The sequence below is a fragment of the Macrotis lagotis genome, chromosome 5 (assembly GCF_037893015.1).
Source record: "Macrotis lagotis isolate mMagLag1 chromosome 5, bilby.v1.9.chrom.fasta, whole genome shotgun sequence".
Classification (NCBI taxonomy): domain Eukaryota; kingdom Metazoa; phylum Chordata; class Mammalia; order Peramelemorphia; family Peramelidae; genus Macrotis; species Macrotis lagotis.
Genome location: NC_133662.1, coordinates 73646000 through 73790178, shown reverse-complemented (window position 1 = coordinate 73790178; position 144179 = coordinate 73646000). Strand labels below are relative to the sequence as shown.

Sequence of the window (144179 nt, the reverse complement as noted above, 5' to 3'; positions counted from 1 at the left end):
TCTACTAGTATGTGACTCTGGGCAAAACACTTTGACTTCTGACTTTCTCAGTTCCCTTGTCTCTAAAATAAATGAGGACATAAAAAACCCATCTCTGGAAAACTGTTTAATTCAGGGTGCTCCATTTTATTGGAGCACATTGAGAAGAGAATGACTAGAATGAAAACAGAACATGAAGCAATATTAGATCTTTTACTCATGAAATCACAAGTGTGGTACTCATCCCACCCTCTCCAATAAGGAAATATTTTCCAACAATTAGAGAAAATGGAATGGGTTGTCTTGAATCACTACAAGTACTGAATCAGAAACTAATCTGGAAGAAAACAGCCCTGCTAGGAATAGTCGAGAGTTTATTCTTTCATGGAAGAGGAAGATGTTGGACCAGAAATACTATCAGGTCCTTTGCAACTTTAAAGTTCAATGACTCTAAATGAATATCAGATTAGCATAATTAACTTTGATCTGCATTGACCATCCTGTTTCAGGTCTTAAGTAAAAAATGAATCCGGAAAAGTTTTGAGGAAAAAAAAACCCTTTTGTTTATGAAAATCTCATTCAGTTGGACTAACAGGAATTCATAAACTAAATTAGACATACTAGGGAAGAGAGTATGGGACAGTGTACCATAGTAAATAGAGAACTGTCCTAGAAGTCATAAGAACCCTCCTGAGTGATGCATTCTGGTTGAGTGATCCTGGGCAAATTATCATATCTCTCAGTTGTTTAGTTGTTTTCAATTGTGTTTAACTCTTTGTGACCTCTTTTGGGGATCACTGGAGTAGTTTGCCATTCCATTCTTCAGCTAGTTAAGTTTCTGAGGGCTGATTTGAACTCAGGTTTTCTTGAATCCAGGCCTGGCACTCCATCTACTATACCACTTAGTTACCCACACCTGTCAAAGTTCTGGGGCAACTCTATAAATTGCAAAAAAGAACACTTTGAATCTGGGGCCTTGAACAATGCGACTCTCCCAAATTAAGCTCATCATTTCAAACCTTGATTGACACTACCCCACTCCATCTCTATTGCTCTCTGATTGAAGAGTTGGAAGGTGGCATGCCAAACTCCTTTCAATGCCTTCCTTTAGAGGGGGCAGAAATGATCTCAGCTCATTCCACTTTGCATTTGCTGCTTTGTCTAGTTTCAACTTCTCAGAATAAGATGCCCTTATATGGTTACCTACCTCTTTTTTTCTTTTCTCCTTTTACATGTTGTGTCCCCTTTGGATTGTAAATTCCTTGAGAGAAGAAATTGTTTCTTTTTATTAATTATATCCCTAGTATATAACATAGTTCTTGGAACATAACAGAGCTTAATAAATATTTATCAGATTGGATTGGATTGGAGAAGGTGCTGACTTCCACTGATAAATGAATTTCCCTGAACCAGTAAGCTCATAAATTCAATGAACCTGAATTTATATCCAAACAGTTAAAGTTCCATATCCTATGGATATGTTTTCCATATCTTCTGGAAGAGATTTGCTGCCTGGAAGAGCAATATTGAAAGTTACCCATTATTCTCAGACCAACTTGTCAAACAGTGTTGGAGAAGATATCACCCAGTCTGTAGCTTTTGTAATACCCCACAACACATAGCATGTCTGTCTTGAATTTTGGTTTGTTTTTCAGGGTGAAAACCAGAATAAAGAATTTTCCTTTTAAAAAAAAAGGTCTACCTACTTTAAATGTGCTCAGTGTAAAATAAACAATAATTCACATTTCTATAGGATATCCCCAGTGTCACAAAGCTATAAAGTGTTAGAATTGAGATTTGAAACCAGGCTTCTGACTTCAAATTCAGTGTTCTTTGTCACCTAAGCTATGCTTTAGTAGATTGAATCCCTAAAGATGCCAAGAGGTTTTTGCAATAAGATGGAAAAATAGAAACCATAAAAAGTTGATGAAAATTGAGTTTACAGAAAGGAGCAAATTGGAGAGTAAAATTTGTCATTGAGCTTTTAGCACTGGTTAAAGGAGAATTTGGTTTGCTATTCAACTCTCAGTTCCAGGTATCGAGACAGACAGATGACCTCTAAATCTGTGATTCTGTAGTTAGTTCCCAAGGGAAGGCAGCTGTTTTGTGATAGGAAGAGCATTGGGTCTGGAGTCAGAGGGGCTGTACTTTAATCAGGGGTGGACTGAGAACAGACTGCTAAATTTTCAGTGTGAACATTTACACCTCAGAAATTAGCAAACTCAGTAAATCAGGGTTTGATTTACATGTTTTTGCCAACTCTCTTGACTTTAAGTAGGTGATTGAGGCAATGTGACTAATGTTGATTAAACTTTAAAGAGTATTGTAGGTTCTCCCCACACTGACCTAGTCAAGAGTCCATTATTAAACGTTTATTAGCACAACTCTACCTTGAATCCTAGATTTGCCATTTATTTTTTAAGAATGAAATAGATCGCTTAACTTGTATGAACTTTTGTTCCTACATAATTCAAATGAAGTTTTGGGACAGGATGATCACTAATACTTTGGGATTTTACTGAAAAAAAATTTATAGTTTAAAAATAAAGCAAGAAAGTTAATTCATCAGCTTAGAATAATTGAATGGAGATCTATCTGCTGTACACTAAAAAAATAAGAATGCATATTTTGAATGTTGATACAATATTTACAAATGTAGACATCAGTGATAATTTCAGCTAATGTGGAATAGCATATTAGGAGGTGTGGATGATTCATTGCATTTAATCACAACACCCAGCGAGCAAAAAGTAAACATTTGAAACAATGTGCTCTTGTTTGACATTTGAGTAACATAATAGAATTTTAAATTATTTCTGGAATATATTTCTGAAATATTATTGGAAATGACAGTTCAGTGTAGTTTTAAAAGTCTTAACTTTGTTGCAGAAGACTTGAGTTCTGAATCTGACTCTGCCCCTTGTGAATATCCCTTGCTTTGTGATTCTGGACAAGTCATTTAACTCCTCGAAGTCTATATTTCCTCATCTACAAATAAATAACAATAATAATTTCCCTACTTATCTCATAGAGTTGTACTAGAGTTGATATTGTAAATTATAAACTGGCATGAACATTATCATCATCATGTATGATAATAATTGTCATAATAATAAATAGTTAACATTTATATAGTGCTTTATATGTGTATGATACTATACTAAATGATTTACAATTATTATCTCATTTGATCAACACAACAAACCTGGGAGATGAAGGCTATTAACCCATTTTATAGATGAGGAAACCTAGGGGAACAGATGTTAAGTGACTTGCCCAGGGTCAGAGTAATGTCTGATGTTAAATTTTATCTTAGGTCTTCCTGACCCCAGATAAAATACTTTATCTTTTGTCAACTAGCTGTTTAGGTTACATAGAATCATTCCTTTGTCAGCTATTAAAGGGTGAACCCCTCTGTTCTTCCTAGCCAACAACTAACACATTAAGTCCTATCAGTAATTTACACCTTTGGTGTGAATAAATTTATCAGTTCCTTTCCTGGGGGCCAGTGTTTTAGGTGATTGAAAAGGAACAATACAGAGCTTCAGGATAAATAATGAAAAGAAGTGAGTGTGAAAAGGGAGCAGGAAACAAAAGAATTGGAGCAATGAGGATTAGTATTTTTCACCTAGAATTAGGGCTAGATCCCTGCAAGATCTATTACCAAATAAGAAAAGTCCTAAAATAGAGGTTCTTAACCTTCAGCATATATAAATTTAAAAAAAAAAATTATAACCTTATTTCAATGTACTGGCTTTCTTGTTTAAGCCTATGTATTTTATTTCACACATTTAAAAACGTTATTGTGAGATGGGACCATTAGGTTCTATCAAACTGCCAAAACAGTTTATTGAAATTAGTTAAGAATTTATATCCTTGGGGCGGCTAGGTGGTGCAGTGGATAAAGCACCGGCCTTGGAGTCAGGAGTACCTGGGTTCAAATCCGATCTCAGACACTTAATAATTACCTAGCTGTGTGGCCTCGGACAAGCCACTTAACCCCGTTTGCCTTGCAAAAACCTAAAAAAAAAAAAAAAAAAAAAAAAAATTATGTCCTAGAAGCTCTTGAAAAGCTTTCCAGCTAGGTGGCGCGGTAGATAGAGTACTGATACTGGAATGAGGAGGATCTGAGTTCAATTTCAGCCTCAGACACTTGATATTTATTAGCTGTGTGACTTATTTATTAGCAAATACTTTAACTTCTTTGCCCCACGAAAGAAATAAAGAAAGAATGAAAGAAAGAAAGAAAGAAAGAAAGAAAGAAAGAAAGAAAGGAAGGAAGGAAGGAAGGAAGGAAGGAAGGAAGGAAGGAAGAAAGGAAGAAAGAAAGAAAGAAAGAAAGAAAGAAAGAAAGAAAGAAAGAAAGAAAGAAAGAAAGAAAGAAAGAAAGAAAGAAAGAAAGAAAAAGAAAGAAGTCTTTCAGAAATAATCACACTGGTAGAGTTGTTGATTGCCCCAGTCGTTCTGGAAAACAATTTACAAATATGCCCCTAAAGTCATCCTATCTATAGAACCAATGATAAAAGAGAAAGGAACAAAACTATTTATAGCTCTTATATTCATAGTAGTCAAAAATTGGAAACAAAGGGTATATGCTATTGGGGAGCAGCTAAACAAATTAAAAATATGGATACAATGGAATATTATTGTGTCCTAAAAAATGACAAAATAGACAGCTTTAGAGGAAACTTGAAAGACAGAGGAGCATATGCAGAGAAAAGCAATTACTAGAAAAACAAGTAGTAAAATTACAACAGCATTATAGGAGGAAAATAACTTTGAAAGACTTTACAATATTGATCAGTGCAATCAAAACAAAACAAAACAAAACCAGAACTCCAATACACTGAAGATCAACTATGTCATTTACCTCCTGCCAGAGAAGTGATGGACTTAAAATTAAGAGAGAGAGAGAGAGAGAGAGAGAGAGAGAGAGAGAGAGAGAGAGAGAGAGAGAGAGAGAGAAGGAGATATATATTTGGAGGCATAACCATTGTGAGTAGTTGAGTAGTTGTTTTGTTGGACTATATCTTTATGATGAATGTTCTGTCATTCGTTTTTGTTTGATTTTTGATTGATTGTGGGGAGGGGAGGTAAGGGGCAGTTAAGTGCCCAGTGGACAAAGATCTGTACTTGGAATCAGGAAGATTCACTTTCTTGAGTTCAAATAGAGTCTCAGACTATTTATGTGTCCATGGGCAAATCACTTAACCCTATTTGCTTCAGTTTCCTTATCTGTAGAATGAGTCGGGGAAGGAATTAGCAAACCACTCTTGTATAATCCCAGATGGACTCATGTGTCCAACTCAACTGAAATAACCAGACAAAGCAATGGGAAAGGGGAATGAGAGCAGGGCAGATTATAATGTACATAAAAATAAATACATTTTTAGAAGCTCCCAAACAACCTTTCCGACATTATTCTTTTTTTTTGTTTTTTTTTTTGTTTTTTTTGCAAGGCAATGGGAGGTTAAATGACTAGCCTAAGGTCTCACAGCTAGGTAATTATTAAGAGTCTGAGGTTGGATTTGAACTCAGGTCCTCCTGATCCCAGGACCAGTGCTCTATCTCCTATACCACTTAGGAGCCCTGATGTTTTTCTATAATACTGAATGGAGGGGATAGCTCCATATGGAAAACAAGAAAGAAAATGGAATAATTAAAACCTAATATGTTGCAAATATATTATAATTATATAAAGATCAAAGAAGGCTTTAGTTATTGATGTTTAAAACATGATAAGCTTTTTATAAAGATCTTCAGAAAGTAGTATCCTTCAACTGCTGTATTTTCCTCTCTACTTTCAGTTTGTGTGAAAGAAACCTTTTGTTCCTTTGCCAAATTTTTTAAAATAAAAATGCAGCTACATGACTGAGAAAACAATAAAAACTCTGAAGCTCATTTCACTGTATATGAATCATAAATAGGTTCTAAAGCCAGAGAACGCAATGCTGGAATCTCCTCACTGGAGACACCACTAGATACCCAGGTTTATTTATGATGTACTTTCATGCCCCAATTGCTTGAGAATATAATAGATAATTACGTTTCTTGAGACATGATTTCTATTAGTTCATCCTTCTATGGTCTCTCAAAAGTGTTGACTACTTTTTGTGCCACTTGTAACTGGGAAGTATAGCAAACTGGTATTTGGATAAAGATTTGAGGTTTATAGAGCACTTTCCATGTATAATAGATAATTCCTGGAGTTCCTATTGTCAAGGGGAACTCAACTCATAACAGCAATAAACAGAATTGAGGATAGGATATTATATGACAAAGAGGTGATTCTCAAGTGAAGTAGCCTCCTGCTTCTCCAATGTTATTTGACAAGAGACAGTTATAAGTGGAGACTGGTTCAAAATGCTCCCTACATGAGGTTTATCCTTCAGGTCTTGTTTGGATCAAGGGTGTCTCTATGTCCTAGGTTATCTAAATTTCAACATAACCTCTTCTGGGGAGGGGAAATGTTGAATTTATCTAAAAGAATGATAATGGTATGTCTTACTTATTGATGGGAAATCCAGACAAGATCAATTTCCCCTTTCCTCATCTCACATTGCCTTTTTAAAGCAAATTGTCTTAGAGTTACCTGAAAGTTCTTAACTTGGGGTTCATGAACTTTAAAAATATCTTACTAACTATATTTCAATATAATTGACTTCTTTACTAATTCTCTGTGATTTATACAGCATTGTGCTTTGAACATGCCCAAATCAGCTAAAGTGAAGGCTTCTGTATGAGAGAAGTCAGGGACCAGATTCTGGGTGGGGAGCTATTCTTCTTTTATGTGGATATAAATAACCTCTTTTGATTGACTTGAACAGACCTTGTCTTTCACACAATTAAACTGGGGACATCTCTTTTTCCAGATAGTAAAAGTTCTGCTCACCCACACCAGGGTCACAATAAACTGAACTGAATAAGGGCTTCTCAGTCTTCTCCTTTTCCCACTATTTTAGATACTATGGCTCTGGAGTTTTCTTCTGATATGTTTCATTTGTCATCTTCAGTTCCAGGTTTAGGCAATGGAATCCCTGAGCTTAGGAGACTTGGAGACAGTATTCCAGAATAGATATTGCTACCAGCCAACCAAGGAAGACCTGAGAAGCCAGGTTGCTGAAGACTCAAGACCAAAGATTAAAACTGGAAATTCCTGGACTGTGCCTTTATAGGAACTGAGTTAAGCTGTAAACCTAACCTCTGTCCTTATGGTAGATACTGGGATGGTTCAGGGGGTGATTATTATCTCCTTCCCCATTCTCATGTGGATGCAAAAATTTGTTCTTGCTATACTTGAAGTAAACAAGACTTTATATTTTTCAGCTTATCTAACAACGTGGTTAAACCAGACAAGCAAGGAGCCCCTATAATAGAGGGAACACCATCTGTGGGAGCTTGAGTCAATGGCAGAAAGACTAAACACCCTTAAACCTCCATAAGGATACTGGAATGCCCTGGAGAAAGTGTGAAATGCAACATACCTGATCTTTATATAGTAGGGTCAGAGTCAATTTGAGTTTAAAAATATTATCCTGAGAAAGGGTTTTTTGACACTAGATTGTCAAGAGTCCATGACACACAAGGAAGGTTAAAGACTCCTGCTTTAAAGAAATCAGTGATGTTCTTTTTCATTTTCCAGTTGTGTCTGATTATATTTTTTATTATATATTATCTCTTGAGTGATTTATTGTTGCTGTGTTGTTCATTCATTTCTAACTCTGTATGATCCCATTTGGATTTTTTTTAAGCAAAGATACTAACATGGTTTGCCATTTCCTTCTCCAGTTGATTCTTTGTGACTCCATTTGGGGTTTTCTTGGCAAAGATACTGAGTGGTTGGCCATTTTATTCTCTAGCTCAATTTACAGAAGAGGAAGCTGAGGTTAAAAAGGTTTAAGAAACTTGCTCTGGGTCACAGGGCTAGTAAGTATCTTAGGCCTGATTTGAACTTAGGGACCAGATTCTGGGGGCAAGATAGTCTTCTTCTTCTTCTATGTGGATATAATTCCTGATTCCAGACCCAGCACTCTACTGTGCTAACTACCCCAAAGGGATTAATACCTCTTCCCAAAACTGTATCTATCCATACATGTAAGGAAGCTAGGACAGTGGATATGGGTGGTTGCCAGAATTCTCGATTATAATCATAAAGAGTATATGATCATACTAGGTGAATAGTGATCACACTAAGTGCATCACAGTGAATAGAGTGTCCAGCCTAGAGACAGAAAGACTTATCTTTTGGGTTCAAATTTGGCTTTAGAAAATTACTAGCTGTGTGGACTTAGGGAAGTTACTTAAACCTGTTTGCCTCAGTTTCCTCATCTGCAAAATGAACTGATAAGGAAATGGCAAATCATGCTAGTATCTTTGCCAAAAAACCTCAAATGGGGTTATGAAGAGTTAGATATGAATGAACAGCTTTAACAACAGATCACTAATATCAGAGCAAAGGCACCCTTAGTGAGACTAGCTGTTTTTGACTAGTAGTTAGGAGTATCAGACTGTCTCACTTCTTCTCTTCTTCTTATAACTGAGTAGAATAGGAATGGTAGAAAACAATGCACTGATGTCTTGCAATATCTGAGTTCCAAAGGTAGGTAATGGGAACAGAATACAGAATTCAAACACATTGCTTTGCCATAGCTGCTCCTGAATGGCATAGAAGATGATGATCTCTTCTGGCTTCTCACTCCTATAAAGCTCCAAGGTCAAGTTCAAAAAAACATCCCCAAACTAGTGAATTCTGATATGAGTCTATTTGCCATTTTCAGAGCCTGACATCTCCATCCTTGTGGTTAGCAGCCAGGGAACTAAAGTTTATATATGCAATATATCATTTGATTCTCATAATAATATTGTTATAGAAGCAGTACAAGTATATTATTATACTCACTGTATGATAAGGTGAAGAAAGGTTAAATGATTTACTCAAAGCCATACAACTAGGGGACTGGAGTTAGGAAGACTTATCTTCCTGGTTCATATCTAGTCTCAGACACTTACTAGTTGTGTGACCCAGAGCAATTCACTAATCTTGCTTTTCTCATCTGTAAAATGAGCTGGAGAAGGAAATGGCAAACCAATTTTTGTTAGGAAAACTCCAAGTGGGTCACAAACAGTCAGACAAGATTGAAATGACTGAATTACAACAACAATTTACAAGTATGTAGTAGATCCGGAATTCAAGCCTAGACTTTTTCATCCCAATTTCTATACACTATAAATGTGACTTAGGATCTAAAACAAATACAGATCATAGAGCCATGGACTTGAGCTAGAAGTACCTTTAGAGATCCATTTCATAGATATGGAACTGAAGCCTATTATTAAGGTGGAGTGATAGTCTATGGTTATAAATGGTACTAAGTGGCAGAACTGAATTTTGAACCCAGGTTATTTGCTTCCAAATGCAGCACTATTCCCACTATATCCCAACCTTATGGCAGACATGGTGGTATGGTAAAATCCCAGATCTAATTAAATGTGGATGAGAGTTCAAGGTTACTTTTGAACAGGTTAGGGAAAGAACAGGAGAGATGGGGAAAAAAATGGGAAATCGTAATTTAGTAGGATTTAGTAGGTTCTACAAGCCAAGAAAAGCTGATCCTCAAAAAAGGGAAGGGAGCTGTAGGAGTAATTGTAGCAAAAGAATTGTCAGTTTACAATATCAAAGAATGAAACTAATCAATTTGAGAGAATTGCTGGACCAGTGAGATAAGAAATGGAAATTAAGAGTGCAGGTAGGATCAAATACAAGGTATAACAAGTAGAAGAAAGCAGAACCTGTGATAAAAAAAATCTGAATGAATCAAAAGGGTCAGAAAGGTCAAAGAAAACTAAAACTAGCCTCAAGAAAAATTACAAATTGAGTGATGGCCTATTATTCAGTCTAGTTTGTGTTGGCCACATCCCTTGTTTCTTGTTTTGTTTTGCTTTTAGATTTTTGCAAGGCAAAGGGGTTAAGTGGCTTGCCTAACACCACATGGCTAGGTAATTATTAAGTGTCTGAGGCCACATTTGAACTCAGGTACTCTATACTCCTGACTCCAGGACCAGTGCTCTATCCACTGCACCATCTAGCCACTCCACACATCCCTTGTTTCTTAAAAAGAAAGTATTGCCCCAATGGCTTAATGAGCAAGACACTGATCTCTTTTAAGAAGCAGTTGCCAAAAAGCTGAGAATTAAAAGACCAAGAGAAATCAGAGGAGAATAGTGGTCATAGCTGGGCAGAAAAATCCTGAGAGAACTAATAAAACCAAGAAGAGTAGGCTATCCTAAGACTGGCTCCATTGACTCATGAGTCCACTGGGGGCAACAGACAGAAATTAAATAGGTATTTTCATAAGGTATATCTGCACTAACCAAGTGAATTAACTGATGCTTTGCTCTTCTGCTCCATAATTTTACTTTATAGATAACTACAATAAAACCACAAATATAATCTACCACACAAGTAAACTATTTTGAAATTTTGTAAATGACTTTCTTTGAGAAAGTCAGAGAAGAGGTAGAAATATAAGATAATTTTGGTGAATAGAAATAAAGTTGAAAGGGTGGGAGGAAAATCTTTGTTAAATGAGACCTTATTCTTTTATATCTTATTGATTCCAAGGTAGTTTTCATTGTTTCATTGTCTGCTATTCCTTAATATTAGGGATAAGTTTTATTGGCATCTTTAGAGAAGGAAGTTCTTTGTCTTCAGAGTTTCACCTCACTGTATAATTGTCAATTCATACCCTTCTATGGCAACTATCATAGTAGAAAGTAGTTTCTTGGGTTATTTTGGTCAAGGTTGTCATTTCAGCACAAACAATTCAGATGAGAATGTCTTAACTCTGAAGTGCCTCAGATTCTAAGAAAATGTGGCATTAAACCTAAAGGTTTAATTTAATTTTAATCTCAGTCATTTCCTGAAAAATCAAAGATGGACAAGGATTTCTAAAATTCCTGGAAAATTTAATTTGTTTTAAACAAAAATATTTCAGTCATGTAAAGAGATCATGGAACTATAGAACTATTAATATTCAATAATTTAGAAGCATTTGCCCACCTCTTTCATCATGTAGACACCTCATCTATACATGATTACAGTACATTCAATGCCTTCCCAGGTAAGTCTCAATGGCAGGTTTCACATAACTGTAACAGTTGGGTAATATTGGGAAAAGTTCATTGTAAGTGCTGATATAATTATCTTGGCATTCATTTTCCATTAAGACACAGTTTTGTTTTTTTTTTAAAGAAGATTGAAGCATGAAATGAAGGCTTGACAAAGGGCATCATTCATTTATTCTCTCTATGGCTACCTAAACTCATGAGGGGAGAATTCGCTGTCTCACTCTCTGTCTCTTTCTATTCAACTGTCTTACCTTCTTTCTTTCTATTTTATGTATGTATATATGTATGTATGTATCTATCTGTCTTGCTCACAGTGTCTGGAATGCAGTTCCTGTTCATCTGTTATTACCAACAGTGGCATCACAGGGTAATGTCTTGACTTCCAAGGGATTTGGATTTAAGTCAAGTAGAGTTACACAAAGTTGTCAATCTCACTCTTCTTCTAGAATCATCAGAGTTCAAGGACAAGATAAAAGTCAATAGGACTGGCAATGGCCCATAATGCAGCCAATGACCTTAGAATCTTCTAGGTCTAACTAAGCTCTAAGAACTCTACAGCTGCCTTAAAGGCCACTGGGACAAAATCATCCTGCCAGGGGAATTCTTCATATGCTTGGGGTAGACATCCTTCTAACTTAAGGTCTATCAGTTTTCTTCAATCTCTTTTAGCCCATTTGCCAAGATAGTTTTGCTGGATTGAGGCTACTATGCATGCCACAGCTTCTTAGAGTCACAGATGAGAGTTGAATGTCAGGTGGACCCCAAGAGTTGATGAGCAGCCTTGAAAATATATAAATAAGCCCTAATACAGAGGTATCAGTCCTTCTTGAATACCCCCAAAACATGGATCATAGTAGCTACTTAATACATTTTTTTCATTTGATTGATTAACTTGTTGCAATGTTGAGCTGCTTTGAGGGAGGAAAGATTTCTAGAAATGAAGGAGATATTAAAAACATCAATACAAAAAAAAGGAAAATGTAAAATTCTTTTTTGGGGGGGAGGCTTGCAAGACAATGGGGGTTAAGTGACTTGCCCAAGGTCACACAACTAGGTAACTATTATTAAGTGTCTGAGGCTGGATTTAAACTTAGGTCCTCCTTACTGCAGAGCCAAATGTTCTGTCTACTGCATCACCTAGCTGCCCCATATAAAATTCTTTAAGAAAAAAACAAAGGTATGTCAGCAGCTTAAAATAATATTGCAGAGTGAAATTGTTGTTCCAAAGACAATTTTCTTTATCATCTCCTCAAAATAGTAATAAAAGAACCAAATGAAGCGATGGATCAACAATGAATAGAAATCAATGTAAAATCCAATGTTCTTTGGAGGAAAAAACCCCAAAGAATGAAGGTCAACAGCTCTCTGTTCCACCTGTCTCCCACCCCAAATAAAGACCTAGTGCTAGGATGGCTCTAAGGAGCTATTATCAACTCATGTAGTGATGTAGGAAGATGCATATTTCTCCTCTCTCTATAGAGCAATGCTGAGTGAAAATGCAGAAAGTTTTGACTATTGTTTGACATGATTAATATGTTTTAGTTGTTCTAAACTATTTCCATTAATTTCAAGGGAGGGTTCTATGGTAGAATGGCTATTAGGAAATTATTTTTCAAAAGCAACAATAAAATATATTTTTTTTCTAAAAAAGATACGTACATAATACACAAAATGTATGTAATATAGATTCAAATAATTATAGGAGAATTCATTATCATGAGGAAGGAAAGCAAGAAACATTCATGCTTGCTAGGAAATTTAAGGGAGTACTAGTAAGAGAACCCTAGAATGAGGAAAGCAATGATTATGTAAGAATGCAATCCTGGCTCTGCCACCTCTTCTCTGTGTGACCTTGGCCAAATAATATGACCTATTGTTACCCATTTATCTTGTATAGCTTCCTTTGTATACATTTTATACATATTTATTTACTTATACATATATATATCTATATATTTACTTATACATTGCCCATTAGATTATAAATTCCTTGAGGGCAGCACTGTCTTTTGCCTCTATTTGTATCACCTATCTTAGCACAGTAGACACTTAATAAATATTTATTGAATAAATAAATGAATGAATCACCTTTGTTTCCTCATCTGTAAAATGAGGGAGCTGAACTACATAATTTTGAAGGTTCAAAACTAGATAGTTCCAGATGTATGATCCTATCATCCCATGAGTTAATTATAGAAATTTTTTCAAAATGTTTTTCAAAATATTCAATCTTTTCAAAAAAAGACCACTATTGGTCTAATTATAACCACTTATTCCCAATACAAGTTATTCAGTCCTGTTTCCATTAAAAAAAAACAGAAACAAATTTGCTTAATTAGTCATGGCTAAAAGAGAGGTCCCAAATTCATTTTGTTAATATCACTACACTATAAAAATGGATCTGCAAGAATATGAGGAATCAAATTCTGATAAATTCATTATCTATAAGCAAAAAGAAAGAGAAGAGTTCATGTAAGCTGTCTGTGAATGAGGTTATCTACCTATTTTCCCAAATAAGTGTTAAAAAAAAGTAGACAACAAATGCAGAGGTGACATTTTAACTTCTCCCTGAAAGAAAAGGCAATTTTTTTAACATTCATCTTCTTCCAATTATGTAATCTAGATCTAAGTCACACAATGTAGAGAGATGCGTAGTGTATGTGAGTAGGCTACAATAAATCTAAATATTATAGGAAAGAAACCATGACAAAAAATCTCACTAGGGTAATATTTAATCAGAAGTAAAGAAGGGGGGTGGTGGCTATGTGGCACAGTGTATAGAGCACCGGCCCTGGAGTCAGGAGTACCTGAGTTCAAATTCGACCTTGGATACTTAATAATTACCTAGCTGTGTGGCCTTGGTTAAGTCACTTAACCCCATTGCCTTGCCAAAAAAAAACCCTAAAAAGAAGTAAAAAAAGCTTAGCCATGTGGTAAGAGCAAGGAATAAGGGTGTACACTTCCTTGGTATTCATAGCGATATAAAGCAGGGGTTCTGGATTTGGTTTTTATCCCATAAGCTGTTGAATGGAGTTATCTACCATGTAACCTTAGTTTCCATTTGTGTACTAATTTTCCCAGAAAAGTGTTAAAAACAACAACAGATTAAAGGGGAAAAAATCAGATGTGGAAAGGTGGTATTGCAATGAAGAAACTGCAATCTGTTGAAGCCCATGGACCCCTTCTCAGAATAATGTTCTTAAATGCATAGAATAAAAGATACAGATTATAAAGGAAACCATTGATACTGAAGAACATTTATCAAAATATTAAAACAAAAAGAAGTTCACAAAACCCAGTTAAGATACCCTTATCTAATTAGAAGAAGCTCCCCCCCCCCCCCCCCAGTATACTGGAGATATTTACAGGGGAATATGGACAAGAGTCTTATTGGATTGATGGGCATGGGTGGATTGTGATCTATATCTTTAGAGGCAATACCTTCATCTATGAGATTACAAATCCATTGGAGTATTGGTGTAGGTATTGACTGCCCAATGTGTGAACTGAAAACAAAAGGTAATAACAACTGTGATTTTAGACCATAAATTAAGAAAGCTCTATTGAGTTGCTGTAAGTAAACTCTGGTTAGAGTGCCAAACCAGCAGAAAGAAAAGAATGAGAAGCATGTTTTACAGCTGTTGTTAAAAGCTTGTTCACAATGGAATGCATTACAATAATGCAATATCATGATGGCTAAGTTGTAGAGTGAGGTTATCGGGCTTTTCAAATGGTGAATTCCTTGCTTTAGAATCACTTTCACACTTTCACAAAGAGAGTAAGATAAAGAGAAGGAAGCCCAATAAAGCAATAGATTCCTCACTGATAAGGGCCCTAAGATTTACTTTTTTGGGTTAAAATGCAGTTACAGGGCTACATCTTCTGTGGATAGAATTAAAGTCCAAGATAGGTTAACTAAGATGAAATTCATTCCATAAGAATTATCAGGTGTCCATAGCATAAGTTAAAAGGGTCAAGTAAAATTGGTATAAGAAGTAGTTTAAGTCCCCAAGGTGCCAGCATTGTGTTGGGGGGGGGGGCAAAAGAAAATATTCCGTACTTTTCAAAAATTTGCAATCTAATGAGGGAGACAATATGCAAATAATGCAAAATATAGACTAGATAGAGGAAAGCTGGAACAGAACCTTGGGACTAGGTCTAAAGAAACTTAGGGATTTGAGTTTTTTTTTTGAGGAAATTGGGGGACAAAGGAGTGTAAGCAGTAGGAAAGGAGTCAATGGACAGAGACTGAAAATAACAGAGTAGAGATTGGTGTGTGTGAGACATGGGTGAAGGAGGAAAAAAGTGGTAGGAGAAATCTGAATGATTTTGGGATGAGGGAGTGCACAGTGAACTGCCTCAGTTTTTTTTCATGTAAAATATGAGGCAAGCTTCTTGACTGGGACGGTTGAGAAAAGGAGAATCATGGGAAGTCTGAGGAGATATGAAAAGATTTGGAAGTGCTGCTGTAGAGATTAGGATAGTGAGTTGATAATCTAGAAACAGTAAGAGCCTAGTTGAGGTTGTTTATCATACATATGCAGTGGATTCAGTCAGAATAGTGGTTAATGTTGTCTACCTTTGTTTAGAGCAAATAGTAGGAGTGATTCAAGGTTGACTCTTGACAAGGTACAATAAGAGATCAGAGACTAAAAAGAAGAAGACAATATAGTCAGTGTAGGAGTGGCCTGGGAGAAAATTGAGGAGTCTAGGGAATGGAAGTCAAAGATGAATGGAGAGAGTAGGGTTTGGTATGGGAACACAAAGGGAGAGATAGAAAGTTAATAGATATTAAGTAACTTACCTAAGCTAATAAATAGCAGATTCAAAATATAAACCATAAAATCGAGGAAATATTACAGCTGTATCTTATCTATAATTTGATAATGTATTTGACAAAGCCTTTCTTACTATCCTTGTGGACATGATGAAGAAATGTAGGTCATAGGGAAAATAGGTGGCACAGGGATGGAGACCTAGACCTGGGATCAGGATGACCTGAATTCAAATTTGACTTGGACACTTATTAACATTGTATGATCCTGGGTAATTACTTGGTTTGCCTCAGTTTCCTCCACTATAAAATGGGAATAATAATAATAATAATAAAATCTACCTCAGAAGATTGCTGTAAGAATCAAATGAGATTATATTTGTAATGTGCTTAGCAAATAGTGCCTGGAAAATAGTAGGTGCTAAATAAATGTTTATTTCCCTCCTTTATATAATAGAACAGTATGTACATTTGTAATTCCTTGGCTGGTTAGACTCAAAGAGTAGTCAATAATGACTTAATACTAACTTGGCAGTACCTTACTTCTAAAAATCCCTTCTAAAAATCTCAGAGATCTGTACTTGATGTTGTACTATTTAATGTTTTTTTTTAAAAAGTCAGTAATTTAGATAAAATCAGATATGACATGTTCATCAGTTTGAAAGAAAATACAAAGCTAAGAAGTTCAGTTAATGCCTACTTCCATTTTCTTCCTTTTATAGTTTTATAAGATCAGGCTGTATAAGTGCCCAGTGAGGACTAGCACCTCTGGTCTGAAGGCTTGCTGAGTCCTTTTCAGGGGTGCTCATTCACCTTTGGGGTCCACCTGTCACCCAACTCTCACCTGTGGCTCTAAGAAGCTGAAGTATTCACAATGATCAGTAGACTGAGGTAACCAAAGGGCCTCAAACCTGTCAATAAGTTAGGGGGATATCTATCCCAAGTATACGAAGACTTTCCTTTGGCAGAATGTTTGGATGAAAACAATGTGTTGCAATTGTCATGAAGATAGAGTGCCTAGGACTTGTTCAGACATGAAAGACACCAAGATCATCCACTGCATCTTAGGACATTGCCACTTGGTTTTTGCCTTGCCACTAGACTATGATGACTCTGGAAGAGAAAGCAAGACTGACAACTTTGTGCAACCTCATTTAAATCTGATTCACAAAAAAAGGAAAGATAGTGTTGGTCTTCTTTTAAAAGAAGCATCATGAGACCACAGAGTTAGTGCTGAAAAGAGTCCTTAGAGAAAACTGAGTCCTCATTTTACAGATGATTAACACAGTGTATGGCAAAAAAGGTGCTTAATCATTAATTTTAATAATTTTATTAATGTTTAATTAAATATGTATTAATGTTTGTTGACTGAGTGAGGAATAGAGAGATTAAATGAATTGTCCAAAGTTGCATATACTAGGAAGTGACTAAGGCAGAATCTGAACCTATGTCTTTCTAACTCCAAATCCAGTTTCCTAAGCACACTATATGATGCTACTTTTCTTGTGTGTGTGTGTGTGTGTGTGTGTGTGTGTGTTCGTGAGTGTGCATGCAATGGAGTTAAGCAACTTGCCCAAGGTCACACTGCTAGTAAGTATAAAGTGTTCAAGGTGGAATTTGAACTCGGGTCCTTCTGGCTGGTGTTGTATCCACTGTGCTACCTACCTGTCTCCAATTTCATTATTTCTTAAGGTCCAAAATATTCTATTATATTCACATACCACAATTTGTTTAGCTGCTACTCAATAGAAAGAGAGGCTCTTAGCTTCCAATCTGAGGTTGCCATGAAAATAGTTATCATAAAATATTTTACTCATATTGTTCTTTTCCTCTTTCTTTGATTTCTTTGGTGTAGAGGTCATAATGATATACCTGGGTCAAAAGATATTCACAATTTGTTAGGGGCAGCTAGATAGTGCAATGAATAGAGCATCATCCCTGGTTCAAATCTGGCCTCAGACACTTAATAATTACCTAGTTGTGTGGCCTTGGGCAAGCCACTTAACCCCATTGCCTTGCAAAAACCTAAAAAAAAAAGGTATTCACAATTTGTTAACTTTCTGAGCTGTTTCAAATTGCTTTCTACAATAATTGCACCAATTCATAGCTCTATCAATAATGTTATAGTCCATATGTTTTCACACTCTTTTTGTCATTTTCCTCTTTTCTCATCTTTGCCAATCTGATAGATAGGAAGTGAAACATCAAATTTGCTTTAATTTGCATTTCTCTATTACCGATTCACTTTTTTCATCTGATAATTGAAATTTTCTTTCTTTGAAAACTGACTATTGGTCCTCTGACCACCTGCCTATTGAGGAATGACTCTTAGAGTTATAAATTTGAATCAATTCCTTATATATCTTGAATATGAGACCTTTATCAGAGAATTTCATTTTTTCCCAGTTGCCTATTTCCCTCATGATCACATTCTTAATGCTATGCATCTTGATTGGTTTATAATATTTGAAAAGGCTAATATATGAGCTAGCTCACACATTAGCATGGATTAGTTTATTCTAAAATAAGAACAGGACCCTAAGGAATGGGAAGCAGGAAAGGTATATTCTCCTGAGGGAGTGGTATTTGAGAGCATTAAATTCTGTTTAGGACAGGTAAGGTAGTGAGGTGAATACCCTAGACAGCCATCAGGGCGGAATAAGGACCCTGGGACTTGGACAAGGTGAAGAAGTACTAAAAGCAAATCTCTTCTTCACAGTTTTGATAAGGACCAGCAATACCTTTCATTCATTAAGGAGATCCTATATGGAAACTATTGTGCTAGTTATTGGACTCTATAGTAGACCCAAAGTATTTTAAGATGTTTAAACTTACTCTCATAGCTATAGATTTTCTAACATTTCCAAAGTAGACAATTGTTTTATCATATGCTAGCAACATCATACAACTGTTTCTTCTCCTTGTCTTTTTCCCAAGTTGTATCTAATGTAATAAATGGAGAGTGATAAATACTTAGAAAAATTAAAAAAGGTCTTAGCAATATCTGAAAGTGAATGTCCACTACATATTGAATGATAAACTTAAATGGTTTTGAAAAAAATAGGAACTTTTCCTTCAACTTCTTTAGTTCACGAACATAGATAAGTATATAGAAAGATTTATACATATGTATACTATTATAACATAGCATGACATGATAGAATATGACCAAATATAGTTATATGATATATCAAGTGATATTTGGTATATATCAATATGATATATAATGATATGATATAGTATGACACAATATGATATGATACAACCCAACATAATATAATGTGGCATGACATGATATGACATGTTATTATATAATATGATATGATGTTATACTAAATATGTGAAACAACAAAGGAAAATAAGTTTCTCTTGGTAGAATACAAGTTGTAATTTGTAAATGATCCCAGAAAGAAGAAACCCCAAACTATGACCTAGTTTTTAGAAAATTGAATTGTCTAATTTTCAGAAACAAATTTGTCACGTAAAATAGAAGATTAATTTACTAAAACAAAATGAAGTAATTCCAGTCCTTGAGGAGCTAACATTTTACTGTACAAGTTTACTAATTTAGAACAACAAAACCCATAAGAAACTAAGAACTCAAATAAACTTAATAAAAAATTAATTTAAATTTAAATTCTAAATCCTCTCCTTTCCCCCAAACCTAAATCTTTCGACCTTGAAGTTGTTTTTAGAAGCTGCAAAAACTCCCTCAATGGCACAGATTAGTGGCTCTTGATGTATTAGGACCAGGGGGTAGTAGGGGAGAGAAAAGTAACTTTGGTGGCACAGTGAGAAGAAAATTGTCTCTGAAGTCAGATGACCTGAATTAAAATCCAAACGCTGCTTCTTACTATCTTTCTGTCCTTGGAGAAGTCACTTAATCTCTCTGGGGCTCACTTTCCCTATTTTATAAAATGATGAGAACAAACTAGATGACTTCATCCAGCTCTAGCTCTATGATCCTGAAGTGATAGTACCTCAAGATTCCTCAAAATCTTTGCAGATAGGTAACTGATCTCCTGACTAAACCTATCTTTCCATTAGTTCTGTTATCCCTTCACCTCTCCTCAATCCATTCTTATACTGTGTCCTACTCGTCTTTTCAAAGGTTTTTGCATTTTCCCAAGCCTCTATTTTAAAGCTGCAGACATCAACTTTACACTAACCCTGACACTGATACTAAATGACTAGCCTGAAGACATCCACACTCACATAGCCTAAATGCCAATCATCCAAGACTGTTTTGAAGATTAAATTGCTGCTGAAGGAAAGATTTTAGTCTTCCAAAGGAGAAAAACTTGAAGGATGAAGCATTACAAAAAAGTCAATCCAATAACACTATACATAAAATTTCAGGAAAGGAAATATTGTATTTAGTATATCTTTGAGTAATATTCAAACAATAAAAAAACTTGAATATTTCTTGAAGCTATTGAAACAAAAGTGATAGATTGCCTTTTGTAAGATAATGTCAGGAGATGACCTCACAAATGAAGATCTAACATTTAATTTATTTCAGTTCACTGAATTTTAATTCTTGCCAATTTTTTTAAGTCCTTTTTATCCAAAAGACCTATTATTGTTCTTCCCAAACTGAGCTGAGGTTGAGTTCAGGTTAAGAAGACATCTAATCATTCCAAAGATATAGTTCCCTCCTTGACTTCACTTTATATATTCACTTTTTGGTGTGGGGTGGGGAGTGGTGTAGAGGAATAGGGCAAATTTCTTCAATTTCAAATGGAGAATCCCTATTCATATCTTAATTTTCTATTCCAAAAGTTAGATTACATTGTAATCTACTGCCCTTGGAGAAGTCACTTAATATCCCTGGGATAAAATATATGAAGCTATTGCTTCATATATAATTGATTATTGAACTACATTACTCACACGTTTCTTACATTACCATAAAAATAATCACACATACAGAAGAGACAAATCTAGGCATCAATGTAGCAGGCACACAGTAAATTTTGTTGTTTTACCAAGATAATGTAAGAAGGCTGTTAATTCTTTTTCATTCATAGTTCATGCAGGCAGATTTAATCTAAACAAAAGATGGATATATAGCTAAGACTTTTTAATTGTAAAACTTAGAGCATAGAATATGTATATTATGGACATATTTAGTATAAAATGAAAAAGTTAGAGAAGTCGGATATTTTTTATTCTCGAACCTTATAGAGATAATACAAATATAGCCAACTGCTGAATTCAAATTAGTGGAGAAAAACAGATAATCCAAAATATTTAAAATTATATTTAAATATGCCCTGTATGAATGAATACCCAGGATATAGGAATCAAGTGCCTTGTACCAATGTCTGCCTAACTCTAAGACCAATCCTCTATTCTCTCCATCAAAAAAAATGTCTACCTTCAAAAGTGCCAGTCTCCAGGGGGGGGAAAGCATATGATGTGAATACACTTGTATATAAAAATCTGCATAATTTACTAAATAGAAATTCATTTCACAATGCACTGATATTTTAGCTGTATGACTTTTAGGGGTTTTTTGTTCTTTTATTTCTCAAGGCAATGGGGTTAGGTGACTTAACTTAAGTGATCATACAGCTAAGTAATTATTGAGTGTCTGAAATAAGATTTGAACTCAGGTCTTCTTGACTCCAGGGTCGATGCTCTACTCACTGTCCCAGTTGTATAACTTTTAAACTATTCAAATTGTATATTGACCTGAGTTTATTTTTATGTTCACTTGTCATGATACTGCTGTCAAAAATCATGGTTAATAAATTTCAAATTTCAATATTTCTTTTTATTGTTCACATGTGAACTCTGCTTCTGAGTTTTAGTACCCATAAATCCCATAACTCAGTCTGATCTCTCTTGTTCTTGCTTCCTACCTCCATACCCAAAATGTATTCAGTGTTAACATCTCATTTCTCAGCAAAATTATGAGATGTGTTGGGAGAATTCACATTAATAATGTTTTGAATGCTTATATTTTAAATAGACTACAGCCCATTTACCAAGAATACTAATTTATTATAACTACTTTTATCAAAATAAATGAACCAGGGACATTTTCTAATACAGTACTCATTCATTTTATTATGGATATAAACACAACCCACTAATCTGTAAAATTCAGTATTCATCAGTTGATTCCTTCTTCATTCTTAAGAGAATATCCTCCCTAACTTTTGACACAAGAATAGTCTGTCCTTTTTAGTAATAGTGAGACTTTTCATTCATAATGTAAGACTAATAATCCACTCTTTTAAAATAAAAGTACTACTCAATGTTACTGACATTGTTCAGTCATTTCAATCATGTTCAACTTCTCATTTGGAATTTTTTTGGCAAAGATAATAGAGTGGTTTGCCATTTCCTTCCCCTGCTCATTTTATAAATGAAGAATCGGAGACAAAGAGGATTAAGTGACTTTGTCCAGGGTCACACAGCCTCTGAGGCTAGATTTGAATTCAGGGTGTGATTCTAGGCCTGGCACTTTTTCTACTGTTATCACCTAGCTGCCTCTGAAGAAGTATTGCAAATGATATCCACATTTTTTAAGATTAAGAATCATAAAGAAATATACTGGGTAGTAATTGTCATTTAAAAGAAATTAATAGGATTTATTTTTACAAGTTTTGCTATTAATGTTTGTTTTCCCTTAACTCTGTTTCCTATTTAATAGGCTTTCTTTGGTCTAAAGGATTCTGGCAGAGAGACATGGATTCTGACTCAATAGAAAGGTGATTTTTATAGGCTAAAGTAAAAAGAAAGAAAATTAAGTTGATAGAATAATTAAATAATCAAAAGAACTGGTGAATTAAATTTTACTGTCCTGGAAAATAATTTAGAATTACTCTAGAAAAATGATTAACCTTTCACCCATAGATATTCTCTTGGAAAAATACTTTCAGATGACTATAGAAAGTTCCAGCACATATCAAAATATCTACAGTATTATTTTTTTGTGATAGAAGTATATTGGGGGGGGATGAGTTCCCAACTATGTTATAGTATGTAAATGAACACTGAGAAATTAAGAGCATAAAGTATTCAGAGAAAAATGGGAAGACTGTTATAAACTGATACAGAGGAAAAAAGTAGAACCAAAAAAAATATGCATAGAATGTGAAGAGATCGCTTCAAACTATGCGTGTAATTGGGATAGATTCACTAATAAAATGCGATAGGATGGCAGAATGGATTAGAAATCAGAATTCAACAATACATTGTTTATAAAAAAAGTATTTAAAACAGAGATACACACATAGAGTTAAAATAAGAGGCTAGAGCAAGATCTATTATGTATCAGTTATAATTTTAAAAAAAGTTGAGGTGGCAATCATGATTTCAGATAAAGCAAAAGCAAAAATATACCTATCTAAAAGAGATAAAGCTTCATTTTGCTATGAAAAAAGATATAGTAAATGAAGTAATATCAATTTTGAACATATATAATATTTATAAAACACATATAAAATATACATATATATTGACATAGATAATATGTATAAATATATAAATATGTATATATATCAAACAGTATAGTATATAAATTATTAAAGCAAAATTTAAATGAATTATAAGAGGAAATAGAGAGTACAACTATAATAGTGGAAGATCTCAATCTAACCATAAATTAAACAAGAAAGAAATTAAGGATATAAATAGAATTTTATAGAAGTTAGATATGATAGACCTCTGTAGATTATTGAATGCAATATAAATCAGTATACCTATTTCTCAGTTGGGCCATGGCATCATCACAAAAATCAAATAACTAATATCAAAAATGAAAACACCCAGTAAAAGCAATTATTATGAGTTTTTTGCCAATTATATTCCAATAAGACTGATTATTTAAGTAAAATGAATGTTAACAAAAATATAAATCACCCAGATTAACACAACATGAAATAGAATACTTAAATGAGCCTATTTAGGAAAAAAAATTGAATGAGCCATAAATTCCCTAAGGAAAAAAACACACTGGATAAGATATATTTACCAGTGAATCCTACTAAACATTTAAAAAACAATTAATTATAATACTATATGACTATTTGAAAAATAGGCAAAGAAGGAGTACTATCAAATTCTTTCTCTGACATAAAAAGAACTTGATATTTAAATCAGAGTCAAAACAGAAAAAGTAAATCACAGACCAGTTCCCCATATGAATTTTGATGCAAAATTTTTAAATAAAATACTAAGAAAAAGATTGTAGAAATATATCACAAAAATCTCATACTAATAACTAACTGAAATTAAACCAAGAATTTATGCTTATTCAATATTAGGAAAACTATATAAGAAACTGACCATATTAACAACAAAACAACAAAATTCATGATTTTTTTCAATAAATGACTAAAAACTTTTCATAAAATAATAATACCCATTCCTATTTAAAAGCATTCACACAGGGACAGCTAGGTGGCTCAGTGGATAGAGAACCAACCCTGGAGTCAGGAGTACCTGAGTTCAAATCCTACCTCAGACACTTAATTATCTAGCTTGTGGCCTTGGGCAAGCCACTTAACATTTGCCTTGCAAAAAAAAAAATAGAAGCATTCACACATACATACATGGGAAAGCATAGGAATAAATAAAATTTTCTTTAAAATAATAAGCAGAAACTATCCAAAACCAAGAACAAGTATTATAGTATCTGTAATGGGAATAAGCTAGAAGCCTTTCCAGTAAGATTAGGGGCAAAAACATATTATTGCCATTATTATTAAATATTGAACTAGAAACACAAACTACAGTAATAAAAAAGAAAAATTAATTGAAGGAATAGGCATAATCATTAAGGAAGAAAAATCACTTTTTTGCTGGTGAGAAAATGATTTAATAGAAAATCTTAGGGATTCATCTAAAAAACTCATTTTAATAATCAACAACTTCAGAAAAGTTGCAGGATATAAAATAAAACCATAAAAATCATCAGTAATGTTATAAATGGCCTGTAAACACTTAGTCCAGAATGATTAAAATGTTTTTTTTTTTATTAAGACATCTTAGTAAATGGCACACCTCTCTCAAAGGAAGAAGGGCAAGGAATCCCAGAAATGTTAGGTCTTTTATAAAATTTGAAAGGCTTTGCTCCTGTCCCTTTGTGCCAATCATTGGCTGGAGTCACAAATGTAATTGTTACATTTGTCCCCATATATCCGCCCCCGCCCCGCTCATTATACTAATGAGTAAGAACAGCTACCTGTTAACAGAACTAAGTGGGGCAGACCCAGCCTAATCTCAGGTTTTATTTTTGATATGGTAAGGCTGTCTTTTGTCTTAACTCACACACTTACCCATAGGGAACTACACAGACAGACCCTAGTCTTTGTAATGTAAACTAAAAATTTTCCCTTCACATTCTTGTGGAACCCAAACACCCCCATATTCCTCATAAGTATTTCTATATATTACTAACAAAACCCAGCAGAAAGAAATAATAATAAGAATTCTAACTAAAGACAATTTAAAATACTTGGGAGTCTATCTGTCAAGACTCACACAAGAATTATACGAACTCAAGTAAAAAACCTCTAAAGAACAAGTATTACCAATACCACAAAAATTATTCTCAAAAATTGAGAAAGAAAGCATCCTATAAAATTCCTTTTATGAGAAAGATGTAGACCTAATACCTAACCTAAGGAAGAATATAGCACAGATGATGGAACTGATAACATTCATGACTATTGATTGAAAAATTCTAAATAAGATCCTGACAAAAAGATGATACCAATTCATTCAAGACACCATTCAACATAGCCAAGTTATATTTGTACTAGAAATTCATGGATGACTCAACAGCAGGAAAACAATCAACATAATTAATCATATTAAAAGAAAACGTAGGGAAAGGCTCTACTCTGGTGGGGTCATGGTGCTAGTTGTAATGTTTGTCCTAGAGTGAATCTATTCAGAAATGACTGTTACATAAATATGACTTAAGATATATATCATCTCTTGGAACATGTGCAAGTTGTCTTTTTGACCATTCTCATGGGACTCAGCATTAGGGCACAAAAGAGATGATAAACTCTTTGACTACTTCTATACTTGAGCCTTTGGTATAATTTGGCAAACACTGAGAACACCTGGTGACCTTCCCTACTGCCTATTGTAGTGGAAGGAAGAATGACTAGGGTGGGTCATCAATTATAAAGGGATACAGCTTTTATCTTGCTCTTACTTTGATTCTCTCCCAAGGCAAATGGGCCACTCTTGACACTAATCTCTCCTGAGAGGATAGAATGATAGGCTGCCCCTTCCCTCCGACTCTTGGCTGTTACTTTATGAGGAATGGATTCAACCTAAGCTTTACCTTGGGTCCCAGTCTATCTTTTCCACTTCTTCTCCTTTGATAAGCAAATCATTCTGTTCATCATTCTGAAGGTAGAAGCTTGGAAATGACCTCATACTTTGAGAATTGAAAAGGGTTCTGGGACCAATATGTTGAAGTGACTGGTGGCCAGGGAAGTTTCTGCCTTATTATAAAAAGGAAACTATCAACAAAAGGAGAAGACCATTCTCTTGTTCCCATTTGCCAGAAGACATGGAATCTGAAGGAAGCATATAGAACACTTCTCATTAGAGGGCAGTTCCCGTAGGACTGAATCCATTTGATCCACGTGCATGGGTCCTGAGCAAATTGGTTCCTCAGGAAGAACCCACTTGGGTTCAGTTTCCTACTCCTTGAACCTCAAAATGCTTATTATTATTATTATTATTATTATTATTATTATTGTTGTTGTTGTTGTTGTTGTTACTAGGCAGCTAGGTGGTACGGGGATAGATCTGAGTTCAAACTGTGCCTAAGATATTTACTAGAAATGTGTCCCTGAGTACAACTCGACCTCAGTTTTATTATTTCCAAAATGGAGAAAAGTAAAGGTTGTTAGGAAACCTTGAAAACTTTTCAATTCTAGTTATTAAACTTTTTTTAAAGGAAAGAAAAGAATTCATTTAAAGTAGTTTCCTCAGCTACTCCAACTGTATTTCTCCCCTTCCAGAGTAATAGAACTGTCAGCTAGAGATGGCTGTTGCTGTACCCAGGGCCGGCTTATTGAGAATTCTATCTCAGTGACTGCTTGTCAGTCAGGAGAAGAAATGAACATATGGTATCTGAATTCTGTGAAAGGTATTTGACTGCTCCTGGGATGGGAAGTCATGGACGTGCATTCCCTTTAAATCAGAATGAGGCTCCTTGGGTCAAAGAGGCCTGTGACTCAGGCTACTTCTGTGGACCAGCAGTCATAAAGCCTACATTTAGTCTGATAGGACCAGATGTACTCTATTCCCCAGGTTTGAATCCACCTAACTTTCTTTCTTGAAACTATTTCTCATTCCCTGCCTCCTGACCCCATTATCTTTCCCATTCTTTTCTTTAAAACTTACAGAAACAATAACAATGTCAAGTACAGTGTTTATCATCCATCATTTGCTCTTCATTCAAATTTTGTATCCCTTTTTCACTAATATATTTTCTTCCTTTTTCTCATACATTTTTTGCTTGAAAATCAACCAAATATTTCTCTGCTACTTAATAGGAACATCCTATGATAAAACCTCCTCTTGAAGCACAAGACCTGTATGGTTATTTATGTATGTAATCTCCTTCTGTGCTTGCCCAGCATGAGTTTTCTCTCTTTTTTAACACTCACAATGTCATAACAAAATAAATTGCAGAAGTACTGAAAGAACACTTAAAATGGCAAACTATTGATTCACCAAAGGATTTAATGGAAATAAAAAAATGACTTTAACAATCATTTATTCCCTCTATCTTCCATTTACATATTACAAATATACCCTTCACTTTTATTACTGAATTACTAATATAAATAAGACAGTCGATGCTAACAGTTTTGGATTATTTCTTTTGGACCCTGTGTAGCACAATATACCCTAATTGCAGTCCATGTTGAAACAACTGTAGCTACTTAGTGAAAATATTTTATAGCATACCAGTTCATTACAGAGTCTGGTCCTTCTATCTAAGGAGCAGAACAGATTTTTAATTGACAGCAACTACAAAAGAGTACCAACTCATTCTCCTTACCTAGTGCTTTCCTTCCTAGATAATTTCTTTGGAAACACTTTGGAAAAGTGAAAATAAATGTTTGTATAGTGTCATCTAGTGGCAAAAACTTTTAAAAGCTGGGCCTGCAAAGGAAATATTCGTGATCCATACAAGTGCTAATGCTATTGAGACCCAACTTTGAAAGCCAAGAGTTAACTCTTGTTCCATTTTGACCCCTGCAGTGTTTATTTGAGCTCAGGGCTGCTTTTGAGGTCAGTGAGACTTTGGTATTTGAATCAGCTCTGTGGGGAGCTGAGAAAGATGAAAAAATGAGCTCCTTCAGTATAGAGGGATTACTGACTTGGCATCACATTATAATTTTCTTTGGAATTTCCTCTTCTTCACCTTACCACCTGCTTCTCTAAAACAAAACAAAATTTAAAAAAATATCCTCAATTCCTAGTTCTGTTGACATGAGTAAGATATATTAAAGTGCAAAATGAACTCAACTGTGTTTATTGTTGTTTTGTTCAGTCATTTTCAGTAATGTCCCACTCTTTTTTTACCCCATTGGGTTTTCTTGGCAGTTACTGGAATGGTTTGCCATTTCCTTCTCCAGTTCATTTTTACAAAGGAGGAAACTGAGACAAATTGAATTAAATGACTTGCTCAGGGTCACACAGCTCATAAGTGAGAGAGGCAAGACTTGAATTCAGATTTATCTGACTCCAAGCTAAACGCTCTTTGTGCCACCTATCTGCCCATATTGTGCATACTGCTTTAAATACAACCTTGTCTTAAACCAAATTTCTTACAAATTGTTCATTGAATTGGTTTAAAAAGGAATGGTTTAAAATTAGCTAGCTAAACTAGAGCTATAAACTAGAGCTAAAGATGCAGGGATCTGGCTAAAAGCCAGAATTTTAATAGGTAGCCCATAATCAGCAAGAGAAGAAAAAGTAATTAAAGAAATCATAAAACATTGACTTGTTTTAATTATAAAATTTCCCAGTAACTGATTTCCAGCCTGGGTCCTGCATACCGGCTCTTTTCTATTTCTAGTGGCCTTCATGGTTTCTTTGTAAGATTCTTATCCTAAAAGTGTTGAGAAACAATAACTAAATTCATACAGTAATTCTGCTTACTAGCTTGCAGTTGTGGCTGGTCCTTAAAACCCTAGTCCTCTTCCTTTCACACCTCATCCTAACCTCCAATTCCCCATCTTGTTATGGTTTTGCCAAGAAAATAATCACTATCTAAGAGTTTTGAAAGATAAAAATTGCTATAAAACTAATTATTATTACTAATAATATTTTCAATACCTATATTCTACTGGGGTTGTCATGTGACTTTAAGTCATGGAACATTATAATCCTCAAAGAATTAAAAGTGATTGCTATCCAGAGAGCAACTTAGAGGCTGATGATGAATGAACAAATTACCATGTGTAACCACTCCCCACAAAAAGTTAAAAAAATCTTTTATGGAGCATATAACAAAGCCATGTATGAGTGAGAGTAAAGAACAGTTGGTCATGTTTTAAAAGTTAGGAATAGCCATTGGTATCCTCTCAATCTAAGAAGAAAATTAAGCCTCTAAGCATTTTGAGTAGATCTTCCTGTGTCAGAACTTTATGGGAAAACTTGGATAAGAGTTACATAGAAAGAAGAGACAAGAATAGATTGTGATTATCATCAATTGGAGGGAATACCCACATAGATCAATTTGAGTATTAAGAGAGAAAGATGGGGAAAGACATAGAATTCCTCATTTTAATCACATTCCATGTAGATCTGAAGGTCTGAGTCTCAACTCTGAAATCAAGGACGGTTTCATTGATCTCTAAATTTAAAAAAAACTCTTTAAATTCAATATTGATTAAAAGTCTTCTATATGTGTTGGGAATATTCTAATATTTTCAAGGAATAGCAGGAGACCAGACCATACTTTAATCAATCAATCAGTCTGTGTGTATTAAGTGCTTATTAAGTGCTAGGGACCAGACTATGAACTGAGAAAACAAAGAAAGGTTAAAAACTCAGAAAAAAGTTACATTCTGTTGGGAGTATATGTTATATAAAGTATTTTCTGATTCTTTTTCTTTGGGGTCAGAATTCCTGAGGATTTAACCCAGCTTGTTCCCAAGATGAAGCCATTTTGTAGCAAAAGATATATGGCTCTTGGGTCACAAATGACATTCAAAAAGTACTTTTTAATTTTTCTTGATGTTTCTTGCCTGCCTCAGCTCACTCAGTGTTTTCATTTTTACAGGATCATTATGGTATTATTTGACAGAAATGTTCTTCCTCTCCCTTCATTTTTAGTTAAAACCCTCTTGGTCAGATCTGTGAGCCTCCAGGCAAATATATATATATATATATATTTTTTTTTCTTTTATTTAGATATATTCTATCTTGACCGCAATCCAGTATCTACCTCTCCGGTATCCTAATTCCTGGTCTGGAAATCCAAATTCTGTTATCTGACATCATCTTATTAAGTAGTTGTTCACTGCTTATAACCCCTGTTTTCTTTTAAAGCTTTCAACTGATAGTAATGAAAATAATACCTATACCCCCAAAGTCTTTATTTTCCTGCCTGGGATTTTATAATCCCCAGAAATAATTTTTATGTTCCTTCTGGTGGTATCATTTATCCTCACAAAAATCAGCAGAAGTAGTTTGACAAGTTCTTGAGAGACCATCCATTATAGCTGAGACACAGTACTACTCTAACAAGGAATCATTTACCACCAGAACTTGGCTCCTCTTCCAATGACTGAAAAGAGTGACACTTTTGTACACTTGTCCTCATTTCATGGAGGACAAGAAGATACTTTTTTTTCCTCTTAGAGTATTCACTATGATCCTTTATGAAAAATTCAAACATAATTCTAAAGCTTCATGCTATCTTTTTTTCCCCCTCTTCCCTTTCTATTGCATATTCTTCCACCTTCTCAACAGAGGTTTGCCCTCCCCTTTTCTTTGGGTTCTTCTTGTTCTTTCTTCTTTTTTTAAAAAGGGCTTCATCCATCCTTTCTAGGAATACTCATTCTCTTTGATCAAATTGAAGCATTCTCTCAATTTTTTTCTCTCTAGAACAGATATGATCAACATTTTATGATATCCTTTGACAGTCTGGTGAAGCCTTAGAATAATCCTTTTCTGTGAATAAAATACATAGGAAACAAATTATAATTAAAAATAAAGATGCATTTTTTCCAACCCAACTTCTTGAGTCCCCTGAATTATCTACACAGACTCATGGACCTTAGCTTTGAAACTCAATTCTAGGGGGGGGCGGGGAACTGGTATCTGATTCATATACACATAGTTTAAATGGACTCTGGAAGAAACACAATTATTCAATATTTGCAGATCATTGAAATATTTCCTTTGCTCTCCCAAGCTTGATTTAACCAGGATCCTAAGTACTCTGCAGCACTTTTTTCTAATGCATGAAGCTAATGTTTGCAGTTAGATTGCTAGAACACCAGAGGCTCCCAGTCAAGGGTTTATTTTATGAATTTTTTTTTCTTTTCTTCTTGCCTTTTCCTGGATTCTGCTTAATGAAATTCCTTAGCTCTGCAAAATACAGGTTTTTGCTAATACTCTAATTCAAAAGTATTTGTACTCATTATCTGCAAGAACATCTCAAGGAAATCAAACTTCTCTCATTATTTCCTTCAAGCTTGATTGAAGATGGAAAGAGCTAGTGGTTTCTGAGTAGGTGGGAGAAGGAAGAGGATCAGAGGTGGGATAAAGCATATTATTAAATTGGGACCCTCATAATATTACGATACTCTAGTATTATTTGTGCCCTAATAAAAAGATCAGTAGGATTTTTTTTTCAGGCTGCTAAATGTTATACTTTGACCACTGAAGAATGAGACATAATTCATTTTAATCCTCAATTATAGCAGACACAAAATGTCAGTTCTTAATTTCAGTGAAGCTATTTCGAAACAATCCATTTTGGGGTGCAGAGTGGGAGTTTTAGGTTTCATGGATCCCTATTGTTTAAAAATAATCTAATAAAATCCTCTCACTTTATTAACTGTAATAATTTAATAATTCGTAAAGTACTGATTTTCATATTTGGCTAGTTACATTGCAGCAGTATTGATTAAAGTTGTTTTAATTAAATCCCAGTTTAATATCCAGGGCTTTTTGTAAGTAACAGTCCTCTTCAGCATGAATTTTAATTGAAGAACCCAGCGAACAACAGAGCTCTATGTTTTACTTGCAGCTGTCTCCAGTGAGACTGAGCCTACAACAGAGTAGGAACTTGTTTGAGTAGGCGATCGCACTCATGCAATTATTTAATTTACAATAATTTCCTGTAGATAATATTTACTAGTTTAATTATTTGGTAATTGCAGAATCAGAAGATGATACAGAACAATGACTTGATAAAAATCTGATTAGATAAATTAACACTGGACACAATCTTAAACTAATAATATATAACTACGTGGCTAAAATAATAAACAAGTTGAATGCTAATCTTCCTTTCAGGGGTTCCAACCTGTGGTTTTCCTAGGTATGCAGGAGGAGAAACCCTTCTTTTATGTTCTTGATTTCCCTTCCTTTTTCTCCTTAGTTTCTCCTCACTTCCGTGACTATTAACCCAGGAACCTATGTATCTGCCACCCAAAGGCTCTTTTATCTGGTGTTTAAAAGTTAGGTTTAACAAATCCCCAAGTGGGAAATCCAAATATGTGAGGAAACTCTCCTGTTGTAGGGGCCATGTCCATCTCATTTTCTCTGCTATACTTCTAGTCAAACTACAACTCACATTGTGAGGTTTAGAATGATGAACCTACAGAGTATTTGGGCTGGAAGGATACTTAGAAATGATCTAATTCGATCCTCTCTTTTAAAGAAACCATGGTTCAAAGAGGTGCAGCTAGAGAAAAATAAGTCTGAGGTCCAGAACAGCATTCTTCCATAGCATTACACTGAAAAAAAGCCAAAGACAGATAGAAAGGGAAGGGAGAGGGAGAGAGAGAGAGAGAGAGAGAGAGAGAGAGAGAGAGAGAGAGAGAGAGAGAGAGAGAGAGAGAGAGAGAGAATGTATTTCAGATGGCTGTTTTCTGTATTATTTCAAATCTCTTATAATCATAATTAACCATTAATTCCTTATATGCATATGGAAAATTCAAGGTTTCTTAGTAGATTAGATAAAAGGAGTCTGAAATCATTCAAACAACAACCCCTTGTTCCCTGTTGTAAAGAAGGTACCTGGTGGGGTAGAGGGGATAGGGAGTAGCTATTACACTTTATAAAGGGCTGTGAAATCTGAATATTAATCACATATTAAAAATTCTTAATTTAAAAATTTCTAGGATCATTTACATGGGGAAGTGAGCATTCTTTCTTCTGAGCAATACATAAGAACTGATATTTATTAATAAGTTGTCAAAGAGATGCCACTAGTGGAACTAATACCATAGATTTTCTTATATTTTCTCCAAGTGTTTTTGTGACTTCCTAAGTCACAAATAAAAGAATAAAAGGAAAAAGAATTTGACTTTCCTTCTGAGTTTCCTTTGGACACTTTCTATCTGGCAGACTGCTGCTTGCAAATAAGTTAGGGGACTTCTTGCAAATGTATGAAACCAGTGAAACCCAGGAATTTGATTCAGATATGATTTCACTATAAATAGAACTTTCTGCACTTGAAATCCTGTTTGTTTTATGTAACTACAATTCTTTTGCCTAATTTTTATTCTTTTTTTGTAATTTTTTTTTGCAAGGCAATGGGGTTAAGTGACTTGCCCAAGGTCACACAGCTAGAATTATTAAGTGTCTGAGGTCAGATTTGAACTCAGGTACTCCTGACTCTAGGGCCAGTGCTCTATCCACTGTACTACCTATCTTCCCCTAATTTTTATTCTTTAAAATATTTTAAAAGAGATTAAAATAGTTTATTAATATTTTAATAATTATCAATATTTTAATTAATTTTTTAATTAGAATATTTTTACTCTCTTAGGGCAGTTAGAAGGTACAGTGGATAGAGTGCTGGGCCTGGAATCAGGAAGACATTCTCCTTAGTTCAAATCTGGCCTCAGATCTTTGCTAGAGTTGTGTGACCCTGGACAAGTCATGTAACCCTATTTACTTTAGTTTCCTTATCTGTAAAATGAACTGGATAAGGAAATGATAAACCACTCCCATATCTTTGCCAAGAAAACACTAAATAGGGTCATGAAGAGTCAGATAAGACTGAAAATCAATTATTTTTAGCAATCTTTTCTTTTAAAATTTTGAATTCAATTAACAACAACATTGTGAATTGATCCACCTTGACAGATGCAGCTCCTCTCAGTAGTTAAGAGATCTAGGACAACCCTGGGAGATTTGTAATGGACAATTTTATCCACATCCAGAGGAAGCAAAAACAAAACAAAACAAAACCAAAAATCCTACAGAATCTGAACAAACACCACATTTCGCTTTTAAAAAATTTCTCTTGTTTTTCTTTCCTATCTCATGGTTTTCTTTCTTTTTGTTTAGTCCTAATTCCTCATACAAAAAATGACTAATCTCTAAATATGTTAAACACAATATACAATATTCATCAGACTATTCGCAGTTCAGGGGAGGGGGATGGGAAGAGAGGTGGAAGGAAATTATGTGACTTATAAATATGCATGTGGATGAATGTTGAAAAACTTTCATAACATGTAATTGGAAAAATAAAATAAAATAGCAATTGGGAAAAATTTTGAGTTCAGTTCTCTTTCCTCCTCCTGCTGAGAAGGCAAGCAATATATTAATTATATAAGTGAAATTATTATATTGTAACATTAATCATATTTTTAAAAAGCAAGAAAAATGAAGAGAGTGAGAAAATTATACATCAATTTGTATTCGAAGTTTATCAGTTCTTTGTGGAAATGTACATTTTTTTCATCACAAATTCTTTTAGATTATATAGGATAATTATATTGATCAGAGGAAGTCTTTCACAATTGATCATCATTACAATAGTGTTATTACTGTGCACAAAGATCTCCCACTTTTTCTCACTCACTTTGCCTATAGATCTTGTCAATTTTTTTTTAAATCACACCCTTGTCATTTTGGAACACAATATTACACCAAGATCATAAGCTACAACTTGTTCAGCCATTCCCTAACTGAAAGTATTCCCTTGTTTTCCAATTCTTTGCCACCACAAAAAGATCTACCAAAAAATATTTTTCTGCACTTTTGTCCTTTTTCTTCTTCTTTGATCTCTTTGGATAAGACCTAGTAGTAGTATTGCTGGATCAAGGGTATGCACAGTTTTATAATTCTTTGGACATCATTCCAAAAAGTGTACAGAATGGTTGGATCAGTAGTCCAATAAGTAGTTCAATAAGTGTATCTGCTTTTCCTTCATCTTCTCTAGCAGCTGTCATTTTTAATAGGTGTAACATGGCACCTCCAACTTGTTTTAATTTGCATTTTCCTCAGTGGTAATTTAGACATTTTTTTCACATGACTATAGACTTTTTGATTCCTTCTGTTTATGTCTTTTGACCATTTATCAGTTGAATATTATTGTTTAAAAATTTGACTAAGTTCTATACACAATAAACATTTAAGAAATAAAGCCTTTATCAGAGAAACTTTCCATAAAAAATTTTGATATTCCTTCATTATTTAATGGTATCCTTTATCCTACTATAGTTTCCCTGATTATCTCTTTTAATTAAATTAATTTAACTTTAACCTCTTTTGCATTATCAGGGATCAATATCACTGTTCTTGCCTTTTTTTTAACTTAAATTGAAGCATATTAAATTCTGCTCCAATCCTTTATTGAGTGTCTTTGAGTATGAGTATCTTTCTCTTTCAAGTGTATATCTTATAAATAATAAAATGTGTGATTCTGGTTTCTAATCCATTCTGTTATCTGCATCCATTTTACTGGTTAACTCATCCCATTCATATTCACAGTTTTGACTCCTAACTGGATATTTCCTTTCATTGCATTTTTGTTTTGTTTTTTTATTCTGTCCCTCTCCAAAAGTCCATTTTGCCTGTAATCACTGCCTCCCTTAATTTGCCTAATTATTCTTAAGTTGATTTGAAATGAGTTTATAATGTCCTTAGTCATTGAATAATTCTTAGTAATACAGGCATGGATTCCATTCAATTTTTCAAATTTGTTGCAATTTAAATTTCATTCATATGATTTTGAATTTCAGAATCTTATACGCAATTTGCTAAAGACAGAATGGGACATCAAGGGTTGCCTACGGTTAAGATTTGAAATGATACACAAAAGCCCTTCAAATGTCTTTTTTGGACCTGAAATGGCTCTCTAAAAAATTTATGCCATTAGAATTTTTACTGCATTAAGGCATTTATTGTGTCTAGATGTCATGTGTTGCCCTAATATTGGTGATAATTATATTTATGGCATTAGCTAGATTGATTTATCAGAGTAGCTGTCACCTAATGGGACTTGAGGGAGTAAGACCCAAAGCAAATATGTTTTGATCGGGGGAGAAAGAGTAGAGGAAAGGTTTGGGAAGACCAGGAATACTTGACAGTGCCTGGGGCAGGAAAGGGGCATGGACAACCAGGATGTTGAGTCATAAAGTTTGAGGGTCTTTATTAACTGAGAGGCAGAAAAGAGCAAGAGAGAAAAAAATCCTTTAAGATCATCTATTTTTTCCAAGATCAAAGTGCAATCAGGGAACTCACCCTAAAAACTTTTACACCTTAGAAAATATTTCCATGAAAAAGGTAAACAAAATATTTTAAATGATTTTGGAAAGGTAACCCTTATCTGTTGATTAGTAGACCTTTAAATTATTTTAAAATCATAATAGTTAAAATTTATTTGGGATGATACTACAATAAAAACTTCTTTGAATGATTGGTTGTGTTAACAGTAGCATGAAATCATTTCAGTGCTATATTTAAAACTAGAAATGATTGCATCAGAGATACTAAAACATTCGGCAATCTTGGAGGAAAAACACTTGGCACCAATTTTTCATATACTAATTAGATCTAGACTTTCACAATTAAATTATCCACAGTTTGATTCAGTGTCTCTATACTTAATGACAAAGTTATATGAAGGAAAAGTTAAATATTGGAAAAGTCTTACCTAACTTTAAGATTGCCCTGAAAGGAAACTATGAGTCATACAGTACTTACATTAGCAAATAAAGCTACAATGCATGTCTGCTCCCCGTGGATTTTAATTTTCAGGAACCATAAACAGCAAGTAATGAGAATTTGAGTAAATGGATCACTATAAAGTTGAAGGCAAGACTGATCTTGCCTTAGGAAAAAAGCTGTGAATGACATTGGTCCTATGGCCTGAGGAACCCCAAGAACTACCAGCAGTCACCATAAAAAAGTCTAATTTGACCCTCTAGCTTTCTCTGCATCCCTGTCTGAACCTTTTAGCTGTGCATACATTGTATCTATGTACAGAATAGAAGTTGTCTCACAACCATATCATTGCTCACTAGAAGGGAAAGGATAAAAGAGAAATTTTTAGGCAAAATTGTGAAGTAGGCTTTGTTATCTTTATCCCTAGCTTCCCTTTTCTGTGTTTTTCCAACCACTTTCTCTGCCTTCTACCTGCCAGAAACTCATTTCTCTCATGTGGTACTATCACAAGTTCTTCCTCCTTTTCAAGGAAGATTGATTTTTCTGTTTGAGCTTTCTAAGTTATCTTCTTGCTCGTTAATTTCTTTGATGACCTCTCTTTCATATATATACATGTATATATACACACATATATATGTATATATATGTATACAGATATATAAAATATACATATGCACATATATAATGGTAGATATATATTTAAGTATATATATATATATATATATATATATATATATATATATATATATGTATGTATGTATGTATGTAAATTCAGTCTCCCCTTTTCCACTGGCTCTCTTAAGCTTTGCCCACAAACACATTTAGGCCTCTTCTGTTGCCCCAAAAGAAACTTTCCATTGTTCCTTCTGGCTCCAAGTTACTATCTTTTCTATCAAGCAATCAGTCAGCAAACTAACATGACTACCACTCTATTCAAACCCTCATCATCTCACACCTAGATTATTGTAATAGCCTTTTGGTGGATCTGCCTACCTCCAGTGTCTCCCCATTCCAATTCATCTTCCATTCATCACTAAAATGATTTTCCTAAAGCATGTTACTGCCCTACACAAAAATAAACCAGTAGCTCCATACTACCCTCCAAGATCACACACAAAATCCTTGGTTAGGCCTTCAAAATCCTTTATAAACTAGCTTCCTACCCCCATCCCCATTTTTTTAGTCTTCTCACACATTATTCCAAGGCACAGTCTCCTGGCTATTCTGAAAACAAGACATTTCATTTCTCAGTTCCAGGCATCTTCTCTGACTCCTCCAGATGTCCTATCTTCTCTTCTCCATATCTTCCATGTTTAATATGCTCTCCCTTCTCAACTATGCCAATTGACTTCCCTGGCTTCCTTCTAGTTCCAACTAGAATCCATCTTTTACAAGAGTTTCCCAACAATTCAATTCGTGTGCCTGCTCTCTATAATTATTTCTTATTTATTTTGTATGTAGCTTGTTGATATATGCTTGTTTGGGGGCAGCTAGGTGGCATAGTGGATAAAGCACCGGCCCTGGAGTCAGGAGTATCTGGGTTCAATCCGGTCTCAGACACTTAATAATTGCCTAGCCATGTGGCCTTGGGCAAGCCAATTAACCCTGTTTGCCTTGCAAAAACCTAAAAAAAATGAAAAAGAAAAAAAAAAGAAAAAAGATATATGCTTGTTTGCATTTTGTCTCCTTCATTATATAGCAAGTTCCTTGAGGACAGGGATTATCTTTTTTTTTTTTGTAACTCCATAACTTAGTCCAGTTCCTGACATCTATTAAACATTAATAAATATTGATTGATTGAAGCATCTACTCTGTAACAGTCACTGGAATGAGCACTGAAAAAGATATAAAAGTGAGACAGTCCCTGATAGCAAGGAGCTTAGTTTTACTTTGGGTATATAAAATGCTCACAGATAAGTCAATAAGTATCAGATTTTATTTTTGATAAAGCAGACTTGTGATTTCATTGGTGGTATTGTTGTTATGTGTCCTTGGTTCTAAGATACTTATACTGCTTTCCATCTTTTCCTACCAAGTCAGACAGACATCTCTACAATTTAGACTTTAAAAATTGCCTTGAGAGGTTAAGCAATTTATCTGCTTGGTTTGGTTTGTTCTTGTCCTTTGTTATTGAAGAAGACTGAAACAAAACCACTAAGTTAGAGACAAGTTATAGTGTGTCTGACTGTAGCTGATCAGATCAATATGAGCTTGGAATGCTCTACCACAGGATGGGCACACTTAGTCTATGTGAACATCTGGGGTGTTTAAACGAACTTTCCTCATGTGTCCTTTAGGCTACTTCAATTCTGCCTTGCTCATAAAGCACAGCACCCTAGCTGATAAGGACACGACATGCTGGCAGTCCTGTGCCAATGTCTCCCATGTTGCACAATCAATTCCAAAGTTCTTTTTTTTTTTCAAAAAAATATTTTTCCAATTTCATGCAAAGACAGTTTTCAACATTCATCCTTTCGCAAGTTTTGAAATTGCACATTTTTCCACCATCTCCCTTCCTTCCCCCTTTCCCATGGTCTTTTCAAGTTGAAGAATTTACTGCTATGATCATTCTCAGTGAAGGCATTAGATAACATGGCTGAAAATATCATGTTAAAAAGCATGGGATCATGGATACACCTTTGTTCCATTCCACTAGTGCCTGGGAAAGGTTAGAAGTGAACCTTATTAGGAAAGATAGTTACTGGGAAAGATAACTTTCTCCTTTCAAGAGAAATGAGAAGAGGACTTCTGATGGTTGCACCTGGACCTCTTAACATCCACCCTCAGTCACCAGTTCTGTTGTTTCCTTCAAAAAAAACCAGAAGCATCATCCACTATCCAGAACCCAGGCAAGCATAACATGAACATGATGAAATTGACATTCAATACTAAACATCAGAAACTTCTCTGAGCAACCAAATTTTGACTAATTTTTCATAAGCCCTCATGACTGATAGTATCAAAGGCCTTGGTCAGATCTACAGACATTATATACATACTTCTGTTTCGTTCCTGGCATTTTTCCTGGAGTTTGCAGGAAGAAAACACCATATCAACTGTTCTGGGTCTTTTCTGATGTCACACTGACTCTCAACTAGGTGATTTTCTTCCAGGTGAAGGATCAGTCTATTAAGGAGTATTCTGGTAAGAATCTTGCCAGTAGTGACTAAGAGAGAAACAACTCTGTCTCTGATTGTCATGGGAAAATCCATTCTCTTTATTTTTATAGAGATAGATTCCTAGGGGCTAACCTACTCATGTCACATAACATGGAAAATTTGGAACACGGAAATCTTGGAAAATTTCATGCAGCTTTTGTATGAGTCATGGTCCCCCTACCTTATAAATCTTGGGAACAGAATCTGCACCAGGTGCTTTGCCACATGAAAGACTAATGGCATTCATTTTCTTTAGTTGGAACTTCACTAGGGATAGAATGACTTCAACTTGAGGTAAATGGTCAATGGATTCTGCATTGATTGAAGACAGTTTGTTAAGCACACTTTGGAAGTGTTCAGCCTATTTCTCTAGCATCATGTTCCTATCAACCACAGAAGCAACTTATCTAGGGACACACAGGTAGTATATTTTAGAGGCAGAACTAGAACTCAGGTCTAACTCTAAATGAAGTCTGTTTCTTCCATTATGCTGCTTCTTATGGGTCATAGATAGGATATCTAGGAAATAAATAGTGATTTGGGAGAAGGCAGAAGGAAGGACATTAACTGGGAGAACACTTTGAGGCTTGTAGTACTTCAGTTAATCTTTGAGGGGAGGCAAGTAGGTGGCTCAGTGGATAGCTGGGCCTGAAGTCTGGAAGACCTGGAAGACCAATAATCTAGTTCAAATCCACTTTCAGACATATTCATTAGTTGTGTAACTGTGAGCAAGTCAGTTAACTCTGATTGCCTTAATCCACTGGAAAAGGAAATTGCAATCCATTCTAATATCTTTGCCATGAAAGTCCCAGGGACAATACTGGCGAGCCAGAATCCATAGCATTATGAAGAGTTGGGCAAGACCGAACAACTTAACAACAACAACAAAACGAAGAAGGGATTCTAAGAGTTATCAAGGTCACACAGGTATTTAATAACAGAGGGGTATCCAAAATTAATCCTCTGACACCAAATTCAACATTTCCTCCTGTTTTGTATTTAACTCTTTATTCAATCTCTTTTAAAGAAAATTCTTCTTACTTTAATATAATTTGTCCTGGTTTTGTTGGGGGAGACAGCAGAAATGGTATCTCAGTAGCTGTGATTTGAGATAAATAATTTATCTCTTAAGAATCAAGAACCTGGGAATAACCTTTGGGAGGCATTAGATGCTGGATGTTAAGAGGCCCAGGTGCAACAAATAGAAGTCACCTTTTCATTTCTCTTGAAAGGAGAGTCATCTTTCCCAGTGAATATCTTTCCTAGAAAAGCTTACTTCTAACCTTTTGAGTGTAATATTCCCTCTTAAGAGTTAACATTCCAGGGGTGGCTAGGTGGTGCAGTGGATAGAACACCAGACCTGGAGTCAGGGGTACCTGGTTTCAAATTTGGCCTCAGACACTTAATAATTACCTAGCTGTGTGGCCCTGGCCAAGCCACTTAACCCCATTGCCTTGAAAAACTTAAAAAAAAAGAGTTAACATTCCTAATGAAGTCCTCTCAGGGTTAAAAATCATTAAAACAAAGACAGACTATTACTCTTAGACTATTCTTAGAAGGAGAGAGACCTTACATTCCCATTCAGACACCCTCGCGATTCTGCTAGGGAGTAAAACAGTGAACTGTTTCCAGAAAGACCTGGCATTGATTCTGCTACGGAGGGAAATAGTGGAATATTTCCAGAGAAGAGACTTTGCAGTCTTAGCCACCTGTTTGATAATGGACTGTGAGAACAATAGCCTGTCTTTTCTTATTTGGTAAGTGCTAGTAGAGTACCTTAGAAGACCTTGCATCCTCAGACATTAATTCATTTAACAGAAGGTCATTAGGAATCTTCTGATACCCTTGCCATCTGGATGGTGAGGTCATATTTTATGAAAACCTTCTCTTTGTTGCTGGGTAGATTTTTTTTTGTGTAAAGATTGCAACTCTGAAAACCTTAACCAATGATGTTTGAAGAGAGGGGTTAGGGAGGGGGGGGATTGTGCTAGACCATATAATCTTGCTTGACTGTCACCTCAGGGCAGCTCCTTGATCTTCACTACCTTTGTGAGACTTGGGGATGCCCTTTTCTCTAGAAAAGCCAAAAAATAAACATTCCTTTTTGCTCAGAGGAGTCTCTATATATTTTTTAGAATTGTAGCTTTGTATCTTACGCACTTTCTCAGTCAAAGCCGCTTTGTGTATTTTTCAATTCTACCTCCACATCTCTCTCATTTCTACTCTTCCTCTGACTCTTACTACAATCATCATAGTTCTAGACTGCAAATCTTCTTACCTACACTATTATAGTAAACCCCTAACTGGTCTCTCTGCATCAATTCTCTTGGCTCTGCAATCTAGTCTCCAAATGGTCTATGCCATTCTCCTTCCCAAGAAGCTTCAGTGATTCTCTATAGTTTCTAAAATAAAAATGCAAATGTTTCTGGACCTTCATAATCTGATTCCAGTTTACATTTCTCCCCTTAATACCCTATGTTCCAGACAAATTGGCCCATGTGCTGTTCTTTGTTTAGGACATTCTATCTCCCATCTTTATGTTTTGTTTGTTTTTTTGTTTTTTTTACTAGGCAATAGGGTTAAGTGACTTGCCCAAGGTCACACAGCTAGGCAATTATTAAGTGTCTGAGGTCCACATTTGAACTTAGATCTTCCTGATTCCAGTGTTCTTATCCACTGCACCACCTAGCTGCCCCTTCTTTGTGCTTTTTTTTTTTACTATTTGTCCCCAGGCATGAAATGCACTATCTTTATCTCTGCCTCTTAGAATTCCTGGTTTCCTTTAAAGACACAAATACTAAGTCTTAAGGCCTCTTCTAATCTCTTTCCTGCAGCTTTAGTCACCATTTTAAATTTACCTTTGTTAGGGACCCATAAAATTCTAGAAAACCCTAATTATATAAGTCACATCTTAGAGGCTGAAGTTCTATTGAACTAGGGAATTCTGAGAGTCAGTGTAGTAAGATGATTAGGTATTTGCATTGAGATTGACAGCAAATTGGTGAACTGCCAGTAATAGCGGAACCCAGTCCACTGCTGAAGATGGGGCAAGTCAGCCTAGAAACAGAGTGGGTCAAAGCTCTTGTGTTCCTAAAGAACTCTGATCATTGTAATGACCAACCATGATTCTAGAAGAATGATACCCATCTCTGACTAAGAAGTGATGGAATAATTATTGGAATGAAACATATTTTGGACATGGCCAATGTAAGAATTGTTTTTGAATAGCAGCCTTGTGGTGGCAAAGAATTGGAAATCAAGTAAATGTCCTTCAAATGGGGAATAGCTCAGCAAACTGTGGTATGTATGTCATGGAACACCATTGTTCTATTAGAAATCAGGAGGGATGGGAATTCAGGGAAGCTTGGAGGGATTTTCGTGAACTGATGCTGAGATGAGCAGAACCAGAAAAGCACTATACACCCTAACAGCAATCAGGGACAATTTGGGGCTGTCTGCAAAGGAGAATACCATCTGTATCCAGATAAAGAGCTGTGGAGTTTGAACAAAGACCAAGGACTATTACCTTTAATTTAGAAAAAAAAAAAAACCCTGATAACTTATTGTCTTATCTTGCTCTTTTTTTTTAGGTTTTTTTTTTGTAAGGCAAACGGGGTTAAGTGGCTTGCCCAAGGCCACACAGCTAGGTAATTTAGTGTCTGAGACCGGATTTGAACCCAGGTACTCCTGACTCCAGGTCCAGTGCTTTAGCCACTATGCCACCAAGCCACCCCTGATCTTGCTATCTCTTATACTTGATGTTTCTTCCTTAAGGATATGATTTATCTCTCATCATATTCAATCTGGATCAATGTATACCATGGAAACAATTAAAGACTGACAAATTGCCCTCTGTGGGGGTGGGGGAATGGAAGTAAGATCAGTGGAAAAATTGTAAAACTCATAATAAAATCTTTATTAAAAATGAGTTTTTGACTATGAATATTTGATGTTACTTGGGTTTTTTACTTATTATTTTTTCATGGGAGAGAATATAATGCTTACAATTAAAAAAATTGTTAAAGTGAAATTAAAAATATATGATTACATAAGTGAATAATTATATATATATACATATAATTACAAAAGTAAAAGGTAAAGTCTTCTACTAAGGAATTGTAATGATATAGTAATTTAAGGAAAAACAAGGTTTAGAAGAATCACTTTGGGAGTGATGAAAAGACAGAAATTAAAAAAGTGACAATGCAGTTACGTTTTTTTTCTTAAAGATTTTGAGTTTTACAATTTTTCCCCTGATCTTACTTCCCCTTCTCCCCCCCCCCCACAAAAGGCAATTTGCCAGTCTTTACATTGTTTCCATGGTATACATTGATCCAGATTGAATGTGATGAGAGAGAAAACATATCCTTAAGAAACTTCAAGTATAAGAGATAGCAAGATCAGACAATAAGATTTTTTTTTTTCTAAATTAAAGGTAATAGTCCTTGGTCTTTGTTCAAACTCCACAGCTCTTTATCTGGATACAGATGGTATTCTCCATTGCAGACAATCCCTAATTGTCCCTGATTGTTGCACTGATGGAATGAGTGAGTCCTTCAAGGTTGAACATCACCCTCATATTGCTGTTAGGGTGTACAGTGTTTTTCTGGTTCTGCTCATCTCACTTGGCATCAGTTCATGCAAATCCCTCCATGCTTCCCTGAATTCCTATCCCTCCTGGTTTCTAATAGAACAATAGTGTTCCATGACATACATATACCACAGTTTGTTAAGCTGTTCCCCAATTGAAGGACATTTACTTGATTTCCAATTCTTTGCCACTACAAACAGGGCTGCTATGAATATTGTTTTTTACAAGTGAGGTTTTTATCCTTTTTCATCATTTCTTCAGGATATAGACCCAGTAGTGGTATTGCTGGATCAAAGGGTATGCACATCTTTGTTGCCCTTTGGGCATAGTTACAAATTGCTCTCCAGAAAGGCTGGATGAGTTCACAGCTCCACAACAATGTAATAGTGTCCCAGACTTCGAAGTCCTTACATTCTAATTGAGTTTAGATAACCTGAATGTATAGAACATCCATTTAGCATTGTCTCAGTATTTCCAACCAGCAGTTCCATGTGGCTTAGGAATCAGAATAGATGGTGGCTTTTCGCCAGGGTTAAAAATGAGAATAATATATATGGTGGAAGGAGAGGGACATAGGATTCAATACTAGAGAGTAGTGTTTGATTGAGCCGCTTAACTATAGGGTCAACACCAAATGCAAGAAAGTTGAAGTCACAAAAGGGACAATAGATTCAGAGAATAAGGAGAGATTGAGGGACTAGTGGATGAGAACAAAGACTGGTTCAGGACGCATACAACAATGGAAGAGATGGAAGAATAGTAGATAGTGATCAGAGAAGAATATTAATCTGAGAGGTGGAAGTTTTATTGATGACACCTAAGGTATGAACCTCTATTTGGGGGCTTGTTAGAGCAGAGACTTTGTCAAATTATTTAATTAACTCTTCTATGAAGATGGCTACTACTTGTAAACCTTGACTCAAAGGACTAATAACATAATATTCTTTTTCTCATTGGTGGAGACTGGTTACTGAATATGCTGTACCTACATAAAGAACAAGAAAAAATTGGTGACAGCAGCAGAGAAAACAGATGTAGGTCTTTGGTCTTTCAGCTTCAAGGAAGAAGATGTACCATTTGAACATATTTTTGAATTTCTAAAGAAAGAGGGAGACTATGGGAAGAAGCTGAAAGGTAGAGGAATGGGTGATCTCTATCATAATCCAGCTTGCAACACTGGAGACTTTAGGGAATTTCCCCCTTTTGGGAAAGAGTAAGAGCCTCTCTGGGACTTTCTTTTGGTTATTTCACTCCCAAAGGAAGAGCTCATTCATTCTATATATTCTATGGTTTTAGGTCTCATGGATATTTTCTCTAATTTGTTTTGCTATTGACTAGATTAAATAGGCTCATGTGCTATGTGTGTGTTTATTATAGAATTGGTATTTGGTGGGAAAGAAGTAAGTCCTTAGAAGTGTGTATGTATGTGTGTGTGTGTGTATAGACACATATAAAATGTTTGGAACCTCCTTTCCCATTAAGGACTAGTGATCAGGAGTATAGTTTGAACCTAAAACTACTTCCCATCGACTAACAATATTTAAGAGAGTAGATAGATATAATTCCAGTCCAGTGTCCCCCTCTTTCTGAGGAAAGCAGAGTGGTCAACCTCTGGTCCCAACCTCCTTCTTCTTTTCTTAGCAGGAATCAGTGTCCCTTAGGGAATGGTAGGAAGAAGAGATGCTAGAACTATCTATTCTTGCCTCCCTATAAACTATATATAGACAGACCCATGTGGACATTCAGTACCAGCTTAAATCAAACAACAACTCTACACACCAACCCCTACGTATCCTTTCCAAAATTTCAATCTATGAAGATACAATTTAATTGTTGCAGCAAATGCATAATGAAAACTTATTGATGTGAACAGCAAAACTTGCTTTAAATACGGTCTTCTTACAACTTATTTTTAGAACCTTATTTCATTTTAATCCTTTTTAGGTGTTCTATATTTATTCAAATTGTTTTTGACACTAGGCATATACATATATATATATATATATTTTATGCTATTATGTTCTTGAAAGCTGCATACATCTTTTAAAATGTATATTAATTTAACATCACCTTAAAAGGGTACATTTTTATAACAGAAAAGAAATTACAACCTCAGAAACTCTACCTCAGAAATTGTTTTGTGAATGTAGTCCATTTCTTTGGCCTCCTATGGAACAGTATATTCTAGTCAGACATTATTCTCTGCATCTAAGATTTCATCTTGTGCTCTTCTACTTCTATACATCTGTGTTAGTCGTTCTTCATATCATCTTTCTCCATATCCTTCCTTAACTTTTGAAATTCATCTCTTCTTTCAAAAGAATTATCAACTAGTCAAATCTTCCTGATCACCTCCTTCCTATGTTGTCTCTCATTATTCTTGATATTTCCCTTTGTCCTCTCCTATGTTCTCATCTTATGGATAAGCCCAGTAATAGATTGTATGACTCTTACTGAGGACCAGTGTAGATAAATTCAATGGTTCATCATCAGATTGGTGGGAGCATGATTAATTATATTTTAATCAATAGTAATTCTTAAAGGTCATCTGTTAAGTTATACAGGTATTTAAATCTTATCAAAACTAATTAAATCACACATATTTGATTGCTTTGGTATGTACTTATTACATTTTTATTTGTATTATGATTATATATAGATAGCCTTACCTATTAGACTGTAATCTCCTTGAAAGTAGGAATTTATATGTCCTTTATCTCCACTGAATTTCTAGTACTTACCATAGTGTGCATGGTATTTCAATGTATTTTGTGAAATTCAATTGAATAATATGGATTTATATTGGACTAGAAATTGAATTATATTTTCTCTAGCAGATAATTTGCTGATTTGAAAATTATTTCTCAAAGTAAAAGAGTTGAGTATTGGTTTTTTGTAAGGTCTTTGCTGAAAGGTACTGAGGAGTAGTGTTTGATCCCATCTCTGGTTCACATTATTCCATCAATGATTACCTCTGCCTTTGAACTGGTGTCTTTTCTACCTAAAAATATGTTCTGGTTATCCTTCCCCTTCCTTAAACATATACTCCCACTCATGTTTCTCTGTTATTTCAAACAAAAATATATAGATTTTAGATCTCAGAGGTCACCCATGGCTAAATATTTCTCTATTTGTTTACTCTTTTTTATTTTCATTTAAGGCAATGGGATTAAGTGACTTGCCCAAGATCACACAGATAAATAATAATAAATGTCTGAGACTGGATTTGAACTCAGGTCCTCCTGCCTCCAGGGCCAGTGTTCTATCCACTGAGCCACCTAGCTGCCCCTGTTTACTTTTCAATTTATTGCAAAATTGGCTCCAGTGCTGCCACTCTATTAGAATTATTCTCTCAAAAATCAGTATCTTCCAAATGGCAGAATCTAATGTTTTTCTAATTTCTTTTCCCCTTTAATCTCTAAGTTTCATTTGGCATTGCTAACTTTGAAACAATTTTCTTGGTTTCCATGACACAGCATTCTCATATTCTACCTACCTTTCCTACCATTTTTCTTTTCTCCTGTTGACTCTTTTTCCTCCCACTCATTTCTAAAGTACTGGATTTAAGCAGGATTATGTTTTTTTTCTTTTACATTCTCTGTATCTATTTAAACAGTTCACTATCACCTCTGTTCTTAGGTTTTTAAAAAAATATTCCTCACAGTAACTATTCCAGGTCATTATATCATAGGACCTCAGTAAATATTTGTTGAGTTGAACTCCTATGTAATAAATACATACTTTGATAGTCAAAGAGCTGTGATTTAGATAGTGTTGGTAAGATTTAAACCCTTTATAACTTAACAGATGGTCTTTGAGACCTAAAAGAGATCCTTGAGGCCTTTGAGATCTAACAGAAATAAACTAAAAAGATTGGTTTAAAAATAATCACCCTCCAACCAGCCTGATGAAGAGCCATTGAACTTACACCTGAAAGTGTACTTTCCTCAGTGTTCCAGTATCTGTAAAGAAATTAAGATTCCATCAGAAATTATCAGTTAGAAGTACAGTATAGGTACCTATAATCATAGTCTTGAATTCCTTTCTTCCTACTCGTCAATAGCAAATTGGTAGTCGCATTAGGGTATATCCCTTAGCTCTAAAATCTCATTCCTAATTTCCTTCTATCTACCTAGCTTGTGGACTTCTTTAGACTTCATCATGATCCTGCATTTGGTACCTTCTACACTGTGCCCTACTGCTCTTTTCAGTTTCCTGTTGTGTGACAGTCTTTTCTGACTAGGTGATTGAGTAGCAACTTCCATATAGATACTCTAATACAAACATCCTTGTTAAGATGTGGTTATGGCTATTCAATGGTCCCAAACTTTGCTTTGTGTTCCAATGAGTCTTAAGTATCAGCCTCCCAGGAGATTTTAGATATTAAGTTACAGAATTCTCTTTTAGTAATTTTGGCAATGTGTAGTCTTTAGCGACTTCTAGCATTTTTTGTGGGCATACATATTTTGAGAATCTTTTAATTCACTGCTTTTTGAGTGGGTAATAGAGTTGAATTAAAACCTAACCTTTAAATAATTTATTCCAAGGTGCTTGGGTTGGAGTTTAATGAGTTTTGCATGTCTTTGTCCAGGATTGAAAGGGTTCATTCTGATGGTACCAAAATGGGGCATAGTTTCTCAGCTGATCAGTTCCCAGTTGCTTATTGTTACAATTATATATCTTGTATTTACATATCCATACAGGTGTTATTCTTCCCCTTTTCTACCTCCTTACTGTCTCCTTTGTCCTCAAGAATGAACTAAGGGAAAGGAATAACCCATTTTTAGAACTGTATCACTTGGCTAGATTGTTTGGTTGATAATAGTTTTTATAACACTACATTTTTTTTTTTTTGCTTATACTATTTTCCCCACCTGGAATCTTTTCTTTCTTCCTATTCCTCACAGAAATCTAATCAGTCAAGATCCCTTTCAAACTCCACCTCCTTCAAAGAGTAACTTGATAGTTCTAGGTAAACTTTTCCCCTTCTTGACCATTTAGTTGCTTTTATTATGCATTTTTAGCTTGTGACTATTCTGAAGTATTATGATGCTATTATGTATTATTGTGAATGCTCTGCTGTCTCTCAAATGTTTAAAATCTTAAATCTTCTAAAAGACTATGTAAACTGTGGTCAAGAATCGAGATCATCTACTACTTCTGTATCCTTCAAACCTTTTTTAGTTCTAGGAAGTTCAATAAATAATTATTGAATTGAAATGTAATTGCCAACCAACATTGCAGAGTTTCTTTAAAGTAATTAATTGCATTTATCATAGAATAAAAGATTTAGGACTATAATAGATTATAGAGGTTTAAGTAGAAGGAACACTTTGAGGGCAGCAACTCAAAAAAAAAATCTCCAAGTGGCTGTATATAGTAGGTACTGAGATAATTACTCAACAAGCTGAGTTCAAAACCAGTATCACTGACTTGCTCTGTGACCTTAGGCAAGTCACTACACAATTGTCCAACTCAGGTTCAAAATTGTGAAATGGGGATAATATACTTATTGTTAGGATCATGATATCAGAGAGATGATGCCATGACACACAAATGAATTGGTAATTTAGGACCAGAGCTCAGAGCTGACTATATAGTCTGGCTGGCCCTAATAAATAATCCCACTGTATGAAGGGTCACTGGATATGCCTTTATTCCAGAGGGGGAAGATTGTTTTTGTGGATATCTTTAGTATAATGGATATGGCAATCCTTTTATTGGAATATCTGATATCCAGCTCCTTCACCCCATTCTGAGTTGGGGGGTGGTAGTCACAGATCCCTTTCCTTGATGGATAAGCCAGAAGTAACTTTTCAGATCCTGCCTTCTGATAGTCAAATTGTATAAAAACCCAGTTTAAGACTCAAATTTTCTAGCCAAGCATCCTACACATGCCTGTGTAATCAGTGAACTTAGTAAATTATTAATACACATGTGTATTAACCTAATTCTGTTTTGCTTTTTCTTAAGGCCAAATTCTGGAGGTTAACATTTGTCACTTATTTGGACAAACTCTGGAGATTATTATTTTATTTACTTATTTTTTAGGTTTTTTTTTTGAAAGGCAGTGGGATTAAAGTGGTTTGCCCAAGGCCATACAGCTTTATTAAGTATCTGAGGTCACATTTGAACTCAGGTACAACTGACTCCAGGGCCTGTGCTCTATCCACTGTGCCACCTAGCCACCCCAAGATTATTATTTTAAAGGCCAAACATGGAGGTTTTCAGATCTCAGAATCATTGAGACAGAGATGATAATTTAACTCATGGGAGCTGATGAGATCATCAAGTAAGATAGCATAGAATCTTACATGAGCTCAGGTAAGTGATGCCATGACAAGCACAAGAATTAGATTTGAGTGAGGGGATACTGTGCTAAGTCACTTGAGCCATCTGGGTCCAGTGACCAGATATAAATCAGGACAACTGGAGATGGCCCTGAATGTGAGGCAATCAGGGTAAAGTGACTTGCCTAGGGTCACACAGCTAGTGTCTGAGGCTAGATTTGAACTCAGGTCCTCCTGACCCCAGGACCAGTGCTCCAGTCCAAACTGTCTAGAATTGAAGAAAGGTTATACAGTAAGAGCTGAACCAGGAGAGAGAGCAATGTTATTAAAAAACAAAAAAGTAACAACAACAACAACAAAAACTAAAAAAGAGTACTCAGAAGATGATTAATAGTAGTGTAACAGAGATCAAGAAGAATGTGGACTGAGAAAAGGTTATGAGATTTAACAAGTAAGAGATCACTTCTAATTTTGGAGAAAGCAGTTTCAGTTGAGTGATGAGGTGATAAATTTGGAAGTCAGATTGCAGAGGGCTTAAGAGGAGAGTGAATAAAACTATTTCAAACCTCTCCTTTTACCAAAGGGGCAACTGAAGCACAGAAAGGTACAGAGTGATTTCCCCAAGGATGTACAGGTGGATAATCTGTCACACCCATACATTCAGGTGTCCCTGTTCCAGCCAATACATAGTTTTCCTTTAATATCAAATTGTTATCTACTATATCGTTCATTTTGCATGCTATCTTTTCCTAACTTGCTAATACAGTTCATATATATGTATGTGTGCATGTAAGTAGGTATGTCTTCTGTCTCTTCAGGTGTGGAACTGAAAAAAAACCCAACCAAATAGAAAAAAGGAGCAAAGGGAAAAAAAGGTGAGAAAAGTATGGAAGCCCTTATCCTTATATGTGGAACCAAATATTGCCATTTTTCCTCCTTTCTCAACATTAGAGGGTAGTAAAATGGAAATAAAACAGGGAAAAGCTGTTACCTTTGGATGCTGGATATGTAGGGTTTTGGTTCAAATCCTACCTCCGCAGCTTTCTCTTTTGACCTTGGACAATTATTCTTTTTAAGAATACATTCTTTTCAAATCGTCTCAGACACTTAATAATTTACCTAGCTGTGTGGCCTTGGGCAAGCCACTTAACCCCGTTTGCCTTGCCAAAAAACCTAAAAAAAAAAAAAAGAATACATTCTTTATGGGGTAGCTAGGTGGTGCAGTGGGATAGCGCACCGGCCCTGGAGTCAGGAGTACCTGAATTTAAATGGGACCTCAGAAACTTAATTACTTAGCTGTGTGACCTTGGGCAAGTCAATTAACCCCATTTGCCTTGCAAAAACATAAAAAAAAAAGAATACATTCTTTAGGGGCAGCTAGATGGCACAGTGGCCGGTGCCCTGGAGTCTGGAGGACCTGAGTTCAAATCCGACCTCAGACACTTAATAATTACCTAGCCGTGTGGCCCTGGGCAAGCCACTTAGCCCCATTGCCTTGAAAAAACCTAAAAAACGAACAAAAAAGGAACACTGTCTTTATCCAGCAGTGCGGATAAGTCGATGCCCGCCCAGCCCCCGTTTCTCATCTGTCAGCGGAGCGGCTGTCTCGGCCCTTGGGTGGCACCAGCAGCCGGCCCAAACGTGGCAAGGCTGGGCCGGGAAGGGCCGGTGCAGGCCCGCCTCCAAGGGGGCGGCCGCCACCCCTGGCCGGCCAAACCGAGCAATGACACACGGCTTGGCCGCGCCGGGCTCGGTGACTGTGCAGGAAAGACGATGCCCCTGGCCCTTGGCTGACCCGGGCGCACTCTGGCAGCCCGGCAGCCCCTGGGCGGGGGCGGATCCCGTCCCCAGCCCCCGAGCGGCCGGCCCGGCCGGCCCGACACCTGCGGCTCCTGGGCTGGCGCTGGCACGGCACGGCACGGAGCGCGCAGCCCCACCCCCGGCCTCCCTCTGCCGGGTTCGCCTGCGCCCGTGCGGCCGGGTCAGAGCCGGGGTCCGTCCCGGGGTCCGTCCCGGGGTCCGTCCCGGGGTCCGTCCCGGGGTCCGTCCCGGGGTCCGTCCCGGGGTCCGTCCCGGGGTCCGTCCCGGGGTCCGTCCCGGGGTCTGTCCGAGGCTGCTGGGAGTCCCGTGGGGGAGGGGCGCAAGGTGGACGTGGAGGAAGCGCGGGGCGGGGGAAACGGACACGGCGGGGGGGGAACCCCGGCCGCGCTCAGCCAATCCCCAAGAGGCACCCGTGCGGCGCAGCCAATCGGCGCCCGCCTTGTTCCAGGGTGGGTGGGTTCCGCCCCTTCCCCCTTCCCCCCCCTCCCTCGCTCCTCAGGTCCAGCGCCTCGTCGGCTCCGGCTGCTCTCTGCGGGTCATCGCGGTTGGCCACCGGCGGAGCCTCCAGGCAGGGCGTCGGGAACCGGCCGTGCTGGCGCTGCTCGGGTTTCTCCGCCGTTGTCACTGAGGATGAGTGCCCATTCCGCCGAGTGCAGACCCCGTGGAGACCGCCGGCGCTGTTTTATCTAGCGACTGGTGAGGGGCGGCCAGGGCGCGGGGAGGCCCCCTGCCCCGCCGGGCGAGCCGAGAGAGAGAGGGAGAGAGAGAGGGAGGGAGAGAGAGAGAGAGAGAGAGAGAGAGAGAGAGAGAGAGAGAGAGAGAGAGAGAGAGAGAGAGAGGAGAGAGAGAGAGATCCACGGGGCCTTAGGCCCCGCGCGAGGCGAGGGGGGGACCCGCAGACAGCCGGCCCGGGCAGGCCTGCAGATGGCCGGCTGCTTGTGTGGAGCTGGCAGCGCCCGCCGCCGTGGCTGCGGCGTGCCTCCGGAGTGCCCGACCTCCGCCCCAGCGGGGTCCGGACTGCGTCCCCACAGGTCCGCGCCCCGTCTGGCTCCACTCCGCGGACATGATTATGGTGCAGCGCTGAACCTGCACAGCGGACCTGACGTTTTATTTAAGTCTCGTACCTGAATCAAACTGTTGAAATTGGGAAACGGGAACATTATTTAAACCAATCTCCCTTTAAAGTTCTTTCCTCTTTTTTTGCAGCTGGATAAACCTTTTCTTCCCCCCCCCCCCCCCCAATCCCCTCATCTGCCACCCTCTCCCCACCAGAGGTTGAAGAAAGATTTAGGTGTCATTTGAGCGTCAGCAAAAAAAAAAAATGGTGTGCATGGACACCGGACCACAAATTACAGCTATCTTGGAATGTTCCTCCCCCCATTGCTTTATTCATATACTTTGTTTCAATATGTTTCTGCCCCACCGCGGAATTGAGTGCAAATTCATATATCCAACTATTTTTGTTGTTGATATCGAAACCCTAAATGTTTTAAATTATTTAATTCATTCTTATTTTAGTTTAAGTTTTTTAAGATTTATTGTAGGGGCGGCTAGGTGGCGTAGTGGATAAAGCACCGGCCCTGGAGTCAGGAGTACTTGGGTTCAAATCCGGTCTCAGACACTTAATAATTACCTAGCTGTGTGGCCTTGGGCAAGCCCCTTAACCCCGTTTGCCTTGCAAAAACCTAAAAAAAAAAAAGATTTATTGTAAACTAAAATCTACTTTGGCTTCACATTCTGTCTAAGAGCAGAGAAGCTTATTATTGATCAGTTTGGAAGAAGTTTTGGTTGAAATTATGCATCTTGTCCCTTTTCATAGGGTTGTTGAAATCAACGTTATGAAAAGTGAAGGAAGTTTTTAGCCACTGAAGTGGTAGAATCAGAAAATCAGTATTCTGTTTTGCAAATAATTTGAATAACTCAAATTTTATTGCTTCCATTTATATGGAAGAGATTAGCTGCCATATCCAGTGAAATTTCCCCTAAAATAACTTGGGAAAAATTATCCAAATTAGATTGTGAGTATTGTACTGCTAGGGAGCTAGATGGCACAGTGGTTAAGAGGCCTGCAGTTAGGAAGACCTAAGATCAAATTCAACTTCAGACACTAACTGTATGACTCGGAAGCAAGTGCAATGACACTAAAACCTAATAACTTATGTTATTCACCTAAGTCTATAAACTTATCCTTTATTACATTAAAAAAAGTTCTGAGATTTTTACCCCTTTCCTATTTTATCAGTCTCATTGCATTATAGATAGCATATTCCAATCCTCCACTGCTACAATGCTGTTGTTGTTCACTTCTATTCAAATCTATGACTTCATTTAGGGTGTTCTTGGCAAAGACACTGATTTGCCATTTTCTTTTCCAGTTCATATTATAGATGAAGAAAATGAAGCAACCTTTTGATAAAATCGTCGAGAGAAAAATCTCAGAATAACTTTTTTTGATGGAATAAAGGATGTTTATAATCTTATGTGATTAACAGTTTTAGTGCTATAAAAAAGATTGTTTTTGCTTCTAGTGCTTCATTCATCTTGTCATTTCATATAAGAATCATAGAAATTTAAAACTGAAAGACTCCTTAAAGATTATCTAAATTAACTAATTTTATAGAGTAGGATCATAGATTTAGAGCCTGAAAGGACCTATATCATTTAATCCCTTTCTTTTTTAACAGATGAGGAAATGAAGGCCCTAAGAGGTTTAATGACCTGTTTGAGGTCACTGAGAGTTAGTAGTAAGTCACAGAGTATATAGGTCTTCTGATTCTAATTCCAACACTCCTTGCCCTATACCAGTTATTTCTGTTACATACTATATATTTTGGATTTATGGAACATTTTTGTAATCATTTGTTAATTATTTAATACCTGCCATGTGTAATATAGTCTTGGGAACTGGTGGTGGTGGGGAGCCACATGAGAGTTCCTGATCTTAGGGAATTTAGGATCTGATTGGAGAAAAAAGACATTGAATAAATTAAATAAATTGATTCTATATCAGCTTATAATTCTACTCTGTAATTGGTCCCATTCTGTATTACTACCTCATTTTGTTTGATTACTCAAGCCACATTATATCCTTAAGTTGAGCTCAAAAATTCAACTAAAGTTAGTTTGATAGAAATGTTGTTAGCTCATACTGCTGTCCCCTGGGTTACTTTATAAATATAGCCCCACAAAATTAGCATCCTCAAGAGATATATTATAAGTCCTTTCCTGTCTTTGTATAGATAAAGGAGTTTTTAATCTCTGTATTTTTATACTTCTAAGTTAGACTACAAGCCAGAGTCCCCATAAAAGAAAGAATCTGAACATTCCTCATAATTGATAGACCAGAGATTAACCTTATCTGAATGCCAGCCTATCTCATTGTAGCCAATTGTAATGTTCTTGCCCCAGCCTTACACCTGTCATCCCTATTTCAGTCTTTCTCACTATCCATTCTTTGTGTGTTGATAAAGAAGGTCCCCTCTTTTCTGAGTATTACTGACTTTGCTGAGCTTTCCAGTGGAACCCATTTTAAGTCAAACACATCATTTGTTCAGTCTCTACTTCAGTCTATCTTGATGAAATTTACTTGAGGTGATATTTAAGTATTTTATATATGTATGTTTGTGTGTGTGTGTGTGTGTGGGGGGGCTGACACAGTGGATAGAACACTGACTCCTCCAGTCAGGAGGATCTGAGGGTTCAGATCTTCAGTTTGAACTATATCTTGAAGTTAGGTTGATGAGTCAGACATGTGGAAAGAATGCATAGGAAACAGAGCCAGTTAAACATGGAGTTGGGTGATGATGCATATAAAGAATAGTAAGTAGATCAGTATTACTACATCATAGAGTGTAAAAAAGATCAGAAAGGTTGAAGGGAACACTAGAGTAAGGGGAGTCAGATCTGGGGTCAGATCTGTGCTCATGGAGAATTTTGGTAGCTTTATGTAGAGACTAGTTTGGAGAGGGCTGAGTTGAAATAAGACCAGTTAGGAGACAGTTGTAATAATTCAAGCAAGAAGTGATGAAAACTTGAACTAATTATGATAGATCTCTGAAAAAATGCATGTGAAAAATATTGCAAATATAGAATTGTCAAGATTATGTCTCTGATTGGACTTATGGGCTGAAGGAGAGTAAGGAGACAGTAAATATTAAAAGAATGGTGATACAAGTAGGGAAATTTGGAAGGGGAGCAGGTTAGTGAAGATGGATGAGTTCCATTTGACCCTCTTGAGTTTTATATGGGATATTGATTTCAAGTTGTCCAAAAACCTGTTGTGGGACTGAAAAGTTAGGGATTAAGGTTGTATATATAGATCTATGAATCACTTTTTCATAGAGATGAATGGGCATTGAGATACGTGTAGAACAAGGGTTCTTAATCTAGAATTCATGAATTGTTCTAAACATTTTATAATTATATTTAAGTATAATTGGTTTGTAATCGGATATAGCTTATTTTATGCATTTAAAAATATTGTTCTGAGAAGGGATCCATAGCTTCACTTCATGACCGTCTGGTTAGGAATTATTTATGTAGAAGCAGAAAAATAAGAGAGGTTAGGAAAAATACCACAGATAGAAGTTATTACCTGGATGATGAGCCAATAAAGGAAACTGAAAAGGAGAAATCAGGCAGGTAGGTTGAGAGCCAAGAGAGGGTAATGTCATGAAAAATCAGAGAGAATAAAATATCCAGGAAGGAGGAGGAGTCGACAATATTAAATATAGAAGAAAAGTCAAGAAGGAAGACTTGAGAAAAATAGATTTGGAAATTAAGAGATTCAAAGTCATCATTTTTCAGACCTCTCTTCCTCCTCAATCTCTGTCCACATAGGGAATTATACCCACCTGCAGTGCTTTTCGCAAAGGAATTTAAATTTTGAATACTGAAACCTAGCTATATATACTTTGAGTTTTATGAGCTAGATTTCTTTTTTTTTTTTAAGGACTATACCTTAAACCCAAATCATTTTGACTTTGACTTTCCTTGAATGGCCTACTCAAGCTTCAATCCTTGTTTGGATTTTGTTGGTTCTGAGTGTGAATAGCATTTGTTTCTGTTTTGACCATAAACCTTGAGGGTCTTCCCAGATTTTTTTTTTTTTTTTTTTTAGATTTTTGCAGGGCAAGTGGGATTAAGTGGCTTGCCCAAGGCCACACAGCTAGGTAATTACTAAATGTCAGAGGTCGGATTTGAACTCAGGTGCTTCTAGCCGTGTGTGCTAGCGCCCCGCCCCCCAGACTTTTTTTTTTGCTAGATAAAAGATGTAGAGGACCAACTACAGCACCATTTAACCTTAGTCACTAAATGGCTTTGTCTCAGACAAAGCTCAAAAAGGTGAAGGCCTCCCACTGCAAGTTTAGATCTATTTCTGGTCCCTGGATACTGATGGCTCCTGAGAATAGAATGAGATTTGTGACTTTGCTCAGCCTTTCCTCTCTTAAATCCAGTTCACTTTCATTGCATCTCCTTCCTGGTGTGTAGTTCTTTTCTAGAAAGAAAAAAAAAACCAAGAGGACAAAGTTCAGGGAAGGAAGTGCTAAGAGAATCATTTAACTTGAGGGGGAAAAAAAAACCCAAGAATTTTATTACATAGGTAGTCATTGAATTTAATAAATTAGCTTCTTAATGATTAGGTCTTATTTGGACACTATTACCAAACACTTTTATTAGTTTCCAAATATTAAGATCTGTAGTTAAATCTTTTTTTTTAAAGCTTTTGCAAGGCAATGGGGTTAAGTGGCTTGCCCAAGGCCACACAGCTAGGTATTTATTAAGTGTCTGAGGTTAGATTTGAACTCAGGGCTCGTGCTCTATCCACTGCACAACCTAGCTGCCCCTAGTTAAGTCTTTTAGAGAAAATGACTTTTTAAAAATATAGTAAGACAAATTAAATGAACTCCATAATTTTGGAGGTTTTTTTCCCCCTTCTAATTCAAGAAGTAAAATAAAACCAGTATTTTACCACTTTATTTACTTTAGAAAGGTGGATATGTGTTGTGAAAATTTATTTAGAGGCATATTGCATTTGTGTAAAATAACTGGCCTAGGGTCATCCCTGATGAGTTACTTCAGAGACCAAAGAGCTATTCTTAACCATTGAACTCAGAAATTGCTTTATCCTGACTCTTTAAATGTTAGTCTGGATATGTGCAGAGAATGAAGGATTATTATGTTTTGATTTTAAAAAACATGATGAAAGTCATAGAATAATAGAACTTAGAACTCCAAGAGAATTTAGAGAAAATCCTGTCAAAGTTCGGAGAGATTAAGTGATTTTTTCATAAGGTGACCTAAGCAGGCTGTAACTACTTTAGCCCTGGTTTTAATTGTATATTTATTGTTTTTAAATGGACAAAGCCAGAAATTTCAGATTTAAATTTTAAAAATTAGCTTTTGTGTATATAATAGACCAATATAAATTTTCAATTTATCAGCAAATATTTATTGTCTTTTATGTAGTAGGCTCTATGCTAGTCATTTTGGTTATTGGTACAAAGAATGAATTAATCTCTGTTGGTAAGCAGAAGGATACAACAAGGATATATAAAAATATGAAATGAAGAGAAAAATACTGTACAAAGTAGTTAAGAATAAGAGTTTTGAAGTGAAAGTAATAGTGGTTGTTAGAATCAGGAAATATTTAGTATTAAAAAGACAGTAATTAAGTTGTTTCTTTAAGAGAAGAAACTGAAGAGAAGGTTAAGGAGGGGAATACATTTCAAGTATTTGGGACAGTCAGTATAAAAAGCAGGTTGATGAGAGATGGAATGTCAGTTGTGAGGAACAGAGAAGAGGGAAAGGATTAACTAATTATTAAATATTGCATTATCTCACTTAATCCTCAAAATATTCCTGAGAGATAGGTGCTATTATCTTCATTTTATAGTTGAAGAAGCTGAGACAGATAGAAATTAAGTGACTTGTCTAGGATTACACAACTAGTAAGTGAATGAAGTTGTATTTGAACTCATCTTGAAGAGATTGCTGAGTTCCGGAGTACAAGAAATAACCACTGAGGCTGGAAAGATAAATTGGAGCCAAGCTGTGTAAGATCTTAAAAACTAATCAGATGATTTTATATTTGATCCTAGATGTAGTATAGCATGTCCCAGTAGTTGATTTGAGAAGGGGAGTCACATGGTTAAGTCAGTTTTTTAGGAAAAGTACTTTATAGCATGAATAAATTTGTATTCTAATGGGGAAAATAACAAGTGTATGTGTAAAGACATAGCAGACATTCATATACAGATAAAGTTAGCAACTGGATATACATAAATGCAGAGTTAAATACAAGATATTATGGGAGGGAGGGCATTCACAGCTGGGGGGGGAATCAGCAAAGGCTTTTATACAGAAGATAGTATCTGAGCAGCATCTTAAAGGAAAAGAGGTATTCTAAATGAAGAGTAGAAAACTGAAATGACTTGCTTAAGATCATACAACTACTTAGTGGTAGAAATGACACTAGAAACTTTTTGATCCCCAGTGTCCTATTTTTTCCCACTATACTAGGTATATATTTTAGTGTTCAAAATGGAGAGATTCTTAAGGAATTTTCTCATTTTTAACTGTTGGAGGAAAATGAAAATATAGATCTAGAATATTTGTTTTTTTTAATGAGTATAGGAAATGATTTTGTGGTATATAGGTTTGATTTCTTCCTTGGAAGTACATTTGCAATGCTAGATTTGCATGCTTTTCAAAGTGAAGCAAAATGAATGAGTATTTTGGCATGAAACCTAAGTGACTTAATGTACTTATTTGAATACTTGGATTTTGTTTGAGAGAGCAATTTATAATTAATATTACTGTTAAACTTTTAAAAACTGTTAGTCAGTATTAGAAGTAGTCTAATTATTGTTGTACAATCCAAAGTTCATATTGTTGGGCAAAAACCTTGAGAAAAGGGTAGAGTTTACTGAAGGATATACGTTGAATATAATGTTAGATATTAGAATTTCTACATGTGAGGGATTTGAAGAATGGTATTTTGTGACTGAGAATTTCATATGAGTAGTTAATAATATTTACCATGTTTTGAAAATTATATAATTGAACCTCTGTGATGTGGAATTAGGTCTTTTTTTGAGTATTATTTGACTTTGAAACAATTTAGCTAATTAAAGTTTCTCTGCTAGAAGCAATAACACCATAAGTTTGAATTAGTCAAAATAAGGATCTATGTCTAGATTAGTACCCTGGCTTTTCATCTTCTACTTTTGATTTCCTTTGTAGTAACTGTCTAGTAGATCCCAAGTAGGGCTATTGAATAAAAAGCATCTTAAATTGTTCACTTTTGTCTCATTAGGTTCAAAACAATGTAAGAAAAATAAACCATTAGAGACTTTACTATAACTTTGCTTGAAATTGTTAACTTGAGGCTGATAATTTTGTGATTATTACTACTACTTCCTTATTTGACAATTTAGTAAATTTAATATCATTAAAAATTTATAATTTTTTCCCCCTATTCTTCTCTTACAGGTCTCCCTTGCAATTATGGATATTTGAAAGGATTTTAGACAGTGTGGAGGGGGATTTCCCCTCCCCACTCCCTCTTGGTGCTTGACTCCTGGAATGATTTATGAACAGTGAAGAGTTTTTTATTTTAATAATATGCATTTGATATAAACTTTATACATATTTATACTTCATTTTTTTAAAGTGCCAAAGTAAATTGCACAAAGATTCATAGTTTTATATTATTGTCCTGGGGAATTGAATTTGAATCCTTGAAATAACATCTTTCCCCAGCCTAAAAAAGCATATTGTTGTTTTGGGTCTCTCTTTTTAATTTAAATAAAAATAAATAAGACTAATTTTGAATGAATTGATCTTCTGAAGGAAAAAATAAAGTGTGAAAAGGAATAGGATGAGTTCTTCTATGCCAGACTGTACTTTAAAGTGTCGATCCCTGAAGCATGCTTTGGATATCCTTTCTGTAGTGACAAGGGGCAATGAAGGCCAGATTAAGGCCTTTCTCTCTACTTACTGTTACAATGCTGCAACTATCAAGGATGCCTTTGGAAGAAATGTTCTTCACCTAGTTTCATCATGTGGAAAGAAAGGAGTATTGGATTGGCTTGCAGAAACAAAAGGTGTGGATCTCATGGTGAGAGATAAGGAGTCAGGATGGACAGCTTTACATAGAAGCATTTTTTATGGACATATTGATTGTGTTTGGTCACTCTTGAAGGTCAGTGCCCTAATTTGTATAAGAATTTATATATGCTAATGCATTAGCTACCTTGATTAAATTTTCATTAATTATAGTTTTAATATGCTTTGGCTCTCTCTTTTTAATTTAAATAAAAATAAATAAGTAATTTTGGATGAATTGATCTTCTGAAGAAAAAAATGTGTGAAAAAGATCATTGGTTACATAAAAATAATTATAAATTATAGCACATATAAATTATATCAATTATCACACAAAGCAGATCACTGATTACATAAAAAATTTTAAATTATCACACATTATTTTTGAGCAGGACATATTTTTAAAATATCAAAATAAGTTGTTGATAAATATTTTTAAAAAAGATAACTGAAACCAGAAAAACTCTTGAGTTTTAAAACCACTGTTATTTTCATTGTATTTGACAGTAAGGTAATACAAAGAAATGTTTAGGAATAAAATTCTGCCATTTAACAATGAATGTAATTAAAGTTGGTAGTTAGAATTTATAGGTGTTGAATAATTCACATTTTTATGGGGTAAATAATTCACCCCAAACCATGAAAAGGAAAATTCTCTTTTGAGAAGGGGAAGGACTAAGGCTAATTGCTTTGATTCCATGTTGAGGATATCTATGTATATACCCTTTATTAGATTATTTCTTATTTGGAAAATTTTCAGGTAGAGAAGGGAGGAGTGATGGTTAATACATGAACTTGTTTGTATGAGTTGGTAGGTAGTATTAGGCAGGATTTGGGAGTAATTGAAATATTTCAGAGTGAATTTTTTCCATATAAAAATCATTAGATGAGTAGAGAATGTAGTATATCATTATGGTACATTATAGTTTTAGAATCTGGTTATGACTTCAGTAAAAGTTGTCCCTCATTTGTTTTAAATTGTTTTAAAAAACATTTGTAGTTTGTTTAACTACCAATAGAATAGAATGGAAGAATGGGCTTGAGTTTAGTTTTGACTTGTTTAAAAAAAAAAAAGAAATATATAACCATAATTAGATATTGAGAAATTCTTACACTATCAATTCAGAGTTAACTTTCAGTGAATATTAAGCACTAAGCAAAGAAACATTAATACGTAGAAATTTCTTACTTGGGTTTCAGCAAGTATCTCTTCAGGTGGGAGTTTCAGCTAAGGGTTGGTCCTGGTGGAATATGAACTTTCTTCATAACATCTCTGTCACTGTAATAAATTTTTTCCATTTCTCTTAAAAAAGGAAGTTTCTGGACAATTAATGATGCTAATGATGCAATTATAAATTAGGCTATAAAAGCAAATCTTCCTCCTTGAAAAATTGTAATCATCATCTTGTATAAGCTACCTTTTACAAACCAACTTTCAGAACAAAAGGTGTAAAATGAGAGACTTCTCTCTATTCATGTGGGTGTGTCTATATGTGCATATACAAACACACATATGTATACATACATTAATAGCCCAAATCCTTACTAACCTTTAAAATAATTTTATTTGAATTCACAACTTAAGACAGGCTGCAAGATATTTCCACCTTGCTGTCTCATCACAAAGAGAACTCATCTTTATCCTTCTATTTCCCATAGCCACTTAAAATTGCCCCTCTTCAGGGGGTGGCTAGGTGGCGCAGTGGATAGAGCACTGGTCCTGGAGTCAGGGGTACCTGAGTTCAAATCCGGCCTCAGACACCTTAATAATTACCTAGCTGTGTGGCCTTGAGCAAGCCACTTAACCCCTTTCCCTTTCAAAAATTAAAAAAACAAAACAAAACAAAAAACTGCCCATCTTCCTGGCTTTAGTAATTTTTTTTGTGATAACAAGCTTGAAAGTAACTTACCCAGTTACTGAGTCACATCTATCATATCCTATTGCTGAAATTCATTTTTTTAAGAAAATCAAGATTATATCTAAAAATCATATTTGACTCTTTCCATTTTTGAATGTTTCAATCCTTTTTCTTCAAGGCCTTTGTTCTTTCAAAGACACTGTTGTTTCAGTTTTCAGGTTTCTTGTGTTGCCATTTCCTGTCAGTTTTGCTCCCATAGTATCTTTCCAGATCATCATCTTCTCTCTACTTAATCTGCTACCATTCTGGTTTAGGCTTTATAGCTTCTCATATGGTCTTCTGGCTATCTTTCCTGTGTCCATTGATTTAGTAAGGAGTTCAGATTCCTGTTATATTGCCTCTTTTGCAAGGAGTACAAATTCTTTAGCAAAGAATTTGAGATTTTTCTTCTTTTTAGCTTTATTTTGTATCACTTCTCTTATTAAGTTTTTCCTTCCAGCAAAAGGAAACTGTTAGGTGTTCCCCTAGTTATTTTGCCAACTTTACTATTAACATGTATAGACGACCATCTATTCTTATCCTTGCTGTAGAAACTCCTCTCTTACATGAAATAGTATGACCACATCCATTAAGCCCTACCTGTTCCCTATTCCCATAGCTGAAATCCTTCTTTTCTTCAAGATTTGGGCCCACAAAACTCTAGATTAATATGCAATTGGGAAATGAATAACCAAAGAAATAAAAATACAAAATAGATAGTTCTAATTTGTAATTTTTTAGGTCAATATGTGACTCTTAGGGATTCTTATATATTTGAGTTTGAAAACATTTTTTTCCTCTATTCTTATTACAATTTATTCTCTGCTTATTTTTATGTTCCTTTTGTGCCTCCTTTCCTTCTTCTCTGATTCAACCCAAACTTCTTAAAGGAAGGGACTCTTTAATTTTGGGGGTTTGTATACTAGTGTACCTCATACGTAGGAGCTTAACAAGTCCTTGTTGAGTTATATTCTTAATTTCTAACCTTTTACTCTTTTATACTTTTCTGTTGGCAGCCAGTGGACAGAGTGCTAGTGACCTGGAGTCAGGAAGACCTGAATTAAAATTCAGCCTCAGGCACTCACTGGTGGGGAGTCACTTGACTTCTGTTTGCCTTTTGCCTTAATCCACTGGAGAAGGAAATGGCAAACCACAATAAAACTCCAAAACAGGGTCATAAAGAGCCAGACAATAATGGAATGACTAAACAATAAAACTTTTTTGTAGTTTCTCTGAATTATATCTTTTTTTCCTTTTTAATAGACCAAACTGAATTAATTGAGTGACAATTTTTTAAAAAACAAACCTTTATTTTTTAAAAGTTAGCAGTTATTAAATGAAATGTGAATTTTTTTATTGGTTAGACTTAAGTAGAAATAGTTTTTAAATTGAGACTAGAATTGAGAGTTGTTTTGTAATGGTCTATTCAATTATACTTTTAATCTAGATAATTATTCAATAATAGCTACTTTTATCGCTTAATTTAGTTGATTCAGATCAACTAACAATTGACAACTAATCATGGAACATTTAAATAGTAAAATAAAATGTCATTTTCATTCATGTTTCATATTACTAATGCTGAAGTGTAATTGTTAGGTCTGTCTGTAGAACATAAAATAAGTAAAAATGTGACCATCTTATTTCTTATGTGGAGGTATTGTGTGCATAGTCCTTTTTTCATATTGAAAACTGAGGGTTGTCATTATGAAGAGTGGTTATTTTAGTATATTGTATTATAGTTATACCCTGGGATCTTATAGGACTTTGAAGACCTTTTGGTACTTAAAGTAATTGCCCCATACTGCTATGCTTTCTTAATTCTTGTATTTGATTTTTCCAGTCTTTTTCTATATCTTCCCTCAAAGTCTCCTGGAGCCTTTTACTTTCTGCATACTTTCCTACAACAGTCTTTCCCTACACCATCCTGATTTGCTAATTCTTATTTTTGATAATTTTGAAAACTGGACAACCTTTGATTCTTTTTGTTTTTTTTTTACTTAAAGATTTTATTTATTTTGAGTTTTACAGTTTTCCCCCTAATCTTACTCCCCCCCCCCCACAGAAGGCAATTTGCCAGTCTTTACATTGTTTCCATGGCATACATGGATCCAGATTGAATGTGATGAGAGAGAAATCACATCCTTAAAGAAGAAACATAAAGTATAAGATAAGAGATAGCAAGATCAGACAATAAGATACCAGTTTTTCTTTTTTTTCTAAATTAAAGGTCCTTGGTCTTTGTTCAAACTCCACAGTACTTTCTCTGGATACAGATGATATTCTCCATTGTAGAGAGCCCCAAATTGTCCCTGATTATTGCACTGATGGAGTTCATCAAGGTGGATCATTGCCCCCATGTTGCTGTTAGGGTGTACAGTTTTTCTGATTCTGCTCATCTCACTCAGCATCAGTTCATGCTAATCCCTCTAGGCTTCCCTGAATTACCATCCCTCCTGATTTCTAATAAAACAGTAATGCTCCATGACATATATATACCACAGTTTGCTAAGCTGTTCCCCAGTTGAAGGACATGTATATGATTTCCAGTTCTTTGCTACCACAAACACAGGGCTGCTATGAATATTTTTGTACAAGTGATATTTTTACCCTTTTTCATCATCTCTTCAGGGTATATACCCAGTAGTGGTATTGCTGGATCAAAGGGTATGCATATTTTTGTTGGCCTTTGGGCTTAGGTCCAAATTGCTCTTCAGAAAGGGACAACCTTTGATTCTTGATAAAATCTGCATATTAAGAATGAATACCTGCTAATTACCTTCATTAAAGTCCTGGTTTAATGCCTCATTGTATCATGGAGGTGACTCAGGTGTCTTGAAGGCTGTACCTTCTGAAAAACATTCTGAAAATCCTTCTGGAAAAAAAAAAGTAGCCAGCTTCTACCACAGTGAAAAGGACAGGCTCAGTAAGAGTATAATATGTTGGAGCAACTAGGTGGCATAGTGGATAAAGCACCGGCCCTGGAGTCAGGAGTACCTGGGTTCAAATCTGGTCCCAGACACTTAATAATTACCTAGCCGTGTGGCCTTGGGCAAACCACTTAACCCCATTTGCCTTGCAAAAACCTAAAAAAAAAAGTAAAATATGTTTACCATAGAAGAACAGCTTAGTTAAATATGAGAAGTAGTTTACCAAGTTGAAGGTTGGTCATTAAGTTTCAACCTCAGCAATTCTTTTAGATTTTTGTGTTCTGCCTTTTTGGTGAGAGGAAATCAGAACTCCTTCCTATATTGGCATATTGAAGTTCCTGAAGCATCTTCAAGCCTTCAGGTGATGGTTTGAGGGACTTTTCCATGCATGTATTTTAGGGCATGGTCTTCTTTTGCTTGTCAAAAATGTATTAAGTTTTGATTGTTTTAAATTGAATCTTAATCTTTGAGCACATGAACTGTTGTATATTTGTGTGAGCCAGGCCCTTGCAAATAGTAGGCACTTAATAAATTTTACAGTTATTTTAATTTTTCTTTGGTGTCGTATATGTTGTGTGTTTTAAACATATGAAGTAAAGAATCATGCTTTATTTTTATCTTTATTTTTTTGGACAAGATTGCTATTTTTCCTTTTTTTGCTTTGTAAAGAATAAAAAATTGATTGTGGATAACTGTCTAATATAAGATTTTTAACTCCTTTAGCATGGTGTTAGTTTGTATATCCAGGATAAAGAAGGTTTATCAGCTTTGGATCTTGTAATGAAAGACAGACCAGCCCATGTAGTATTCAAGAATACTGGTAAGATATATTATTATGAAAAAATGTTCTTCATACCTTCATAGATTTAATGTTAGAAGAGACCTGGAAAGTTATCTGGTTGACTCCCTCTCATTTTTCAGATGAAGAAATTGAGATCTGGATAGGTATAATATTATTGGGAACCGGTTGATGACTTTTATTTCTAGCAATATGCTCATGAAAATAAATGTGTATTCTAATAAACTGATTTTTATATGGACATCTACAGGATTTAGTCTAGTGATGATTTTTATACTTTGTTCCATTCTGCTTTTGTTACTTTTTGGACATATATTTAAAAACACTGGGGGATGAGAGGGAGGTTTGGTCTTGGGGAAAAAAGAACAATCGCCTATCAGTATGGACCATAATGCCACTCTTAATTTGTTTTTTTCCTTGCTTTGGGAGTGATTGAGGGGAAAAGGAGAGGCTGTATTTTTTTTTCCTTTTGATACAGGAATGAATTGAATGAAAACTTCCCAAAAGGAATGAAAATAGAGACATCCCCATATTTCCCCATTTTATCTCCTGCCTCTAGCACTGAACTATAAAATATTTCACATTTGTAGTTACAACCACCATCTATGATGCATAACTTCAATCTCTATAAATGAAACAGATAGGAAAAAGTCATAGTTCTGTTATCAGAAAGCCTTGTTAACTCCACAAATGGAGATTAAAGATTTATAACAAACACAGACTATAGTGTTCTAACACTAATTCTGGTATAGTTTCATATTTGCCAAAGAAGATTTCCTTAGTAACTAGTATTGGATTCCATATTGACTAATTTAAGGTCCTTCTCTGTTTGGAACAATGTGATCGCAGATGACCTTAATAGTCTCATAATTCAAATAAGTTGAAAGCATTGTTATAAATATGATTGTAGTCTCAATTTTTGACTTTGTTTTATATTTTAAAATTAGTGACATTAAATATGCTTACAATTATGTCTTTAAAAAGTAAGCTTTTATTGTTTGAAAATAGAATAGTAAAATGAATACTCATTTTCATTTTAGATCCTACAGATGTCTACACTTGGGGAAATAATGTAAATTTTACTCTGGGTCATGGAAGCCAAAATAGTAAGCATCATCCTGAGCTGGTGGATCTGTTTTCCAGAACTGGAATTTATATCAAGCAGGTATTTTGTAGTATAATAATTAATATTTGTGGAATCCTAAAACAACCAAAAAAACTATATTTCTTTGAAAATTTAGGTTTTTATTTGGATTAATGTTGAACAGCTGAGTAATATTTTCATGAAGAAATTAATCCTAAATTAATATATTCTTTTCTAGCAAGAACTCAATTGTTTTTCTTTTTATTTAGGGAAATTAATCATTGAGACTTTGAGCTAGTATATTAGTGGTGCTTGAAGGACACCAGGAGTAGAGAGAAGGAGGAGAGTTTTAGGTTCAGGGAACAGTCAGGGAAAACAGTCAGGGAAAATTCCCAGAGTTGGGAACTAGGATGTGCTCTTTGAGGAACAGCAACAATTCACTCAATATACTTTTCCAGAAAACTGGAAAAGTTAAGGAGGGGACTAGGTTATGAAGAACTGTGGATGCTCAGCTGAAGATTTTGTATTTGATCCTAAGATAGGGAGTACTAGAATTTGTTTAACTGAGAGGGGTAGGGTAAAATGACATGGCTGGACTTAACTTTAGGAAGATCTCTTGAAAGCTAATTGGGGGGGGGTGGCTAGGTGGCACAGTGATTAAAGCACCGGCCCTGGAGTCAGGAGTACCCGGGTTCAAATCCAGTCTCATACACTTAATAATTACCTAGCTGTGTGGCCTTGGGCAAGACACTTAACCCCATTTGCCTTGCAAAAACCTTAAAAAAAAAAGCTAATTGGAAGATGAATTGGAATGGGGACTTGTCAGGGAGACCAATCAAAAGACTATTGCAGTAGTCCAGATGTGAAGTGATAAAGGTCTATTGCAGTGTCAGAGAAGGAGATATATTGAAGAGTTGTTAGGAAAGTAAATTCAACAGATTGAGTATGGGAGATGTGGGAAAGTAAACTTAGTTCTGAACCTAAGTGAGGGTGTTAATGGTAGAACCTTTGACAGTTAAAAAGGATGTTTGGAAGAGGGGAAAATTCTAGGGAAAAGGTAAGGAGTTTAGTTTTGAATATATTGAGTTTAAATTGTCTATGATTCCAGTTTGAGATAATTAATAGGCAATTGGAGATTAGAATCAGAAAGTTAAGAAAGAGGTTAGGGCTAGATAAGTAGATTTGAGACAGTAGATAGTAGATAGAGAAGATGGAGATGATAATTGAGATTACCAAGTGAAATTGTAAAGGGAGAGAAGACGACTTGGGATAGACATCTGGGTGACACTGCCTTTATTAAGTGTGAACTGGATGAAGAGTCAGAAAAAGAGACTGAGAATGAACAGTCAGAACAGTCAGGTAGGAAAAGAAGTGATTAGAGTTAGTGTCATGGAAGCCTAGGGAGGAGAGGATCAAGATGAAAAGTTGATTTGTAGTATCCAAGACTGCAGAGAGGTGCAAAAGGGCAATACTTGGGAAGGGGTTTAGTGTGGCAAATAAGAGATCATTGGTAATTTTAGAGGGAACAATTTTTGTTGAATAATAGTAAGGTCAGAAAGTAGATTGTAGAGAGTTAAGAGACTGAGAAAAAAGGAAGTGGAGACATAGAAGGAATTTAGACACTAAAGGGAGGAGAAGTATGGGATAATAACTGGGTAGAAATGAATGGGTCAAATGAAGGTAGAGTGAGGTTGGAATTGTTAGAGTATGTTGGAACTCTTAGGCAGAAAACAATGGAATTTTTCAACCATAGAAAATCACAGCCAAAAGCAGGTAGGTTGGGGAGGAATTACTTTCTAAGCTCTTCAAAACAGATTAAAGAAAAAGAGATACTTTTTCTTTACAAAACTTAAAGCAGCACTAACCAAAGAACCAAAAAAATCCTACTTGTTCTTAAGGTTTTTGTACACACATTTTAAAAACTGCATAGAAATAAAAAAAAAACCCTATACTCCTCTTTTCATTGCAGGCATATGTCTAGAACTTTTCTTTGTTTTAGCCAGTATCTTTCTCTTTGTCTAATCATGCAAATATTTGCTACTGCTTTACAAAATGATAGGCCTACAAATGTTCATTCTGTGGATGCCTAGGTGTCTTGCTTAAAGATTTATCTACATAGCTAGGTAATTATTAAGTGTCTGAGGTTGGATTTGAACTCAGGTACTCCTGACTCCAGGGCCAGTGCTCTATCCACTGCACCACCTAGCCAACCCTGGGTACTAAGTTTTGACCTAAGAATTTTAGACTAAATATGCATAGTTCTGCTGTATCTAGCTTTTCAGTATTGTTATAATCCTGTGAAGAGTTTAGTTTCAAAGTGGTTAGGTGATGCAGTTTTCATGCCTTTCAAAGACTGGTCCCCCTCATCCTCCCCATTCAATCCTTTAGGAGTTCTGTTCATTCTTCCTTTAAAACATTTCTCAAATTAGGTCCCTTTTATTCCTTTTGCATGACCACCATCCTAATTTAAATCTTATCACCTTCACATGAACTCCTACAAGAACTTCCTCTTTGGCCTCCTTGTGTCTCAAGTCTTTCCCTTTACTTCTGGCTGTAGCTGCCAAAATTATTTTTCAGAAGAAAATACTAGAGTCCTTTTATTGCCTCTAGGATTATATGCAAACTCTTCCTGTTGCCTTTTAAAGCCTTTCACAGGCTGGTTTCAACCTACTGCTCTTAAACTTCTTTGTGTTTTTCTCATCTCATATACCTGAAGGAATGAAAAAGCCTTATTCAGTGCACTGTGATGCCAAACATGCCTTTGAATGGACTCTCCCTAGAATCTTGGATTCCCCTTCACTCATCTCTCTACTCCTTCTAAGCTTAGCTTGTCACTTTTGTACTTGGTATGTATTTATATGTGAATGAGTTCCTTTCCCTTATAAAATGTAAGTTCCTTGGAGGCAGATACGAGCCACTCTTCTCTTTGTGTGCCCAGTGCCTTAGCAAATAGTAGGTATTTATAATAAATACTTGTTGATTGAGGATTTTAAGTTCCCCTCATTCAGTCTGTTTTCTAGTGCCTAGGGCTTTTTCTTTAATATTTTCTAATTTGTTTGTAAATTTTAACCAGAAAACATATTGATTTTGTAGCATCTTTAATACATTTCTTTTTTTTTTTTTTAATTCCTGTAGGTGGTACTTTGCACATTTCATTCAGTTTTTCTGTCTCAGAAAGGACAAGTTTATACCTGTGGTCATGGTCAAGGAGGACGCTTAGGCCATGGAGATGAACAAACATGCCTGGTATTTTGAAAATCAATTTTAATGCATAATTTGTTAAGTTTTATAAGACCTTGTTTAACTGAAATTGTAATTTTTAAGATATTTTCATTTGGGTCTTCATGTTTAGGAAAATACCATAACATATACAACTAATATCAGGCACATAGTAAAACAAATTAACTTCAGTCTTAGAGCATATATTCAGAATGATAATGAAAAATGACAGAATCCTTATTCGTGTAAGAATGTTTATTACGATTTATGCACTTACTACTCATCAAACAAGATGGTTTACACCTTAACATTTTTGTCAAGAATTTGAAACGAAAATAAGTTTTGTTTAACCCAGAGTTAACAAGATTACTTCAACCCCTAAATAGTCTGATTAATAAAGTTTTATTTTACAATATTACATTTCTTTGTAAGGGGTAATGGTTGAAAAATTTAGGGTACTGTTTTCTTATAAAACCTCAGATTTTATTCTTTTACTATTTAATTTCATGAACAGTGAAACAAAGTCATTGGGATAACATACAATTTATTTTTTATTTTTTAAAATTAAAATTCCTTTTTTTCCCATTAAAGTCATTTAAAAAAAGTCTTTCCTTTGGTATCTGTACCATCTATTAGGAAATGTTGTAAAGTAGAAGGAAAGGTGACATATAAAGAAACTATCCATAGTCTACTAAGAGTTTAACAGTGCTTCTATTTATATTTTCTTGAGTGAAGGTTTTTGTGTAGATTTTAGTTCAGTTTCATTAAGTATATCAGTTTTGAACTCTGACTGGTGACTATCTTTGAAAAGACACTTATAGAGTGATGTGACTTTCTGTTGTTTTTACATAACATTGAACATTTTAGCTAGAGACCTCCCTTTGTTCTTTGCAAAATAACTACTACAGATAATACTAGACACATAAGAAATGCTTAGTAAAAATTTGTTGAATTGTTTCATTTGAAATACCTTGCATGATTTTGTCCTAAAGAAACAAGTACCCATTCCTTTTCAAACTGGTATCTACTTTGAGGAAAGGGAGCATTTACTTTGTGGAGAAATGACCAATTCATGGATTGTTTCATTTTTTTTTTTACCCTAGAATAAACGTATGATAATAAATTTAATAATCTTTTGTATTTTAGGTTCCTAGACTGGTGGAAGGACTAACTGGTCATAACTGCTCCCAAGTAGCAGCTGCTAAGGATCATACTATTGTTTTAACTGAAGAAGGAAGTGTTTATACTTTTGGTCTAAATACTTTTCATCAATTGGGTATTATTCCTCCACCAGCTAGTTGCAGTGTACCAAGACAGGTAAAATTATCTTAGTTTTCAACCATATTGACTAAAAAATAATCAGATATTAAAATAGTAGCTCCTTTTTCTTTTCACTATTGCAAATCAGTTTATCATTAGATATGTAAACATAAACAGATGTTAAAAATTTATAACATCATATTACTTATCAAATTTGTATACTGATCTTTTCTTGTGTTGGATTTCAAAGTTGGTACTGCATGTGACTTTGTTTTTATTATTTTTTAAATCAAGGGAGTGGATGTCTTCCTAGATTGTTATATTTAACCTGGGAAGACCTGGGTTTAAAACCATGTACAACTCATTTAATTTCTCTGAACTTCAGTTTCTTCATCTGTAAGATGAGGATTTTATGAGGGTGTATGTGGGGGTGTGGGGGTGTGTGTGTGTGTGTGTAGATTTGGATGTGAGCAAAATCCTTTAAGGCAGAGATTCCTTTTTTCTTGTTTGGTATATAGTACTTAGTATAGTGCCTGGAATATAGTGCTTAATAAATGTGACATTGTGTATCGTATAGGTTCAAATGAGATTATATGTATAAAGCAATTTGTAAACTTTTAGGTACTAGATTAGCGTTATTAGCATTATTATTAGTATCAGATGTAAAAATGGAATCTGTTGATAATCAAATGCTTTCTAGACCTATAAACCTCCAAATCATACTCTAGTTTTCTGTTAGGCATTTAGTGTTCTGATGCTGAATACCTTACTAAATCAAGGAGACTTAGGACACAGCTCAGTTGACCATTTTGTAGATACTGAGTAATTATACAGTTCTGCTAGATCTTAGTTCCTTCATATAGCAAATCTTTGTAAATATGTGGAATAAAATCAAATCTTATGAGTTTGACGGTAGATGACTAAAATATGTTAATGTTCAGACTTACTAAATGGAAGCAAATTTCTTGATAAGGGCATTATATTTTTTCTTGTTATAGATTGTTTAAATAAATAGATAAATATTAAAATTTAGACTTATTAAATGGATTCAAATTTTGAGATAAAGATGAAATCTTTTTTTTCTTTTTACAGATTGGTTAAGTGGACTTTAATTTTCAGTTCAACCGCTTTTTAAATGAAGTAGTCATAGAACTCCATATTTGAATCATTTTGTCCACCCTTAAATGCTGAATAACTTTGAACAGATAATTACCATAGATATCATTTGTTTTTATTTATAGATTCAGGCAAAAAATCTGAAAGGGAGAACAATTATTGGAGTGGCTGCAGGCAGGTTCCATACAGTGCTGTGGACTAAAGAAGCTGTTTACACTATGGGTCTAAATGGTGGACAACTAGGTGAGAGACCTTTATTAATGATTCATGAAATTTAAATTTGGATAATTCTAAAACCTTCAAAAATGATATTTTGTAATACATTTGATTTGTTCAATCCTCTGTAGGATATTTGTTGGATCCCAATGGAGAAAAGTGTGTAATGGCTCCTCGACAAGTCTCAGCTCTGCATCATAAAGATGTCATTGTGTCCTTGGTTGCTGCAAGTGATGGTGCCACAGTGTGTGTTACAAAGAAAGGAGACATTTATTTACTTGCAGATTATCAATGCAAGAAGATGGCTTCGAAGTATGTCTTTACCTGTTTAAAGAATAATTTTTCATTTCATTTATATCTGTGGCTGTAGGAATTGGAATTTTAAAATTTGATTTTGTAGGGGCACTATATATATACACACACATAGATATGATACTTATTTAGATTGCCTCTTTGGTTATAGTTGGTGATTAATTTTTTTCATTTTTAGGTAACATTAATAATATTCACTGGAACTTAATATTTACTAATATTAGAGATTATTTTAATTTGATCTCCTCTTTTCAAAGATAAGATCCTCCCAGAATAGTTAAGTGGCTTATCTGAGGCCAAGTTTGTCAGTTACTTGTATGTTGGCAGCCCTTGCCTCAGACATGTGATCTCATTGCTGCCATTTCCACCTAAGCTTCCAGTATTTTGTTGCTAATAATATCTCATTTTTCATAGTGGCATATTTAAGTCTTGCATCCCTGTTTCCTTTTCCTCTTTAGCAGCAAATTCAAGTCTACTTTGTCTCTTAACTCCAAATACTTTTCCCTTCAAGTGACATATATTTCTTGCAAGCTCCATTCTTCTTAATTACTAAGCCCACTCCATCCTTTCTGCTCTTTTAACTTATTTCTAGCTGTTTAGAACCCACTATCCCAGTCATAGGTAGTTCTTTTCTTTTCTTTTTTTAGGTTTTTTTTTTTGCAAGGCAAATGGGGTTAAGTGGCTTGCCCAAGGCCACACAGCTAGGTAATTATTAAGTGTCTGAGACCAGATTTGAACCCAGGTACTCCTGACTCCAGGGCCAGTGCTTTATCCACTATGCCACCTAGCCGCCCCTGGTAGTTCTTTTCTTATGTGGCATGTGGATGCTTATGATTTCATTTCTCTTAGGATGATGAGGTTTTTTTAAATTAAAGAAAATTATTTAAAGCAATGAGGTTAAGTGACTTGCCCAAGGTCACAGCTAGGGAATTATTAAGTGTCTGAGGGTGGATTTGAACTCAGGTCCTCCTGATTCCAGGGATGGTACTGTACCCACTGAGTCACCCTAGCTAAGATGATAAGTTTTAAGAATAAGAATGTGAAATTCATCAATGGGACAGTCTTTGCCTTTGATGTTTTAATTTTGGGCTGCAACAATTTGGAATGTTACATTGTTTTTATGCATTTTCCATATCATTCTTAATTTTTTGTGGTAGAGCTATACTATTTATTGACTTGTCAATAGCAAATAAGAAAACCAGCTTTCAAGAGAAGAGGATCTATATTCAGGACCTAAATCTGTTAGTTGCTATGTGACTGCTCAAGATCTTTAACATTTTTGGGCTCAGTTTCCTTACCTATAAAATGGGAGAATTGTAGTAGATGAATAATAAGGTCTTTTCTCATTTATAGTATGATCTAGCTTATTTCACCCCTATAATTCATGCCTCAGTATTATGGTTTCTGTCTTGCATTAGCATAGATTATTTGCTCTTTAGCTGATTATTACTTAGATATGTTTAGAGTCATAGAAACAAGTAACTTTTCGATTGCTTCAGAAACATTAAAGAATATGTGGGAATGAACATTGTGCCTGGAATGAGGCTTTTGTTCAGGCAGGTGCAGCGAACCACAAAAGTTGATGATTTGCTAATTGCCATTGCACAGGTACAACCTGGAGTGGGAGTGAGGATATCCTGACTCAGTGAGTGGGATCAGGAGAGAAAGAACCCAATGTACTAGAGTACATTGAGGGCAGGAACTGTTCCATTTTTGTCTTTGTATACCCAGAGCCTATTTTAGTGCCTAGCACATGTAGATGATTGATTGAGAGGATTACCAAGGATATAATATCTCTCTGGTTTTCATTAGCACAAGAAAATATCAAGTCTATAAAGGGAAAAAAAACTTAGAAGGAAAGGAAGATTTTCAGTAGTAGAATGGGACTTCCAGAGGCTACAATGGAATGGAATAGTAGAAGGAGATATGAAGGGTAGAGATATATGGCTGAGATAAGCAGAGATGAAAATATTGACAAGTTATGATTAAGTAAAAAATTTTACCTCAGTAGTTTTTTTTTTTTTTTTTTTTTGCAAGGCAGTGGGGTTAAGTGGCTTGCCCAAGGCCACGCAGGCAATTATTAAGTGTCTGAGGTCGGATTTGAACTCAGGTACTCCTGACTCCAGGGCTCTGTCCACTGCACCACCTAGCTGCCCCCACCTCTGTAGACACTCTGTGTATAAATGCCTCCCGATGGCAACTCTTTTATAACTTAAGAATCTTAGAGAGTTGTCTGGGCGTCTGATATGGCAGGTGATTATTTTCCAGTGACAGCATAGCTAATATGTTTAAGACAGGACTTCACCCTGGGTGCTCTAGACTCTGAGGCTAGCCCTCCATCCAGTATTATTTGCTGTCTCTTTAATATATATATGTTTTTATATTTCTGATATCATATATTAAAAAATGGCACTAAATGAAGTAAATAAAAGATGGTTTTTGGTTATCTTCCTATCTCCTCTTTCAAAGGTGCTTTATAACTTGCTTTGTTTATCATAAAGTTTTGGTTGTGTACCTCTGTATCATATTCTTCTATAGACATGACATTCTATAGACAAGACATCATTAATTGTTGAATTTCAGTCACTATAAACAGATGGATAGACATTTTGGGATAAAGATTATCTGACTTTTATCCCTCAAATCATACCATATAGCTGACTGCTTACTTGTAGTGATATACCTATTTTCTTTGGTTCCTAAATATAGGTTGTATGTAGATCTTTAATACAGAAGATAATCTTGTTATGGAGTAAAAGTTTCAGTTAGCAAAGAAGACTAATTTATACAGAGAACCTTAAAATTGTGTTCAGAGCTGCTCATGTTACTCTGATAGTGTGTAGCTAGAAAAGCCTAGAAGAATAAAACAATAGATGGAATTGTGAAGTCCCCCAGAGAGCTATTAGCCTTTTTTCAAAATTAACCTTATGAAGTGCATGTGATATGAAAGGTACCAATATGGTTCTAACTAGGCAAAAATACTTTACTTGAGGAATGATACTACTAGCATGTAAAGTACTTCAGGGTTTTATTAATTTGCCTTTTTCTTCATTGAAATGCAAACTATTTTTGGAAAATGAATATATTAAGCTTTTATCAGTCTTTTCTACCTTAGTGTGAATGAATTTATTAGTTTATTAAGGTTTTGGTACAGGATTAGGGAAAGAGAATAGGAAAACATTTGCTGTTTGTTGAGGGGCCCAGGTAAGGAGGGTGAAAGCCTAGTGGAAGGAGTTTGGTCACTTCACTATTTTGTGTCATTTCAGTTTACTTCTAATGATTTCTATATTAGGCAGTTTTTAAAAATTTAGTATTTTCTTTTGTGGGAAATACTAATTTATTAGTCTGTTATTCTTCTATTCACTTAGGCAACTCAACTTGAAAAAGGTTCTTGTTTCTGGGGGACATATGGAATACAAGGTTGATCCTCAGCATCTCAAAGAAAATGGGGGTCAGAAAATTTGTATTCTTGCACTGGATGAAGCTGGGAGGGTAAGTATGTATGTATGTATGTAGTTTTTTATTGCTAGACATATAAGGACAAACAAAGCTAATCTAGGTGTGTGCTTATGTATTTGGTTTTTAGAAAATATTTTGTTTCCCTAAATTAACTTTGGAATTTAATATTGCCTAATTAGGGGATGATATTTGAAAAGAACTATCTAGATAAACTTTTACTGTGCTCTTATAATATGTGTGTGTGGTGTGTGTGTGTGTGTGTGTGTGTGTGTGTTCTCAGTTAGTACTGCTTTGTTAAATTCTAATTTAAAATAGCCTCTTACAGAATGGAAATAATTGTAACATGAATCTTGTTCAAATCAGAACAAATTTCATAAACGTAAAATAGTATTTAACATGCCTTTTTTAAATGTAAAAATTATAAATTGGAAGCTCTAGGGGAAAAAAAATCCACAAAAATTTGAATGCAGTTTGCTGCAATAAAAAGAATTTCTGAATTTGAAGTCTGGGATGTGGATTTGAATCTTGTCTTTGTTACTTTCTGCCCATGTAAATTTGAATAAATCCTTTAGTTTTTCTGAGACTCTGCTTTCTTACCAGCAATTGAGGGAATTGGAGTAAGGGTGCTCTGAGATCCTTTCTAGTTCTCTCTATATATGATGATATGATATTTTTCCCTCTTTGTTTTTTATTCTTTACTTAGTAAATACGTTTACCTTAATTCTTCACAACTTTCTTGACATAGGTATTTCTTCCACCAGTGTCAATTGTAACACCTCCAATACCTTAGCAGATGGTCTTTATGAGGTACATTAGCCTAACAAATTCATCACCTGATAGTTAACCTTTTGCTGAGCCTTTCTGAACTTAGCTAAGCTGGTCTTCTGATGAAAGAAATACAGACCACTGATAGATAGGGTTAACAGGTTGGTGAGACCTGCCTGAGCAGTATGTGTACATAGTCACATAATTTCATATAGAAATATAGATATGTCAATAGGAAATTGGTATATGGACTAAACCTATGTTTTTTTTATTGATATAAAGAATTTCCAGCTGAAGAAACTGCATATATTCATTCAGATTGGCACCTTCTCTGTCAAAATCTGCTCTTAGACTTCTGTTTTAAGTTTTCTAAAGTGGTGGTGTCAAACTCAAATAGAAATGGAGACCACTTATCTGTACTTAAGGATCCTTGAAGACTATGTAGTAACTTAGTTTTAAAATGTATGTTAGATATGTTTTATTTTCTTAAATATTTTCTAGTTACATTTTAATCTCAGACACATGAGCCTGATCTAGAGCACTGAGTGGTTAAGTGACATGTCTAGTGTCAGTCATTTGTATAACAGGAGGGACCTCAAGCCAGATATGTTCATTATACCATCCTCAAACTCCTTTGTAGAGTATGTTAGTATTTCTTTTGAATTAGTGCAAGGAAAGTAAGAAAAATATCTCCTTGTTTTCTTTTAAATAAGCAGAATATTGACTTTCACTCTCTGGCCTAAAATGTTCCTAAACTAGTACAGAAAATGCTGTTGATAATAATGCACACACACATATGTTCAAAAACGTATATTTTGTATGAATGACTCTGAGGAGGTTATAGTTCCTGGAGAATGATTTGTTCTTTAATTTCATATAGCCTTTTTTCCCCTCTAATGATGGAACTAAAGCACTTTTTTGGATTATTATCTTCTGTTTTCAGCCTGGAGTTTTAAAAGTTGAAATACTAATCTTATTGCTCCACCTACTGGCATATTTTAAATATATATACTCAACTTTTGTTTTTCAGTTTTGTATTCAATAAAAACCTATGGGGTCAAAGTTCAAAATACTTTCAGATGAATGTTATATAAGTTATTTCCAGTAGTGGGGGGAACGAGAAAAGATTCAGGAACAAGCTAAAATTATATTTATATTAGAAATATTTTACACTAGCTTTGGAATTATGTTTGAACTATATGCATTTAGAATACCTTTTATCTTGAATAGAGCAATGTATGGGAGGAAAGGTACATATTTTGTTTCTGTAGTAGAGCTCTGAAGTCCTCACTTTAGCTTAGAAAAATGTAACGCCTACGTTGTGCTAGACAATGTGTTGAATGTTATTATTTGATCCTCATAACATCCCTAGGAGGTAGATATTATTATTATTACCACCCCATTTTTATAGATGATGAAACTGAGGAAAACAAGTTAAATGGCTTGTCTGAAGTACTCACACAGCTACTAAATATCTGCAGCAGTCTTTGGACTCAGATTTCCTCACTCCAGGCCTGGCACTCTTATCTACTATGCCACCTAGGTATATTGTGTAAAAGGGTAATTTTTTTTTTAAGTTGCCTCTTTTGTCTTCTGGAGCTGGATTAATTTCCATCATAGCTTTTTTTTTTATATGAGTAAGATTATAAAATATAACTTTTTTTACCACTCTTTCAGAATTTGATATGAACTTCTATAAACTCTTGAGTTATCAGCCAAATGTGATATCATATATACATTAATGTGTCACTGATTACATTCAAAAGATAAATTAAATTCCTAATAATTTGGTCAAAAATTCCCTGTTAACCTAGAAATTATAATAATGTTTCAAGAAAAGCAAAAGTATTAGATTAGCTTTATTTTATTGCATATAAATTAATCATAGATGATGCCTTATTTGACTGAATGGCTTTAATGTAGATGCCATTTTAATTGCAGATTTTTAAACTATCTTACTTTGAACAGTAGGTGGCACTCCATTCCCTTTTTATGTTCAGTGTATTCTGTTTCTTTAGCTTATATTTTACATGTATTTAGGGGAGGATTTTCTCCAGTTAATACTCCTTGTTTAACTTTTTGAATATAGATTTAGCCACACTTTCCTCCTTCCCTCTTCCATTAGCATAAATGAGTTGATTGTTTCCCTTGAGATCTCCATAGAATGTGTTTTAGAAGCTGATTGGTATAAAGAGTATAGATCCTGTTATTGTTATGCATGTTTATTTTTTGTACTTTATATTTATTTCTTTTGTTATGTGATCTATGATGACACATGGGTATTTTGTGCATGTGTCATGGTCCCTTCAGCAGTTCAACGAACCCTTTGACCCTTCTAAGAATACTGTTTTTATATGGTTTAAATACCTAGGATTACAAAGAAAACCAATTACATTGAAATATTTATCAAAATATTTTTTAAAAACCAAGTTTATGAACCCAATTTTAAGAACCCCTGAATTACAATTTTTTTTTGCAAGGCAAATGGGGTTAAGTGGCTTGCCCAAGGCCACACAGCTAAATAATTATTAAGTGTCTGAGGCCGTATTTGGACTCAGGTACTCCTGACTCCAGGGCTCTATCCCCTGCGCCACCTAGCCGCCCCTACAATTCTTTTTATTAATAAATGTCAGCCTCATGAAATGGAAAAATGTTTTGGAGACTTTGTGCTGTGCCAGCTAAATTGTTTTCCTCCATGATAAAACATATTTTGTTATCTGATAGCAGGATACAAAGAAGGTATAAAGGAAATCAAGAAGGAAATATAGTCCTTTAAGAGCAAGATTTTTATGTCATTTGACATTTTTTAAAAAAAGATATGATTAGTTAGTCCTGTTCTCTTTTTTTTCCATTTATTTTTTAAATGATGTAATGATTTGGGCTATTTACATTATAAGCATTTGTCAGTGTCTTCCCTCCTCCCCATAGAATTTTCCCTTTTATGAAGAATAATAGTTAAGCAAAAATAACTGACAAAAATGACATGCCAGATGGTTCATACAAAACTCTTAATGACATTGTTTTACTCACTGCTGTACTAAGAGAAAGGAAATGAATGTGTTTCATTGTTCATTATCTAGAACCAATATGGACAAGTTCAGCTACTCTTTTATAGTATTCTTGTGCCTTTACTCAACCTGTCCCTAGTCCTATAATGTATTTTATCCTCTTAGAATCCCGCATTTTCTTCAAAACTTAGATCAAGAGCCACATGAATTTATTTTCTGACCATCCCCACCTAGCTCCCAGTAATTCTCCTCATGCACAGATTACCTTTAATATATTATATAGGCACATGTGTCTAGGATTATTAGTTCCTAATAAAATTTCAACTCCTTGAGGACAGACTGTTTCTTTTTTTAACTTAAAGATTTTATTTATTTTCAGTTTTACAATTTTTCCCCTAATCTTACTTCCCTCCCCCCACTCCCCACAGAAGGCGATTTGCCAATCTTTACATTGTTTCCATGGTATACATTGATCCAAATTGAATGTGATGAGAGAGAAATCATATCCTTAAGGAAAGAAACATAAAGTATAAGAGATAGCAAGATCAGACAATAAGATGTCAGTTTTATCTCTAAATTAAAGGTAATAGTCCTTGGTCTTTGTTCAAACTCCACAGTTCTCTGGATACAGATGGTATTCTCCATCACAGACAGCCCCAAATTGTCCCTGATTGTTGCACTGATGGAATGAGCGAGTCAGTCAAGGTTGATCATCGCCCCCATGTTGCTGTTAGGGTGTACAATGTTTTTCTGGTTCTGCTTATCTCACTCAGCATCAGTTCATACAAATCCCTCCAGGTTTCCCTGAAATCCCGTCCCTCCTGGTTTCTAATAGAACAATAGTGTTCCATGACATACATATACCTCAGTTTGCTAAGCCATTCCCCAATTGAAGGACATTTACTTGATTTCCAATTCTTTGCCATCACAAACAGGGCTGCTATGAATATTTTTGTACAAGTGATATTTTTATCCTTTTTCATCATCTCTTCAGGGTATAGACCCAGTAGTGGTATTGCTGGATCAAAAGGTATGCACATTTTTTGTTTGCCTTTGGACATAATTCCAAATTGCTTGACAGAGACTATTTTTTTATTTTAATTTGTGTTATGCTCCATACCTAGCAATGTTTGAACACAGCAGGTTTAATGACTGTTTTTCCATAATTCCAAGTTGTTTTCCATAGTTATTGGGCCATTTCAGTGCTCCACTAACAGTACTTTAATTTTGCTGTTTCCCACAGCCTTTACAGTATTGATAATGTATGCATCTATAGAAACCTTCCCAGGTTTTGCTGCTGACAAATGTACCTAATGAACTGGAGTGAAGGAGAATCTTGCCTTTTAAGTAATGTTCTGGCTCAAAATCATTTGCTTGCTGAGGCAAAGAGAATCTTGGTTAGAGCTAATGCCTTGATAATCATCTAGGATAGAGGACTATATGATCTCTACCCAGACATAGATGTCACAGATCAAAGATCGTCTTAGTCTGGGAACACACTTCTTTACTCTTGCTAGCTGTTGTGTCTGTCTTTCAACTTGCCTTTATCACTTAAAAGTCTTCAAAGTTATGCACTAGAGCTGAGATGCAAGGCAAGTCATCATGATGAGATAAAGTGTGGAAGCCTTTTACCTTCTCTTCTTCCTTTTTTTAATTTCCTTTTGCATTCCTTTCATGCTAAAATGAAAATTTGAGTATTCTAGTTAAATTTTCAAAGATGCTTTCTTTATTTCCTACCAAATTTAGATTTTGGTTGATCATATATATATATATTTCTTTGTTTTTTAATTGAATTTTGGTTTTGTTCTAGGTGTTTTGCTGGAAATCAGTTAGCGGCTACATGAAACAGTGTCGATGGGCTTATGGTCGTCAGGTTTTCATGTCTGATATTGCTTTAAATAGGAATGAAATGTTGTTTGTTACCCAAGATGGTGAAGGATTTACAGGGAAATGGCTTGAAGAAGGGAAGAAAAACACTGAAAAGAAAGGTCAGTTTATGTGACTCTTCTCTTATTTTCCCCATTTAGGGAAATTGTTCATTTCTTTACCTTTGTGTATATACAATGAGTCTTCATTTTTTTTCAAGTAATTAGTTTATTGTTGTAATGTACAAGCAACTCATGAAGCTATGGCTATATTGCTCTCTGGCTAGAGGAAAAATCAAGTATTTGTCAGTATTTGAACATTATTCAGTTCTATATATCAGAGCCATAACATATCTTCTATTTCCCTAATTCTCTTCAAGATCAGATTATGTTTAAAGTAAAGAATGGAAGGTTTTTTTAAAAATTAAATAATGGTGAATTTAATTATTATTAACACTTAGTTGTTTTTAATTTTTTTATTAATGTTTGGTTTATTTTGGAAAAAAGTAGGTGACTTTGGTTTACTCTTTTTTGGAAAAAATTCAAGTGAAATACAGTAATTGAAAACATAAATTACTTTATAATTTTGGCAATTCGCATTTGCAGTGGCTGTTTTATAAATTAGCAACTTTATCAATTACCTACAGAATACTTTTAATTGGCTTTAAAAGCTTTATAGTAACTAAGCTTGAGTGACTTGTTATACCAGTATTATTCTATATTATTTTTGCCTTAGCAGTTTATGTATGTTAGGAAATACAAACTTATTTTGATTACCCTCAAAATCTAAAATTTAATTAATACCCTGGAAAAAGTCATATAACATACACTTAGTCTTGAAGAAATTGGATCATGTGTCATAAGTTAGTTTTAATTTGTTTGTATGTTGTAGATTTCCAAGCTGGTTGGCACAAAACTTTGAATAATATCACTTGTAAATAATATCAGCACATCAGATATATGTCTTCTTTCTTTTCCAATAGAGTTTAGCTCTGTACAACAGCGAGAGCAGGGAGCATCATGATACTCCATTCAGCTCCTGAAATTTGGAGAAAGAGTTCCAAAAGAGAAAGATTTGCACTGTGGGTTGGGGAAAGCAGGTGGGAGTAAGGAATAGGGATTGGGATATCAGTTTGTAGGGCATTGGTTAGTGTGGTTATGGCTTCTCCTCAGAAGGGATCCTTGGTATTCTGGCATATTTCCTCATCTATTATCTGCAAGCTTTAGAAATTGGTTTATTGGTTTCACTTTCCCTGAAGTGCTTTAGTAAGTGTCACATATGGCACTTTAAACATTTTCTGATGACTTTATTGGGATTGTAAATGCAGGAATTAACAAAGTTATAAAAAGAAACAGTCACAAATGAGGATTAAATTGTGGATACTTGTATGCAAAAGACTGAAGGAAAGTTAGTTTCTGAATTAAATAGGGCTCAGCTTTTTCAGGACATTTAATTTGTTTCATGGAGCCTCTAAGTTGAGGATCAGAAAGAAGATATAATTGAATGTAGTTGGGATTACTACTAAGGTTGAGGGGGGAACAGCAATAGAGGAGATAAAAGAAATGCAGCTGCTATAATTCACTACTTTCCATAACCAGTCCTGACTCCTCAAAACCTCATCCTGGTCTTGATTTGATTCAACACAGATAGACTAGTCTCTGAGTGGCAGTGGGAGACCAGGGTGGGGAGGGAGGTTATGAGGGGAAATCCCAAGTGGTGACCTTAAAAAAGGAGAAGGAATTCTTGTGGTCACCACCTTTTTTCTCTGGTGGGTTTTAAAAAAAATCATGAAGTATATGTAGGTAAATAGGACATTGCTTAGATTTCAAATTATATTGAATTATATTTTGTTATAAACTATTTGAAATTATTTTAAGGTATTCTGCAGTTCATGATCAACCATAGCTGACCTATTGAAATGACATTTTTATTTTTACCATTATTATTATTATTATTTTGTATTGTTCTATTAAAGTCTTGATTGGATATCTTAGTATGGCATAGAAGTGACTCTGGTTTCTCAGAGATTATACCAGATTATACTGTCTCAGTCAAGTTGGTGAAGTAAGAGAAAGCAGTTCTTTCACAGCTTCAGCAATGATCTAAGAAGAACACGAAACAAATAGTGGGAATTCAAAAGAAAAAATATAAAAGGTCATCTTCGCACCCAAGATCACAAATTTGACTTCTGTTAATATAATCTAATTAGGGACTATGGAACAGGATTTCTGGCATCATGGAATTTTTGCTTAGAGTCTTGAATTAGTTGGATAGTGTAGGATTCCTAGAGCTTATCTTTTGATTTTGTACTCAGTCCCTTGTCAAGGACAGCAATTTGGGGCCTAAAACATGGACTCAGAACCCCAAGCATCACCTGGAGCATTGTTAGCAGTGCAAGGACTGTCTCCTAGATTCTCTCACTCTAAGCCAGCAATACCAAGTTGCCCAGAGCAGATTGCTGGATTTTCTCAACCAAAAGTGATTAAGATTATTGTGAGGTTAAGGATGCCCAGGACACAAACTCAAAAGAGGAATTACTCTGGAACACTTTCAAGCAAATCCTCAAAGCAAAAGCATAACTTTACCAAAAAATCAATAGTCAGAATTCTTTTAGAAGCAATCATATGAGAGTTAAAAAATGAGTTTAAAATGATATTTTAAATGAAATGAGAATTAGAGGAAGAGTTAGAAAAGTTGGAGATGAGCTTGGGAAAAGAATTATCAGATAAAAAGATATATGAGATAGAAAGCCTAATCCAAGTGGTGATCTTCTTGAAAATTAGAATGCATCAAGTAGAATTTAATGATTCCATAAGATCACAAGATTATAAAACAAAAAGATGGGAAAAAGTAGAAGAAAATGTAAGATACCTCATATTTTAAAAAAAAAAAGGGAAAATCTACAAGAGAGAATTTAAGAATTATTGGACCATCTTAAGGTCATGACCAAAAAAACCCCCCCTCAAAACTGGCTATCATTTTAAACGAAATAATGAAAGAAAACTCCCTGGATTTCAGAAAAACAGTGCAAGTAGAAGGAATCCTTTGGTCACCTCCTAAAAGAAACCCCTGAAAATTCCCAGCATTATCATATCCCAAAATTAAAACTTTCAAGTCAAAGTAAAAGAAATCCTGTAAGCAGCCTGAATAAAAGAATTCAATCCCTGAAGCACCACAGTTACATAAGAGTTATGGAAGATTTAGCAGCTTCCACTCTAGAAGAGTGGAGAGCATGGAATACAGTATTCCAAAAAGCAAAAGACACAGGCTTAAAACAAAGAATAGCTTACCCAGCAAAACTGAAATAATCCTATGGGGGGGGTGGATTTTCAATGAAATAGAGGAATATCCAAGCATTCTGATGAAAAACCTGGAATGGAGTAGAAACTTTGAACTACAAACACAGGAGTAAAGAAAAACATAAAAAAGGAAAATAAGGGGGGGGGGCGGAGCCAAGATCGGTGGCCTGCCAAAGTGAAGGAACTTCAGCCTCCTGGAGGCAGCCCCAGGGCACCTGGGAGCTGTGGCTCATGGCAATGGGGCCAGTTTTCTGATTTACACCCCGGGGGGGCACTAGGCACTACTTGGAACATCAATGAGGGACCTCTGCCAGGGTGAGCACATGAAGCCCAGCCCTCGGGCACTCAGTGAGCAGCTTGGCCCAGGCAGCCCAGGTCCAGGAAATGGAAGTAGGCAGAGTCAGTAATTAGGAGCCCCCAGGCAACTGAGCCTTGAGTGCTCAGCCTATCAAAGGTAGGGGATTGGAGAGAGACTTCTGAGGTCTGTCCTCTGTACCTAGAACAGCACTCTGGGGCTCTGACCCCATTCAGATCCTGGTCGTGGTCTAGCCCACCCCCCCAGCCCCATGCCAGAGGGGTGCACTTACGGTCATTCACAGACCAGGAGGGAAGACAGAGCCTCACACATAGAGATCCTTGTTGGGGGGGGGGTGCCCCAGTAATGCTCAAAAGCTCAGGAAGCACCCCAAAACCAGGCACAGGCTGGGGAAATGAATAAACAGGGAAAAAAAGGAACACCATTGAAAAATACATTGTCTAGGATCCCAAGAAGGATCAAAATACTCAGTCTGAAGATGAGGAAGTGCAAGCTCCTCCATCTAAAGAGTACAAGAAAAATGGAAATTGGACTCAGGCTATGAAAAAGCTCAAAAAAGATTTTGAATATCAAGTGAGGGAGATAGAAGAAAAATTGGGGAAAGAAATGAGAGAGATGCAGGAAAAAACATGAAAAAGAAGTCAGCAGCTTAGTCAAGGAGATCCAAAAGAATGCTGAAGAAAATAACATGTTAAAAACCAGCTTGGGTCAAATGGGTAAAACAGTTCAAAAAGTTGTTGAGGAGAAGAATGCTTTAAAAAGCAGAATTAGCCAGATGGAAAAAGAGATAAGAAAGCTCTTTGAGGAAAACAAATCCTTCAGATGTAGAATTTAACTGAGGGAAGCTGCTGACTTTATGAGAAATCAAGACACAATTCCTGAAGGTCATGATCAGGAAAAGAACTTTGACATCATTTTTAAAGAATTTCTACAGGAAAATTGCCCAGATATCGTAGAAGCAGAGGGCAAAATAGAAATCAAGAGAATTCACCTATCTCCCCGAGAAAGAGATCCAAAAAAAAAACCAATCCCCAGGAATATTATAGCCAAGTTCCAGAACTCCCAAGTCAAAGAGAATATATTGCAAGCAGCCAGAAGGACACAATTCAAATATCATGGAGCTGCAGTCAGGATCCCACAGGACTTAGCAGCAACTACATTAAAGACTTGTAGGGTTTGGAATATAATGTTTCAGAAGGCAGAAGAGCTCAGAATGCAACCAAGAATCAACTATCCAGCAAAACTGACTGCCCTCTTCTAGGGAAAAATATGGACTTTCAGTGAACCAGGGGAATTTCAAATGTTGCTGCTGAAATGGCCAGAGCTGAACAGAAAGTTCATTCTTCAAATACAGGACTCAGGTGAAGCATAGAGATTGGAGGAGAAGGGGAAAATATGAGGGACTTAATGGTGATGAACTGCATGTATTCCTGCATAGAAAAATGATAGTGATAATACTCATGAGAAACTTCTCATTTAATAGAGCAGGTAGAAGGAACTTTTATAGATGAAGCACAGGAGAGAACTGAATTTGAAGATATAATATATTGTAAGAATGGAGTCAATGGCTAAAAGGTAAAGGTAATGGGAGTAGGAGAAAGGAGAGGTATAGTAGCTTAAGATATTTCATGTAAGATTTTTCTTTATTACAATGAGCTATTGCAATGATATGGAAGGGGGAAGGTGAGGGGGAAATGAGTGAACCTTCGCACTCATCAGAGGTGGTTAGGTGAGAAAACAGCATATATATACTCAATGGAGTATAGACATCTAGAGTAAGAAGGAGAGGAGGACTGGGGGGGCGGGTGTGAGTTTTGGAGGAGAGGGTAGACCATGGGGGACAGTGTTCAGATATAACCCATTTTCTTTTTTTACTTCTTGCAAGGGGCTGTGGGATTGGATGGCCTGTCTGGGACCATAGGGCTGGGTGGATGCTGTGCCTAAGGGGTGGTATGTGGGCTCAGGGCCTCTTGGCCCCAAGGCCAGTGATCTATCTGCGGTGCCACTCAGCCACCCTACAGCACATTTAAGAAGAGGGACAAAGTGAAAGGAGAGAGAAAAGTTATTATATGGTAGTGGGCAAGTATGAATGGAGGGAGTTGTGATCAGCAATGGCAACAGTGGAAAAATATGGAAGTAGCTTTTGTGATGGACTCATAAAGAATGTGATCCACTCATGACAGAGCTAGAGGGGGTTGGAACACAGACTGAAGCACATTTATTATTATTATTTTGGGGGGGGTTGCAGGGCAAGTGGGGTTGGGTGGCTTTCCTTGGGCTGCACAGCTGGGTGATTGTTGGGTGTCTGAGGTTGGATTTGAACCCGGTTGCTCCTGGCTCTGGGGCTGGTGCTCTGTCAGCTGTGCCACCGGGCTGCCTCTATTATTATCATTGTTATTATTTTTTTATTTTAATTTTAATTTTTTTCTCTTTCCTTTATTGCTCATGAGGGTCTATATTTTTGAGGGGAGGGGTATTATGTTTACTCTTAAACAAGAATATTTTAGCAATGTATAAAAATTTGTACAAAAAAGATAAAAAGTAAATAAAAGGGAGTGGTTAGGAAAAAACGATTGTAAGAATGAAGTGTTTGCATTCTAATGGGTGAAAGAAAAACACATTCTCTAAAAACAGTGATATCAGTAGGGTTCTTAGGAAGGAGTTAAGTTAGAAGCTGTGAGAATTTTTTTTTGTTGTTTTGTTGAACTTAGAAGAAAGGAAATAAGACAGAAAAGCTGGGGGGCACAAGTAGAAATACATACAGTCAGGGAAGGAGTGAAGAAGGGGAAAAATAAAATTTAATTTTTAAAAAAGCAGAGGAAAATTATGTCTTCTTCGTTTAATTCTCTGAAATGGAGATAATCTGAGGCTGAATTAAATGTGCATATGTTTTTGAACTTTAAAAGGTGAGAAAACTATCAAAACAGGCATTCAAGATCTAGCAGGTCCTGTTAAACTTTAAAGACATCAATATGGACCCTACAGTGGATTATACGTCTGTTATCTAAGTCTTAATTAAGTTCTAGGAGGCTTATCCTACAAAGGTTGACCACTATCCTAGTATTGTTTTTCAGCACAGCAACTAAAAACCATAATCCATTACAACATGGGGAGAACGTGTTCTCTTGGCCTACACACATTGATGTTATTTCCAAAAATTCAGTCTCTTGCCCTACATAACCGCCAGATTTTGTTGTTTCTAACTCCAAAACAATTTCTTATCTATCACCTTCTTCTTCCATATAACTACTCACCCTAGTTCAGGTCCTCATCACTTCTTATCCAGCTATTAGAATGGTCTCCAACATTCTTTTCTTACCTCAGACCTCTTTCCACTCCACCTGTGTTCCACATAGTTGCCAATGTGATTTTTCTAAAATTTAAGTTTGACATATTACTTCCTTCCTCATGACACTTCATTGATTTCTTTTCATCTCTGAGCCTCATCTTTCCACCCTTCCTAGACATTGCTCTCTATCACATAGTCTGAATTCCACTCAGAGTGGCCTTTTAACTATCTCCACATAGAATTTAATTCTCTTTCTCTATGTCTTTGCACTGGCTGTCCCTCATGCCCAGAATAACACTTCCTGATTACTTGGGAGTTCTTGTGTTCTCCTAAACTTCAGTTTAAGTACTACATTTGACAGGAAGTCTTTCCAGACTCCTTCAGCTCCTAGAGCTGTTCCCCTAAATTGATCTGCTTATGTCTATTTTGTATTTAGATATATATGAACTTATGGCATCCTCCAAAGAATGTAAACTTCCTGAACTCCAGGAATGTTTCAGTTTTGCTTTTGTATCCGCATTAGCACCCAGACCGGCACCTAGGAGGTATTTAATAAATTCTTTAATAAATAAATTAATAAATTGGAGTATCCATAAGAATGAATCCACAGATCTTTAGAAGGTCATGTTTAGTTCACTTCACCAAACCTTTGTAAGCATCTCCTAATGGGTATGTTAGGTGCTAGATAAAGATGAAAATAAAAGTCTCTGCACTTTCTTTCTTTCTTTCTTTCTTTCTTTCTTTCTTTCTTTCTTTCTTTCTTTCTTTCATCTCTATATGTACATATATATATATATACATACATACATATATACCATAAAAAAGATGTGACTGTCTTATAGCTCTGTTTTCAAAAACTTTTTTCCTATTCTACTTATTATTTTATTTTATTGAATCAATAATCAGTGGATATTTAATTGTTGTTTTTGTTTTTAACAGAAGTTTTGTCAAACCTCCATAATTCCTCATCAGATGGCTCTTGTGTCTGTGACACAAGTAATGTGTATGAGAGAATTCGGCTTACGAAACTTACTTTTGTCCACAGAGCTGTCAGTATCAGCACGGATCCAAGTGGAAGTAACTTTGCAGTTTTGCAATCAGACCCTAAGACAAGGTATATGGGATATTTAAAGTTTTATTTCTTTTTTTTTTGTTTTCTTTTTGGAGATAAGAATGGTATTTTCTGCCTTTTTTACATAACTTTATTCAATTTGAATTTCCTGAAAGACTGTGTGCTATAGAGGGTTTAGAGAAAATATAATTTAATTGGCCATAAAGATAAAAATGAATGCTCATGTATGGACTTTGCTTGCTCTTGAATATATTCAGCAAATATAATTCTGGGACATGTTTACACTCAAGATAAAAGACTATTTTGAAAAATACTTTAATATAATTTAAATGCCTGAATCACTTAATGCCTCTAGTACTTTAAATGAATGCTTCTTTAGCATTCTTTGATTTACCTAAGTGCTTTATGTATGCTCCCAATGGGTTTTTGATTTGAAAGGCTTGATTTTGAATCCTAAATTTGTTCCTTATTTTGCACCATGACCTTGATAAATCACTTAACATCCCTTGGTTCTGGCTTCTTTATCTGTAAAGTAGAAATGTCTGCCATAGGTGAACTTGAGACTTCCTTCTAGCTCAGTCCTGTTATTCCCTTGGGATATAACACTGTGAAATAGAAAATAATTGTTATTATCCTTATTAAAAAATGAGAAATAGGGGCGGCTAGGTGGCGCAGTGGATAGAGCACTGGCCCTGGAGTCAGGAGTACCTGAGTTCAAATCCGGCCTCAGACACTTAATAATTACTTAGCTGTGTGGCCTTGGGCAAGCCACTTAACCCCATTTGCCTTGCATAAAAGAAAAAAAAAGAAATGAGGAATAGATTCAAGGAGGACTAAATTCAACTTGGTCAAAGACACATCACCCTGAAGGAAACTGTGGTTTCTGATATCCATTGTGCTTTTAATAAAACCACAACTGAATTTGGATCCAAAAATCTGAGCATAAAAAATACTTTATATAAAAATGTGTAAAAAAATTCTTGACACTTAGCTTTTCCAGTTAGTGAGATTTCGGTGCTTATAATGGCAAAGAGAGTCATTCATTCCTAGGAAGGTGTTTCACATGGTCATTCTTTATCTTGTGTACTCATTTTTATGTAGATATTATAAAAGTTAAAATGAATATAAGAGACAACCTTGAATAAGAAAAGAGGTCAGAAAATGGTAATATGTTGCTTATGGGAAAGGATAAGTTGGGATGGAATTTGTAATGAACTACAAGGGCAGTACTATGGTAGTATTGTGGCAGGCTGATTTTGAGTGTCTGTGTGTAAATGTGTATATATGTACAATCAGCCTGATATATACATAGATAGATTTTGGGAAGTGTTGTGTATTGGGAATACTGTAAATTATTATCACCTGATGCCTTTGAGCATCAGAACCTTGTTTGCATGACCATATGAATAAAAAACCAACCTGGTAGCTAGGATTATCTAATCATTAATAAGCTTTTGCTAGTTCAACTCACTTAACCTCTCAATGCAGAATAGTCGTATCCTACATTGGTAGAGTTAGTTTTTATTTTACCTTTTTTTCTGGGGGAAACATTGTCAAACAGTTTTTTAAAAATTTATTTTTGGACTTATTCTGTTGTACTAGGCAATACTAATTTCCTTACATTTTGAAAGAAAAAAGTGAGGATAAAAAAACCTAAGAATACAGAATAAATTAAAGAAAATGGTTGATACAGTGGTTAAAATTTGGCATCATAGTTTTCTAGGAATTGTTGAATTGAATTTGAATTTAATACGATTAGTATAAATTTTCCATGAAAAGTGCTGGGATATCATTTGTTATACTCTTAAAAATGATTTTCTTTTGTTTATTAGCCTTTATGAAATTCCAACTGTGTCCTCCTCATCTTTTGCGGAAGATTTTAGAACACTGTTGGAGGAAACAGATGAGATGGACAATACCCACGATGTGACATTTCAAGTTGGCAATAAAACTTTCCCTCTCCACAAATATATTTTGGCTATGCGATCAGAATTTTTCAGGAAGCTGTTCACTTCAGATGGTATTTCTCTTGATTGTCCAGATGTTTACCGCAAAGATGAAGATGCTGTAGGATGTGATCTCTTTGTCATAGAGAAGGTTCACCCTGAATTGTTTGCTTACCTTCTACAGTTCATCTACACTGACACTTGTGATTTTTTAACTCATGGCTATAAACCCAGAATGGGGTATAAAGAAAAATCAGAAGGATATCAGGATACTCTAATTTCCAATTTTGATAAAATGAGTTTTCATGAAGATATTAATCAGAAATCAGCACTGGAAGTTTATCGAAGTAATCAAGTCCACATTGTCAATGAAAGACAAAAAAATAAAATTAAGCCTTCTAAAAAGGGCAGAAGTGTGGGTGAAGATGTGAATCCTGTAAAGATGTTGCAAAGTGTTGCAAAGAAATTTGATGTCAGCAGTTTGAGTAGTAGGTGTGGTAACATTTTGATATAATTAATTCCCATTCTCTTCCCATGGTATCTTCCTTTCTTCCCCATTCATCCCTTTCCATTGTTTTTCTTTTGAGACTATATGTTTAGTTATTATAGATTTAAAATTCTCTCTATCCTTCCAACTCTATTTCTTTAATATTTTATAAATAGATTTGTGATAATCATGCATCACTAGAGGATGAACTGGTGGATGAGGTAGTTTGCATTTTTTCCTAGACCTTTTTATGGTCATGAAACTTAGTTGATTCTGAGTTTGTTTTTGACATTGTATCTTTTGTAATTAGCTTCTATTTTCTTGTTAAAGAAGATTCTCATTTTAATGATCTGGTTATCTGAAAGTTACTATATGCCATATATAAATACAATCAGTTCTCAAATTTTACAGGGGTAACATTACTAAAAAATGGTGTATAAGTAAAAAATGTAGGGGTGGCTAGGTGGCGCAGTGGATAGTGCACTGGCCCTGGAGTCAGGAGTATCTGAGTTCAAATCTAGCCTCAGACACTTAATAATTACCTAGCTGTGTGGCCTTGGGCAAGCTACTTAACCCCACTGCCTTGCAAAAGTAAAAAATGTGAATGCTGATAAATTGAACCTATGAGAAATAGGGAGTTAATTTCCTGAAGCCATCAAAAATGTATTCACTTTGCTGAAAATGTTTTTATGCATTTGATTTTTTATAACAAGATATTGATTCTGATAATATGTACTTTTCTTTACCCAGCAACTATGAAATAACCCATAAAATGCAGTACGTAAAATAAAATTGCTAACATGCAAAACTTTTTTCTTGATAATAGACTTCCATGGACTTTTTATGCTGTCATTTCAATTAAAAAATTGATTTCAGATTATATTCCTTTTCATAACATATGAAATCCATAGAATCATTAATACTGTACAACAAATACAATTCTTAAAATTACAACTTTTTTTAATCCAAATCTTACCTTTCCCTATATCATGGCAAAGTGAAAGCATTATAATGAATATTGTACTGTTCTGTCTTGACTGCTTTCTGAAAACCAAGGGAAAGGTTGCTAGGACTTTGGTTGTTGCTGCTGAAATACTCTGAGACTGGCAAGGTCTTGATAGCATCTAATGTCACTCTTCGTCAGGGCTGGTAGATGGTATTGAAAATCATAAAGGATGCTCCAGCTTAAACAATTTGTTGTGTACTGTTTGAGATCCTTAAGTGCTAAACAACTAAGTAGGAACACAGTAATGTGTGGTCATGGAAGTATATTCTTCTGTAATTGGATCTCAGTGTATTGAAACATAATAGAGATGAGTTGACATTTAACCTTGAGTCTGCGATTGATGCTGGTATTGGCAGCCTTGATGTCTCTGGTTAACTGGTTGATCATGCCAAGCCACTCTAGGATATCAGCTACTCCATAAACTTAAGTGCATTGCACTTCTCATTTTTTTCCTCTACTATGCATAGCCATGAATATGCCTGGTTACCACTATGAAAGCGAAAATGATAATGATAATATCAAAGGCTTGAAGTAATTAAAGTTAAATGTGCATATATTGAGAAATGACTATGTATATAACATTACTTATCTGCAAATGACTAGAATAAAGTAATAACATTTAGGTATCTTTTTAGTGTTTTAGTATCATTTTGACTATTCATATTGAACAGTAATTATTGAAGCAAAAATTGGTCATTGAGTTATTTCATATGTCTTAATAATGGTAAAGATGGAATGTTGTGAGGAAAGAGCTTAAGTTTTGTGCATATCTAGTGATTGACTCTTAAGACATAGATTGTAGAGCTGCAACAAACCTCAGAGGTCATTCAGGCCAGCCTTCTTATTTTATAGATGAAGAACTTGAATTCTCAATTTTATAGATGAAGAACTTGAATTCCCAAGGGGTTGGCTTAACCAAACTCCACAAATTTGCTAATGGCAGACCCCTAAAACCTTAATCTCCTGACTCCTAACCCATTGTTGTAAGTAAGGGCTGTCCAAAATGCAGCTGCATGTGACTTGCAGGGCAATTTTATACAACCGCCTGTAGGTTTATTAAATAATTTAGTAAATGAACCTGAGCTATTGCAGAGCTCTCACTAACATGGCAAATCAAAATATATTTAAACTTTTAAAAGTAAGGTTGGACAGCCCTGTTATAAGTCATTATTATAATTGGAAATGTTCTCTAAAAGTGACTAGAAATTCAGAATTATTTAAGTCTTTATTACCTTAGCTCTATCATTCTGTTTTTATAAACTACTCTTACAGTGGTATATTTCAGTTGGTTTATCATATGTTGCTTAATTAAATTCAGTGCAGTGATTTTAAATTTCAAAAAGAATCAGGTGAGCAAAAAAGCTATAGATTTGGAATTGATGAGAAAAACTGTTTCTAATATTTAATTTCTCCTTAGACTTAGACATCCAAGGTTGACCTTGGATATGTATATTTATATAATGCATCTATGTGATATTGAGATCCTAGTCTTTTATTGTCCTTACTTTGATAACAAAGCTATAAATGATTTTCCTAGGATCCTATGTCATAATAGGATTAGAACTGATTGTGCCTGAGTTTTGAGCATGAATTAAAAATTCTATGACAAAATGTGTTTCTTATATTTTTCTAATGTTTAGAAATATATGCTACCTAGAAAATTTTTAGGTGGCAGTATGGAATTTTTATACTAAGTGGACATTTTTGTTTCTTTTGTAGACTGAATGGAGTCAAATTTGAAAATGAAAAAATCAACGTTGTTACAGCAGAAACTGGAAATAAACCAAAACTAAATCAGAAGCAATGGTAAGTTGGAAAAATTGAAGTTTATTTTTTCTTCCTCCCATGCTTCATTTTATATTCAAATTAGGAAATTGACTTAGACTTCATTTTAGGGTAATTTATCCGTTCTATCATTCTACCTGTTACCATTCATCTTTCTTGTAAATATGAAGATGTGCAATAATTGGGACAATACATCAGAAGAACTTTATTGATGGAAAAATCTTCCCTCCCTTCCTCCCTTCTTTCCTTCCTTCCTTTCTTTCTTTTTCCCTTCCCCCCACCCCTTCTCCTTTTGTTTCTTCTTCCTCCTTTTCCTTCTTTTAGTCTGGAACATAAGTTTAGTAGTATTACATGTAATTCCTGAAAAGGATTGATTCTTTTTTTTTTGCAAGGCAATGGGATTAAGTGATTTGCCCAAGGTCTCACAGCCCAATAATTATTAAGAGTCCAAGGCTGGATTTGAACTTAGGTCCACCAGAGTGTAGCTACCCCAAAAAAGATTGATTTTTTTTTTTAGTTTTTGCAAGGCAATGGGGTTAAGTGACTTGCCCAGGACCACATAACTAGGTGATTTTTAAGTGTCTGAGGCCGGATTTGAACTCCTGACTCCAGGGCCAGTGCTCTATCCACTGCACCACCTAGCCACCCCGACATATGCATACTAACTTGTATTTCTACCACTTGTGATATGTTTTTCTTGATGTCTATATATTTTTTATCCATCTTAGTCATTTGATTTGACCAAATTGTTGTTGTTCAGTTGTTTCAGCCATATCCTATTCTTCATGACCCCATTTGTGGTTTTCTTGGCAAACATACTGGTGCAGTTTGCCATTTCTTTCTCTAGCTTATTTTACAGATGAGGAAATTGAAGCAAACAGGGTTAAATGACTTGCTAAGGATCTGAGTAAGTGTCTAAGTCAAATTAATTGAGTCTCTATGACCAGATACTGATTAGATTTAGGTTGTATTCTGCAGCCTCAAAAAAGAGCAATATGAATTGGGCTTTTGCTGTAAGTAGTGACAGATAAGAATTTTGCATGAAACTTAGTGCTTCAACCAAAAACTCTCAGCAGTCAGTAAGTTAGTACCCAGTAAGCACTTATTAAGTGCCAGACACTATGCCAAATACAATATAAGGCATATATATTTTGGAGTTTGCTGAAAGTTGTTTATTACTGAAAGAACCAGAAAAATAATAGTACTATTTCAATTATAAAGATTCACAGTATGAATCCACATATAATAGCTATCTATCTAGTTACTTTTATTTTTTTATTTATATACCCACATACCCCCAGCACATATATACAAATAAGCTAGTAGCTAATAGATACATACTTGTGGTAGTTGCTATTTTCTGTCATATTTACATTTTCTTCAGAATATTTTTTGTTTTTTACCTTCAGTACTCATACTTTGTATAAAAATTATCTTTATATGTAGCTTTACTAATTTTCCCTTTCATATTCTAACTCTCTTCTGTAAATTTGCTGTTTTATTCAAACTGTAAATATATGTACCTGTACATATTTTTAAAAAATATTTTTCTCAATTAAGTCAACAAGCATTTATATTATGTACTTACACTAACAAAAAACCACCCTTTAAATAAATAAGCAAAAAACAAATTTCCATAGTATCTATATCTAAAAATCTCCATTTCATCTTACATCAAGACCACTGCCTATTTATCTCTCAAGAGGCATATAGCAGCATCAGTTCTATGAAATCATGACTGGTCTTAACATTGAATAGAATTCTCAAGTTTTTAAAAATTGGTTTTACATGATAATTATTGCTGTTTTATATAATTTCTTCTGCTTCTGCATACTTAATTCTGCTTTATTTAATACAAATCTACATATTCTCTGAAACTATTATTTTCTACCAAAGTATCTCTAACTATTCCCAAATGATGGGCACTGACTTAGTTTTCAGTTTTAAATAAAGAAATGTCATTGGCTTCAAATATGTAATTTGTTTTACAGTTCATTTCTTTGTGACGTAACCATGAAGTCATTGGATGGGAAAGAATTCCCCTGTCACAGATGTGTACTTTGTGCCAGGCTTGGTATGTATACACACAAACACACACACACACACACACACACACACACACACAGTTTTCAAAGTTTATCTACTGTTTTTCCCATATTAAATTAATTTTTTTATTTTTCCCTCCCAGAATATTTTCACAGCATGCTAAGTAGCTCATGGATTGAGGTATGTTTTTAATTAGAAACATATCATTTAATATTCATTCTTTAATCATTCCTAGAAATTATTTTATATTTAAACCTATGTGTGTGTGTGTTTCTATATAAAAAGAACATCCAAAATCTCTGGTAAATTAAACTTGGTATGTTTGTTAATTTTATAGAAAGCATGATTTTATTTTAAAGGATTTATTTTTAAAAATATTTTGAAAATTATTTTCTTTAATGTGAGCCATGTATGAATGAAAATGAAAATGTTTTACACACTATCTTATTGAAATAGTTCTGAGACATCACTCAGTTGTTTTGATTTTGCATAAGTGTTTATTCATTTAATATAAATTTGTTGAATTCCACCAATAAAATAAGCATATGAAAATTAGTAATAATACTTAATAAAGAAGTATAACTAAAATTATTTGTGGATAAATTCAACTCTGCCAATACCATCCTGGTTGTGGATTATATATTATTTTCCTTTGTTTCTTTTTCATGTTGTATGCTGATTTATAAAAGTAATAATTTTGTTAATTTTTGAGTTTTGAATATACTTAGAAATAATTTCTGTAGTGTTAGGTGTTAGACCTGATGCTGTGTTTGAAAAATATATGATTTTATCTATACTTTAAATTAGGTTACAACCTATTTGTGGTTTGTATGTGTGTACTTCTGTAAAATATATAAATACTAAACTTCATTTAGGCTTCCAGTTGTGCTGCTTTGGAAATGCCTATACATTCTGATGTACTACAAGTTATCTTGGATTACCTTTATACTGATGAAGCCCCTGCAATTAAAGGTATTAACAAAATAGAGAGTTTTGTGATGTTTAATGTATTTTGGCATATTTGTAAGCAATTTACTGAATTTAGTATTCATACAGTTTCCAACTGAGTTAAAATTAAATAAGCTTTCAATTAAGTGCTTCAGCTGTTTTAGCTATAAAAATACGATACTTTTGATCATTATGGCAGAAAATTTTGGTGTTTTCAAAACAATATAAATTTTATACATCTGAGTTACCTAGGTAAATGTGACAACTAGTACCTCAATAAATAATCATTTAACTTTTATTAAGCTCCTATTGTGTGCTAAGGCACTGTGGTAAGCTCTGGGGATACTAATTCAAAAAAAGACAGTACATTTGTTGCCCTTAAAGAGCTTACGATCTAATTGAGGAAGACAGAACAGAAAAGGAAGCTAAAAGGGAGAGGGAAGTGAAAGAGAAGGAGAAGAAGTAGTACTGATGTGAAGACATGATGTAGCTCAATCAGAGAATTCCCAAAATAGTTCAATACCTACCTATTTTTCCTTTCTGAGATAGTTGATTTGGTTCTTGACTCCCCCCTGCCCCATGTGCATCTATAAATTTAACTGGCATTATAAGACCAAGGTCCAAGGATTGAATTAGAATTTAGAAATGTTTGCATTGTGACTCTTATGTGATTTTTTCTGTTGTTGCTTTATAAAATTTCAAAATACAACAAGATGAAAAATAACCTTTTCTAGAAACTTTTAGTAATGAGTTCTTGAAGAGTTCTTAAGAGTACCAAATTGTTTCCTAGATTTATGAGTTCAAGACATGCTATAGAACAGTGATAAAATTTCTGCTGTTATTTCTTATTCTTAATTTGTATGTGGAATATATCCATTTAGCCACTATAGTGTTTTTCAGGTAAGATGTTAGGATAATTTTAACTATATTTTTAATTCAGTAGTTAAATTCAACAAACATTAATCATTAAATTAAGTGGCTTACATTTATATAATGTTTATAACTTAAATGTGCTTTCTTTGCATTATCCCATCTATATGCAAATATTTAATTAAAGTTTTCCTCTTTAAGATTTCCTGTTCTTTAGGGCTGTGAGGGATCACGTCTCTCTCCCTGAAGTATTTGTCTGTTTTTTTTTTTTAGCTAGCTAGCTAGCCCAGTGAGAGGAAAGGAGAAAGGTTAGTGGCTGAAGTTATTTTGTTCTGAGAAGGAAGAAAGATGAAATGACTGAGGAAACAAAGGTTTGAGTTACAGAGCATATTAAGTAATTCATGATAACTGCAATTACTTTCCTCAGCTTTGGCACTGGATCCCAAATACAGGGGGAAACAAGACTTTTATACATTGAAAACAATCAAATAAGGTCAATTAATCAAAAAGAAACATAAATAACAATATTAAGTAATCTGCTTTTTAATCGGATGCAAGAATAGGGGAATTTCCAATTTTGGGTGAGGGAGAGCGAATGGTTTTAATGCCCTGAATTCAGAAAAAGAAGTGTCCCACTCCCCCCAGTGTCTGTAAATAATCAGAGGAACTTAAAACAATAACTGATTGATGTGGCATCAATTTTCAGATAAAATATTTGGATTGATTGAGTTGTGTAATTGTGACTGGGTTTCTAGTCAGCATAACCTAGGTCCTTAGTTAAGAGTCTCTAAAACATCAGGTAGACATGATCTAGCTTTCCAGTCATGCAGTATAGGCTCAAATAGGGTAATAAGGTTTTCTCACAATTCCCACAATTGAATAGTTTTCTCACAAGACAGAAATTACATTAGAACATTAATTGAATAGAAAGGAAACCAAGCTTACTCCAAAACTGAATCACAAAATGGTGTTATGTGGTTCACCCATTCTCACAATCGACTACTTACTGTCCTAAGTACTCTCAATTCTTCTAGTTCTGAGACTTTTGTTCAATTAAAATATTATAAAATCATGTTTAAAATCTGTTTTAAATGGAAATGACCCTTTTTCAAGTAAGTTCTACTATACTGCCTTAACTCTGCCACTTAGTACTTTGTGAACTTGGTCCTAGTCACTTAACTTCATAGGACCTTAGCTTCTTCATCTGTAAAATAAATTGAATGAACTAGATGACCTTTAAGTTTCTATACAGATTTTAAGACAATTTCTAAATGAGCTGTGAGCATACTATTTACAAAATTGCTAAACTTGTAGCAGGCTTTTCAGATCAGATTAAAATGTAATTAGGTAATGTTTAACAAAATAAAAATATAACAGTGTTATTCAGTAGTTTTTCAGTCATGTTTGATTCCTTATAATCTCATTTGGAGTTTTCTTGGCAGAGATATTGGACTGTTTTGTCATTTCCTTCTTTTTTTACAGATGAGGAGATTGAGGCAAACCAGGGTTAAGTGATATGCCCAGGGTCTTACAATTAGTAAGTGTCTGAGGAAGATGATTCTTCCTTCTCTAAGCCAGGCTCTCTTATTTAGCTGCCGTAAAATACAATCTAGATAATGCTAATTTGTTTCAATATTGGGACACTGGAATCTGTGTTTGAGTCACATCAAGGGGATGGTGTTTTAAAAATCTAGTGACCTCACTTCCTCTAATGGATAAACTTTGTGTGTGTGTGTGTGTGTGTGTGTGTGTGTGTAAATATATATTTATACATGTGTGTATAAATATATATTTACACACATGCATATATATGTATATATATATATATATATATATATATATATGAATTACTTTGACCTTGCAATACTGAATTCTTTTAAGTGTAGAAATCTAGCAAGCAAACATCTATAAGTTTTCTATTCTTGAAATAATTATATTCTCCTTTTGAGCTGTAGACAGTACTAAATGATTTGTAGAATTATTATCTCTTATCATTCTTGGCAGTAATGTGAAAAGAAGAAGGTAGTTTGAATTGTTTGAAATACCACGGAATGAACATGGGCTTAAGTCCTACTCTTCTACTTAAAATCACTGAAAAACTTCTTTGAGCCTGTTTTTTTCATTTGTAAAATGAGAGCTTTGGACTAGGTGACTTTTGTGGTTCCTTGCAATTCAAAATATATAAATTCAAGGCCTATTTATTTGGAGCCAGTTTGGGTTATGTTTATCATGGGAACTTGGTATTAGCAAAAGGACATGTGCTTTTTTAGAAGTAGCTTTGGTAAGGAATTGAGTAGATAGTGAAATAGGTTGAATCCCTAGTAATTGAGTGCAGAAATAGGTCTGGCATTGATGAAGCAGAGAAGAAAAAAGAATCATGTGATAGTATATGTAAAATATTTTGCAAGGACGGGCTAGAATTCCTGATTAAAGAAGCTCCTTGTCAATTCATCTTCACTACAAGAAGGCAGGCACTGTATCATTTTGGTCTTTGTAACCCCTAATTCCTTGCACATAGTAGGTCCTCATGAAATGTATGTTGTCTTGTTTAAAAGTAGAAAAAAGATTGTATATGTTACTCACTGTCTTAGTAGAAGTAGTTCAGCTGTAGTTGTTGATTTGCTGAATTAGAGTAGACAGACTTGCCTGAAACAGAATTGTGTTAACAATTTGGTTAGTTGATGAAATTCTGCAGTAATAAGTTTTATATTTACTAGTCTGATTGTTAAGTAATTTTATCAATTTTATTTTCTCTCTTGTTAAGCAAAAGGTGAAATATTAATGCTAATTTTAATACTTGGTGATTATTTCATTTGTAATCAAAAACTCGATCAAACTATCTTCTGCCTAGGTTTTAGTGAATAACTTTCTTGTTGAAAATAACATTTTTCTCAGTTTTTTGATAGAAGGTTGAGAGTAGCAGGAGGGATCTGCACAAAACTGTAGGGAAACTAGTTTTTCTTTTAGAGCAATTTAAGCATACAGCTAATGCAATATTTATGACTGAGCTATTTCTTAAAAACAGAATATAATTATAAACTAATTTTCACTTGATATATTTAGGAAATAACCAGAAGAGTTTTCTTGTGTATTGTTTAGTAGAAATGGGGCTCGTTAATTTATAATCATGTCTACATTTTAGTAAATCCTTAAACTTAAAGGAGTATAAATGAGCATGAGCATAAATGAATACAGACACAGAAACAGACACACACACACACACACACACACACACACACACCCCTCAGGGTAAGGTAGCCTAAATTTTTTATACATACTTACATACACACACACACATATATTAATTTAAAATTGATACTAAATGGCATGACACAATAAATATTACATACTATTGGATTAAATGAAAGTATTATTTAAATATAATTTTCATATTACACACAATTAAAGTCACTTAACCACAGTTTCAAAAAAATCTTAAAAACTGTGTGTGTGTGTGTGTGTGTGTGTGTGTGTGTGTGTGTGTGTGTGTGTGTAGTCCCTACCCTCTTGGGGTTTATGCTCTAAGACACAGATGATATATTAGCTTTAGCAAAGTTTTAGTCTTAATCTACCTTTTGTTATGATCTTTATTCTCAGACTTCTTTTTTTCACCTCAAAATAAAATCACCTGCTGTATACTCAGAAAATGTTGATTTTAGCTTATGCAAAATTTGAAAAATAATAGCTGTAAAATGTTTATGATGTGTCCCCAAAATGATTCATGGATATTAACTGTTTTTCATTGTTTGATTTTGATTACTATCATCCATGGGTACAGATGATTGAAGACTGATTCAGAAAATAATATAGATAACCATATTCAAGTGGAAGAATGCATTGTATATATGGGTGGCACAGATATATTTCATAAGTCAGAAAACAAAGAATGCATTGTAGGAATTGTGTATGCTAGAATGTCTCCTGAGGTCCCAGAATAGTGAAAGCTGTTTTCAACAACTTTGTTCTTATATAGACTTTATTGTATTTATTTGTATAAAAGATGTCTGGTCTAACTACATTGGGCCTATTGGACACTTGCTCAACATCTCAGTAGCTGGAATGCTGGTCTTACCTAGAAATATATTTCTTTGGGCATAATTTTTATATGCCAGAGTATTTTAGTGTACTTGTAGCAGTCATTGAAATTTTAATCATCTGAGAGTAAGACAGACCTTTAAAACTTACAAATAAACTATTATTTTTGTCTTATATGCCACAGCAACCTTTAGAATTTTATTTCTTAGAGTACCATATTGCTAATTTTCTATACTTGGTGACTTAATATTCATTCTTTTGGTTTGTTTGCTCCTTTCTAGATAGCTTAAAATGTAATTTAAATAATATGATTAACTTTTTTTCTTTATTTAGATTCTCAGAGTGTGGAATTTATTTGTAATGTTCTTGTGGTGGCTGATCAACTATTAATAATTCGACTGAAAGAAATCTGTGAAGTGGCAATAACAGAAAAACGTGAGTATTTTTCCAATACATTAGTATTAATAAGATTTCAGGTTAGTTCTGGCTAATTTTTGACGCTTAGTGAGATATCCTTACTACAGAAGCATCATGGAGTAGTGGATAAGTATGTTGAATTTGTAATCAGAAAATCTGAGTTTGGATTCTGTCTTTGACTTTTGACCCTGGACAAGCCTCTTTATCCCTTAGTGCAACTCTTACCATGTAACTGATATTATTTGTAACAGAGTGCTTATCTACATTGTTTGGTAGAGGGAATTTCTTCTCTATAAATTCCCTGTATCACTGAAATCATAGGTCTGATTAGTTTTAAAAAATGAGATGATGATTAACATGAATCTTTAAGATTTGCAAAGTGTGAACCTCATAGCAGATCTTTCAGATATGTAGTATAAAATATTATCCATATTTGTTGGTTTAGTGATCTGTCCATTAGCACATAAGATTTAAATGCAGGTCTCCTAACAACCTCAAATGAGGGAACCGTACTTTTGAATAATGGGTTTAGTATAATTTCTATGTAATTTAGAAACCAAAAGTATAGGAATTTGAAAGTAGAATCTTTATTCTTGGTAACATTTTCATGGAGGCAACTAGGCTCAGTGGGTAGAGCACTGAGCCTGAAGTCAGGAAGACCTGAGTTCAACTTTGGCTTCAGACTTTATGTGATCCTGGGAAAATCACTTAGCCTATTTTCATCCTTAATCCGATGAAGAAGGCAATAGTTAATCATTCCAGTATCTTAGCCAAGAAAATTCCATGAACAACATGTTCCACAGGATCACAAAGAATTGGCCACAACTGAACAATATGAAAAAAACATTTTCAATACACTGAAATGGACTACTTCAACTTTATTCCTTTTTTAATGGAGTCTCAAGTTATTTTAAAGTCTTCATGATTGCATATTTAATCAAATACTTTTTCATGGGGCTGACCCTATTAATTGCAGTTTCTCTGAGTAGCATTAAAACTTTAAAAACTTAAAAAATTAGCAAGTCAATTTTAAGTTTTCCAATATTAGATAAATCTTGATATGCATTTCCAAACAAGACCCACAAATATATTTAAAAGCTTTATGCCAATGAGCCTATATTTAAGCAACCTCTGAGCCTAACTGAATTATCTGTTATCTTTTTTTTAAATGATGTATCTGAAACCATGGCATAAATATCATTTTTTTTGTCTTATTGATGCTTTTTTATTTTTAAATCAATCCAGTTGGCTACCCTCCATTTCCAACTTCCTTATAATACATTAAAAAAATGAATATAACTCATTTTTAAAATGAAACTAGCTATACATAGTATCTGATAGCAGATTCAGCATTGCTTCTTTATAATCCTCCAACTTGAACAAAAGGAGGAAGGTACATTTTCTCAACTCTTATCTGGAACTATGCTTGGTGGTGGTGATGATGATGATGTTGTTGTAATGTCCAGTTTTATTCTTTCCATTTACATTGTAGGTATAAATATTTTGTTTTCATTAATGTACCTCAATTTATTTAGCCATTTCCTAATTAGTAACCCTGCCTCCACTTGGTTTAAATTTATTATGCTAATAAGGTTCTTATGAATATTTTGGCATTTATAGGAAATACCTGTCTTTGCTTTCCATGGGTTGTATGTCTATCCTAAGGGTATAAATATTTTATTTTGCTGAATTTTTTGCTTTATTTTGGGCTGTCTTCTGAAACTAGCCAAATAATTATAAACTAATTTTTACCTAATGTGTTTAAAAAACAATCAGAAGTTTTCTAGTGAGTCTTGTAGAAATGAGGTTTCATTACTTGATAGTTATGTCTCTACATTCTAGTAAATCTTAAACTTATAGGAGTATACATAAGCATGTATGAACACTCTCTCTTTGTCACATGCACACACACACACACACACACACACACACACACACACAAGTAAAGCCCCCCCCCCCCCCAGGTAACTTAAATTCTTTAAATTTTTTTCTTTGAAAATTGCTACTAAAGACTGGTATGATTTATTACACATATACCATTAGTTTTAAATGAATTATTTAAATAAAGTGTTCATAATATAATTAGTCATTTACCTAGAATTTCACATTCAGAAAATATTTAAGTAGCTAATTGCATATGAAGTATGTGTATTTATACACACATAAACACACACAAATGTATCTATACATAGCCCCTGTCCTCTAGGAGTTTAAATTCTAAGACAGATTATATTAGCCTCAGGAAATCTTTAGTCTCAGTCTGACAACTTTTTTTATGCTATATACTCTCAACCTTCCATATCTAGCTTAATCTAAAATGGTTCTAACATGATTGGAACAATTCACAGTATGCCAACAGTATTCTTCTATACCTTCCATATTCCAGCTACTTCAACATTGACTATTTCTGCTTTTAATATTAATTGATTAAAACTTTAGAGTTGTTTTAATTTGTAATTCTCTTAATATAAAACTATGCTTCACCAGGTTGTTTTCCAATTTTTTAAAGACTTTTATTCATATCCTTTGACCACTGGATTTTTTTTTGGTTAATTTGCTATATATCTTGAATATCAGAACTTTATCAAATATTTAATAAAAAGATTTTTGACAATTAAAACCTTGTTCAGCTGTAGTCTGGTTTTGAGGGAAACAATGACCTGTTAAGAACCAACTGCTTTACTTTGTCTACTGGTAGTTATAAGAGGAACTACTACATTTTGCTTAGCCTGTTGTGACATTTCTATGAACTTGGGTGAGTAACAATTGATAAGTTTTTATTAAATGCCTCCTCTGTGCCATAACCTCAGTTTCCTCATTCAGTAAATGAGGGGATTCAACTAAAATTACCTTCAAGGGTCCTTCCAGTTATAAATGTAATTGATTAAATTTCAGTATGTATTTCTGCATTGATGTTTTTGTGTAAGTATATGTGTGTGGTAAATTTTGAACATTAAGTAAGTATATTACCTTAGAGTTGACTGTTGAGATAATCCTAGTCTTGCTTATTAAAAAAATTGGGTTAGCATTTTTCAAATTCCATGAATTTGTGTGATCATATCAATATCATTATGGCAAGACTCTTAAGGAAAACATTAGCATGAAAAAATCATTTCTGGAAAAACAATCAGGTAATATATCTATTTTAAAAAATTTTTGAATGCACTGTATAACAATGTCCAAAATAAAATTTTATTGTCATATAATACATACCTTGCTAAAATGTCATCTTCCATCCAGTGTAGTTTTTCCCTGTAATGTATTGCATGCAGCAGAAGACCCATATTTCCTATTCACATTAGCTTAAAAAGACAGTTGACAAATATTTAAGCAGTTATTTCCTGTATATTCTTACCATTTCATATAAAGCTGTTTTACATGGTTAAGCATGCTGTTTTCAATGTAAAATGCCATTGCTCTTTTTGCTTGAAAAATTATTTTCTGTGAGCGTAGGATAACAGCAAAAGGACCAATTGTAAAATTTTTTTGAATGAAATGGGTTGAAGAAACTATGTGATTACAGTACCTCTTTAGAACCATCTCAGCTTTGTAGTATATTAAAAATTGTTAGGTCTAGATTGTGAACATAGACAATTTAAAGATTTCTAAGATCATCCTACTCTATAGAAGTTTCTGCCCTTTCATTGAAAAAAGAGTACTTTTGTTTTAATATTTATTCTTTCCATAAGTGATAACAGAACCTATTAGAATAAAAACTATAATTTTAATGTAATTGTTTAAAATCCAAAAGGCCATAACTTAATTTTTTTCCTTTTTTAATATTTTATTTATTTGTTTTTCCAATTACATGCAATGGCAGTTTTACCAATCTTTTTTTTTTTTTTGCAAATTTTGAATTTTACATTTTTCTCCCTCCCTCCCTTCCCTTCCCCCTCCTCCTGATATAGCCTTTACATTTATAAACATGCTAAGCACAGATCCATATTGATATGTTGTGAGAGAAGAATCAAATTCAAACCAAGGAAAGTAAACATTAGAGAGGAAAAAATTACATGATATATATGACAATGTTTCAGTATTGAAGATAAATAAGATTTGGTCTTCATTTAAACGCCACAGTTCCCTCTCTGGACATGGATGGTATTTTCCATCTTCTAAAATTGTCCCAGATTTATTGTACGTCCTGAACCGAACAATTCCATCATAGTTGCTCACTACCCCATGTTATTAATTTGTATAATGTTCTTCTGTTCATTTCTGCTCATTTCACTCCACATCAATTCATGCGAGAAAGACTAACTTTCAATGTGAATTGATTCCTTCATTTTTTTTTACTTAAGATTTTTTTTGAAGGATTTTAGTTAACCACATTTTTGCATTATTAAGCAGCATACTGTTAAAATATATGCTAAAATTAAAACTAATTGAAGTTTAAAATTATTCTGATATTTAGTAAGCAAAAGATTTTCAAAAATTTTCTGTACTTTGTTAATATTCCAGATGATAGTTTTTCTTATCTTATATTTTTATTTTTTAATCCTTTTTTCCTTATAATTTAACATCTCAGTTTAGTGTTTCTTGAATCTGTGGCAAAGTTGGTGAAAAAACCATATTCTGTTATCTCTATATTTGTTATCTGTGAGAGCAAGTTTGATCCTATTTTTTTATTGTTCCTAATTCAGATTCTAAAATTCTTAGAATTAAGTACATTTTTGTTTCCTGAAATGATGATTTATCTAATTTTAATAGACTGTCTTCCTTTGCAGTTACTCTAAAGAATGCTGCCATGACATTGGAGTTTGCAGTAATGTATAATGCTGAACAATTGAAACTGTCTTGTTTACAGTTTATGGGGCTAAATATGGCAGCTTTACTTGAAGCAAGGTAGGTTTGATGGAGGAATTCTGTATCTTGTACATAGATATTTTGTACATAATGGTGAAAATATTAGTAATTTTAGAAATTATTGGTCTCAAGGTCTAGTAAAATTGGGAGTTTGAAGTAACAATAATAAGTGATGTTTAATATATAAAAAGAAAGCCTTTTTATATAATTTATCATTCTAGAGCCTCACAACCACTTGACAAAGTTCATAGAACAAGTAGTATTTAGTCGGTAATTTCATTAGCATATGGAATTTGTTGTATGGATACTTATATATCATCTTAGAATGAGAATTGGTACACTGAGAAAATCAACAGTTAGCAAGCCTTTATATTAAGAGTTATTTGCCACAGATTGTGTTAAAAGCTAAGGATTACAGGGGGAAACCTTAACTCATTCTCTCACCTCACAGTGTGATGGGGGAGATAAAATTCAAAAAATCCCTACTTATGAGATATATACAGTGTAAATGGAAGTTGATCTTAGATGGAAAACCTTCATAGTATGTGTGTGTATGTTGAGGGGGAGTGGTAGGGAAGGAGTAACTGGGGAAAGGTGGAATTCATGTAGAAGGTGAGATTTGAATTGAATCTTAAGGGAAGTCAGGAGGTAGAGACTCAAAGGATGAGTATTGTAGGCCTAGGGTGTATATAGCAAGAGCAAAGGACAGGAACAGTAAGAAGACAAGTGTGGAAGGATTGTAAAATATGTAGAGAAGAGAAAAGTTATAACACAGCAAGTGTCTTGTAGTATAGAGGACTTTAAAAGGACTTTAAAGAGGACTTTAAAAATAAAACAGGATTTTATATTTAATCTTGGAGATAAAATGAAACCATTGGAGGTCAGTAAATAGGGGAACAATGTGGGAATGTGTGATAGGATCAGACACAAGGCTCAAAAAATGGAGAATAGATTGAATGAAGGAGGAGACTTGATGAAGGGAGAGCCACCAGAAGATGACTGTAGTATTCCAAGCATAAGGCGATGAGGGCCTGCAAGAGGACAGTAGCTGTGTTGGAGGAGAAAAGGGGACACATCTAAGAGATGTCCTGGTAAGAGATTTACTCCATGGGTTGAATTTAAGTGAGGAATTGAGAATGACACTGAAATAGTAGCTCAGGTAACTGGTAGTGATAATGTTCTTAAGAGTAATAGGGAGGGGCAGCTGGGTGGTGCAGTGGATAGAGCACCAGCTCTGAAGTCAGGAGGATCTGAGGTCAAATCTGGCCTCAGACACTTACCTGTAGGACCTTGGTAAGGTCACTTAAGCCCCCCATTGCCTTGCAAAAAATTTAAAAAGAAAAAGGTAAATGGGAAATCCTGAAGTGAGAAGAAACATTAAGTCCCTTGCTCGATGTCAGATAGCTAGTATCTTTAAGAGGCAAGACTTGAATCCCAGATCTTTGCTGACTCAAGGCTGACTTTTCTGTCTACTTTGTTACACTTTTTTTCCTCATCTAATTTTATAAATGGCAAAATTGAGAAATTAAATTTATTTCCTAGAATTTCATAGTTGGGAATCAATCAGTGTCAGAGCCATTACTTGAATCCATTACTTTATAATCGCTAGAGCCAATTCTCTTTTACATAATATCAATTATTATCTGTGATATTTTTTACACAAATATCTCCCCAGAGAGTTTAATAAAGCTTTGTGTCCACATGCCTGCAGTCATGCACATGTCTACATGCACACATATATATTTTGCTTGTTTAGGCATTTTGACTTTATAATCATAACCATATTGAATAACATTTTCCTGCATTACTTTTTTTTCCTTTTTTTGCAAGGCAATGGGGTTAAGTGACTTACCCGAGATCACACAGCTAAGTAATTATTAAGTGTCTGAGGCTGGATTTGAATTTAGGTCCTCCTGACTCCAGGGCCAATGCTCTATCCACTGCATTACTTAACTGCCCTTCTGTATTGCCGTTTAAATACAAAGTTATAATTATTGTTTTCTCTTTGTGATAATTATCTTTAGGTTGGTCCCTGTACTATATTTTTTTTATTTGCATGAGTTCATGACTGCAGACATACTGGATCCTTAGAAGTATAGGTTCCAGTTTACGAGAACTTAACAAGGTGGTGTAAACCAGGAGTCACTGTAACTGTATAACTGTGTAAGATGGCCTCAAAAAAAATCAGAATTTTATATTTCCACTTTGACTTATATGCAATCAAAAATGCTTAGCCTCTATTTCTTTAATATTTCACTTTCATATCAAGTTTCACCCAGATGGAGATGGACTTTTTTTCTTTGAAAAATTCCAGTTTTATTATTTTTTTATTGTAATAAATTGTACTTTATAATAGAATGTATTTTTATTATATCATTTTTTGCTTTGTAATTGTGTTGTATTTTCTGTATAAACTCATTTTATTTCAAAACTTTAGAAATTACTTTTTAACAGTGATGACTCCCAATTGTTTCTTCAATCTAACCTATGGAGAGTCTCTGTTTCCCACCTGACAGTCTGAATTTTTTTTTTCCCAAGATTTGAGCTCAGGAAGATGAATCTTCCTGAATCCAGGACTAGCACTTTATTCGTTGTACTGGTTAGGTGCCCAAATAGGTTTTTTTTATTTTAATTTTTTTTATTTTTATTAAAGATTTTATTTGAGTTTTACAATTTTTCCCCCAATCTTACTCCCCACCACGGAAAGCAGTCTGTCAGTTTTTACTTTGTTTCCATGTTGTGCATTGATCCAAATTGAGTGTGATGAGAGAGAAATCATCCTTAAGGAAGAAACAAAGTCTAAGAGATAACAAGATCAAACAATAAGATATCTGTTTTTTTTTTTTTTTCTAAATTAAAGGGAATAGTCCTTGATCTTTGTTCAAACTCCACGGCTCTTTATCTGGATACGAATGGTATTCTCCATTGCAGACAGCCCAAAATTGTCCCTGATTGTTGCACTGATTAGAATGAGTGAGTCCATCAATGTTGAACATCACCTCCATGCTGCTGTTAGGGTGTGCAGTGTTTTTCTGGTTCTGTTCATCTCGTTCATCATCAGTTCATGCAAATCCCTTCAGGCTTCCCTGAATCCCCATCCCTCCTGGTTTCTACTTGATTTCTAATTCTTTGCCACCACAAACAGGGCTGCTATGAATATTTTTGTACAAGTGATGTTTTTACCCTTTTTCATCATCTCTTCAGGGTGTAGACCCAGTAGTGTTATTGCTGGATCAAAGGGTATGCTCATTTTTGTTGCCCTTTTGGGTGTAGTTCCAAATTTCTCTCCAGAAATGTTGGATGAGTTCACAGCTCCACCAACAGTGTAATAGTTTCCCAGATTTCCCACAATCCTTCCGACAATAATCATTATCCTTTCTGGTCATATTGGCCAGTCTGAGAGGTGTGAGGTGGTATCTCAGAGAAGCTTTAATTTGCATTGCTCTAATAGTTAATGATTTAGAGCAATTTTTCATATGGCTATGGATTGCTTTGATCTCCTCATTTGTAAATTGCTTTTGCATATCCTTTGACCACTTGTCAATTGGGGAATGGCTTTTTGTTTTAAAAATATGACTCAGTTCTCTGTATATTTTAGAAATGAATCCTTTGTCAGAATCATTAGTTGTAAAGATTGTTTCCCAATTTACTACATTTCTTTTGATCTTGGTTGCAGTAGTTTTATCTGTGCAAAAGCTTTTTATTTTAATGTAATTGAAATCATCTAGTTGGTTTTTGGCGATGTTCTCCTGGAGATGGAATTCTTAAAGTGATATTAAATTATAAGTTTATAAGAATATTAAAACAATGTTTAGTAAATTTCTACTTTTTTCTTGCCATTTTATTACATCAGATAAAGTACTTTTCAACTCTGCAGTATGAGCTATCTTACTTTGTTGCAAGATCATAGCCCATATAAAAATAACAAATTATTTAGATTTTTTTTGCATGACCACAAGTAATTTTTATTAAATGAATCTTAAAATATTTTGTTCATCTTATCTTATAGGACACTGGATGTTTTAAGTGATGATGTTTTGAAAGATCTTTCTGTGTTCTATAGAAAAATGGTAAGGTTTATGTTGTAATGAAGATGAACAAAAATATCAGAAATTTATCAGTGAATAATAATAATGATCTATTAGTGAATTTTCTAATGAATATTTTTCTAAACAATTCCTATGTTAAGGACATTTTTATATGGAGATGTGAAGGATTTTTCACTAATAGTACTCTCCTGCTAGACCATCTTCAGAACATAAGCTAAAGAAAATGGTGAAGTTATAACATTAAGGGACTAAAAGTTAATTGCACTGTAATCTTGAAGTGAGTTAATGTTAAGTTTCTGAGTTAATTCTTTGTTATTTCATGAAAATGAAGACATTAAGGTTTTAACTAATCCTAAGAATTAGGTAAAAACATTATTTTGCCTTACCTGGAGAATAGTATGTCAAAGAAAGTTGAAGTTTCATTCTATTGTTTTATGGAATGTTAGACCTATAAATTTATAACTTGATTAGTATTTTAATTATAATTGTTCCCTTATACTTGAAACATGGGACATGTTTGTGGCAGTTCAGAATTTTACTGTTAATATCAGAATATTTCATAATAAATGTAATTTGGTAAATCTTAAAGATCTATATCTCTATAAATATGTTTGAAATCTTCTTTAAAGAATTTTGTAACATCTTTGTTATGCTACATACAGATACCAGCAATGGAAAGAAGGGTAATAACACCATATCAGGATGGTCCAGATATCAGCTACTTGGAGGCAGAAGATGCTGATGTTTTTATGAAAGGAGAAATGAATATGGAACATAATTACCAGTAAGTCTCATTACTTTTGACTTTTTTCCTCCCTGAAACTTTAGTGTGTTATTTTCTATTTCAGATCTATCATATATACACCTATTTATTTATAGGTTATCTTCCTCATTAGTATATGAGATTTTTGAGTATAACTGTTTTTGTATTGTTTTGCCTACCTTTGTATCCTGAGACTTAGCGCTGGGCCTGATATATTTATTTAGTAAAAGTTTTTGATTACTTATTGATTAATTATATACATTGCTCCCCATTTTATACTTTACTTTGCATTTGACAATTAGAATCAATTTTTTAAGATCAAGATTTAATAAATTAACACAGCAGTATTTTTCTGTATTTCTGTTTGTGTTAATGTAAACATTGTAGTCTGCTATAGAGAATAATTTGTGAGTCTATGTTTTTACTTTTGATTTTCTAGGATATTTTCGATGCATGCAAAGATCATTCTCATAAAGACCTTACTAATATTTATAGACACTAACTATATGGAAAAGTAGTTAATGATGTTTTATCAGTCATCTTTTTTGAGTGGTGAAAATATTGCCTTTGATGTTGTTTATTCTTTTAGAATATTCCCTTCTTTATATTCTTTCCAAAACAGTTTTCTGTTGTTTGTTCAGATACATTGGTTCATCCCAGTTTTCTGATTATTGACCTTCCTGCAGTTGCCTTGGTTGTTCTTTTGATTTACTTTTTTGTAGTCCTTGTGTGTTTTTTCCTTCTTATTTTTTTTCATTTTGTTTCAGTTCATTTGTCTTTTGATGTCTTTCTGTATTTTTTTATTTTTGTTCATGTCATATCAATTTGAAACATGATCGAAAATAGATATGGCTCAATTAGTTGTGTTGCCTGTCTATATTTTTCCCTTTTTATTAAAGTTGGATCAAAGATGACATTACTGTCTGATCATGCATTGAGACACTAATGACATAAAATATTATATGCCCCAATTTAGTTGTGTGCATGATATTGGTTCTAAAAAGCATTATTTAACTCTCTTTGTTTAAATTCTTTGGGATGATTGAATATAAAAACCTGTAGAACTGTAGAATCATACCCACTCTAGAAGATTTCCTTATTTTATTTAAAGACATTTGATGCTTGTTTTTTCTTAGAGAAATTTTCTTCAAAAAGGCCAAAACAAAAGCAAAAAAGAAACCACGAAAGCGTTCAGACAGCTCTGGGGGTTATAACCTTTCAGATATAATTCAGAGCTCACCTTCCACAGGTGAGTGGCAAGCCTTTTTATCATATTCTGTTGAAATTCTCTTGTCATTATTATAGAGTAAGATTTGGTCTATAACACATGGTTCTTCTCTGGAAAATAGAAATGATTTTGTAAAGGACCTTTCAAAGCTATTGAAAAAAAAATTTAAAAATTCAGTAGATTTAAAAGTGGTTATACTTTTATTATGTGCTTTTTTGAATTAACAGGAACAGAGATATTGCAACATGGTTCAAATTGTAGCAGTGATACTTTCAAGGTTGCCATGGGTGAGTCTTAATTTGTTGTAGTTAGAAGATTCGTTATTCTCTGACAATATAATAATGAGTGCATTATTTACTTCTTCAATACTTTTAAGTATCTGTGATTTTATAGTGGTATTTCTCCTCTAAACTGCATCACAAACCCTCAGTTTTCAAGAATAACTTTGCTCCCAAAACTCATTGCCATGTGGACAAACGAGTGATAAATTTCTCTGAATATCACCATAACATTTGATCAGAATTAGCAAGGAAGCTAGATAAAACAGCATGTTTTAAGGGAAATAGTAACAGGTGATAAAATTTGGTGTTGCTTGTATGACTGAAACAAAGCATTTCAAATCCTGGGGTCTAAATTTCATGTATCACTGAAATTCAGGAAAGCATGTGAATTTTATTATAACTTATTTGGGTTAAATTTATTTGTGGTCATGGGGCGGCTAGGTGGCACAGTGGATAGAACACTGGCCCTGGAATCAGGAGTGCCTGAGTTCAAATCTGGCCTCAGACACTTAATAATTATCTAGCTGTGTGACCTTGGGCAAGCATTTCCTTGTAAAAAAAACTTAAGAAAAATTATTTGTGGTCACATAGAACTACACATCAAAATACTTCATACATAATATAATTTTATGCATTTTTACCTTTTTAATGTATTTTAAAAATTTCAAATTACAGGCATTGTAAAATTGGATAAAACCAACTCTGCAGAATCTCTTCCAGAGTTATTGACATCAGACTCTGAAGGTAGCTATGCTGGAATAGGTAGTCCTAGAGACTTGCAGTCTCCTGATTTCACAACAGGAATCCATCCAGATAAGATGGAGGTTTGTTTTTTAATTGTCTACGTATTTGTTTCTTTTTGTTCTGTTTTGTATTCATGCTTGCTACAGAATATTTATGAATGTACAATTTAGGTGTTGTTTTAGCTATCTCATCTTAATTTTAAAACCAGCTCTTAAGCTGTCTTAAATGAAGTTATAACTGAGAGCAAGAATGTTTTATATGTTCTATATATTTCATATATGCAGTATTTTCCTTATACTTTAATATAAAATTCACTCCATATTACAAAATAAAACATTGATTTAAATTCTTGCACTGAGTAACCAACAATTTCCTTAGCTGTTTTTTTGGGGAAATTAATTCATGACTTAGCTAGTTTAACATTTTACTTTGAGAAAAATGAACCAAATTTGGACATTTTTTTCAAGTGGCACATTTGTAAGAGAAATAAGGAAAATAGAAGCAAAATTCAAAACCAAGAGCCTCTGGGCACAAATTAAAGCCCTTGGGGTAGCTCTGAATTGTAGCTCTCCCCTGATTCATTTCTGGCATGAACCATGAATATCCTGCTGTGATTGTAATACTTCTGAGGTCTAAAAGGCAATGGAGGGGCAGCTAGGTGGTGCAGTGGATAGAGCACTGGTCTGGAGTCAGGAGGACCTGAGTCTAAATCCAGCCTCAGACACTTACTAATTACCTAGCTGTGTGACCTTGGGCAAGTCACAGCCTCATTGCCTTGACAAATAAAAAAAGGAAAGCAATGGGGAACATTATGAAATTGTCATTTAAATGAAAATGAAAATCTCTTCAAAGACATACAGGCATGTAGGATTTGTATTGGATTTCAAGTGGTCTATCTTGGGGATTCACTCAGTAAATATTATTAGCAAATTTATACATAGCAATTTGTATTCTAATACTATTCAGAGTTTATCTTAAAACTTTCATATAATCAGTTTTTTATTGAATTCTTACATTGAAAGGAATTTTACATGAAACATTGATTTTGAATAATATAGATAAATATGCTAATTATATTTGAGATATAATTGTATGGTTTAAGAAGGTTAAATCAACTAGATTTTCTAGAAGATATAGTGAAGAGTTTTTTAGAGTTTTTTTACTCTTTTTAAAATTTTAGGTGATGAAAATTAAAACATATGTTAATGGTGCATACTCTATGCATTCTAATGAATATGTAAAATCATATGAAGAATCACCAGCACTTAAAATGTCTGTTCCACAATCCATTCCCAGTAATCGAATCAACTGTGCAAGCTCTTCTAATTGGGTTGCCAGCTCTTTCAGGTGGGATGTTTTTGTTGTGTGTTTTATTAATTTGGCAGGTAGAACTTAATTAGAAATTTTCCAGAGTAACTATTTTCTATTACTGTTTTATTTCCTGATATAGAGTAAATCTCTTTAATAAGTTCATATTGTTATCTCAATTTCCACATTGTGGCTTCACTATTGCACCATTAGAGGACCAGCAATGGAATAAAAACAGTAAGCATCCTTAGGTATTTATTGACACCACCATATATTTTTGAGCTGAGTTTTTTTTTTTTTTTTTAGTTTTTTTTGCAAGGCAAATGGGGTTAAGTGGCTTGCCCAAGGCCACAACAGCTAGGTAATTATTAAGTGTCTGAGTCCGGAATTGAACTCAGGTACTCCTGACTCCAGAGCTGGTGCTCTATCCACTGTGCCACCTAGCTGCCCCTCCACCATATATTTTTGAGAAAGACAGTAATGTACATATACATAGAGGTGTATGCACAGGCTTTCAATGTATATTACACATGATCTTTTTAAAACATAAACATATATTGAATGTATGATTTCACCTATGTAGGGAGCTCCTGGTGAAGAATTGTAGATTGACCCTTCTGTAGCAACTTAAAGCTTTAGACAGTTGCCTTATGATGTATGTTTTTAAACTGTTTTCTAATCTCCCATTCCTTTGACTCTCATAGGTACCCTACTACTTCTCATTGCTATTCAGTTATTCATCCTGAATATTCTGCTTCACAATATCTTGTTCCCTCTATGCATTTATTAATTTGTACCTTCTCTGTCCCTTACACTGGGACACAAGTTAACTTCATATAAGTATTCTTCATTTTTAAATTCATATTTAACTAGTTGCCTATCTGTTATAAATATTTAATAATTTGTGTCCTTTTATTCCTCCCTGTTCTAGGCTAATCCTATTTCTCATATAATCTGTCATCAACTTTTAGCCACAATTCCTTCTAAGGAAGGAAGGTTTACAGAGAGTGTGGAGGACTAGCCTTCATTATGTGCCCTAAGCTTCTAGGTGCAATATTAGATTTTGTATTACTAGTTCTGAGTTGATTATTGCCTACATCCTCTTACAGTTACAGTTTTACACCTTGTCATATGTAGAGAAATAGAGCTATACAAATACAAATATAAACATGTATCATTTTATTGATCTTTTATTTTTCTATCACTTCAATTTTTTCCAACTGAGAAATTTTTTCTCACAGAAAGTAACCACTATGAAAAAAAAATTTAAAAGAAAAATGAAAAAGAGGAAAAGAAAAAATAAGCAAAAGCTAGTCAATCTGTAGAAAAAAATTTAGCATTATATTCAGTGTTTACTACCTATAGAGCCTGACTGTCACAAAAGAGCAGAGAGAGGTGTCTTTTCATATCCTTTTTGGCTGTGGGCTGTGTTCTTTATAATTTTTAAACATTGTATTTTGATTTTTTTTGTGGTGGTTCTTTCCATTCATGTTGTTATAGTCATTTTTCTTTCAACTTTTTATTTCCCTTTGGTTCAGTTTATTTATTATTCATTCATTCATTTATTCATTCATTTATTTGGTTCAGTATTCCTGGAATTCTCTATTTTCATCATGCTGTGTTTATTCTTATAGCACAGTAATGTTTTGTTACATTTATAAAAAACAAAATAATTGCCTTTATATTTTCAGTTATGATTTTCTAAATCAGTCATTTTTAATCTTTTTTGGTGTCATGGAAACTTTTGGCTGTCTTGTGAGACCTATTTGTCCCTTCTCAAAATTATGTTTTTTAATCCAAAAACTACATAGGATTACATAGAAAAAAATTGTGTTAGATCATAGTTATTAAAATATTAAATTCACATATACCAGGTTAAGAATTCTTGCTCCAGGATATCATACATTTATTGTAATATATATTAAATAGCATGTGAATGTTACTTATTTTCCTGAAACATCCTCACTTAATAGATAATACAGAATAAAAAACAAATGCTTAAAAATGCAGAATAATGCAGAAATCCCTTACCTATTTTGAAATCTTACAAAATTAATAAACAATGATTGTCACTTTACTAAAATGATGGATTTATTTAAATAGATTGGGATTTAGGTACGAACATTTGCATTTGGGCTTTGATTATTTCATTTTCATTTTATAATTGGAGATTTGGGGCCAAGATTAATAATGGCTCTCCATCAGATTTTCTTTGCCTAATTCTTGAAGCTTTTGAGAAACTTGAGCACACATTTTTTTTGTGGTGTCCTTTTAAAAGAATTATAATTTCAGCCATATTTGCTCATTAGAACAAAGAACAGAATGACAGACTAAAGGAGCTTTGGTAGGAGCACTAAGGTAGGCTGTTGATTAACTCTTAAAATTATTCATAATTTTGAGAAATTAGTTGGAGCATGCACAATATATGGACAGTGGAAATGTATTCTCATTCCAAATTCCAGAATTTAAGAAAATTCTCATAATAGTTAATTCACATTTATAATGCAAGGAAGGTTGAGTCAAGATCATAGTTAGCCATATTTCTTATTTCTGAAATAACTTTCTTTGAATTAAATGTGGCTTTTCCCACCCTAAAGGACAATAATAATCATTCCTCCTAGCATTTATAGACCTTTTGATGAAAATTTACAAAGTATGTTCCTTCCAACTTTGAATGCTAGGTGATTGATACAAGTATTATTATCCTTATTTTGCAGATGAAGAAACAGATTCAAAGAGGTTAAATGACTTTTCTAGTATACTACAGTTAGAGATGTGGATCCAGTTCTTCAGAGATTTGAACCCAAATTCTTCTTACTTCAAGTCTAGGATACTTTTTTCTAATCATGCTGCCTGTCTGGCACATCTTATGAATGGTTCTTAAGTCCTTATAGGAACATTATTTCATTCTAATAATTAGACTTTTTCTTTTAGACAAGAACGAAAAGTCAAATAAAACAAATATAGTAATTAAGTTATATTGTTTGTCAAGAAATATATAGGGATTTTCTGTAGGTATGAAATTCTGGATCCGTGAAGGTAATTCAGACAGTTTTCTATCATTTAGCAATCCCTTCTAGTAGATTTTGACTACATTTAAGAGAATATTCTAGTTTCTTTATTAAAGGGTTCATTTTTACTTAATGTTACCTTAAGTCTTTTGTGTTAATATAAATATTAAAGCTTAAAATGGAAAAGAAAGGAAGTGCTTTTCAAGGTCCTCTTTTATCTTAACCAATAAAAATTTAATGTGAATTCCTGTGTGGCATGTCATTTGACCAAGAAAAGTTAGCAATCTTCCCTTTCCTTAACTACTATTTAAAAAATAAGAGTTACATTTTAATTATGTCATTTAACATGGTAATGACTTTGAAAGTATTTTTGTTGTGTTATTTATATATACATATATAAAGAAAGGTTTTATCTGAAACATTCTATTTGAGGTTTCCCATAATTGAGGAAGTAGACATAAATTATACATCTGATTACTGATCTTATATATGATTTAGACAATTTCTGTGAAGGTTAGAAACTGGAATGTAAGTGAAAATGAATGTCTTGAAAGGTAACCTTTTTTATGTCATTCAGCCCGGTCAGCCCTCCTGCCATGGATCTTAGAACCATCATGGAAATTGAAGAAAATATGCAAAAGTGTGGAACTACACCAAAGACAAATTCAAGGTCAGTTGGGAAGCATTGCCAGAAAAATAAGAATATGTCACAGAAAAATAATGTTTTAGGTTTATATAGTGATACATTTTTATAATTTTCATTTATATTTTAAAATTAGAGCTAATTTGAATTTTTCATATTTTTAATTAAATATGTAATATGTAATTTTTAATTAGATATGTACCTTTGTACTATGGCATTTTTTTTGTTTTGTTTTTACAAGGCAATGGGGTTAAGTGACTTGCCCAAGGTCACACAGCCAAGCAATTATTAAGTGTCTGAGGCCAGTTTTGAACTCAGGAAATTTGTTAATTAGGGTAGAGCTATGACTTTAAGGATAAATCCTTAAAGATTTACTGAAGCACATGGAGGTCAAGTGACTTTTCTGACCTTACTACAGTTAGCAAGAATAGGTAGGATATGAAACTAGACTTTCCTGACTGCAAGCTCAGAACTCTACTCATTTTGTAATGTTGGTCTCTTTAAGAAAGTCAGAGTAGTTTTTGATATTAATGTAATTGGCTGTACATCTAGTTACTGTGTGATCTTTAGCCTTCTTTATTTAATCATGTGATTTACTTACACTTCAAGCTATCATTTTCTTTTATATGCTTTACAATATAGAAAATAAAAACTTTAATGGATTTTGTATCAGGATACAATTCTCAGGAAGATGAACTAGTTGGTATTTTCTTTTATTTTGACCTTTATTCTTTAATTCATTCTAAATAATTTTATGCTATCTTGAGTTAGTTGAGTTGATGATTTTAGTCTGTCTTCTGATAAATATAACATATACCTTTCCTTTTAAATCAGTATTTTGATTCAGCAATTGTGAATGGCAGATCACCTTTGTATGTAAAGATAGAGGAGCATTACAAATAAAGATCTTATATATAGTTTTTTTTTTTTGCAAGGCAAATTCGACTAAGTGACTTGCCCAAGGCCACACAGCTAGGTAATTATTAAGTGTCTGAGACCAGATTTGAACCCAGGTACTCCTGACTCCAAGGCCAGTGCTTTATCCACTACGCCACCTAGCCGCCCCCCCACTACACCACCTAGCTGCCCCAGTTATTTTTAATCCTATAGAATATTTTTATCTTCAACTTAGTTTTACATCAGTAAAATCTTGTCAAAATAGACTAGAATTCTAGTGATCTTTTTTAGTCTCTAGTGATCTTGTTTAGCCTCCTTTAAATATCAGAAATAACATTTTTTTGGTGTTTGATTTAATTTGCAGCAAGACCTCTTCTCATGGGATTAAGCTTTCTCAAAAGCAAAGAAAAATGATTGCCATGGCTGCCAAGGAGAACAACCCAGGAATGAATAGTGTGGAAACTACGGTCTTGACCACTCCTTCTTTATCCGCAAAAACCACAAAACCAGGGAATGCCTGGTATGTTCTTTTACATTAAAATAGCCCCATATATATATCTTTTTTGCAAGATAGTTTTTTTATTCCAGTTATTTAATACTATTTATTAAGATACACGTCTTTAATCTTTTATCTGTTAGTCACTGATAATTGAAATTCATCCTTTATATTTTCAATTTTTCAAGAAATAGATCATTGAAGATTAGTAATTTTTGTTTTATCAATAGAGACTTGAAAACTACTAATATGGAAGTTGGACTCCAATTAGTAATATCCTATGAAATACCTTCTGTGTGTTAACCATGGTTCTAGGTTCTAGGAAAATGTTGTTGCACTTGTTGTTTGTCCTTTGTTCATGAAGAAGACCATAACATTAGAGAAGTAATGCCATGACATGAGAGTGAATTGAATTTAAGGGAGTGGGGCAATGTAGAGGAAATTCGTACAAAGTCACCAGCCTCTCTCACATTCTCCTCTGGAGCCTGCTGGGTCCAATAGTCAGATATAAATGAGGTGAACTAGAGATGGCACTTGAATGAAGTGTGAGACCCTGAACTTTTTGACCTAAGGTCTTTAATAACAGGTCTGTTTGATTGAGGCATTATTTAGTGATTTAGGCTAAGTAAGAGATGAGGTAGAGAAAGTACACTTTTATTGAATCCAAAAAAAAAAAGTCTAACTTGGAGGGGAGCAGGGTTTCTCAATAATTTAGGCTAGTAAGGAAGAGTTGAAGTAAAAAAAAAATAGCCTCTTTTGCAAAATCATCAAATAAAAAACAATCTGGGAGGGGAAGACCTTTAGGGTTTCTGGCCAAAACTTGCTATTTACATTCTCTCTGAGCCAATGACTGCCTAAACAGTGTTCAAATAGGGCTTGACCTGGGACTTATTATTGGCCAAACCAATGAGAATCAGAGTGATTTGGAGTCCTGTAAACCTGGAGATACTTTTACTAGGTTTGAGATATCAAAATTTACATTCCTCTGGGCAGAACACCTGCAAGTAAAAAGAGAAATCAACACAAAAAAGAAGCTGTCCTTGCCCTTAATTCTAAAGGAGGAGATGGAATGCACATATTTAAAATATAAACCAAATAGAATTTAAAGTAATGGAGATGAAGAGAATGTAATTGCTGGAAGGAATCATGAAGGTCCCAAAGCAAGTGGTTTTTGAAGAAAATAAGATGCTTACAGTTGCAGATGAAGACATTCCAAGCATGGGGGGGTTAACCTGTACAAAGTTTCAGTGATGAGAAATGATAATATTATAGAAGGAAGCTCAGTTTGAACTTAAAGAGTTTCTGAGAGGAGTAATTTGTAATAAAATGGAAAAATGTTTGGGGGCAAGTTGTATAAATGAGAAATAATGGGGTTTAATGACCTTAATATTAGCATTTTAATAAGATTCAAAAAGATGTATGAGTTTAATACACTGTGTTTTTGATGTTTAAAAAGATTTGAGAGATCTTTATGGCTAATTTAATCATTTTATTAATAAGACCAGAAGGTTATTAATAAAAAGACAGTTATTTGACTATCTTTCTTAGGCCAGAGACAATGATGGATATGGATTCATAGCTTATATACCCTTCGGAACAATATATGGTCCATTGAAGAACAATCAAATCTAATTGCTTAATGTGATTGGAGGTGGGCTGTATTAAAATAAAGGGCTAAATATCTTGTGAATTGGGAAAATTCAGGAAAACCAATCAATAATACATTGAAAATAATTTGACCTTTGTAATCAGTGATTTTACACCTGTGAACTTGGAATTCCTGTTTTTACAAAAGAATGGGAAGAGAAGTCATCATTTCTTTGCAGCCAAGCTTCTTGATGATTTCTCAACATTCAGTTGGTGAAGTCACTGGGTATATTGATTTCCTGGTTCTGCTTACTTTACTTCATTCTATATCAGTCTTTTCTTGCTTCTCTCTATTCATAACATTTATCATTTTTACTCATTACAATGTTTTGTTATTTTCATGTACCACAAGTGATTTTATCATTCCCAAATTGATGAACATTTCTTTATTCCCAATATTTTGATAGTACAAAAACTGTTGCTATAAAAGCTTTTAATATATATGCAGCCTTTCTTTTTGTCATTGAAATCCCTGGGAATGGATATTTTAGTCACTTCATTTGAAAAATTCCAAATTTTTTTCCTGAATGGTATATCAATGTACTAGCATGCCTGTCTCTTCATAAAACCTTCAATACTGACTACTCCCATTTTTAATTATCTTTGCCTGGTCTATCTAATTGTGAAGTATAAACTTCAGGGTTTTAATTTGCATTTCCCTTATTGGTGATTTGGAGTTTTTTTCATATTCTTATTAAAAGTTTATAATTCTCATGAGACCTATTCATATTTTTGACCTAATGGAAAAAGGTGTTTGGTCTTAGATTTTTCATATATTTTGGATATCAATTTCTTATCAAATAGTTGATACAAAGATTTTTTTCCCTCAACAGACTACTTCCCTTATCATTGATACTCTGATTTTGTGCAAAAACTTTTCATTTTCACATAATCATATGTCTTCATTTTATCTTTTGTAGTTATCTCTATCATTATTATCTATCCATTATTATCATCTTTTATTCATAACTGTGAAAGATATGTGATCAATTTTTTTCTAATTTTTTATAGTTATGTGATCTTTAATATTTAAGTCACACTCATTTTGTGGAATATGTAAGATACTGATACGTCTTAGTTTAAATTTCTGTAAGACTACTTCCCAGTTTTTTCAGTTGTCTATTTATAAATTAGAGAATTTTTTCCTAAGTAATTTGTTTGTGGGTTTATCCAACACTGGGTTATTGAGTTTAGTTATTTCTGAATCATCCTTGCTTACTCTGTTCCACTGACATACTTCTTTATTTTTAAATCAGTACCAAGTATTGTTGATAATTGTTGATTCAGCACCGAGATTTTTTATGTGAATAAATGAAGTATTGCATACTGTGTACCAAGTACCATACCTTGGGAAAAAAAAGTTAATGGTTACAGCACTGAAGAATCCAGAGTTATTCTGCCTCTATTTTGAGGGAAAATGTCCTGCTATTTTGATGTTGTAGTTTAAATAGTAATGTATATTGTGGTATATACTAAAATGGATTTTATTTATTTTATGGTACTTCTAAATGGATTCCTCCAGGCTTAGTAAACCACAAAATAACATTACCTATGTTGTGTTTTATTTTCATTTATTTTGTTAACTATTTCCAATAATTTATCTTTTAATCTGAGCAGCACAGAAATAGTGAGCTTGACACCTTTCTTTTATTATTTTTAGAGAAGCTAACCATATTCTTTTAAGATCTTCCATATTTTCTATTATTGTGGAATTTGTCATTTTTTTCTATCTAGCCTTTTTTTCTCTTAAGTGAAAAATTCCAGTGTCACTTTTGCTAGGGAATAGAACTGTGTTTAATTTTTGTGTGGTTACAAGATGTCTATAAAAGTTCTTCCATAAAGTTCCTTTGGCTGCTGAGATGGAAAATAGTAGCCCAAGACTTAGAAAAGTAAAGTATCAGTGAAAATGCTTTCATGTTTGATGAAAGAAAAATTGAAATAATTTTACGTTGTTTTCTTAAGACAATAATCATTACTAAACACCCTGCTATGTGTCAGCCTCTATGCCAAGTTACAGGATTACAAAAAAAGGTAAAAACAATACCTGCTTTCAAAAGAACACACAATTTAATGGAGAAGACTGGGAAAAAGGCCCTAGAATGAGAGGAATTCAGGAAAAACTTCTTGCAGAAGGTGAGGGGGGATTTTTAGCTGAGGTATGAAAGTTCAAGGAAGCAAGAATATTAAATGAAGAAGAAAAGAATTCTGGACTTGAGGGACAGCTGGTGAACATGTCCAATTAGGAATGGAGTGTATTATGTGAGGAAGAGTAATATCACTGTTACTGGATTGCAGAATACATGGCTGAGGAGTTAGAAATGAGAAAACTGAAAAGAGGGAGAGAACCAACCAGGTTATTGAAAGACTTTTAAAAGCCAAACAGGATCTTTTATATTTAATAATGGAGGTAATAGACAATTACTGTAATGTATTGAATTGAGAGGATGACATGATTAGGCCTATCCTTTAGGAAGATCACTTTGACCTTTGACGGGGAGATTAAAGTAATTTATCAGTAACCCTTGCGGACTACAAGTGAGATTTGAGGTATTTTGTGAGTATTAGCAGTCATATGTTGTGTCCTCTTATTAAATTGAGATTACCCAGAGTAGTTCTGTATAAAAATAAAGAGCAATATCATTAGTGACCACAAATCCCCAAAATACTGTTAGGAGAAATTTGGCAATAAACTGCTTTTATGAATACAGTTATGAAGTTTTTGTGCTCCATGGAAATGAGATACTTGTCTTGGAAACTTTACTGGCATTGATATCTGCCAAAAGGGTGGAGATAGTACTGGCATTTATTCCTGGTTAACTAAAGACACAGTATACTTTACACCATACTTATCTTTTTTAGCTAAAAGAAACATCCAGTTTTTTGTTTTTGTTTGTTTTTTATCTGTAAAGGATAACTTAAAAAGTAAAGTTAGGGTTTTTTGAAGGCAGATAAAATTTATATCAGATGTTCTTTAAGAAAGGTCCTATGGCTCCCAAAATATTCATTGGCATAATGTACATTTTCTTTGGAGTATTTTGTTTGGGTTTACATTTACATTTTTTTTTTTAGACACAGAAGCTTTAAAGCATAGACAAATAATTATTTTATGTTGTTTATAGAGACTGCCTAGATTTCACAGTAGGAAAACTGTGCAAAAATAAAATTTCATGATTCACAGATTGATCACAGTTGTTCTTGTTAGATAAGAAAAAGATAGTTGAAACAAGATAGTAAGGGTAAAGTTTAGGCCATTAATGTTTAAAGGAACAAATTGGAAATATATAATCTATTATGTATCTTCAATTTTGGAAATCAAACTTAGGAGATGGCTGGGACTGTCTTACATGCCTTTTTTGTGGTCAGTGGTCAGACTTGGCTTTTTGGCCACCTTTTCTTCTTTTAGGGGGTAAGAACTTTTTATTTTTTTTAATTGAAATTGAGCACCCCTAGTTACCTACATAATCCCTTATCGGGTCCTGTGCTCTTAAACTCAGTAATAAAAAAAAAATCCGTATATCTCAAGTGAGAAATAATTTTGTAATTTTTTTGGGGGGGCACTTGAAATGACTTTAAAAAAGGGGATAGAGAAATCCCTTATAAGTTGCAGGTCAAATTATATTTTATTTATTAAAGTACATTGTTCTTTTTGTTAGTCATTATGCTTCACTTAATGCCTCATCAATCTTAAACAACCAGTTCACCTTTTTTCCCTACAAACTGCTTCAAAAAATAGTGTTTTATATGGAACTCTTCAAAGTCTTTCATGAATCATCTATCAATATTACCAATAATTCTGCCTACTAACTCAGGTTGTTTGGGGAATCAAATAAGATAATATATGTAAAATGCTTTATAAATTTTAAAGCTTTGTATAATTATGAATTATTATCTGAATTTATAGCTTCAGAGCTATTGATCATGCTGTCCCAGATGACTTAAGAGAGATGACAATTTCAAGACTATGCTAAAGAGTCAAACATATTTTTGTATTAGCTAACAAATCTTGTACTTAGCCTTTTAGATAAATCAATTCATTTCTTCACTAGTGAAGCACTGTGTTTTCATAGATTCTAGTTTGTTTAGGATAACCTACGTACCACTTCTTATTGTGGAACTGTTTATTTTTCTTTCAAAGAGCTCCTGAAATTTCATATATTCTTTAAAGTCTTTCTTTATTAAATGATACAGAGCTGTGACTTGACAGTTGATCACAAATTCACTTTATAGATTTAAAGGATAATATAATCAGGATAAGCATAGATCAGCATTTTCATTCTTTTTCTTGTACATCTTTTTATTTTTCTTTTTGTTAATGTGTGGTTTATTTAATTATGTTGAAATTAGGTAAATATTGATATCTCACTTGTCCTCAATCATAAAACTAATCAAAGGGGAAATGGTACTTCAGAGGACTTCTTTGGTAAAGTTTTCTAAGTAATTTATGACTTTAGCCATAATCCACAATGTCTGAATTGTCTAAAGTAATGTTTCATATTTTGAAAATTTATGTGGTTAAAATTTATATTCTTTAGATATTTTTTTTTATTTTTCTTATTAAAGAAAAATTCTAGTCAGTACCATAGAACACTTCCTATATTTGTAATCTCCTTTGACTTTAGGGCATCCTGTATAGCAAGGGATTCTAAAGAATGGACAATAAGGGAGATACTTTTAAGAAATATAGAGAGTAGAGAAGATGAATACTCATTTATCAGTTTACTGCATGTGCAGAACAGCAAAAAAACTTGCTTTAGTTTAAGGAAATAAAAGAGTGAACTGTAATCAATTCCTTTCATCACTTCAGATTTTCCTGAAAATACATGATGACTTTTTTTCCTTTCAGGTGGAATAAGTTGATTTTTTTCTTTAAATACTGTGTGTTTGTGATCTCAAAACCTTTCATACCCTAGTTGATAAAATGATAGAAATTGATTCTTTGTATTTGGTAAATGCTGACAACTACAATAAAACTGGCTATGTGGAACTCTTAGAGTGTTTTTTTTTATAGTAGAAATTCCTAAATTATAACTATTTCTGGTGAAAATATTTCTAAAGTATACATATATGATTTCTTATATATAATATACTGAATATAAGTTGACTCTTGATGACTTAAGAATCATCAGTGTGTATATATCTATATATGTATATATATATATATATATATTATATATATATATATATATATATATATATATATATATATATATATAATTTATTTGATACTGTGTGTATTAGCCCCTAAACTCCTGAGCTGTACTCATTGGCATTATCTTTAGCATGGCATACCAATGCTTTTAAAAACTGTTGAAGACAATACTTTCAAGCTATGCCAAACTATCAAAAAGGTATTTATAGAACTTGAATAAAATTTATGTGTGTGTGTGTATAACAAAATAACCTGTGATGTCAAAGGAAACACATACACACATATCCATATATATGAATGCATACACATGTAGTGTACAGGTAATTTTATATACACACACACAGAGATATATGTAATTATCTGTATATCTTCACTGTGGTGAACTAACTCATCAAAACACGTCTATTGTAGACTTTGGCTCTTGCTTGTATTTCTTTCTGCCTTTAGTCATAAAAAACATTTTTCCCCTTTTTTTTTCAAAGACAGAAAGAATATTGAATTCATGTTTGATGGTTATACAAAGCTAAAATTGCTTTCCCATTGCTTTAATTTTTTTTTACATTTGATCCTAATCTTTTTATTTTCCTAAATCTATCTAGCTCTTTTTTCATTTTATTTGTGACCCCAATACTTAGCACAGTACCTTCCAACCATAGTAGGTATTTAATAAACACTGAGTCACTGACTTTTTAAAAATTGTGACACTTTTATTTAGCATAAGATCACCGAATCACTTTTTAAAAAGAAGTAACTGAAATGTCAATATCAATTTTTCACATTCTACATATTGTTGAATCACTAAAGTTGTTTTAAAAAAGTCAGCATATTGATGTGCTTTCTTTTATAGGACGTCTCTCAATTCAACTTCACCCAAGTCATTCCGAGATCTCTTACTAGAAGAAAAAAAATCTGTTACAAATCACACTCCAAGAAATCATGTCAAAAAAGTTTGCTTTAAAGCAATGGAAGATTCTCAAGCTTTAAAATCTGAAAGGTAATAGAATAATAATTTTCATTTTTCACTGGAGAATTCTATTTCTTTTATGTTCTACAGCATTTTAAAGAACTGTCATTTATATTTTGAAAATGTTATGTTTAGTAGTTCTTTTCAAAAATGAAATTTTCATGCTAATTTTTAAGAAAATGTCTGTAAACAATCCTTGTTTTATTTCCCCATTCTCATTTTTGAATTCTATTTCCAGACATTTCATATGTTAAATTTTAAAGAATGAATATATTTAGAAGAATAACTTTTCTAGTCAAAAGTAGCATTATTAGACAAATTTTTTCATAATGGAATACAGCTTTATTCTGAGATATAGGTAACATTTATGATAAATAGACATATTTTAGTAAGCCAGTGTTAGTCATTTATAATATTTCATAGTAGAAGGGAAGGGGACCGTAAACGACATCTATTCCTACTTAATCCTTTTACAGATGAGAAAAATCAAATCCCAGAGAAAGGAAAGCACTGGAATGATTTGTCAAAGCATACCTACCTAGTAAAAACAGACTTGTTGAAGGCTTGGTTTTGTTGGTTGTCTAAGTAAATGGAACATTTTAATATTTGTCTTTCAAATTATACCTTCCAAAATCATCCTTGAACAAACAAAGTAAACTCCTCTATTTGGTATTTAAAATGTGGGCCAACCTACCTTTCCAGATTTATTATGCATTATTCCTTCTTACCTACTTTGCATTTCAATTAAACTAGCCTTCTTGCTATTCCTCATTCAGAGGACTTTACATCTTTGTGCTATTGTACCAGGTGTCTTCTATGCCTTTAAGGAACTTCATCCTCATTCTTAGAATTTCCAATCTCCTTCCTACATGGAATCTCTTTTGATCTCTCTAGGTGCTTTCACCCCATAGATTGGTTTTTTGTATACTTATTATACTTATGTATGTTGTACATGTCATCTCCTCTTTGCTTTTGAGGAATAGAGAGACTGTTCTTAATAAATGAGTGTTGATGAGATTCTCTAAGATATATTAAGCTATAATTTTTTTCTTGTTGAAATTTGAGATGGCATCAAATGAGTATTTTCCCATGCGTGTTTGATAATATGTCTACTTCATGCTCTGGAAAAACATTTTTTTTTAAAATAATGACTTGAAGTATTGAGTTCTTGACCTTGTTAATCACTTGTATGTGCATTTATAGGATTCTAGATGTAGAGACCTTAGAGGTTACCTTCATTTTTATGAATAAGGAAACTGAAGCCTAGAGAAGTTAAATGACTTAACTAAGGTTACACAGGTAGCAGAGGTAGGATTTGGTTGCATGTCCTGTATGTGGAAGGACCTCCAGAAGTCATCAAATCCACTCATTTCCTTTTTTTGTTTTTTGAAGATTTCTAGGGAAGTAAAATTTTCCTTCCTCTACCATCTATTAAGGTTGTTCACATTTCTCAGATGTTTTCTTACATATGACCTAAATATTTTTTTAAATGGAGAACTCTTAGAGTTACAAATAAATATAATAACCATTTAATAGTGGTCATTGTGTAATCAAATCAATTAATACTTGTCTATTCTGTAAAGGGTGCATTTAGTTTCCTCTCTTTAAGCAAAACAAAGAAATTTAAGGCCTTTAATTCTTTAAGATTTTAAATATCAAAAGTCTTAATTTCTTTTTTATCTCCATACTTCCATACTTCCCTCTCCATGTTTTGCACAAGTTTTTCCAATTCTATCAAATTATATTTGAAAACTGAACAGTCTTTTATGATACCATCCAGTGCCAGGAAAATGGTTTCTGTGTTTTGTATGGCTTACACACCAAAAATTTCAGACATTTTAAGGTTAGAATTGCATTGCTAATATAAGAAGTAAGCTTTAAAAATTACTTAATAAAGTGAATAATTGGATTTCTCAGAACAGATTTTAGTGTTGCATATAAATCACTATTTATATTTTACTTTGTTTTAAACTTTTATATTGTTTTTAAACACTATCCCTGGAAGTTTTCTTAACTGAATAATAAGATTACATCTAAGAATTTTAATTTAAATGGAACTGGAACAAAATATTTGTTCTGTAATTTATCACTGGAGCATATTATGGATTAAGGTTGCTAATTATTTACTTTTATATATTACATATGTAATTGCTTTTCCAGCTTTCTTTAGAAATTAAATTTGTATTCTTCTATTGTATTAGAACCTCATAAAATGCTATATAGCTAGGTATTCAATAATTATAAACTATTTTAAATATCTTTGTAGTATTATATATATATGTATGCAGAAATAGGACAAAAATTATTAAAATAAGATTGGATTTTTGTTTTCTTTTATCTTGTCAAATATGTTGACAAAAGGTAGTTAGGTGGCAGAGACCTAAGAGACAGGAAGACTTTTCTTCCTGAGTTCAAATCTGACCTCAGTCACTAGTTGTATGACTCTTGGCAGATTTGCCTCAGTTTCCTCACTTGAGCTGGAGATGGAAATGGCAAACTACTGTAGTAACTTTGCCTAGAAAATCTCTTGTGGGTTCATGATGAGTTGGGGTATGGCTGTACAATAATATGTTGACATAAAATGGATCTAATTAAAATTTAGCATCATAACTTAATTTGTGAAATAGAAAATTGTTCATTTAATAAATACTTTTTGAACACTTCCTGTAATATTGTACTAGTACCCTTAAAGGTATAAAAAAATAATCAAAGATCTTGCTCTAAAAGCACTTATAGTCTGTTTAGGGAGGAAAAAACCTCACAAAACCAAGTTAAATATCAATGCAATAATTGAACATAAATTCAAAAGTGCAGAGCTTGTATTTATTTATATAATAGCAGTACAAAAAAATAACACAAAGATCATGTGATAACTGCTGCCAGATAGGTGATTTACAGGTAGTTCATTTGGGCTGAAACGGGACTTGGAGAAATGGAGAGGAGGCTGGAAAGTAACACATTCTAGCTTAGCAAAAAAGCAAGAACATGGATAAAGGAATGCTTATGGCATATTTAACTAACAGTAAGTAAATCATTCAGGCTGAAGTATAGAGAGTTTAAATAGAGAAATAGTAAATAATTAGTTGGAAATAATCATAGTATTTCATTTTTTTCCTCTTTTTGGCATCTTAGGAAATTCCACAAATGACCTGAATTTCTTATCTCATTGTAGAAAGTATGATTTTTTCCCAAGATGAGTAAATAGTTTTTTTAAAGATTTTATTTATTTTGAGTTTTACAATTTTCCCCCTAATCTTAACTTCCTTCCCCTCACCCCACTGCACAGAAGGCAGTTTGCCAGTTCTTACATTATTTCCATGGTATACATTGATCCAAATTGAATGTGATGAGAAAGAAATCACATCTTTAAGGAAGAAACATAAAGTAAAAGAGATAGCAAGATCAGAGTTTTTTTTTTTTTTTTTTTCCCCTAAATTAAAGGTAATAGTCCTTCGTCTTTGTTCAAACTACACAGTTCTTTTCTCTGGATACAGATGGTATTTTCCATTGTAGACAGCCCCAAATTGTCCCTGATGGTTGCACTGATGGAATGAGCAAGTCCATCAAGTTTGATCATCACCCCCATGTTGCTGTTAGGGTGTACAGCGTTTTTCTGGTTCTACTTATCTCACTCAGCATCAGTTTGTGCAAATCCCTCCAGGCTTCCCTGAATTCTGGTCCCTCCTGGTTTCTAATAGAACAGTAGTGTTCCATGACATACATATACCACAGTTTGATAAGCCATTCCCCAGTTGAAGGACACTGAGTAAATAGTTTTAAGAATAGCACTGTTCTTCAGTCTTCAACTTTTGTTTATTCTTATAAATTTTTAATTGGTGAAAATTTAAAAACCTTCAGCACAAGTTTTTGTACCTGACATTTATGTTGAAAGTCTTCAGTTTAGAATCTACATTGGTAAAGGTAGTTTAATTCTTAATTTTACATGTTTACAAAATGTGGAATCATGCTTAAACTTTTAGTAAAAATAGTTGTGAATTTATGCCTTAGGTTAGTTATTAACTTGCATGGGCTTTTTTTCCCCCATGTCTTGGCACCCATTTTTAAAATATCTATGAGAAGATATGGTTTTTTTTTTTAGCTTCTAACTACTAGTAAGGAAAAGGGAAAAATTTGATTTTATTACTTCTAATTTCTGTTTGTAATTAATTTAGGTATTGATTACTAAAATCAAAGCCTCAAGTTTTATTAGGTGCATATCAATTTGAAGAAAAGCCAGGATATGTACTTTAAAATTTTGACTATGAATCTTTCTTTTAAGGAGATTATCAGCATTTGAGGCACATGTTTTTGTTAATATTAGATACTAAATAATTACTTAAATATTTTAAAACTCAAGATTTAATAAATGTTGACTTCATATTCTGTCCTGAGTGGACAATTTCTGGGTTTTCCATAGTGTGAAAATTACATTCTTTGAGAGGACAACCTTTTTTTTAATGAGCTTGCACTCCACTTTTATAGCCATTAAGAACACTGGAACACTGTCATAGCAGTTTAATGGAAGAATAATATATATTGTTAAACTGATTGTTTACTGAAAGTACATTTGAAATTTTATTTAATTATAGAATTGAGGCCCTTTAATTTTCATGCATAAATTTTAGAAAGACTTTATAATATAATAAATTTGTAGTATATGAAAATCTTGGAAAATTGCTTGTGATTTCATTGTGTATCATTTGTCCCTTCCAAATTTAGTTGAAGGTGTTCAACTGACCACATGTCATTCGCAGTAATACACATCCTTTAGGTTAATTTGTAGTTGCTACTGTTGACTTTTTAGGCAATTATAATTGGTATTCTTTGAGAATGTCAGAACATTTTTGCAGATTAACCAGTGGTATTAGTTGGTAGTGGTACTCTGTGGTCAGAAAGTGGCCCAGCAGTGTTTTATTTTTTAAAAAGACCTAAGATTTTCATACTTTAGTTGCCTCTTTGTTCATTGGATTCAGAATGTGATCTAGCTGTGTGCACATGGTGTCTGTGTCTGTGTGTGTGTCTGTGACTGTGGACTGCATGCCTACATTAATAGATATGTGTTATCCAGAGAGTAAGGGAAGTAGCAGTTCTTTTTCCCTCTGTACTGGTCAGACAACTTTTGGAGTGTTGAATTAATTTTGATTCACTGTATCTTAGTAGAGAAATGGACAGCCTAGAATATGACTAAAATGTAAATAGTGAACCATCCTGTTTAAACCATATTAAATTGAGAATGGGGCAATTAGGTGGTACAGCTAATAGAATGCAAAACCTGGAGTTAGGAAGACTTATTTTCCTGACTTAAAAATCTGACCTCAGACATTATTAGTTGTATGACTCTGGGTAAGTCACTTAAACATGTTTGTCTCAGTTTCTCATCTGTAAAATCAGCATCTTTTGCAAGAAAATCCCACATGGGATCACAAAGAATTGGACACAACTGAACAACAACAATATGTTGAGAATTGAATACCTCTAAAACCATACTATATAGAAAATTTGGAAACATGAACAAAACCAGATGAGAAAACATTAAAGTATTACAAGACTCTAGTCACTTTCTGCAGGGCCTTTGGTAATATTTTTACATTTATAGATTATATGAATGTACATATGTTCTTTTGTTGACTTTTTCACTCAAATTTCAACGAGAAGGCAGGGTTGTACAGTATAAAGCAAAACTCACCGGTAGTTGGACTAGCTCTGCCACTACATAACTTTATATGTTAGGTATGTCATTTCATATGGATATTTTGGGTCTCAGTTTCTCTATAAAATGAGAGAATATTACAGTCTTCTGAGTCTCTAGATCTTTCATTTTCTGGAGCTTATTTAAGTGGTTTGTTCCTTTTCTCTTTGACTTAGAATTTCTACTGTCAATATTCAGTGCCAGAATATTTTTTATAACAACTTTTGGTATTTGTTTTGTAGATATTCAATGCGAAGTAACCCAGGACCTGAAGGTGACCATACTTCAGATTTGCCACTGCTAGAGAGTCCCAAGTAATGTTAAATTAATTGGTTTTAACTACTTTTTAGATCTTTCACAAGATCTAAACCTAATCATAGCAAAGGGATTTTTTAGTTAAAAAGGGGGGATGAAAAAAGATATTGTATGACTGGATATAAATTCTGTCTGTTTCATGATTTATCTTAAGTTAAGGGTCCTCGCTGAAACCCTTATTATATTCCATTCCTGTTTAGTCATGAATAGAACGATAGTTGCCACTAAGGCCTCCTTTTCCTGCCTCCTACCTCATTACTTTTGAAGTTGTTAAAAAATTTCTGTGCTAACTTACTTCTTTTGTAGAAAAAACTAAAAGGTATTAGCATTTATAAAACTCTATTAAATAGTAGCATATAATAATATGAAGCTAGGGACTAGACCAGTTTGCTTTGCAAATGGTAGTTACTTATGTAGTTAAATATTATGGCCCCACTTGGGATTTTCTTAACAGAGATTACTAGAATAGTTTGTCATTTCCTTCTTCAGCTCATCTTATAGATGAGAAACTGAGGAAAACAAGACCCTTGCTTAGAATCACGAAACTAGTAAGTATATGAAGCCAGATTTGAATTCACAAAGAAGAGTCTGACTCCAGGCCTCATTCTCTACTGCAACACTTAATTCTCCTGCCAGCCTTAAAATTCCGTGTAAATACTAGGTGCTATTGTTGTTGTTGTTGTTGTTATTATTATCATTATTATTAGTGATTTCATTGGTTTTGGGAAATGCTGGATCTGGAAACTCCCTCTTCCATTTGGTTTATTAACATTGCAGCTAAGAATCTTATAATTCTTTTTTTTTATCCTTAAGATTTTTTTTATTTAAGGCAATGGGGTGAAGTGATTTGCCCAAGGTCATACAGCTAAGTAATTAATAAGTGTCTGAGAGGCTGGATTTGAACCTGAGGTCCTCCTGGCTCCAGGGCTGGTGCTCTATACACTGTACCACCTAGCTTCTCCAGAATCTTAGAATTCCTACATACACTGGGAAGGTTTAGATGAATTTCCCAGGATCACACAACCAGTATGTGTCAGGTAGAGGACTTGAACTCTGGTCTCTCTGATTCTAAGATCTTTATCAAGTTACTTATCCCTGAAGAATATATTTTACGACATTGCTTTGAATGATAAATGAAAATTCATAATATTTTTTTCTCTTGCAGTCCTTGGCTGTCTTCATCACTGTCTGCCCCTGTTATGAGTGCTCCTGTAACTTTTGCAGCTATTGTAGAAGAAGAGCTGCAGCAAGAGGCAGCTCTTAATAGGATTCGAGAAAAACCATTGGCCCTTATCCAGGTAAGGGAACAATTCAAAGCTTACCATTAACTCTTAAAGACATTATTATTTTGTAGACTGTAGTAATCCTTCAGATCAGTCTGTCAGATTAAATTGTTAAAAACACAATTAACCAAAACTATATAGTTCCCTAATACAAATATTAATGGGAGGGTATTTGGGATATATAACTTAGAAAATTTATTAAATTGTGAAGTTTTCTCTTTTTCTATGGAAAGCACTTTCAACTTAATTCATCAAATAATTATTATTTGCAAGGTAATGTGCAAGAACAGAGATAAAAACTAGATGCAACTTATCCTCAGAAGGTTTACAGTCCTAAAGTTTGTTTTAGCACTTATCTTTTAAAAAGTGACCATTACAGAGTCAGGAGTAGCTATATTTCTACTTGATTTCTACAACTTTTAACTTAAGATTTTAATCCCCCCCCCTTCTTTTCCTCTTTAGGTTGAGGAACGTGCAATACAAGACTTGTTGATCCATTATGAAGCATATGGCAACCCTGATGAGTTTGTTATTGTTGAAAGGGCACCTCAGGGACCCATTGCTGTACCCATGTGGAACAAGCATGGATACTAATCTGTTAAAGATTAGATATGTATATTTCATTCTCTTAATCTTTATGGTAGGAAATAGGCTGAGGGAAAGAATTTTCATAACATCAGTAATTTATTCTGGAATAAGAGAAGAATTTAATTTGTCCATAGCAGTGATTTTAAGTATAAGTGTAATCAAAAGGAGACTTCACAAATTGTGTTTTTGATAATTTATTAAAAATGTATGGTAAACATTTAACCATGTTAAGTTTAAGTAGAATTATTTGCTTTTAAGTTAAATTTGTAAGGAAGGGGAAGCATAAGTGACGATAATATAAAAATGTGACATTAGAAAAGATATCTTCCATTTTAGAATTTGTGATATATAATTTAGAAAAATTTGCTAAATGTTTCTTGGTATTCTTATTTTTTGTTTGAAAATTGATATATTTGAAACTGGGACCCTAACTTTTGCTTTCTCAATCTACTATTAATGCTCAGAATTTAATGATAGCCACATATAAGAGTAATGAATCTGATGTTTTGAATTAATGCTTCACCATAGCACCTGTTTTCCTGTAGTTGAAGATGTTCTAGGTTCCCCTGGAGTAGCTTATTCTTCATTGTGATCTCAGTCTTTGAACACAGTGGAAAGGAAGAAGCAAAAATACTATCTTGCCTAGCTGAAGTTAAAATAATTATGGCTCCCCATGCAATTGGGTAGCCTTTTTGAAGTCAGATTGAGAGATTATAAGTTTCTCTAATAAAATTTTACAGAATGAATATTTAATTATGGATATATAGAATGACTAGCTTGAAAGAGGGTTGATAAACGTCTTTGCAGTATTGTTTTCACAAAGTTTTCTGTGCCTGGTTCATCTGAACCAATCTATATTTTAAAAGAAAAATTTATTAGCCTTATAGACTGTTTTCTTTGCCTGAATTTGAAAAGGTTTAATTTCAGAATTTTCATCATCTTGGTCAAGATTTTAGACAGAGTTAAAAGGAAGAAAATTATAGAAGTCATACATATGTTAAAAATGGACTAAACACACTTTGTAAGAATTAACTTGTCAAAACAAGAAAGAAATTTAGCTACAATTCACTATGATTTCATGTTCTGCTATACCAAAAACAAACAACAGCAAAAAACCCTTACCCTCAAACACACAGAAACACAGCAAATGTAAGGCATAAGTTCAATAAAAAGTTACATCTTGATTCACACCAATGTGTTGCGTATTTTTATTAAGTTTGTTCTTTAGTAAAACACACTTTTGAACAGGGACAAAGTGAAAGGAGAGAGAATAGAATAAATGAGAGTGGGGAGGAATAGAGTGGAGGGAAATACAGCTAGTAATAGTAACTGTGGGGAAAATATTGAAGCAACTTCTTTGGTGAACTCATGGTGAAGAAGGAAATTCCAGAAACAGCCTTTGGAATCTGAACACAGACTGAAGTACATTTTTTTTTCTCCCTTACTACTCTTGAGGTTTTTCATCTTTTTTATGGGGGGGGGTTATGTTTACTCTCACAACAAGATTATTTTAATATAAAATAAATATAAACCCCCAAAAAATTTTAAAAAAAGGATTATTCTCTGGGAAATACTAAGTACATTTGTAAGTTATATTCACCATGCATTAAGAATGAAAAAAAAGAGAGTTTTTCAGATGATTATATATTCAAAGTATCATTTCCTTTGCTTGTAGGTAAGGTAAGTTATAAAGGATAAAATGAATTCTATTTTCCCTTACTAGAGTTTATATACCTTAAGATATATACTTGAAACTAATTAAGAATATGTAATGTGATGTAAATACAAATTTATAAATATAAATATATATGAATAAATACATATTTATTCATATAGTAGAACTAGAGATCCTGTTAGTTTGAACACTAAAATATGTAATACTTTTATCAAGAAACAGCTTACAAGGGGCGGCTAGGTGGCACAGTGCATAGAGCACTGGCCCTGGAGTCAGGAGTATCTGAGTTCAAATCTGACCTCAGACACTTAATAACGACCTAGCTGTGAGGCCTTGGGCAAGCCACTTAACCCCATTGTCTTGCAAAAACTAAAAAACTTTAAAAAAAAAACCTAAAAAAGAAAAAAAAAAGAAACAGCTTATGAGGGCATCTAGGTGGTACAATGGATAGAGCACTGGTCCTGGAGTTAGATCTGACTTCAAATTTGGCCTCAGACAATTACTAATTATCTAGCTGTGTGACCTTTGGAAAGCCATTTAACCCCATTGCCTTGCAAAAACAAAACAAAAAAAGGAGCTTAACCAAATACAGAAGTAGGTAAGCAATGCTTGTTTCCTGTTTGAAAAGGTTGGAGATTTGAATTTCCCATATGAGCCAGTGTGAATGAGAAATTTTTTTATTTTTATAGTATTTTATTTTTTCCCCAATTACATGTCAAGACAATTTTTTAGCATTCATTTTTTTAGATTTTTTTTTTTAGGTTTTTGTAAGGCAATGGAGTTAAGTGGCTTGCCCAAGGCCACACAGCTAGGTCGTTATTAAGTGTCTGAGGCCAGATTTGAACCCAGGTACTTCTGACTCCAGGGCCAGTGCTCTATCCACTGCGCCACCTAGCAGACCCCTTTAGCATTCATTTTTTACAATATTTTGAGTTCCAATTTTTTCTTCCTCTTTCTTCTGAAAACGGTAGTCAATTTGATACAGGTTACATATGTGTTATCATGTAGAATAGGGCTATCCAAAATGCAGCCCACAAGAAAATTTTATGCAGTCCCCTGTGGGCTTACTTTAAATGCTTAGATAAACCAAGCTGAGCTACTGCAGAGTTCTCAATAAAATGGCAAATCAAAATATATTTTCCATTGTTTCAATAAAAAACTTAAAAGTAAGGTTGGATAGCTCTGATGTAGAACATATTTCCAAGTTAGTCATAGTTGTGAAAGAAGAAATAGATCAAAAGAAAAAGAATAAAGTGAAAAAAGTATGCTTCAATTAGCATTCAAAGTCCATCAGTTTTTTTAATAATTACAAGTAATTTATTTTTGAGAATCATTTAATGTGAAATTTTACAAATGAAATAAAAGAATAAAGCAAAACCAATTAAATTGTTCTACATATAATTGGGCACAGTTGTGTCTCACAAATAAATCAATCTCAGTTCAATGTCATCATGCTACAAGATAGGCTACTGTAGCATATGAACCTGTTCTCTCCATGGCTCACTTTTAACATTACTGCTAATTGTTTTGGTGATTACCACCCTCTTGGGATGTTTTACCATACTGCTTTGTTAACCACAATAGTGGTTGTCTATATCCATTATTCCCATTGTTTTAACTCAGTAAACTCATATTTACCATGTCTACTATAGTTTTGATCTCACCATAGACTCTCTTCATTTCCATATGCAATCGTTATTGAATCCTTGATTACTGTTTTAGCTCTGACCTCAATTGCCAACTGCAGTGTCAAACAAAATTCTCGTCTTTTATTTGTTTTTTTGTGCCCTTAGGAAGTTCAATATTACTAATTTTTTCCAAATGTTCCAATTGATTTGTTCTTCAGCTGTGTTCACCACTAACAAATACTTCTTTCCCTTTAAAGCCTTAGCCCTTTTGGGGTCTATCATATTGCCATCCAGTTTGTTTTCTTTCAACTCCTTATCAACATCCTTACAGATTTAATTCCTTATCAACACTAGCAGCATCTTTGAAAAGCACAAATCCGAATCCCCTCAATCTACCTGTGATAGGATCTGTTCTAATTGTGCAGTGTACCACCTCTCCAAAGTGAGACAGGTATTCAGGGGGATCTTTCTTGTTGATATCCAAGTTTAACCCTCCAGTAAACATTTTACTGTTGTCCTACTGGTTCTTGTGTTGATTTTGGAACCTTCATCGAATTTTATGCTATTGTACTTGTTTACATTCTCCACAGTGGTGGGGCTCTCGGCCAGGGCAGGTGGCATGGAGAGGGAACCGCAGTGGCAGCATGTTATTTGGAACCGGATTTATATATCCATTTTGATCTTAGTATAGGGTGTGAGGTGTTGGTCTGATCTAAGTTTCTTCCATACTAACTTCCAAATTTCCCAGCAGATTTTATCAGAGAGTTTTTATCCCAATAGTTGGACTCTTTGGGTTTTTCAAACAGCAGATAACTATAATCATTTCCTGCTATTGCACCTAGTCCATTCCACTGGTCCACCACTATTTCTTAGCCAATACCAGACAGTTTTGATGACTGATGGTTTATAATATAATTTTAGACCTGGTAGGGCTAAGCCACCTTCTTTTACACTTTTTTTCATTAAATCCCTGGAAATTCTTGACTTTTTATTTCTCCTTATGAATTTACTTACCACTTTTTCTAAGTCATTAAAGTAATTTTTTGGAATTTTGATTGCCAGGGCACTAAACAAGTAGTTTAGTTTTGGTAGAATTGTCATTTTTATTATATTAGCTTGACCTGTCCATGAACAGTTGATGTTGGCCCAGTTATTTAAATCTGACTTTATTTGTATGAGAAGTGTTTATCATTGTTTTCAGAAAGTTTTTGAGTCTATCTTGGCAAATACACTCCCAGGTATTTTATATTGTCTGAGGTTACTTTGAATGGGATTTCTCTTTCTAGCACTTCCTGCTGTATCTTGCTAGTCATATATAGAAAAGTTGAGGATTTATGAGGGTTTATTTTATATCCTGCAACTTTGCTAAAATTGCTAATTACCAGTAGTTTTTTTTGGATGATTTTTTTGGGATTCTCTAGGTATACCATCATGTTATCTGCAAAGAGTGAGGTTTTTGTCTCTTCCTTACCAATTCATTCCTACACTCTCTAGTGTTTTTAGTAAGAATTGGTGCTGTATTTTGTCCAAAGATTTTCAACATCTTTTGATATAATCATATAATTTCTGATAAGTTTG

The 144179-nt window shown here is 34.1% G+C and overlaps 1 protein-coding gene across 2 annotated transcripts; it reads left to right on the top strand.

The window, feature by feature from the left end:
- Positions 1-53387: 53387 nt before the first annotated feature.
- Positions 53388-140488, top strand: IBTK (inhibitor of Bruton tyrosine kinase). 2 transcript variants are annotated; one of them, XM_074237388.1, is made up of 30 exons: positions 53388-53577; positions 61375-62086; positions 67541-67637; positions 68657-68781; positions 71836-71946; positions 73066-73236; positions 74421-74538; positions 74643-74823; positions 78192-78315; positions 83866-84043; positions 91765-91939; positions 93730-94335; positions 97056-97142; positions 99113-99195; positions 99310-99347; positions 100043-100139; positions 105354-105455; positions 110165-110282; positions 114253-114313; positions 114955-115076; positions 116192-116304; positions 116511-116570; positions 117240-117388; positions 118489-118655; positions 122205-122297; positions 123532-123687; positions 131307-131453; positions 137355-137426; positions 138593-138725; positions 139173-140488. In XM_074237388.1, the coding sequence occupies exons 2-30, from the start codon at positions 61763-61765 to the stop codon at positions 139302-139304; spliced, it is 4140 nt and encodes a 1379-aa protein (XP_074093489.1). In that variant the 5' UTR covers positions 53388-53577; positions 61375-61762; the 3' UTR covers positions 139305-140488. The 2 variants fall into 2 exon arrangements, with proteins under 2 accessions (XP_074093489.1, XP_074093490.1); XM_074237389.1 differs by lacking the exon at positions 137355-137426.
- Positions 140489-144179: the final 3691 nt, after the last annotated feature.

What these genes read in the sequence shown, in the direction of transcription:
- IBTK (XM_074237388.1), top strand. Translation starts at nt 61,763, where the DNA reads ATGAGTTCTTCTATGCCAGACTGTACTTTAAAGTGTCGATCCCTGAAG. An exon ending in CTGGAATTTATATCAAGCAG is followed by an intron (nt 68,782 to 71,835) that starts GTATTTTGTAGT and finishes TAATTCCTGTAG; the next exon opens with GTGGTACTTTGCACATTTCA. An exon ending in GAAAAACACTGAAAAGAAAG is followed by an intron (nt 84,044 to 91,764) that starts GTCAGTTTATGT and finishes TGTTTTTAACAG; the next exon opens with AAGTTTTGTCAAACCTCCAT.